General features: G+C 37.3%; 5 protein-coding genes across 9 annotated transcripts; 2 read left to right on the forward strand and 3 right to left on the reverse strand.

Annotated features, from left to right (window-relative positions):
- Positions 1 to 8348: 8348 nt before the first annotated feature.
- On the reverse strand, positions 8349 to 16006 carry LOC121233940. 4 transcript variants are annotated; one of them, XM_041129715.1, is made up of 4 exons: positions 15826 to 16005; positions 14349 to 14787; positions 12121 to 13297; positions 8349 to 11674 (listed from the first exon to the last, which is right to left on the reverse strand). In XM_041129715.1, exons 2-4 carry the CDS (start codon positions 14513 to 14515, stop codon positions 8669 to 8671), a joined length of 4350 nt encoding a protein of 1449 aa, XP_040985649.1. In that variant the 5' UTR covers positions 14516 to 14787; positions 15826 to 16005; the 3' UTR covers positions 8349 to 8668. The 4 variants fall into 4 exon arrangements, with proteins under 4 accessions (XP_040985649.1, XP_040985647.1, XP_040985648.1 ...); XM_041129713.1 differs by having other exon boundaries at positions 15822 to 16005; XM_041129714.1 differs by having other exon boundaries at positions 15696 to 15835.
- An 18887-nt stretch (positions 16007 to 34893) lies between these two features.
- Positions 34894 to 64853, forward strand: LOC121234279 (chloride channel protein CLC-f). 2 transcript variants are annotated; one of them, XM_041130160.1, is made up of 10 exons: positions 34894 to 35575; positions 35680 to 35764; positions 36479 to 36881; positions 38405 to 38599; positions 60963 to 61417; positions 61544 to 61648; positions 62910 to 63131; positions 63293 to 63505; positions 64203 to 64435; positions 64590 to 64853. In XM_041130160.1, the coding sequence occupies exons 1-10, from the start codon at positions 35445 to 35447 to the stop codon at positions 64669 to 64671; spliced, it is 2124 nt and encodes a 707-aa protein (XP_040986094.1). In that variant the 5' UTR covers positions 34894 to 35444; the 3' UTR covers positions 64672 to 64853. The 2 variants fall into 2 exon arrangements, with proteins under 2 accessions (XP_040986094.1, XP_040986093.1); XM_041130159.1 differs by having other exon boundaries at positions 34894 to 35764.
- Positions 64854 to 66737: 1884 nt separating this feature from the next.
- Positions 66738 to 91816, reverse strand: LOC121235860 (peroxisome biogenesis protein 5). The gene is made up of 15 exons (XM_041132287.1): positions 91527 to 91816; positions 91267 to 91383; positions 90937 to 91123; positions 90092 to 90285; positions 89384 to 89635; positions 89066 to 89176; positions 77974 to 78129; positions 76761 to 76954; positions 75414 to 75660; positions 73557 to 73641; positions 73301 to 73410; positions 71111 to 71335; positions 68505 to 68570; positions 67175 to 67269; positions 66738 to 67088 (listed from the first exon to the last, which is right to left on the reverse strand). The coding sequence occupies exons 1-15, from the start codon at positions 91638 to 91640 to the stop codon at positions 67010 to 67012; spliced, it is 2232 nt and encodes a 743-aa protein (XP_040988221.1). The 5' UTR covers positions 91641 to 91816; the 3' UTR covers positions 66738 to 67009.
- A 16668-nt stretch (positions 91817 to 108484) lies between these two features.
- Positions 108485 to 108913, reverse strand: LOC121235613. The gene has a single exon (XM_041131948.1). The coding sequence runs from the start codon at positions 108911 to 108913 to the stop codon at positions 108485 to 108487; it is 429 nt and encodes a 142-aa protein (XP_040987882.1).
- Positions 108914 to 109755: 842 nt separating this feature from the next.
- LOC121235861 (COP9 signalosome complex subunit 6a) lies at positions 109756 to 121534 on the forward strand. The gene is made up of 9 exons (XM_041132289.1): positions 109756 to 110163; positions 110342 to 110430; positions 118056 to 118149; positions 118577 to 118638; positions 118755 to 118833; positions 119210 to 119302; positions 119657 to 119757; positions 120384 to 120439; positions 121082 to 121534. Exons 1-9 carry the CDS (start codon positions 109860 to 109862, stop codon positions 121161 to 121163), a joined length of 960 nt encoding a protein of 319 aa, XP_040988223.1. The 5' UTR covers positions 109756 to 109859; the 3' UTR covers positions 121164 to 121534.
- Positions 121535 to 134675: the final 13141 nt, after the last annotated feature.

Below are 134675 nucleotides of genomic sequence, written 5' to 3' on the forward strand. Positions count from 1 at the left end.
AATAGACTACAAATGATATGGATAAGATAGAAGAACAGACTTCACAAGTGATAAAGATAAGATTGAAGAAAACAAATTGGTAAGTCTTCAAACTAACTCAATGTATTTCTTATTCAAACTAAGTGTAATCTTGATAAACATATACAATTAGAGATAAATTCGAGTACCAGTGTATTATCACTCATAAATAAATGCAGACTTCTTCCAAAACGTTCATTGAGGAAATCATTCTTTACAAAATATTGTGTCCTTGAATTTCAGTATGGAATCAAGAGCCAATAGACCAACGTCACTCTCAATGGCATCCGGCAATTCATCCGCTTCTTCTGCTAAATTCTCTATGGCATGCCCAACATATTCCTTACCTTAGAGGCCACAATTTATTCGATTACCTAGATGGTTCCTTGCCCTACCCTCCATCATCGATCCCCTCCTCAACCTCACCCCCTCCATTCATTCCTAATCCCAGCTATTCCCACTAGACAAAACAAGATCAACTTATCCTCAACACTATCCTCTCTTTCCTGGCAAAAAATCTCTAGCATATGGTATCAGAACAAAGGTCTTGAGTTCGAACACTGATTCTAGACTATTTTATTTAATGAAATATTTCACATGTTGAGCGCTCATTCATTGAAGGAAATTGTTAAGAATATAACACTAATATTTAAATTCTACATCTTCTCATTAGCTTAAACTTTTTAGACAAGTGGTAATCTTATAAAATCTATATTTTTTGAAGCCTACTTCATCTAAAATTGCATTAAATGGCTATGAATTTAGTCATTTAAGCATAAACTAATTTGAGAGGTTATATCAAAAAATCTTAGACGGGCGAGTGCATGACGCTCGTGTATTGTGTATTACCCAAAATGTATTGTGTATAGTTGATTTGAATATGAAGTTTACGTTTGTATACACTGGATTGGAGGGGTCAGTGCATGACGCTCGTGTCTTCCATCATGCGTGCAGTGATTCATCTGCCCATTTTTCATGGCTGCCCAAGGGTAAAATCTTATGTTTTTCCTTTTCAAATATTTACCCTTGGAAGTGATTTGTTTTTTCCTTTATAAATATTGAACTATGTGCTTTGGATCTAAATGGATTCTTAGATTAGTATTATTTTGTCGATTATGTTTTCTCATGCACTAAGGGATTTCTACCCCCTATCCAAGAGAAAGGTACCACATGAATGATCGTCACAACCAGCATAAATATCAGGGGTTTAAAGATTACTTTAATTACCACCATTCATCGATTCATAATATCATAGAACGCACTTTTGGTGTGTTAAAAGAATGCTTTAAATTTTTTAAGTTAATGCCTACATATTCGATTAGGAGGCAATGACTCATTATTACAGCGTGTTGTGCACTGCATAAATTCATTAGAACGGTGACTCTTGATGACTGGATATTTCAAAACTGGAGCAGGATGCAACTCCCTGTTATTGAGCGTGAGGTTAGTGATGGGGCATCTTCATCTCAGAATGTGGACATGAAGACTCTAGGGTGGCCATTGATGGTGTAATTAAAAACTCAGCTTATATGTAATATAGTACTTCTTTAGTGATGGTTTACCCTGTTATTTTTCCTATAGGTATTTCATACATTCCAAAATTAATATTGTTACGATAGGCACTTTCAATGTTAATATTTCATGACATTACTTGACTTTCAAATGACAAATATTAAAAAATCGCACATTACAATGCAAATAACGTGTGTAATGCGAAGCAAACTTATATAGAATATTGAAGCGTCAAACAATGATGAATTCTTGAACTCTCTGTATGAGTTATGCTTGATCGCAATGTCGAGCGCCTGTCGAGCGAACTCTCTGTATGAGTTACGCTCAAGCACCATGTCAAGCACTTGTCGAGCGAACTTTTTATATGAGCTTGACAGGTGCTCGAGCGCCATGTCGAGCACATGTTGAGTGAACTTTCTATATGAATTACGCTCGAGCGCCATGTTGAGCACCTGTCGAGCAAACTCTTTGTATGACAGGTGCTCGAGCTTGAGCGCCATGTTGAGCACATGTCGAGCGAACTTTCTGTATGAGTTAAGCTTGAGCACCATGTCGAGTACCTGTCGAGCAAACAAGAGTAAATAATTTTTTTTTTTGCCATAGTAACAGTATTATATAATATTTAATAATAAAAAAAAAAAAAACCATGACTTTCTAGTGTGTCTACATAGTTTTCCTAAACGCCTGTATAAAAAATCAGTTTTCTTTAACCCCATGGATGAAATTATATTTCTCGACAAATTACATGTTTCTACATTGGATCACAAGTCATTGTTTATTAGCTTTTTTTGTATTTTTTTTTTAGGTAGTTGGGATCTTTTGTAGTAACATCTCCACATTGAATTGATGTATATTAAAAACTATAAAAATATATAAAATAATTTTTTTAGTAACATCTCCACATTGAATTGATGTATAAAATTCGTAGATACATTCCAAAAGTACTAGTTTGAGAGTTAACGGCAACCAATAACGATTAAAGATTCTAGATACATTCCAAAACTAATAGTTTGAAGCATTACAAAATATAATTACAAACAACCATCAATAATAACCATAGGTTGTTATTGATAGCTGTTACACGTTGTTGATTAATCCTGACATTCCTTCTTTGAGCTAACTTCAACGTCATTTTGCAACTACTCTTTTGTTTGATTTCAACATCAATCAATTGAAAAAAGTAGCATTCTTTGTTAATCTTATAGTTTGGATAATTGTAAAATCGTCTACCAAAACTAGTATCTTTGTCAGAAATCCTTAGCTTGGATAGAATCGCACAGTAGCAAAGTGGTCTCTCCAAATAAGCTTGGTCTGTTGCTCTTGAAGTGCAAGAACTTGAACTAGCACCACTGACAGTGTGTTTCATATTACTTGAATCTAGATCACGTTAATGCAATTGCATTAACAATCTTGGACGCTAATGTAATTGTATAAATTCAGTGTCCAATACAAAAAGTTGCACTTACCAAATGTGTATGTTTGTACAAAGATATGCAGAGCCCTCATACACATGTCCATAATGGTTTACTGAAGACCAATGCTAACAGTTTGACAATGTAGATTACAAATGCAAGATCTGCTATATGGGTGCCTATCAGTCTCTACACCAATTTACAATACCTCCACAAAAGTAGGCAAAAGGTGAACTTGGTAAAGTGTGAAATGACCGACCATGTCATTTCTAATTTCCACGCAGCTGCATTTTGAGATATCAAGAGTCCTAAGCAGTTACACTATCAGAATACATAAGAGAAAGAGGTCCAACCAGCAATCTTGGAAGTACTTCTTCCATGCAAGCAACCTAGCTTCCACCAATATCAACCTAACTTCCAACATCAACCAAACTTTGAGACTCTAAGATTAATCCACCCATAGCTCTCATTACATTTTGAGGGCATGTTTGGAAGACTTTCTACTTGTGGTCCATGTCTTTCGATTATGGTAATATATCATCTGTGTTACATTTTGGGCAAAGATGTCAAAAGATCGAATGGTTATAATGGTAATGTTAAAACTATACTAGCAAATGCTGAAACAAAATTAGAAGTCCAAAAGCTTGGGGAGACAAAAAGCAAAACACTTGTGAGTTCAAAAACTACAAAAGAGTTTCCCAATGGAGCTTTGTTAAATTACACTCATCTCTTCATTTTTCCCATTATTAATGAGAACTTATATAAACAGGTTCCTCGAAGTTAATTTTGGAATACAGGATAGAACATTATACAAGAATAAAAAATATTTTATTTCTTTTTTATCTAATGGTAATCAATAATACCTATAAGTAACTTTAAATTGGACTGTTGCATCTCTAACTGATCAGGGGTTTATACAACAACAGCTACAGGATCCGTGATAGAGGAAGGCGGCCACCATGATCGAGACTAGGGAGAAGACAAGAAGCCAAGCTTGGTTGTAAACCTGCAAATCATGGCAATAACTCTACCTAGCAACTTGCTATAATGGTGGCCAAGCAATTTCATCATCATTTGTGTAGCCTTGAATAAGAAAATCTACACAATTCTTTTGGCACCATGGTCATATGGATTATGAAACCACCCATTTGGACTACGAAGATACCTATAATAAATGGCATTTGCTAATTCATTGGTGGTGATATTTCGAATTATTTACGTTATAAATATACACATTACAAAGAAGAACTTGTAATGTTGATCCTTTATGCATGAATGGTTTTGTTATAAAATAAAATAAAATAAAAAGATTCCTCTCAGGCATACAGTCAAGCACTTTCAATGCTTCTCGAACCAACCCACATTTTCCAAACATTGCAATCAATGCATTTCACATTCGACACATCAGACATCAACCTCGTCTTCATTGCAATCCCATGAGTCACATTGCAATCAATGCATGGAATACATACACATTAGCCTTACCCAGTGAACTCCGTAACCGAAATGCATCTTAGTGAACACACTCATTGCACCATCATAAAACTCATTTCTAGCTTACCCACTACAATTGCATTCGAGAAAAAAAAAGATTCTTCCTATGTAACCCCCCAATCAATCAGAAATCACAGAGTAATTCATAGATAGAATTTGCAGCAAAGTGCAACATCACATATAAATTCATTTAAATGAATAAAGCAATATAACTTGCATCACAGCTCATCTACGCATCACAAATAAATCACAGATATAATTTGCACCACAATTTAAATTTGCAAATGAAATATTTTACCCAATCTCGTTAGGAACGGAGGTGACCCTCGCTTGCAATCTCGTCGTTCGATTGAGAGGGTAAGGGAGGTTTTGTTCAAAAGGAGATCCGGTCAAGGGGGTTTCTTAGAGGAGGGAAGGAGGGAGGGTTTTAATGGAGTCATCAAGGGCTTTTCCTAGTTGAGAGAGGAGACCGAGAGAGGGAGGGAGGCAAGGAGGGAGGGTTTTGGTCAAGGGGGTTTCATAGAGGATTTTGCTTCTTATGATAGAGATGATGTATGTAATTTCTTGGCTCAAAGAGGAGAGATTGAGAGGGAGGGAGGGTGAGTTTCGATCATCAACATCGCATGGAGGAGGGAGGGAGGGAGAGGAGAGAGAGAGAGAGGGAGGGGGTTTCGGTGGATGGTATATGATGCTTGAAGGGGAGAGAGAGAGAGAGGGAGGGGGTTTCGGTGGATGGTATATGATGCTTGAAGGGGAGAGGAATTTTTTTCTTCCATTAAAGACCATCTTTTTCATAAAATATTACCCAAAAATACATAATAATTGGTGGGTTCCACTCAAATTTATCAAATACTACAAAAAAAAAAAAGTCAAAAATATTTGATCTCATCTCTATAAACAAACGCACATTTTTAAAAATAATCTCATCACTTTTCATCTCAACTCACATATCTCAACACTATTTACACATATATAAAAAAATTTCATCTCATCTATAAAAAGAAATGAGACCTAAGTTATAAACCTTAAAACTATAAGTTATATTTTCTACTATTATTTCAAATATACACTTAATGCGATGCATGAGTGCCGACTATACATCGTTAACTTAACTCGTAAAATAAAAATAATGTATCCAATTAAATTGATCATTTTTTTTCAACATATACGCTATATAATCATTTTCAAAGCAAGGAAATTTCCTCTTATATGAATTAAGCCACACAATTAATTATCCTACTAAATATCCAATTAAATTAAGAATTTTATTCTAAAATTAAGATTATGAAATGAAAGTTATATATTTAATTACAAGTCCATGTGCTGTTCCATTTTTCACTTTTTTTTTAATTTTTTCTTAATTTTTAAAAAACTTTCAACTTGTTTGAAATAAGTTTTGGTTGATGCAGCATTTTTAGATTCTAGTTAGTTGAGACATGACATTAATGTAACATTCATTAATGCTACGTGGCAATCTCGTTAACCAATCTGAGAGGAGTTTTGACCAATGAAATTAAAGTATAAAAAGTTAAAAACTTAAGGTTAAAAACTTAAAATCTTAAAATTAGAAATGAATTAGTCTGTTCGATAGCTCGCTCGGTACTCATCTAATTAAACTTAAATTGAACTGGATTTGTAAAAAAAAAGCTCGTCCGTGAAAGTAAATACTTGCTTGATTAGTAAATGACACATATCCGACAAAACTCGATTCAATTTGACTAAAACTCGTTAAGGTCCACTCGTTTATGCTCGAGTCGACTCGTTAGCTCGACTTAATTAAATCTCACTCATATATTGATAAATATATACATACACTTATGTATATATATATATGTATTAGCTAATAATATAAGCATAACACTTTTATAATTAAATATATAATATATAACCTAATTAATTATATCTACATATTTAATTGATTTCATAGCTATATTTTATAATTTTTACAATAATTAGTCGATAATTAATATTTAATAATTTCTTATACTAGTATGTGGGAATTATATATGAAATAGATATATGCTATCATATTATGTGTATGTATTAATAATATTTATAAGCATATGATATATTGTTATTATAGATAAATATCAACTAGTTAGATATTAATTATATATAAAGTTTTAAAATCTTATAATTCAACAGAGGTTCTATTTGTTAGTTGTACAATTAATATTAAATTTTTTATTTTTCTTTTTATTTATCTAATTTATTAATTATTAAATCTTATTTCGAAAATTAAAAAAATAAAAAATTCAAGACGACTCGAGCTTGAATTGAGAGTTTAGTTTACCAAATTGAGCTCGAATAAAGAATAAATAAAAATTTCAAGCTCAGGTATTTTGAGTCGAGTCGAACTCGACAAGCCAAATACCAAACTCGACTCGGCTCGATTACATCCCTTCAAATGTAGGAGAAATTTTTTCTTTTTTTTTTTTTTTTTTTTTTTTTTTTTCAAATGTGCCAAATTGAAGACTAATTGAAAAGATGCCTCTCATTTCAAACATAGCTGTATAAAAAGTTTTGTATATTTATCATTTTCCAAAATATAAAAAACTGTCCTGCGTCCGGAACCATGCAAAGTCCACACGTTACATCCACTGCCTTGCCTAACACCGGTTAGTGGAGCGCATGCAACGAGACAAGGAGTGACGGTAGTGATCCGACCGCCAAGCTTTTTGTTGTTCTGTACCTTCCTTGGGTCTTCGCCGTCCCCCGTAGCTCTCCCACTCCTTCCCCTCTGTCCCACGGTCGGTTAGGCATCCATAACCTTTTTATTTGTATTCTAAGATCCAAGTCATTGGAGCTCTACAAAAACTAAAACTCAAGAGATAAAGTTTGGCTTCCTGATGGGTCCTTCCGGGTTGTCCCGGCCGACCCCACATTAAAAGGTTATAAGAGATATTGTCCATTCACAATATAACGGTACGGAGTCTCTCATCTCCCAGCACGTGTATAACAAAGCACGCCGTATATACAACCGATTATAACAAAGCACGCGGTATATACAACCGATTAGGATAATAATAATAATTTTGAAAAGTAATAATAATAATAATAATTAAGAAGACGACGACGATTGGCCACAAATATCTGCATGTGCATGCGGTGATTGCTCTCCTGAATGAGTTGTATCCCGTTTTTCCTCGCGGGGATAAGGAAGATTGCCAACAAATTTTGATCGAGTGCATGATGCAACACGGTACGTTGCAACCATAACATGATCGATCTTTCGTACGTATCTACGTACTGAACATCACACGCATCTCATGTGTCCAGCAACCATGACAAGTACGGTCCCCGGGCCAGCTTGGAAAGTTCTAGCTCTACCTACCATCACTTATCAGTACTAGAGGCATGCACGCTCGTCATCCATTTATTCTAAGCCAGGAACCGGCAAGGTGATCTCGACAAAACAACATGAAGCACAGATATACCCACCAACGCAAGCCGAGAGATCAAATTCGCTGTGAATCTGGCATCACAAGACTAATCATGATCAGATCAGTATTCTCACGATCAACTTGATATTTAGGTTTGCAAAGATGGAGTACCAAACCAGATTTTGTGAAGTTGGCATGACAAATTAAATACGTTACTTGGACAGGCACATGTATATTGTACGTTTATCTAATGGGTTAGCTTTCAAAATCTACATACAAAGTGAAAGATCAAGCACGATCGATACGGTTGGTTGGTTATCGCATCTAACAGCTAAAAGTAACCAGATGTAGATGATCAAAACGTTGACAGAACTGATTTTGAAGGCCAATAGTTTATAGAGGTAGTGTTATAAAATTAGAAGGTAAAAACAGTACGTGCAAAAGGCAGCTCCAACTTCACAAAATTTAAACCACCCACCCCTCCCAAAAAAATAGACATTTCCATAAAAGAAGGCTCAAGTCCATTGACTAAAAGCAAAGGTTCCTGGTCAACTTTTATTCATAGGGTGCTTATACATTGCTGGGTAGCTTTAAAAATGCCCATGGATAGCCTCAAAAGCTTCGTAACTTTGGACCCACACTCAGTATATACCAGCTCAAGCTAAGATTTCAACAGCTGAACTTGTGCGCAGGTTCTGTCTTTGATCAACCGCCATTATCTCGGTTATCTCTGGAAGTTTCTGCCTATCATTAATCTATGAGCAGCTCAAGATTTCATTTCAGTTTTGAAGCAAAACCTTGTTTTGTGACCGGGTGCAAATGTGCCATCCCAAACAAAACTCGCAGCGCCTATGTCAAGCTTGGAGAATTATACAGTGCAGACCTCAGATGACCTGTTGAGGGTGACGCAGGAAAAAAAGGGCTCCACTGCAGCACACCTGAACCTTCTGAAGTACAACTCCATCTAGCAGAACTTGCATGAGCTCCTAGCGAGGGGGTTACATGAAAGCTGGCATTGTGCACCGCTGGTAATTCCCCAAGTGAAGTAGGGTCCTGTGACTGATAATAAGCAAAAGTGTTCAAATTTCTTGAAACCACTGGGATTGGAATTCCAGATGAAACCGCCTTTCTTTCCCTCAATACTCCAGAGTACTTTGTGACATCAGTGGTTAAATTGGCTTCACTAGAGAAGATGTCATCAATGATAATAATTTCTCTATCAGCATTGGCAGCAGAACGAGCACTCATCTGCTGGCAGTCAGGAATTGTTAAGGATTTCTCCATATTACATGTGGGTGATCCATTTGGTCTGTTCTTAGACTTGCTTTGTTGAGCTGGAACATTGAAGTGACTTTCATGCTCATGAGACTCCATGAAAGAAATAAATCCACCATCCTGGGGCTGGTCTGGAAAAAAGCCTGCCAGCCCTCGTGCAACCATTTGCGGTGTCTTTGTAGTATGGCTTCTAAAACTGTTTGATAACTTTCCCTCAAAGCAATGTCCTGATAAATTATGTGAATCCTGGCCTATATGAGGGACCATATGATGATGGCAGTGGTAGACCTCATTTTGAATATTTACAGGAGAGACTTCAGAAAGTGTTGGAAACCTTGGAGTTAGAGGGTTGAGTTGGCCAAGATGTGATTGGACAGGCCCTACTGGCACTGATGCATCTTCATCTTTGTTGACCACCATCAAATTCTTCCCCATCAGCCTTAGTACAGGATTAGAAGCAGATGGACTACCAGAATCACAACTACCATGACCTGGAAACTTCACTCCAACATCTGGGGAACCCTTCAAAGAAATGGGACCTGCAGGGGACTTAATGATGGGGGAAACAACCTTTTCAGATTTTGAACTTGGGCAACTGCTCAGAGGAATTAGTTCAGGCCTCGCATCAAAATTCCCAGGTCTTGTGTTAAGATTACAACTCATTTGCTTTCCTATGGTAGGCATTGTCACTGAAGTAGCAGCCCTTCGCTTTAATAGTTGTGATTCTTGATAAGTCAATGCTACACTGTGAGAAGCTCTCTCCTTCCTTTGGCAACAGCAAGGCTCATCACCTTTGAAACTAAGAGGAAACTTTTCAATCGAGATCTTATTAACATTTCTATTCTCCCCATAAAAAATAAGCTTTTCTACTTCTCTACCCTTTGTCTGTGGAACTACAACAACACTTTCTGCTGAAGGCTCAATGCTAGCAACAGAGAAGACTGACCTCATCTTGTCTTGAATTGATTGAGGACCTACAGATGAAAATGGTTTGGAATACTTCCAATCATATCCAGCAACTGTAGAATTAGAGATAGTTGATGTTGCAGAAATAGGAGAATCTGACGAATCCCCATCAATGGCATGCAGATCTTGAGAAGATTGAACCCGGCTTGTGGTTAATGATGAGTTCCCTTGAAGATCTTCTGATCCCATACCCCGAGGACTTGGCAAAAAGGATCCCGGTGGCCCTGGAATGGATATTGGATCTACCTCTTCAAAAAAGTTTTCCTGCCCAATTTCAGAATCCATTTCTTCCCCAATAAGAACATTTTGCCCAATAAAGTCATTGCCCACTTTATCAGTACAATATATATCTTGTTCATCAACAAGAGTTGGCTTAGTTGCACTTCTCAGTGCTTCAGCTCCACAGAGAGGCCCTTGATTACCATCAATAAATTGTACAGAGTTGGATGGGGTCTTGGCAAAACTTCCCAGCTTGTGTTGTGGTTCAGGATCTAGAGATTGAAACAAAGTTGTATCAAACTTCTGAACAGCTTCTTTGGCAGCTAGTTCAGAGACAATATCCTCCCCAGGGATCCAAACCTCTTTTGTAGCTGATTTTAAGTCAACTTTGTCCAGAAAATGATCACCAACTCTAACAGGAGAATCCTCATTTTCACATTTATCATGCCCACAACATTGAGTAGCCAACTGTGAACTCTTCAACTTTTGAGTTATACTGATTGCTCCTCTATCTTGCTTGATTCTTAGTACAGTATTACTGCCAAAAGATACTTCACTTGATATCTCTTCTCTTCCAGAACTATTGTCAATACGACTGTGCGTCAAATCATATTGCTCATCAGCTTCAGAATACCAGGCCGCTACTTCTTTGCCTATTCCTGCAGTAAAATCTACTTGGCAAGTTTTAAGGGCTGAGCACTTCTGGATCATATCTGGTCTGGATTTAGTCACAGATAATCTGCCTTTGACAGCCGACACATTTTTCCTCGATGGGGAGAATTTCATGGCTTTCGGTTTTAAGGGATGATAACTTCTAGTTAGACTTGTGCAAGGAAGAAAAGGAATATCAGAGTTATGATTTGGCCCTGCAGCAATATCATCCAGCTTGCTTCTCAACAAAGGTACAAAATCTACAGTGGACTTTGGAGAATTCAATGTGCAATCATCACAAACAGAATTTCTGTCTTTGCTCAATTGATTGACATTTCTCTTCATTAGTGGAAGAGACCTCTCAACACTGCTGCTGCTCCTGGCTCCAAACAAGGGACTTCCAACTCGCTTTCTCCCTGGAGATCGCTGCCTCTTGTCACTAGCTTGGCCTTCAGAAAAGGGACTCTTCATTCTCTCACTTTGCTCAGGAGAAAAAATTGGGTTCTGAGACAAATTTGCAAGTTTTGAAACCCGACTTCTCTCCACCAGAGAATCACCAAAACAAAATTGATCACTCTCACTCAGATGTTGATGGACATCTTTTCTACTGACTTTTTTTGCAACTCCAGTTCTTTTGGAGCATACCCAATGTCTCAAATTTCCGGAATCGCTGGGTTTAACTTGATTCTTTGCCTGATGTTCCTTCTTCTTGCACCTTTCTTCCACTCCTTGACCACCATAAATCTGTTTAACAATCAATCAACAATGTAACCAAAAGATCTTTACAACTCAGAATAAAAGTGAATTCCAAGAATTGCACACAAAAAAGAGCGGCTTAAGAGATGAAAAAGTCTCAAGTAATTTTATTGCTCTGGCATTCGGTTTGTACACAGGCTCAATGAAATTACCCACAGAAGAAATAAGCACCAAGATTATTGATCCAAGAATTTTGTGAACAATTTAATCAACAGTCTTCACCATGATATATAGCATGCGCAAGCTTTTCATGGAATTATATATTTGTAAATCAACCGGTGAGATGTATGAGCAAACTTGTAGATCACATACTGGGCATAGAGATTTAAAATTAGCATCCATAATGAACAAAAGCAGTCAATGAAGATATGCAAAAGTGTATTCGTTGAAAGGGGAAAAAGAATAACCCATATACAAAGGAAGCAGCAGTGTACCTGAGAAGAATGGACCTTGCGAGAGAATTTTTTTTTGCTTTGAAGAGCAAGTTTGAGATACTTATGATGTTTGGGCGCATGGCGCTTTTTCTTTTTGGTTGAAAGAAGTTTACTTCCTTTACCTTCCTTTGAGTGTTTTCTTGTTCCAAGCTCCTCACTCACTTGAGACACTGATGGTGCATCATCAAACTTGGATAAAATCCTGAGTTTAGTGCCACTGGAATCAATATAAACTGCACCGACATTGCCACTATCTGGAGTATGAACCAGCAACATCCTTTGCTTTTTCCCTTCCGCAGGCATCTCAGACTTGTCATTATCCCGCATGGTCAAGCTTGAAACTGTGGCCCAGTTCGTGCCATTTCTTCTATCAAGCTCTTCTAATGTGCACCTTGCGGCCGTCTCATATATATCCACCATTAATCTAGTCTTCCTTGGCTTAAATCTGTGCTTGGTTAGTTTTACAGCCATCCACTTGGGAACTGACTCCATAGACAGGCACTGATCGATGTGAGCATTCAAGGTGGTGTTCGAGGACGATGAGAAAATTTTGCAAACAGGGCATATCTTTGAAGCCATTGCTAATTCTGATACGGTAGTACAATTCGAAGCAATATCTTCAGTCAAGTTACGATCAGAGTTGGCACCAGATTTTACTACCAATCTGCACTTCTTATTAGAGGGCCGGGTTGTGCTTTCACTCTGGTGGGCCGAAGCAAGACCTTCAGCTTCAACTTCGACTGAGTCTTCATGCAATGTATCAGGGTCTAAAGATGAGCGCCTAGACAGCCCATTAGCGGGAAGTGACTCTATATCAGATCGAGAAAAACTTGTTGTGGATGGGAGATCATTTTCTCCTTCAGACCTACGTGAAGTAGTTGTCTCTATACAAGCTTCTGGTGGCTTCTGATTCAATTGAGCATTTACAGACAAGTCTAATACTGTATGATCATTAGGCGGTCCAGACAGCTCGCCAACAATATTCTTCAAGTTTTTATTCTCAAGTGTGCTACTTCCAACCGTACATTCCTGAAAGCATTCGTTCCTCACTTTATCAAGATGCTGAAATGGCGGCAACACATCCTTCACACCATGTTTCAAGCAAAGTTGCAAGTTTTTCAAAGAAAAGGGCCAATTCGTCTTGATATCCTTGCTTCGGGTAATAAAAACATAATCTCTGCAGTACAAATCGTAATATTCTGTTAATTATGTAGTGCCTTGTAACCTATAAAAATATATCTAGTTAATAAATTTAGTGCTAGATCTCGTAATCTCAAACCAAAGAAAAGAAAGGACTATATGCCATACATATATAACTCAGACTAGCTAGTCTTTGGAAAAAACCTGAGCACAAATGAACTGACGATGAAAACTTTTACATCTTTAATTATATTGTATGTTGACAACCCTAGAGGTTAGCTCAACTGATAAAGGTTTTGAGCTGGGGGTATGCTCCCCAAGTTTAAGATTCAAATCCCGGATGCAAATAATTTATAAGGGCCATTAGATTGGGAGATTTTTCCTTGTATAACCGGAAGTACATTTACGGAAAATTTATTGTCGAGAGCCTGTGCACTCCGGGATTAATCATGACGGTGCATCCCCGGATTAGTCATGACAATGTTCCTGGACACCCCACGCCAATCGAAAAATAAATTATATTGAAAGTTGACTCAAAGCGAATCATGGACCATACGGAAAGTGGAGCAACGGCCAACCAAAGTGACAAGGTAGATTTTATGATCTAGTGAACAGGAAAACTTTGAAGTGTACGTGCAGCGTGATATGCTTAGAACAAGTACAGACTGCAAATGGGGTAGCAACAATTCTCCCAGGCATGCAGCCAGCTCTGGGAAGATTATAATAGGCAAAGAGACATGAAATCACCAGCAAAATCAAGCAAGAAAAGCAACTAAATATTAAATAACTACAGATTTTAAGTAGACAGACGATTAGGATAGAGTTTAGGGATGATCCATTACGAAGCGTAAAAGCCCGATAGAATTAAAAGCCATGAACAAGTTCATTAGCTAAAGCAAAGCAAAATCCCCAAGAGATCAAAATAGAGACAATAAGGATATTATGAGTTAGGCCCCATGTAGGACTGATCCACAAGCAGCTTGTAACTCCGGATCTGAATCGACAAGCTCTTAGTCTTAAGATGCGAAAACTTTTCGGATCACCACCACCAGAGAAAAAGCAGTTGGAGAGAGAGAGAGAGAGAGAACCTTATGGAGAATTTGGGAAGTGGGGTTTCACCAAATAGGGCTCGCTTGGACAGATCTACCTCTGGCAAGGGAAGCTTATGAGAGGCCCTCTCATCACTACCAGATTTCAACTGGGAAACATCGCAAGTGCACGAGGGATCTGATGGAGAGTTTTCAATGGATAACATCTGATAAAAAGGTTCTCTCTTCTTGTGCTGTTTTTCCAACAGTCACAAGCTCTATTACTACCGCTACCACTGGGCCTTATCTTTAACTTAGTCTTCAGCATATATAACAACAATAGGCCTTTCACTCTTTCTTTTCCTTTTTTTTTTTTCACTTTCTTACTCTCCCTCCAAACCCCACCACAAAGCCACCAACACAAAGCAGCATCAATACGAAACTGTAACTAAGTGTGGATCGAAATCAAACAACGCCACTAGAATCTTCATCCATTTGCCTGCGAGAGAAGTAATTGAGATAGCATGAGATAACGAATTTGAGGAAAGACCCAGAAGAACAAGGCAAACTGGGCTGTTCTAGACCCCCCTAGAACGTTATTTTATGTGATGGGGTGAGTGAATTAGAAGCATCTACTTTGAATCGTCAAAATCTAGGGAAAACCAAATGATCAAGCAAAGAACGGAATTAGAAGCCACAAAGCGAAGACGAGAATATAATTCCCAAGTCAGCGAGTGTTATTTTATGCGGGGATGATTCAGAAAGAAACACTACAAAATTGAGGCCCTAGAACTCCACAATCCACAGGCGTACTCGAACAATCATGTAAAATATTTTAAAGTGAAAATCATATTGTATGACATGAGAAATCTAGAGTTTAATCAAAGAAGAAACCATCAGAAGAAGAGCAATATATACAGTGAACCACGGAGACAAGAAGTAAGAAAAAAATAGAACACAAACAAAATCCGGAGCAGCAAAGAAAGAGATTCATCAAGTAGAAGGGAGTCTTATGGTCGAAAGAATGCAAGAAACCCAAATCTTAGGTCGTCAAGTGTGTTAGCTGAACAGTCCACTGACCCTATGTACGTAACAAAATCCAGGGTACGATTGACCAAAACCGAAAGGACCAGATTCATACTCTTTTTTCTTCAAGGAAATCAAAAGCGACTAGAGAGTGAGTCCGTCAAAGTAAAGAAGCCAGTCGGGAAACATGACACAGAGAGATCAGGAAATCACATGGAGCAATGGTATATATTCAAGCTGAAGAAAGAAGCCCCCAAGAAGCAAAACCCGGAAAACAAATCCAGAAGTAATTAATAGCATGAAAACTGGGTAAGCAGCAAGAGAAGGAGAAGAAAACTCGAAAATAAAACAAAATTCAGAGCAGATCGCATGCAAACAGACCTAAGCTTCTGAAGCTGTTTTGGGGGATACGGTTTGGACAGAAAATGGGCGAGAAATGAAGTCCTGGATCGGAGACTAGCTATGCTAATAAACGACAAAAGACGAGAGAAAGAGAGCACCACTCACTCACACATCAAGAGGGCATCAGGTTCTTTCTCTCGTCACTCCACCAAAAGCAGATTTGTACCATTAAACACCACGGATTCACCTCCCATCTGTGAATATGCGTTAAGAGACTTGAAGAAAAGGAAGAGAAAGTAAGAGAGAGAGTGTGTGTGTGGGTCTGCGTTTTTTTTTTTTCCCCCAAGAAATTAGAGAGACAAATACAAAATCATAGACAAAGCTGTCCTATCCTATACCTACTGATCTGCAAGTCTGCAACCCCTCATTTTCTTCCGTTCTTTATTTTTTTAAAAATTTATAATTTTTTAAGTAATTAAGATAGTTTATAAATAATAAAATAAAATATTATTAAAAATTATTATTATTTTAAAATTAAAAAAATTAAATTATTTATTATATTTTATATAAAAATTTAAAAAAATTATAATAATATAATAAATTAAATTAAATTAAAATGAATCGAAATGAATTTGAATCCAAACGTAACTTTAATGAGAGTGATTGTGATACGTGAGAGGAGGCGGACTAATTGCCATAAATGTCGGTTTTAGGGCCTACTTTCTTGTAAATTCCAAACTCGATAGCCCATGTTGCCTGCTAGACATTTGTCAGTACCACCACGATGTAGTCTTTTTCTTCTTTTTTTTTTTTTTTTTTTTTTTTTTCCAGATCGTCGAATTATCACAATTAAAATTACGTTTAACAAATAGATGAATTATATATGTATGTGTTTCAAATTAAATAGTAAAGTGATCGTTTTAAAGAGTAGAAAAGGTGATAATTTTATAACTAAAGTTTAGTTTTTTAAATCAAACACACCAAATCCTATCTAAGTATAATTTTTTCCTTTTCTTTCTTAGTATTTTTCTCAGGCAGCGCTATTATATTTTTGTAATGCAACAAATAATTGAATTGGTTATTGGAAATTTAGAAGGTATTCTCTTATGGTGGAATTACGGTAAAATTTCCTGATCGGCCCTTATTTGGCTTGAATTTTTTTTTGAGAATATTTACTTTAAAAAATGTCACCGACCCAAACATCTTTTAAATATCAAAATAATTCTCTCGAATAAAAAGATCTGTTTAACCAGTTACCTCATTCCGTAAACAATTTTCACAAAAAAAAAAAAAAAAAGCATCTCATAAAATTTTTTCAAAATCATACTTTTTATAGTCCCATTACTTTTACAAATGTCTTAGTAACGTCGAGATTTTTTTTAAAAAAAAAAAAAAAAAAATCAATTAAAAGATATTTTGATTGACTACACCAACAATTCTCCGTTTTATTATTCTTGGGATGAAGAAAAACACCAGAAATATATCGTTTGAATCTCATCTCATAATTGACGAAAATTCACTAATCTTTTGACACGAGAGCATTAGCAGTGATGTAACCAAAATTAAATTTTGGTCATAGCTAATTTGCTTAAAAACCTCCTACACTGACTATCAAAAAAAAAAAAACCTCCTACACTAAACTTAACAAATGTACAACAAATTTAGCCTTTTCATTTTTCATTGCCCAAATTTGATTAGTCCTAACGGTTGGCTAAATATTTTCTTGCATAAAACATTGCTATTTTGCTTATAATAATGAATCATGTCACTATAATTGGTTGATTTTACTTTTAATAAATAGATCACTACATTTCAAAACCGTCTTATGCATGTTTCAAAAATAAATAAATAAACGATTTTATGCATAACTTTGCCAGTTATCTCAAAAACAAGACTGTGTTTTTCCATATATAATGGGATCCATTAATTAGCCTTTTAAAAAAAATTAAATAAAATAAAAACAAAAATATAAAATATAAAATTCTTGGAGCTCTTTCAAGTGGATCATTCTATATCAAATATTTCCTCTATATTGTATTCCTAATCAATTCATCCAATAAAATTAGGAGATAGTCGTTAAAAATATAGCCATTGAAAAAAATAATGCTGAAAAAAATATCAATTTGAAAGATATAATCGTTGAAAAAATATATCAGTTGGAAAAATATGATCGTTGTAAAAAAACTCGTTAGAAAATTATATCCTTTGGAATAGTATGATTGTTAGAAAATTAATATGTACTTTTTTAATATAGAATAAATATTCAAATTACAATTAGAATTCAAATAAATGAAAATGTCAAAATCAATATTTTAATAAAATAGTGATAGATTTGAACAGTTTATTATTTGATGTTGTTGAAAAGTGGCTAGCAAAATTTATAAAAGTGAATTTCGTAGTCAAATTTTGGCTAAGTCACTACTAATGCTCTTAAGCTGCCACAACAAAAATTTTTAGAGACCCTTTTTTTTTTATTACAAACTTCAAACCAATGTTTTAAATTCCATTCCGATGATTATTTTAGTACTTGAATAAAATATTTTGGTATTGGTGCATTCTAATACAAAAAAGTTAAAATTATATAAATACAAAAAATGTCATCCAAATCCAAAAAAATTACAACATTACCATGAAAATAGTCCGAACCAAAATAGGGCCCAAAATGGCCAAACTGGGTTGAAATTTAGAACGAAATAGAATGATGAGAGAGTGCAAGCCCCATTCTTTTTAAAAAAACGTATGATCCATTATTGAAAATATGATTTTTTTTCATGTGTCATAGATTTACCCATATTTTTCAAAATGAGTACATGAGACTTCCACATCTTAAGATTGTAAATGTAATTTCTCTGTATCTATTATTGATTAAATTGTATTATATAATACATGGCTTGGTATTTATAGATTCATCTATACAAAGCAATTGACAGAATGAAGAAATACAGATATGTCAAATTAGTTATAAGTAAATAGTTAGCTGTACAAAATAACTTATTCCTAGTGCCAGTTAATACAACCACCCTCAAAGAAGACGAATTGATTTTCTCGAGACCTAGAGCAAAAGCCGACAGAAGTGTCAACACACGTCTTTACTAAGACCTCGTTTGATGAAATAGTAAGATAATTTGTGAATAATAATGAAATTGTTTGAGTTAAGATGTTTTATGGAAGTTTTGGAAAGTTGTAATGATTAGACAATGATTAGATGAAAAAGTTAAAAATTTGAAATTGAAAAGTGTTTGTATTTGAATAGTATTTAGATGTTGAGATGAGATAAGACGGGATGAGAAAGTCTGTGAAACCAAATGGGGCCTAATTCTTTGGGTTCTTTTGTTACGTTAACACATTATACTTACAATATGACAATTATGCTTCTAACTAGGCCCATAAATCTTAGTTTTTATGAAATAGAAAGATCTATATATAATGAATTTGGACAGCCAGCTTGTATTATCCTCTTTGCACGATAAGTAATGACATTGCTAGTATATACATGGAAGAAGTTAAAGGAGTAGTAATATGGAATTTATGTTGCAAATATAGTCATTCTATATCATTCACCAAGGGAAATATCTAGAGTAACATAGAACAAATACTACAACATGAAGACCTTCCTTTAGCCTGATCTGAACTACAATCATAAGCTTGGACCAACTAAAAAACAGTTGTATTGAAATATCCTAATTGTATTAAACCACGTTCAATTACATATTCATCTCCATAATTTTCAAGTAACCATCAATTTACCCAATATATGAAACATGCAAATTTCACCTCCATACTTCAATTACATATCATTAAACAATTACAATTTTCAGATATCCAAGTGAAAAAATCCTGATTATTTCTCTCTAATTTTCCACCAATAGCCTTTGCTAAAAACAAGATACGAATGAGAAGTTCTTTTCCAACACCCCCTCTGGCCATGCTATGTCCATTACATTTGGTCACAATTCTATTGTCTTCCATTCTAAATAATTACACAACTACATATGCAGTCATGTAAAAATAATATTTTTTTACCCAAAAACATAACTTTAATTTGAAACCTTGAACTATAGAGTTCACCACGTCTCATTAACTTACCCAGCAGTTTTATGCTAAGAAAAATAGATTAGGTTATCCAGCCAAGTTCTACAGTCTGCAACATTTTCATAACTACTTGTAAAAATGAATTTTCAACACAACCTGTCTATATTAGCAATTGATCTGGCCTATCTAGATACAGCAAAAACCCACTCACTATATTCACACAAGGTAAAAATTTTCAATTAACTATCAATCTGAGACATGAGTTCATGAATAGCTTGAGATAAATAAAACAGTTTTCACTCATTACAATCACTATTTGGAGTGACTAAAATTATGAAACGCCTAAGACGTTTGGATGGATGTGCGGAGATGCAGTGTGTGACAGAGCTTGGTGATGCGATGAAAGTGGAGAAATTAAGGGATAGAGAATGAGGGAGTGAATGTAAGGTACAAAGAGAGTGGCTATGGGGATTGTGGGCTTCGATGAAGTTATTGTTGTGAAAACGATGACAGAAAAATAAAAACAAACACAAATAAATCAATCACACGATACAAATTAACGTGGTTCAGCAACGTACCTACATTCATAGAGTTGCATATGATTTTATTATACCGAAGAATCATAAAATACACTTTGGGGTGAAATCTCACTGTTCAGAACACTCAGAATGCATATACTATTCATTAAGTACATATTTATAGTGTCACAAGATAAAAATCCTAATTTTCACTTTTCTGTGTTATTCGCTCGAGTGGAGTGTTGATTGCACCTCGACCAAACTTTCTGTCTGACATTCACTCGAGAGACTTGTCGAGCGAACCTCAAACGAACTCTCTGTTTGAGCTTCGCTCGAGTTACAAAAATAATACAAAACTTTAAAACAAAAATTATGTTAAATTTTTTTAATACTTTATAATATTTTATTCGAATTTTCTCTTTCATTTATCAAAATCTAATAGAAATTTTAACTCAAATTATTTTACTCATATTCACATAATTTTAAGATGGTACTCCAATAGTCCTACATCGATCTCATGTGCAGATTATATATATAATTTTTAAATAATTTATCTCGGACTTCATGTTCTAGACTTTCATAAATTATTATTATTTTGTCAATGTGTAAGAGAGAGTTTAAAATCAAGATTTTGCATAAATTAAGTCTTTTATATATTTTAACAGAGAACTAACACGTCAATTTTCTGTGGAACCAATAATAAATTTACTCGCATAGGAATAAGTTTTATAAATTGCAAATCTAAAATTAAAAAAAAAAAATGAACCTGTCCACTTCTACCGTTACCACTGGCATCGAGGTGGTAAACAACCACCACGATCTAGCGTCAAGGTGGCACCAAAATTACAATATACAATGCCTATAATTTAAATGTGTTGTTAATTAATATTGCATTTGAACTAAGACTTGTTACAATTATTAAAAAAAATTATTTTTACATTTGCTTACGAGTTTGTGAATATTTGTTTTTTCAAAAAAATACTGGTTAAGTCCCTATGGTTTGAAATTTTTTAAACAAGCACCTATAATTGAAAAGTCTTATATTAATCCTTGGATTGGGTTCGTTTTTTAAAAGAATTCTCTTTGTCCAAGCTCTACTAAATTAATATATATTTTTTTAAATAATCATCAACATTTTATGTTGTTAAAAGAACTAAGTTTGGAAGGATGAACCCTTTTAAAATAAGCACTTAACTTCATGGATTAATTTTTTCAAAAAAAAATAAACCACAAAGTACCAACTTGAGAAAAAATCCAAAACTCACCTGAATAATAATTTTCTTTATACTTTTTTTTATATAGGAAATCACGACATTGATTGAAAGAATGAAGAGAAAATTGATAAGTTTTATTGACCAATGGAACTGAGTTTATAAATATTTTCAACTAACATTACAATAAGCCTAATCTGTGCATATATACACTTTACTGAGAAGCTATATTTGGAAAGAATCTCATGATTACAGGTATTATAATGGAATGCTTGATATGATCATCTACGATCAACTAACTGGCTAGTCATTGGATCTTTCCTTGTTGGTAAGATTGACAGATGTAGAACAGTTGTTTGTAATCCCATAATTTGTGGCTTGATGAGTACTATTAGGAGGTACTGCTGGTATGGAGTGAGCTTCAATCTTAGCCATTGATTGTTGTATCTTAACATCACTCTCAAGCTAATAGGTGGGGAACATACTCTTAGCTTGTCACAAAGGAGAGGAAACCTTGTTGAAGTGAGACCCTTAGTAAAGATGTGAGCTCTTTGATCAAAAGTAGGTAGATATTCGATGAGAATGTCTCGGTTCAGAACCTTCAACCAAATGAAGTGATAGTTCAATTCAATGTGTTTAGTTCTAGCATGAAAAATAGGATTTGAGGATATAGATAGTGTTCATAAATTGTCACACCAAATAGTAGGTGGAATTGTTATAAAAATATGCAATTCTTGGAGAAGCATGCGAATCCTATATAATTCAGCAGTGACAAGAGCAAGTGATCTATATTCAGTTTAGTACTAGATTTGGAGATGCTTGGTTTCTTCTTAGCACTCTAGCTTATAAAGCAAGGATCAAGATAAATAGCATAACTAGTAGTAGACCTCTTGTCATCAAGATTTCATGCCCAGTTTGAGTATGTATAAGCATTTAGTTGGAGTGTTCCTTTGCTAAAATACAATCCATGATTCAATGAGCCTTTAAGATATCGAAGTACCATTTTAGCAGCAGACCAATGAGTGGTCGTGGGCTGTTGCATGAACTAGCATAGCTGATTGACAATGAAAGAGATGTTGGGTAGAGTTTAAGTGCAATACTACAAGGCACTTATAGGTTGTTGATACTCGGAGGGATTTTCAAGGGGGTCTCCATCAAGTTGAGACAATTTGGAGCTAGCAGAAGTAGGTGTTTTGGCAGGCTTTGCATCTGCCATCTTAGCTCGTGAGAAAAGGTCTAGAATGCATTTTCCATTTGGATTGTGATAGCAATAGGCCATTGTGAAAGAGTTGAACATGAATGCTAAGAAAGTAGTGTAGGGTCCCGAGGTCCTTCATGGCAAAACTCTTATTTAAGTAAGCAATGAGTGAAGTAATATTAGATGCATCATTACCTATGACAATAATGTCATCAACATAGATTAAAACAAAAAAGTGAACATTGGCTTTATAGGGAGTAAAAAAGGAATAGTCCACTAAAGACTCATGGAACCAAAGACTAAGGAGCGTGGATGGAAGCTTGTTAAACCATGCTCTGTGGCTTGCTTGAGTCCATAGATGAACATTCTGAGCTTGCAAACATGTGTGGGAAAGTGGTGGTCCACAAAGCCAGGAGGTTGTTTCATGTATACCTCATCCTTTAAGGTGCCATGAAGGAAGGCATTGGAAACATACAATTGCCTTAAATGCCACTAAAAATATATTGCAAGAGTAAGAATAGTTCAGTGTAATCAATACTATTTTTTTTTATCCAAATCCTTTAGCCACAAGTTTAGCTTTAAATCTATCAAGGGACCCATCGCACATTTGCTTAACTTTAAACACTCACTTGTTGCTGATTACATTCTTATGAAGTGCTGAGGACATAAGATCTAAATATTGTTAGTTTTAAGAGCAGTAAATTCATGGAACCTGAGACCAAGGAGCGTGGATGGAAGCTTGTTAAACCATGCTCTAAGGCTTGCTTGAGTCCATAGATGGACATTCTGAGCTTGCAAATATGTGTGGGAAAATGGTGGTCCACAAAGCAAGAAGCGTGGATGGAAGCTTGTTAAACCATGCTCTAGGGCTTGCTTAAGTCCATAGATGGACATTCTGAGCTTGCAAACATGTGTGGGAAAGTGGTGGTCCACAAAGCCAGGAGGTTGTTTCATGTATACCTCATCCTTTAAGGTGCCATGAAGGAAGGCATTGGAGACATACGATTGCCTTAAATGCCACTAAAAATATATTGTAAGAGTAAGAATAGTTCAGTGTAGTCAATACTATTTTTTTATCCAAATCCTTTAGCCACAAGTTTAGCTTTAAATCTATCAAGGGACCCATCGCACATTTGCTTAACTTTAAACACTCACTTGTTGCTGATTACATTCTTGTGAAGTGGCTGAGGACATAAGATCTAAATGTTGTTAGTTTTAAGAGCAGTAAATTCATGGAACTTGAGACCAAGGAGCATGGATGGAAGCTTGTTGAACCATGCTCTAGGGCTTGCTTGAGTCCATAGATGGACATTCTGAGCTTGCAAACATGTGTGGGAAAGTGTTGGTCCACAAAGCCAGGAGGTTGTTTCATGTATACCTCATCCTTTAAGGTGCCATGAAGGAAGTCATTGGAGACATACAATTGCCTTAAATGCCACTAAAAATATATTGCAAGAGTAAGAATAGTTCAGTGTAGTCAATACTATTTTTTTTATCCAAATCCTTTAGCCACAAGTTTAACTTTAAATCTATCAAGGGACCCATCGCACATTTGCTTAACTTTAAACACTCACTTGTTGCTGATTACATTCTTATGAAGTGGCTGAAGACATAAGATCTAAATGTTGTTAGTTTTAAGAGCAGTAAATTCTTCAAGCATAGCTAGGTGCCATTGTGGAACTTTCATGGCTTGGGAAAAATGAGATGGAGGATAGGGCAAGTTAGGTGTAGAATTGGTGAAATGGAGGGCCATCAATATGTGTTTAGTGGAGTAAAGCTTGTAACCTAGAAAGGCTTTGATTGCTCGAGGACCATTTTGAGACATAGTGGTCATGGAGTGAGTGGAGGTGGGTTGAGGCAAAGGTGTTTACTGGTTCTAAGGGGAGGCTCGTGGGTGCATGGGAGGTATTATCATCTATAGGAGAGTGAGTATTACCTGTAGTAGTGTTGAAAACTCATAATGGGGAAGCAAGAGAATTTGTATCAATGGCATCATGCAGTTCATTTGTTGGGCCTATAGAAAGAAGATCATTAGTGAGTCCTTGTGTGACACCCCAATCTAAGGTTAGGATTTGAAGGATATGTTGAGCCTAAGTAAATATATAATTATTGGACTTAGGGCTCATAGCACTAGAACCTTGTATTAAAATAGGCTTGTTTACCCTACTTTTGGTAGTAAATAGGCACCCAAAGGCAAGAGTGATTTTCGGCCCACATGATTTTTGGCCAAATAAAAGACAATGAGTTATATTTTGATGAAAACCCATTAGGGTTTCGGTTGGCATAGGGGAGGCGCCACATGGCAACCATGAAAGAGTGATCTATGAGTCTCCAAAATATGAATAATTAAGAGAGGGGGAAGAGTATTCTGCTATGTCACATAACATACATGCATGAGGATCTTTAGGTTCCCAAAGGGAAGTAATCATGAAGAGAGCCACTTAGGGTTTCAGATTCAAGGAGGCACACACCAACCTATGGTAGCCATCTTTCATATTGCCACTTGTTTTACATGCATGAGCATTTTAGAATTTCTAGAAAGGCAATCATAAGAGAGATGAACAAAGAGTTCGGATTCTTAAGAGGTCAATGCCACTTGTCACATATGCATGAGGCTCTTAAAGTTTCTAGAAATGCAATCATAAGGGAGATGAAGATAGGGTTTTGGTTTTTCAAGAGTCACATGTCACTTATCCCTCATGCAAGCTAGTTTTAAGGTTCTAGAAGAATCTACTGATGAGAATAGAGGGTTAGGGTTTCGCCCACAAGCAAGGGGTGCCACATGTCTTTCATGCAAATGAGTTCTTGTGTTCCCAAGAGAAGTAATGATTGTAGAAGGAAAGATGAAGGGGTTTCGGCCAAGCCAAGAAGGGCCACTTGACGCCCATGCATGTAGTTTTCTCGAGGCTCTTCAATTTCTAGCAAAAAGGTAATGATAAGAGAGAGAAGAAGTGAGAGCAAAAATGGATATAAATGAGGCCATTAATGGCCGGCGCCTATACACAAGGGAGAAGGGAGTTCAAGTACCATTTGTTGCATTTTCAGTTTTCTCTTCTCCTTTCCTCTATTTCTCGCCCAACCAAACATAATTTTCTATCTACTCAAACACCATTTTCGTGTATCCAAGGGAAGGAAAGCTTCAAGGAGCTCTTGTGAAGGTTGGCGTGGTACGGAAGCTCTACTTACTATCTTCTTTCGTTCACTACATGAAAAGCACAAGGAGGAAAGGAATATTTGAAGGTTTCGGGTATAGGGAGTAAGGCTTGTGTTCGACCAAGGGACGGTGACCATGCTTAAACTCTATTGAGTATGCTCTTGCCTAGGGTTTTTTATTTTCTAGAACCTGACTCTTTGATGGCAAAATAGATGGGAAGGAACCCTTTGAACGATCAAGATATATTCAGCCATACTAGGGTTTCACATGAACTATTTTTTTTTTTGAGTCACCAAAACACAATCTAGAGTACCTTCTAACTTTCGGCCATTTGGGCTTCACACACACACAAAAATATGGTTTTGGGTACACTTTAAACACACACGACCATTAGGGTTTTGTTATATAATTGAAAGATTTGTCACACTTGGTCACTAGGGTTTCGATTAAGGGAAGAAGGAACTTAGTCTATTTGGCCCTAGGGTTTGTTACCATGTGTGTGTATGGATGTGATTCAAAAGACAAAGGTCTAAGAACAAAAAATAAAATGTGGATAGATGGATAGCCCTTGAAAAACCGATTAAGGTTAGATGTTCAAACCCTTAGTACACGATCACACGTTTGGATTTTTAGAATTTTGATTTCAAGAATCTAATATTTAGCACATACACTTTCATCTTGATTGATCCTAGGTATTTGTTTGTGTGCGGAGCTTTGTAAGTTAGTCTCTAACTTGCTATCGAATAATATACTTATGTCTTAGTGTCAATTTTGCATATATAGTGTGTTTTGTTTAATGAATCGCTCAAATGTCATATGATATGATCATTTTCCACTATTGTATGCTTGAATCTTTTTTATATATTCAAATGCTACTTGCTAAAATTTTAGTTTAAATTAGGATTGTATAAAAAACCGGCAAACCGACCGGGACCGACTCAGACTGGCCGCCGGAGCTCGGAACCGGTCGGCCGTCGGTGGTAAATTATCAAAACCGGCGTCGACCGGTTCGGTCCCGGTTTGAACTAGCCAAAAACCGTAAAACCGGCCGGCGCCATATACATATATTTTTTTTAAATATATTCATTCATTAAACGACGCCGTTTCACTTAAATAAGTGAAACGGCGTCGTTTGCATCTTAAGTTTAGGAACAAAAAATAAAGGGAACGGCGCCGTTTGGCATAAGCCAAACGGCGCCGTTCTTATGCCAAACGACGACGTTCCTACTAGGGCATATTATCCCTCAGCCCAGTTTCTTTCTCCTTCCCCCGTCTCATTCGATTTCGACACTCAGCAGTCAGCAGTCAATGCCGTCCACTCCACTCCAGTGACCAGTCCAGGCTCCAGCGACTCCAGCCACTCACGGCTCACCGACCCCAGCGGTCCACCGTCCAGCAGCGGCTTAGCCTCCACCACTCGACGTTCCTCCGGCAAACGGCGCAGCCCGAGAGCCTCCATTCTATTTTTTAGGTATGATTTTGTGAGATTTATGAGGATGAAAATTTTGAACTTTTGATTTAAATTTAGTGATGCGTGTCAATTGATGAGTCTGATTTGTTATTAGTGATTTTCTTGAAATTTATTTTTTGATAAGAGCCTAAGAGGACCAATCGGTGGATTAGGGATTGTGTTTTCTAGTTTGGTATTCCAATTTAGGATTAGGGATTGTGTTTTCTGGTTTGAGATGGTGAAATAGTGAATTGATGATTGAAGATTGATGAAGATTGATGGTATTCCAATCTAGGGTTAGGGACTGTGCAGTGTGCATTCACGGATTGTGTTTTATTGACAATTTTGTTGAAAGTAATATAATTTGTGATGTTTATTGACAATAAATGTTCATAATTTATTGAAAGTAAAATAATTTGTGAGATTTATGAGTGATCTAAAATGTAGATTAGAATCTTAGATTTGTGATGTTTGCCATGTTGCAAACTAGATGCTGTGTAATTGACAATTGTAGTGATTTTTTTGTTCTTTCTTGGTTTTACATGTTAGATGGATTCTTTGTCAAGTCTAATTGATGTTGATTCGAACTTCCAAATACCAAAACTCCCGGCTTCAAGTGCCCCTAATAGTAGTAATTGTTCACTTCATAAGAAACGAAAGGAGAAGGATCCGTCAATTGTTTGGGACCATTTTACAAAAGTTGAGGGTTGTTCCGTAGATGATCCTAAGGCCAAGTGTAATTATTGTGGCAAGATATACGCTTGCCACTCGAAGAGGAACGGAACTTTAACCATGCAAAACCATCTACCTTCATGTCCCAAAAATCCTCATAAACTTGAGCCTTTAGATAAATACCAAACAACATTGACAGGTGAGGTTTCCTCGGAGGGGTTTGGAGAGAGTGATAATTCTTTAAGAAATCTTGTAACCCATAAATATAGTGAGGATGGCACTTCCGGAGATGGTAATCCTTGATGAATTACCATTTAGAATTGTTGAAGGGCAAGGATTTAAGAAGATGTTTTGGTTGCTTGAACCTAGATTTAAAGTGCCATGTCGAGTGACGGTTGCAATAGATTGTATGAAACTATTTTTATCTGAAAAAGCCAAACTTAAAAAGTTATTTAAAGATGGGGGAATGAGGATTTCATTAACTACCAATACGTGGACATCGGTACAAAATCTTAATTATATGTGCCTAACTGCCCATTTCATTGATAGTGATTGAAAATTGCAAAAGAAAATCATTAATTTCTGTTTAATCCTTAATCATCGAGGGGATACCATTGGAAAATATGTTGAATCGTGCCTCCTTCATTGGAGCATTGATAAGATATTTACTGTTACTGTTGATAATGCTAGCTCAAATGATACTGCAATTGCATATTTGAGACATTTTTTTACGGAGAATATGTTGGAGGGGAAGTATATGCACATGAGATGTTGTGCTCATATTCTGAATCTTGTCGTGAATGAGGGTCTTAAGGAGTGTGATGATGCCATTACAATGGTTAGAAATGCGGTTAGATATATGCGCTTCTCCTCTACAAGATTAGACAAGTTTAAGAGATGTGCAGAAAATGAAAAAATTGATTGTAAAAAAAATGTTGTGCCTTGATGTGCAAACCCGATGGAATTCAACTTACATGATGTTGGAGGCTGCTAAGAAATTTGAAAAGGCTTTTAGGCGAATGGAGAGTGAGGACTACAATTTTCTTTCTTACTTTAAGGATGGAAACATTGGGCCTCCTAGAGCTGACGAGTGAAAGACAGTGCGGGTTTTTATAAAATTTTTGAAGATGTTTTATGATGCCACTTGTCGATTTTCTGGTTCTTTACATGTCACGGCAAACACAAATTTTTTGGAGATTTGTAGGTTTCAAAAAGAGTTAGTTAGACTGTGTAAGAGTGAGAATACTTGTTTGATGAGCATGACCATAAGCATGAGAATGAAATTTGATAAGTATTGGGGTTCATTGGATAGGATGAATTTGTTGTTATTGATTGCAGTTCTCCTTGATCTACGTAGTAAGTTGGGGCTTCTTACTTTTCACTTGAAAAAAATTTATGATTAAAATTGGGCTGAAGATTTGTTGTCGAGGGTGAGACAATTATTATCTGACATGTATGCGGAGTATAATGCTACGTTCGGTTCTTCCTTGAGTAGTAGAGAACATGTTTCCCCTCCGTTATCTGCACTTCCAAATGATGCTGAAGACAATCATGAGTCACAACTTTTTTATGAGTGGTTGCTAGCATCGACTGCCTCTGGATCTACAGCTACCAAAACAGAGATTGACCTGTATTTATTAGATGGTTGTGAGGCATTCAGCCAATCTTTTGACTTGTTGAATTGGTGGAAAGTGAATGAGTTTAACTATCCTATACTTGCGAGTATTGCATGAGACGTGTTAGCCATGCATGTTTCCACGGTTGCATCAGAGTCAGCATTTAGTACGGGAGGTCGTGTACTTGATCCTTTTCGAAGTTCCTTAGCTTCGAGAACTGTTGAGGCACTTATTTGTACTCAGAATTGGTTGCGACATCTGTCAACGCCAATTGATATTCGAGACTCCATGGATAATGTTGAGAGCTTTGTAGTAGAATCTAGTAATGTGTTTTTCTCATTCAATTTCCATATTCATTTATTTTTATAATTTAATTTAATTTTTTTTTCATTATCCTAATTTATTAATATTGATTATTTGGTGTTTTCTTATAGAGTTAGGAGCATCATACATCACAACTATTGATGATTGAAGAGTCGAAGACTGCAGTTGAAGAATGAAGATTTTTTGGGTTTTATTCAAGAACAATTGTTATTTGTTGCTTACTTGCTGAAGACAATTTAGTTTTATTTGTAATGTGTATTAAATATCTAGTGGAATTTTTTATTTATTTATCTAGTAATTAGTAATTTAGTATATAAGATAATAAGACTATAAAATATAAGTAGTATATATGTAGTAGTTATTAGTTACTAATAATATATACATGGCATGATTAAAATTAAAAAGAAATTGAATAAATAAATTAATTTTAAAAATTCTGCAAAAAAAAGTTTAAATGTGGATGAATTTGAATAACAAATTGAACTAAAAAAGAAGTTGAATTGGGTCTTTAAATGGCCCAAACAGAGTGGCTCAAACCGGCCCAAAATCTGTGCCCCAAACCGGCCCAAAACCGATGAACCGGCCGGTTTTCCCCTCATGATCGGCCGGTTTCGGCCGGCGTGACCTCTCTAAATAAACCGACCCATCGGTTTTGGTTTGGGCCCAAAACCGAACCGATGGTTCGGTTTTTCAGCCCTAGTTTAAATAACATGCTCAAAGCCTTGTTGTATTGTTAAGTGCCAATTGATTCATCTTGTATTATACCATGTTGCCTTTTCACAAACATGATTTAACTAGCAAAGCTCCATTTGATTTAATTTATATAGATGTATTGGGACCTTCTCCTACAACCAGTCTCAATGGTCATCACTTTTATATTATCTTTGTTTATCATTTTACAAAATATGTCTGATTCTTTTCCTTGCAAAAAAAATTAGATGTCAAATTCATATTTCCTCATTTTTATAAAATGATTAAAACACAGTTTGACACAAAAATTAAAACGGTATACTTAGATAATGGAGAAGGATTTATTGTCCTTCGACCATTCTTTACTGAAAATGGTATTAGCCATTACATGACTGCTCCACATACACCCAAACAAAATGGAGTTTTCGAGCGTCGTCATAGACACATTGTGGAGACAGGACAAACTCTTTTTAGTCATGCTTCCCTTCCATCAGAATATTAGGCATATGCATTTGCAACAACCACATATTTGATAAATAGACTTCTTTCACCTGTTCTCCAACATAAATTATCAATTGAAGTTTTATTCAATCAAAAGCTTCTGTATGAGAAACTTAGATCATTTGGATGCCTATATTTTCCTTGGATGAAGCCTTATAATACCAACAAGTTTCGACATAAATATTTACCGTGTGTTTTTGTTGGTTACTCAACTAGTCAAAGTGCTTATCTATGTCTTCATCTCCCCACTCAGTGTCTCTATACCTCTAGGCATGTCTTTTTTGATGAGTCTGTTTATCCTTTCAAAAAAGAGCCACCAACTCACCCTTCTGACTCGTCAACCTTAGAAAATACTTTCCTTTCAGGACTAGTTTTACCGATTGCCTCACATGACACTCCACAAGTCTCATGGCCTCACGAAGCTCTCTCGCCTCCTTCTTCGACTTCAACTAAAGTTCCAGTAGTGTTAGTTTCAAATTAGGTAACTCAGTCAAACTTAGCTCCTCCTTATGTCCTAGACAGTTTAGTTACTCTATCTCCACCATAACCCACACGTACAATCATGACAAGATCCATGAATAATATTTTTCGGCCCAAGCAACTTCATAACACTTCAAAGCATCCAATACCTGAACCACCCGAGCCTATATGTGTTAGTCAGGTTCTTAAAGATCCAAACTGGCGCAAAGTCATGTCAAATGAAGTCATAGCCATTCTTCATCATGGGACATGGGAATTGGTTCCCCCTGCTTCAGATCAAAACTTGGTTGGGTGCAAATTTGTCGGTATAAAGCTCAACTAGTCGCCAAAGGTTTTCATCAAAGGCCAGGTGTTGACTACTCTCAAACATTCAGCCCAATGGTGAAACCAGCAACAATTAAGCTCATTTTAACCATTGTTGTCATGCATTGGTGGTTGCTATGTCAACTGGATATTAATAATGCATTCCCGTATGGTACCCTTGAAGAAACAATTTTTATGCATCAACCTCTAGGTTTGAATATTCATCTAAACCCACACATGTCTGCAAGATTCATCTAAAAAAGAGCATCTATGGTCTGAAGCAAGCACCACGATAGTGTCATTAAGCTCTTAGGGATGCACTACTCAGGTTTGGTTTCATTCACTCGGCAACTGACAATTCTTTGTTCATCTATAAGACTAATGACATCCTATGTTATTGCCTTGTTTATGTTGATGATATAATTGTAACAGGTAACAACAAGAAGTTTGCAAATGCTATCATAGAAAAGCTAGGCACTACCTTCTCAATCAAAGACATGGGTCTCATGCATTTTTTCTTGGGAATAAAGGTCATTCCCACACCAAAAGGGTTGTTTCTATCTCAACAGAAGTACATTCGAGAAGTTTTATCAAGAACCTCCATGGACGACGCTAAAGAAGTACTAACTCCAATGTCAACTACGGCTAAGCTCACAACTACAGGTGATTCTGAGAATGCTGATGGATTTGAGTATAGAAAAACAATTAGTGCACTTTAATATCTGGGACTCACACATCCAGACATTGCCTTTATTGTTAATCAACTAGCTTAGTTCGTGCAAAATCCAAAAGCACACCATTGGACTGCAGCAAAGAGGCTTCTTAGGTATCTCAAGCAGACAATGTACCATGGTCTTCTCTTACAAAAAAATGCTCAATTCGAATTGAAGACATATAGTGATGCGGACTAGGCATCAAACAGAAACACTTGAGTTTCAACCACTGCTTTCATAACATTTATTGGTCCTAATCCAATTCATGGTCAGTAAGAAAACAAAGGCAGTCTCGAGATCATCAACAGAAGCTGAGTTTCGAGCATTTGCAACTGCTACCTCCGAAACAGTGTGGCTTAAATCACTCGTTCAGGAACTTGGTCTTAAACTTCTACAAACACCTCAACTGTTTTGTGACAATATTGGAGCCAATCATTTCAGTCTGAACCCAGTTCAACATACACGAATGAAACACATTGAAATTGATATTATCTTTGTTCGAGATCTCATCAAGAAAGGAACAAGTAGCTGACCTCCTCACAAAATCACATTCATACTATGGTGTACATCACATTCATACTATGAATCAACTAGCTGACCTCCTCACAAAATCACATCCCCGTTAACGGTTTCAAACCTTAAGATCCAAAATTGGTGTTGCAGACGACACCTCCATCTGGAGGGGGCATATAAGGACAACTACAAATCATGCACAAAATTTGGATTAGAAACTGTAACTAATTATACTCATTTAATTCTTTTTGATTTACTTTATTTGTACAACACATAGTTTGCTATACGTTAGCTTAAGTTTAGGAACAGTTTTTGGTTTCAAAAATCTATATATATATATGTCTTCATCATCTAATGAATGTGTGAATTATTTTCTCCAAACTCTGTATAATTCTCTATATGTCACAACTCACTAAGACCTAAAAGGAAAAAGAAGAGACTAGGTAGATTTCGAGACACATAAGTCTTCTCCTTAGTAGCATATAGTGAATGATATCATTCTCAAAATTTTCAGCCATGCATCTACTAAAACAAATAAAATTTTACCTAAAAAAAAAGGACCACAATGCATTTTGAGAACATAAAACTGTAGTTGGAACCTTGGACAAAAACAAGAAGAGAGAGAGATGCAAAATTTTGAGGATGATAGTCTTACAAAGTGAATGATGATTATCTGAATAAGATAAAGGCACCAAAAAAGTAAAAGAGACTTGGAAACAAGAAACTAGACTACATAATAGTAATGGCGTACTTAATAATATATCTGGAGCGACTCTTTGGTAGAATTGCTTTTGCTGATGAATTACATTTTGAAGTAGAAGCAAGGAGCTCGATGCTTGAAGCCTATGTTGTAAATCTTTTTGCAATTAATTCAACTGTTATTGTAAAATTAGGTCATAGGGAGGGGGGAAAGAGGTCACGAGAAGTAGAGTTGCATTTCATTTCTTTTCTGTCACACTCTAGGGATTGTAATGTAAATTTGATAGTGAATGGGTGTGAAAAATGTGTGAATTGCTCTGCTCTCTTCGAGGGGGAGGAGTAACTCCATTAGATAAAAGATAGAGAGAAGGAAGAAGAAGGAATGACAAACTTCAAAAGATTCTGCATAAGTGGCATACACCAGGATGTGGCCTTCGAATAGGGTCTGACACTCTAGAATAGCAAACTTCTACCTTCTATAATATTTTCAGAATAAAGGAACTCAACAGGTAATTAACATAAATGGGTTTCTTGGCCCAGCAACCCATTAACATCTATTGGACTACATGATAGACTAACCCATACTACTGAATTATATAAGACACTCTAGTCCACTGGACTGCTGACTTGGCCCAGCCCACAACCCATGGCCTAACCCTAAAGGTCCTCAACACTTCCTCCGTCTATCAATTCCTCATCTTTGCCTTGGCCGTCGTGGGACGTGTGACATCTTCCTTGGTATTTTGGTTTTTTACTGTATTGTCAGATAGAAGTGTTATAAGAAAGTTTTACATCACGCATTTTTATTTAATTAACTTGTGATTTATCATTGTATTTAATTATACACATATTTAAATAATAAGATAGAAGAATAAAAATGACAAATTATATCTTAATTAGATGAAATCATGGAAGTGTATGGTATAAGCTTTTATATGATTGGCTTTTATTCGTTTGAAGAATAACAGCCAATCAGCACAAAAACATGGCACTCGTAGGTTTGTAACGTATTAAGTAGTTTTTATTTCTTTTTTAGAGCAACGTTTCATTAATTTTAAAAAGTGAAATACAAAGGGCTGAACAAATACTCTGTTATAAACAATGCGATGCATAAAAAAACAATTGAAAAATAAAAGAAATAGAAAGTAATAAGTGTTAGCTATATTCTTTGATGTAGCCGACGAAACTATTGTCATAAAGCAGTTCTTTTATACGATCCGGAGATGGCTATATTGTGATGGAAAGCCAAAGCAGCTAATGATGTACAGCGATGGAAAAGATGGAGAGGAAGGGAGAAATCTCGCGGGACTGGACAAATAAGGGGTTATTGTATGAATTTTAGAGAGTTGAGCGACCATCTCTCGCATATATTTGGAGATAACTCGGCCAGATCCCGTGGATGAAGAAGAAATAAAATAGAGGGAAAAGGGTATAAGTTTGATAAAAGCTTTTTCTTTTTGTTTGATTTTTCCAAACAGTTGATTTTTTTTTTTTTCGTTGGGGTGAAAAAGAGAGAGAGAGAGAGGGGGGAAGAAAACGACCCGAGGGATCAACCCATATTGGAGGAAAAAACCGCATTCGACGAAGAAGAAAAGTAAAATCCGAGAAACTATTTGCAGGTGATGCGAGTGAGAGAATATGTCAGGAGGAGGAGGAGAATACAGCGATGAGAATCATTTGCTGAATCCTACTAATTCAAATAACATAGACGAAGATGAGTTGGAGGCTCAGGAGGGACGTAGCGCTAACATCAACGACAGAGGAGGAGGAGGTGCCTTCCAGGATCTGCTCAAGCATTTGGATCGAGGCTTCTCGGGACGCCGCCACAGTTTCAAGCGCGTCGACGTAAGAGATCATATTAATCATCATCAGCATCATGCATTACTAGACAATCATAATCACCTCAATCATCTCAATGCTTCCGATGCTAACGACGTCCTTGGCGACAGTGCCCCTCCCGAATGGGCTTTGCTCCTTATCGGCTGCCTTCTTGGCCTCGCCACCGGTCTCTTTGTCGCTGCTTTTAACAAGGGGGTTTGTTCTTTTTTCTCTTCTTTTTCCTCTTATTATTGCTGCATGTATTTTCTTAATTTCCTTTAATTTTTCCCCTTCATCTGGATCTGATATGACCAGAGTCTATAGGCTCGCTCTTGTTTGAATGATAGGATTTCACTTTATTTGCTGTATACTTATTACTCTGTATTTGGGTTTTGCCAAAGGCTTTCACATTATCTGTAGGGCTTTGTCTACTTTAACTTCTTGCTTCTTGATTACCTATAAAAAAAATCATTTGTTACTAAGCCCCATGTCTATAATAATGCACTGAATTTGTGAACGCAGTCAGGATTTAGTAAAGTGCAATATCGATGAGGTTTCCTCACTTTTTTTTTTTTTCTCCAGTTATGGTCTCATTTATGATCTAGGAGATAGCCAAAACCCATATGGCAGATTTGGATCTACCCATTTTTTTTTTAACCTTGATGCTCCCGTCCATGGTTGGGACTTGCAAATCTCTCAAATCAAACTTTTAAACAAGAAATGCAGGTTGCCTGCACCAGTTTTTAAACCCAAAGCTCTCATCATTCGTCCTGAATAATTAGCAAGACCAATTTAGCATTTTCCTTGTTATTCACTCATTTATTTAAGATGCAAGTGCATGATCACCATCCCCTTTTTGCATGTTTGGTGCATTTACTATTCTCCATAAAGTTTTGATTAACAGTTACTGGTAGCTTGGTGCTCATCCAGGTGCATGTCATACATGAATGGGCATGGGCTGGTACACCAAATGAGGGTGCTGCTTGGCTTCGTTTGCAGAGATTGGCTGATACTTGGCATCGTATTCTCTTGATACCAGTCACAGGAGGTGTTACTGTGGGCATGATGCATGGTTTACTTGAAATATTGCACCAAATAAGGCAATCAAGCTCCTCTCAAAGAAGAGGTTTTGATTTGGTTGCCGGAGTCTTTCCCACCATAAAGGCTATCCAGGCTGCTGTAACTTTAGGTACTGGTTGTTCTTTGGGTCCTGAAGGCCCCAGTGTAGATATTGGAAAATCATGTGCCAATGGATTCTCATTGATGATGGAAAACAACCGAGAAAGGAAGATAGCACTTGTTGCAGCTGGGGCAGCTGCTGGAATTGCTTCAGGTACTTAGATTTTCTTGTCTTGGATTGTTTTCATTTGAGATATTGCGATTCTGGACGTTTCCCTATAGTTCAGGATATATATTTTTTTATCAGGTACTTAAAGTTAACATTTGTACATCTTTATTTTTTTCCTGTTTCTTTATTTAGTTTGAATTAGCAGAAGACTCAAATTTTTGATAGATAAAATTTATTAGATATGAATTTATTCCTCATAAACAAAGGACTAAGGATAAGGTCACAAGTTCAATCCCTTAGGGGTGCAATCAAAGTGATATTGGAACGACATGTTTTGTGCAATTTTTATTTTTATGGTGTGGCTAATCAAAGTGCTTCCTATCTTTGTTTCCCTTGTCTGCTGGTGTGGCTAATTGGATGGAGAATATTTTTTTAACATTATTATGAGGAGGAATTGGGGAGGAGGCCAAGTTCCACCTGGTTAGTTGAGACAAGGTGGTTTGCTCTCTGATCTTTAGTGGAGGGTTGGGGGCATAACCTGGGGATCTGTAATTAGGCTCTTTTTGGGATATGATTTTGGCCATATCACCAAGAAGGGGAGTCTTTGTGGAGGGCTGTAATTGATTCCGAGTATGGAAGAGTTTTTTTTTTTTTTTTTTTTGGGGGGGGGGGGGGCGTGGAGGTTGGTGTTTTAATGAAGTGAGGGGTGCACATGGAGTGGGTTTATGGGAAAATATTAGTAATGGGCGGGATGTTTTGCTGGTCATGTAAGATTTGTTGTTGATGAGGGATCCCGGGTTAGATTTTGGCATGATGTTTGTTGTGGTAATTCTGCCTTGAAGACCGTGTGCACTTCCCTATTCTAGGAACAAGAAGTTCATTGTACAAGGCTCTGGCTTGTTAGAGCCAGACTCCTTTTCCTTGGAAGTGCATTAGGAGGAGTAAGGTGCCTTCCAAGGTTGCTTTTTTTCAGTTGGACAGCATCTTTTGGGAAAATCTTGACCATGGACAACTTGAGAAAGCATGGACTAATTATTATGGATTAGTTTTATATGTGTAAGAAAAGTGGTGAACCTGTGGATTATTTATTACTTTATTGTGAGGTGGCAAGGGGGCCTAGGAGGGTGGTGGGTCTTTTTGAGTGTTGGCAAGGCCTTCCGGGCAACCCACATTTTGCTGTTATGTAGAAAATGATTCCTTTATGCCTGATGTGGCATGTGGCTTGAAAGGAATGATCGAAGCTTTGAGGATAGGGAGCGCTCTTTTGATGATCGTAGAAGTTTTTGTTTTCATACCTCATTCCTTTGGGCTTCTGTCATTGTACTCAATGGATCTACTATTCATGACTTTCTCGTATTTATTTTCAGTGCCTAACTTGGAATAGGTGTTCTCATACTCCATGTGTACTTGGGCAACGCTTGTTTACTTGTTTCAATAAAATTTATTATACTTATCAAAGAATATTCTTATTTTGGTAGATCCTAGTTAATCTTCCAGCATAATATTATTCCACGTTTATATCACAAGACTTAAAATTGTTAATATTCTTCACCTTTTCTCTCTGCCAGGTTTTAATGCAGCAGTTGCTGGTTGTTTTTTTGCAATTGAAACTGTCTTAAGGCCTCTTCGTGCAGAGAACTCTCCTCCTTTTACCACTGCAATGATAATATTGGCCTCTGTTATATCATCAACAGTATCAAATGTTTTACTCGAGACGAAGTCCGCTTTTACGGTGCCTGCATATGACTTGAAATCTGCTGCCGGTAGATTATGTTACCCTCATTATTTTCCTTCTTCTTGTTAGATTCAGCATATGCATCTGATACAGGATTATATGTGTGAATTCTCTGATATGCTTATATGATAATTGTGTTGGTGTATATATGTTTCTCTCCTCGATTCTTTTCTTAATTAATTACAACTGTAGGTAATTTTTCCGAAAAGAAAAGCAGAAGTATTAATTTTCTGAGGCATATTATGTATGTATTAACATGGTAAACTAAAGTCATTGTTGGCGAGTTTTGGCTCTGTTTAATGCATATAGGGCTGAAAAAAGTTGCCTTCCTTGGGATATGCCATTTCTGTTTGTACTTTCTATAGGCCTAAACTCTCAAATTTTTTTCTCAAACATGTAATTGGAGATTTAAAAATTTTGTTGCACTTTGGTTGGAATTTTTTTTACTATCTCCCTTTTGTATACTTTGGACTGTTCAAAGTGCATATTGGTGTGAAATTTTTAGGAGAGGGGCCACTTATAACCATAGCTTGAAAAAACAGTTCAATTCATATTGAATCAGCCAATTCAACTCAATTCGGTTAGAGTAGTGTATTATTTGGTTTAAGCCAACAAAGCAATTAGATTGGCCATTCAAGGATAGAAGTATTCAAGGATAGTCCTTAATACTTTTTTGCTTCCTTGATTCGTGTTCCCTCTGTCTTTTTCTTCTTTTAGTTTTATCTTTTGTTTGTTGAAGATGGATCGTAGTTTTTGGATAGAAGCTAAGAGGTTCATGTTTATTAGGAAAGGTGGTAACTTTTTTTGTATTATTGAGAGGAGCAAGCAAGAAGATGTCTAAGTCTCTTCATCTCAGTGGAGGTATGGTTATTTGGATGGCAAAGATGGTGGAGGATTGTTTGAGGATAGCGGGCAATAAAGATTCTTTTCAGACAAGAAGGGAAGGTAATAGAGTTTTTATGGTCCAAAAGCGTCAAAACGCATTTGGCAGATTTGTGAAGCTGATTGTGTTTGGCATTGGTAAGGGGAATGGAATCATAGTGATTCCAGAAGGGTGGAAAAGGGGTGGTTGGACAGGTTTTGTGAGATTAATAAGAGAGATGGTTGATTTTAGGAACTCTATTTCAGGTTATGAAAATGGAGTTGCTCCTTCGGAGGGTGGTGGCGAATGGGTTTCTAGAAATAAGGTGATTTCTGATACTTCTTCGAAAGGTGTTTATCATAATCGGGAAGTGTCTTACCTGTCAGCATTAACAAATCCAAGGCATGAGGGTTCTGTTCCTCATCAAAGTTTTGGCCTTGGTAAATTTAGGAAGGATGAATTGGTGTTGGATGGTAACAAAAGGAATGACGTTTTGTGGTGGAAGCAGATGCATGGAAGGAAGAATGGTTGGCCTGCTGAGGTGTTGCAGAAAGTTGGAGAAGCTGAAGAGTCTCTATGGCATGTAAAGGCAGAGTTATTTGGTTGGAAGGGGAGGTTGGAGTCAATGTTGAAGAAGGTAGATGAAGGATTGGGTCTGTTTATGGGTTTGGGCCTAAATTTGGAGGATAAGGAAGAAGGAAAAAGGATGGGGGAGCAGCAGAATGGGCTTGTGGGTCTGAATGTTAAGTTAGCAGATGGGCCTGTGGGATGGAATGGGCTTGGTTTTTGGAGGGCAAAGCCTTCACGCGAGATTCAGGGCTCAAACAACCCGAGAGGAGGGGTGGCCCAGCCCAGACACTATGACATCACAGATTGGGTCGACGACGGTAGGCGAGTCTTCGAGAGGGGTCCATCCACCAGTGACTGTTCAGTTCCTCAAATCTAAGAATTGGAACTTTGAGGTGGTCCATATTTTACCCTCGACGGCACAGGAGGTAGAGTTTTCTTCATAGAAGGGAACGATGGTGGTAGTCGATCCCTTTGAGGGTACTCAGGTGGTGTGTTTAGCTCCCGCGAAGGGGAGCATGTTGTCTTCATCTCGGGGTTGGGAGGTTTTCTTCTTAATTGTTATTGGTTCCTGTTGAGCTACGTTTTGAAGGCAATGAGAGGGTTTTAAAGGGGGTGGAAGTGGTGGAGGGAGATGTGGAATTGAGTGGTAAGGTCATTGGGTCCATTGAGGAGTTTGTTTCTGGGGTCCCTTGCACCCAAAGCTTAAACTCTGAGATGCAAATGGTTCTTGGAAGGGAGGAGGAGGCAGAGGCAAGTGAGTCAGGAGAGCTGAGGGAGTCTGATGAAGAAATGGACCCTGATCTGTTGTGTGCTATCCTTCTGAAATTGATTGGCCCAATTCCTCGTCTGATTGGGTGATGCGGAAAGTGGATGAAAGTAAGGTTGTGTGGGACTTTCTTGTGTCGAATTTGAGGAACAATTTAGAGCACATCTAATAGCTATAGAGGCTGGTCAACCTTCATTGGCCAGATCCACTCTTAAGAAGGAGAGGGAGTTGAAGAGGTTATCGTGCTCTATTAATTATAATGCAAAGGGAGGAAGCGCCTTTAGAGATAAAGGCAAGAAGAGGGTTGTTTATAGTCATTAATGAAACCAACAATCATCTCTTGGAATGTGAGGGGGTTGAACGATTATAGAAAACGTCTTCGGGTAAAGAATATGATTCAAAAGTGGAGTGCTGATGTTATTTGTTTCCAAGAAACCAAGCTGAAGTTGGTTAATCAAACAATTGTGAACAATCTATGGAGCTGTCAATGTGTGGGATGGATTGAATTAGTTTCGAAAGGGGCTTCAGGTGGTATTATTATTATGTAGGATAGGAGGTTAGTGGAGATGGTAGATCATTATGTGGGAGAGTTTATGGTTGCTTGCCGGTTCAAATGTGTGGATGACGGATTTGAATGGGCTTTTGCGGGGATTTATCGTCCTAACGTGGATAATAGTAGGAGTATTTTATGGGATGAAATGATGGGTGTTTACTGCTGTTGAGATGTTGCTTGGTGTTTTGGAGGGGATTTTAACATTACTCAGGTTCCTTAGCAAGCGAGTGGGAGATAGTTATTTCTCTCATGCCATGAATACTTTTTTTGATCTGATTTTTGAGCTTGGTTTGATCGATCTTCCGATGGTGGATGGGGATTTTACGTGGTCCAATGGAAGGGCATGGTCTAGGCTGGACAGATTTTTGGTTTCAGCTTCTTGGGAGGTTCATTTTCCTAATGTGAGGCAGAAAAGGTTACCGAGATTGTGTTATGGACCATTATCCTATTATGTTGGAGAGTGGGGGCACTTTTAGAGGACTAAGGTATTTTAAATTTGAAAATATGTGGTTGGAGGCTGAGGGCTTTGTGGATAGGGTGAGAATTTGGTGGTCTTTGTACTCTTTTTCTGGTATTCCAAGCTTTGTACTGGCGGGTAAACTTAAAGCATTAAAAACAGATTTGAAGAAGTGGAATGTTGAGGAGTTTGGGAACACAGAAAATAAAAGGAAACTCTTGATGCAGCAGGTGCAAAGTTTGGAGGAAAGGAAGCTGTTGGGGGACTTATCTGGTGAGGAATTGGAGAGAAAAAAAGTGCTGGTGGATGACCTAGAGAAGATCACTTTAATGGAGAAAATCTCTTGAAGATAGAAATCCCGGGTCCTTTGGCTGAAGGAAGGTGACAAGTGCATGAAAGTTTTTCACTGTGTGGCAAACTTTCATCAAAGAAATAATGCAATTGAGGTTCTTCATGATGGTGAAAACATCATTTCAGATCAAGAGGCCATTAAGGATCACATTGTCAATTTTTATGAGAAGTTGTTCAACGAAGAATACTCATGGAGACCAAAGCTTGATGGTTGTCAATGAGAACCATTACTCATGGAGACCAAAGCTTGATGGTTGTCAGCGAAGAATACTTATGAGAACCATTCTGCACTTGTCAATTTTGACTTCATTGATCAGGCAAGTGCGGAATGGTTGGAGAGAGCTTTTGAAGAGGATGAAGTTCTCGATGTGGTTAGAGTAATGGCAAGGATAAGGCTCCGGGTCCGGATGGTTTTTCAATGGTCTTTTTTCAATCTTGTTGGGATATAGTGCGGGAGGATATTATGAAGGTTTTTTGTGAATTTTATTCATTTATGAAATTTGAAAAAAGTTTCAATGCTACATTTATAGCACTTATTCCCAAAAAGGTAGGGGCTGTGGAGATGCGTAATTTTCGGCCTATTAGTTTGGTGAATGGGGTTTACAAGATAATCTTTAAGGTGTTATCTAATCGTATGAGTGGGGTGTTGGGAAATATTATATCGAAATCTCAAAATGCCTTTATAAGAGGGAGACAAATCCTTGACTCGGTATTAGTTGCTAATGAGTTTGTGGACAGTAGAATTAAATCAAATGAATCTGGAATTTTGATTAAATTGACATGGAAAAAGCGTATAACCATGTTAGTTGTGATTTTCTCTTGTATTTGCTCAGGAGATATGGTTTTGGAGAGAAATGGTGTATGTGGATCAAACATTGCATTTCGACGTTGAGATTTTCCATTTTAGTGAATGGCACTCCAGTTGGGTTTTTTTAATAGTTCACGTGGTTTGAGATAAGGAGATCCACTATCTCCTTTTCTTTTTGTCCTTGTCATGGATGCTTTGAGTAGAATGTTGGAAGTGGCGGTTGAAGGTAGGTACTTGTCGGGTTTTGAGGTGGGCAAGGAGGAATGGGTATGAAATTATCTCATCTTCGTTTTGCCGATGATACATTGATTTTCAGCGAGCCCAATCAAGAACATATTTGATCTTTGAGAGCACTGTTGTTATGTTTTGAAGCTGTCTTGAGTCTCAGGATTAACCTAAATAAGTCTGAAATTGTTCGGTGGGTGCCGTAGGTAATATTTCAGTTTTGGCTAATATTTTGGAGTGTAAGATTGCTTCACTGCCGCTGAAGTATCTTGGTCTGTCCTTGGGGGCTCCTCACAAATATGTTTTGATATGGGATGAGGTTATTGAGAAGATTGAGAGAAGGTTGGCTGGATGGAAAAAGTTATATTTGTCTAAAGGGGGAAGAATTACTTTGATAAAGAGTATGTTGTCTAATATTCCTACGTATTTTCTTTCTCTTTTCCCTTTGCCGGCTGGGGTTGCTAGTAGAATTGAGAAAATTTATTGTAATTTCTTATGGGGAGGAATAGGAGAGGAAAATAAGTGTCATTTGGTTAGTTGGAATAAGGTGTGTCAACTGATTTCTTGTGGAGGATTGGGGGTGAGAAATTTGAGGTTGTTTAATAAAGCACTCCTTGGAAAATGGCTTTGGAGATATCATGAAGAGAGAGATGCTTTATAGAAGAATGTTGTTAATGTTAAATGTGGGAGTGGGTGGGGGATTGGTGTTCTAATGAAGTTAGAGAAGTGTATGGGGTGAGTTTATGGAAGGGCATTAGGAAAGGTTGGGGTGAGTTTTCTAAACATATTAAATTTAAGGTGGGGGGAAGGGAAGAGGATTCTCTTTTGGCATGACATTTGGTGTGGGGAATTGGCTCTTAAATTAGATTTTCCATCTCTTTACAGGATTGCAAGGGATCAAAATGTTGTTGTGGCAGATTATCTTCAATGTACGGAATAATAATATTATATGGAATGTTGACTTTATTAGATATGTAAATGACTGGGCAGTGAATGTTGTTTCAGATTTTCTGGGAAGAATTTATAACTCTAAAGTGATGTAGGGAAGAGAGGATAGGCTATTGTGGGATCATGCTGGAAATTTCAGGTTTTCAGTTAGTTCTTTTTATAAGGTGCTTAATTGTCATTCTAGCTCTGTTTTCCCTTGGAAAAGCATTTGGAGGGTGAAGGTACCTACTAAGGTGGCATTCTTTAGTTGGGTGGTTGCTCTAGGGAAAGTATTGACCACGGATAACCTTAGAAAACGTGGTTTGTGTATAGCTGATTGGTGTGTCATGTGCAAGAAGGATGGTGAATCTGTAAATCATCTCTTTTTACATTGTGAGGTGGCAAAGTCTTTGTGGAATGTGTTTATTGGTCAAACAGGTTTATATTGGGTGATGCCTAAGGAAGTTGTGGATCTCCTTGCATGTTGGCGTGGTTTTGAGGTAACAAAATGTGTTGCTACCAGATGGAGAATGATTCATCTGTGTTTAATGTAGTGTTTATGGCTGGAAAGGAATGAGAGATGTTTTGAAGACAAAGAACGTTCTTTTGAAGATCTTCGTTATTTTTTCTTTTCTACTTTGAGTTTGTGGGCTAGGATCTTTGTAAGGAATGATGATAATGTACTATATCTGTTTCTGTCGTAGTTTCCTGCTTTCTAGTGTGCAGTAGGTATTTCTTTTGTATACTTCTTGTGTACTTGGAATGTGCCTATTCTTGGTAATAAAATTCTTATTAATTATAAAAAAAAAGGATTGGCCATTCAAACCAATTTCTTTAGTTTGAATGCGAGAACTAAGCATATATGAAAATTTGAGAGAACTAAGCATATATTAACTTTTGTTTCAAACATATTCCTTGCATTTCAAAGATGATTTTTTCTTTTTAATCATGTACGAAATTTTGAGAGAACGAAGCATATATAAACTTTTTCATCTTACTAAGATAAGCATCTATATTCAATGCGAGCTGGTAGTGTCAATGGTCATTTACAACTCTCATTTAATATTTATTGAACGAGTTAGACTCCTTTTATAATTTAAAGATCGGTCATTAGAAATTTATTTCAATTTAAAATCATCACTGATTAAAGTTCCCTACAAAGTCTCAGTCACTCCCAACCCTACATTAAATGAACTACTAGAGTATGTTTTTAATTTCAAACACACTAGGATTACAATTCTAGGATTCCCTTCACCTTAAAATAACTAATCCCAAGCCATACCATCCTATAAATAGAATCTCAATTGTACGTGCATCTAGCTCTTCAAGCCTAGGCCTTTTGATTTTAGCTCTCTTTTCAACTTCAGCATGTCGTAGCCTCATCTCCCCCACCATGAAATACGACAAGGCCACCATCGTCTCTTCCTCCCTCCTAATCACAACCATTGTCGTCCCTCCATCGCACATGATCAATATTGTGTCGGAAATTTTAGGAAGCAACACTACAAGGTAAGTAGCTTAATTATAAATTAAGATTAGCTTACGTTAACTAGTTATATATATTTTGGAAGCTAGTGTTTATGTACTACGCATGTCATAATATTTGCAAGCACGTCATTCATCATATTCCATTCCGCATATTATAGTTATATATGTATCATGCATCTCATGTTGCATAAAACACTTAAGTTTTCATAAGATCAGATGTAAGATAAGCTTAGAATAGTTAATCAGATGGCCATTCAGATGCATGGTACCAATGTAGTCAGAGTGAATGTGCAAGCCACGGACTCAAGCGTGGTCCATCATAGTATTTTATCATATCCGTTTAGCGGTTCTCCTTATGGCCACAGGATGTGGGACCGGTGCACAACCTTGGCTACAATGTTAAGTGTGTTGGCTAGTCAGAATAGTTAGATAATTCAGATCAGGCAAACAAGTTAGTTAATTCAGATAAGTCATACATGTCATAGCATACGTATGAACAATCATGATTTTTTTTTTTATCGGTAAACAAAATTTTATTAATCAAAAGGAGGCAAAATTTCCAAGTGTACGGGACATATACAAGAGCAACGCCTATGCATGCTAGTTTAGAGATACAATAAATTCATGAACAATCATGATTTTAAGTTCTCAGCATGAAATATTTTATGAAAAACCTTATATTAAGTATGTTTACGTTATGTTGAGTTTCTTACTGAGTCATCAACTCATTTTAATTTGTTTTAATGTTTTAATGTTTTTAAACTACCCCAGGTTAGAATAATTATGAAGGTAGAGCTGCAGGATGAGACTTAGTCCAAGGAGGCGTGATTGTGGCCTAGATCATGTACATAGATTTTAAGTTATGATTTTATTGTGGCACGAATTTTGAGAAATTTTAATAAATGCTTTCGTGCACTCTGTTATGATCTCAGAATTTTAATAAAGAATGATTTTATCTATAGAATCTTTGTACCTGGCGCTTCATTTAAAATAAAAGAAAATATTTTTAAATCAAGGTCAGTAGTAGCACTCTGATTCCCCTGATCTTTAAAAGAATAAATTTATTATTAACCGTGGAGAGTGAGGTGTTACAGTTGGTATCAAAGCTAGATTGAAAATTCTGTGGACTTTAAAAAAAAAAAAAAAATTCTAGGCCAAAGTCTCCCTAAGGCATGTCCTGCTTTGTAGTAAGTATCTTGAACTATTACTGTTTTCTTGTTATAATTAAGTTTCAAAGATTTTTTTTTTTATAGGTAATCATAGAAATTTTATTAATAGAAAATCTCAAGTACACAGGTAGTATACAAGAGAAGGAATCTAGTTAGGGTTTATAGACGAAAGAAGAACATTGAGACTGTTACAAACAATGGTTCCTGCCTATAAAAGCAAAGACTAAAAAAGAAAATTTTTAGTTCCTCCATTGTTCTCTCACAATGTTCAAAACTTCTTGTGTTTCTTTCCCTCCAGATACACCAACACATACAGATAGGAATCATATGCCACATATATTTTTAGACGGATGCACCTACCATGTAAAAGAGTCGTAGAGCATGAGATATGGAAGTTGCTAAAGGTGAGGTTAGGAAGTTTTGCTTTTAAGATTAATGGTGCATATGTTCATGAGGAAATAATCTTATATTTTGTGGAGTTTTATCTGAGGAAATTAGGAATGAATTTAGAGGATTTTTGAAGTCATGACATAGATTTATGTATAGTGTATGGTATTTCATGATGATTGGCGATAAATATCTTATAGTAATGCGATTTTATCGCCTAGCACGAGTTGTAAGATTTAGGATTTGACCTTTGGAGAGTTTTGTGTTATTGTTTAAATAAGGTTATTATTTTATGTGGAGAGTTTTATGTATTATTTTATACGGAGATTTTTAATTACTGTTTTGTGGAGTTAAGATAATGGTTGGGTGAAATTATTATTAGGATTTTATATCAATCCCATTGTTAAGGTTGATACTTGTTTAGGCTTGAATTAAATTTGGAGTGTATGATGGTTGACACGTAGCATGCTAATGTGTACGCCTAAAGGATTAGTAAAGCATCGAACCAAAATATGGGATGATCGCAATTTTTGAATATTAGGTATAATTAAGGAATCAAGGATTTAAAAGAGAGAAATGAAAAGTATGTGGCGGTTAAGTATGTAAGTTATTTGAGGTCTAATGAATTCCGAGAAAGGAATTTTTATAAGGAGAGTTTGTAACGACCCCGTCCAATAATTCTAAAGTCGGAATATTGATAATTTTATTGGGCCTAAATTATATTTAATGAGCCATAATGGATAAGCCCACGTGCTATGAATTATTGAGGTTGATTAGGAGTTTTAATTAGGTTCACTAACTAGGTTAAATCCCATTTAATATTTATTGAACGAGTTAGACTCTTTTTAGAATTGAAAGGTCTTCCATTATAAATTTATTTCAATTTAAAATAATCACTGATTGAAGTTTCCTAAACAATTTTAGTCACTCCCAATCCTGCATTAAATAAACTATTAGAGTATGTTTTTAATTTCAAACATACTATGATTACAATTCTAGAATCCTCGTCACCTTAAATGTCCTAAACCCAACCCATACCATAACCCATACCATCCTATAAATAGTCTCATGCATAGTACGTGCACCTACATCTTCATGCCTAGGCTTTTTGTTTTTAGCTCTCTTTTTACCTTCAGCATGTCGTAGCCTCATCTCCCCCACCATGAAACACGGCAAGATCACCATTGTCTCTTCCTCCCTCCTAATCACAACCATTGTCGTCCCTTCATCACACCGTAATCGATTGTGTCGGAAATTTTAGGAAGCAACACTACCAAGGTAAATAGCTTGATTATAAATTAGAATTAATATACATTAGCTAGTTATATATATTATTATTAAAGCCAGTTCTTTGGAAGTCATTGTTTATGTACTATGCATGCCATGATATTTGCAAGCATTTCATTCATCATGTTTCATTCTGCATATTATAGTTATATATGTATTATGTATCTCATGCATTTTTCTTTGCATAAAACATGTAAGCTTTCATAGGCTCAAGTGTAAGATAAGCTTAGAACAGTTAATCAAATGACCATTCAGATGTATGGTACCAATGTAGTCAGTGTGGATGTGCAAGTCACGGACTCAAGCGTAGTCCACCATAGTATCTTATTAGATTAGATCAACAATTCCCTTTGAGGCCACAGGATGTGGGATCGGTGCACAATCTTGCACATAGGGTTAAGTGTGTTGGCCTGTTAGAACAGTCCGACAATTTAGATCAGCTAGACAAGTCAGTTAATTCAGATAAGTCATGCATGCCATAGTATACGTATGAATAATCATGATTTTAAGTTCTCATCATGAAATATTTTATGAAAAATTTTATGTTAAGTATGTTTACGTTATGATGGGTTTCTTACTGAGTCATCAACTCATTTTAGTTTGTTTTTATGTTTTTAAACCACCCCAGGTTAGAATATTTATGAAGGTAGAGCTGCAAGACGGGATTTCTGGAGGAGTGACAGTGGCTTAGATCATATACAAAGATTTTAAGTTATGATTTTTTTATAACATGGACTTTGAGAAAATTTAATAAATGCTTCCGTGCACTCTCTCTTATGATCTCAGGATTTTAATAAAGAATGATTTTATTAGAATCTTTGTACCTGGCGTTTCCTTCAGAATAAAAGAAAATATTTTTAAGTCAAGGTCAGTAGTAGCACTCCGACTCTCCAGATCTTTAAACGAATAACTTTATTATTAACCGTGGAGAGCAGTGTGTTACATTTTTCCACTTTACTTGATTTGTGATGGGTCTGAAATCTACTTTTGGCATCATGTGTCGTGTGGTAATCAGTCTGCGAAAGGTTTTTTTATCTTGGAGTTATTTGTAATCTCTTGTTTTTAAGGATGCTTATGTGGTGGATCACTTGTCAACTCTTGCACGATTCTTGTAATTGATTTTCATGGCATGACCTTTCATGAATTCCTTGTATCACTAAACTAGCATGCTTAGGCATCGCTTTGTATATGTCTCATATACTTGGGCTTTTGCCTACTCTTTTGATCAATAAAAATTTGTTTACCGAGAAAAAAAAAAACTCTTGCACGATTCTCTTCAATGGTGTGTAAGTTTTCTTTGGGGGGCCAATAATTGGTAGGTGGATCTTTTCACATTGTATTTGACTGGTTGTATTTGAGTAGGGGCAATGCAATGGTGAAGATAAAATGGCCCAGGCCCATCTAAGAAACGAGTGGTCGAAGTAAAGTCATTTTTATATGATTGGCCTCTTCTCGTGGAAGTTCTTTAGAAAAATAAGGGCATTAGAGAGAGAATTTTTTCATTTGACCAATGGCTTTAAGGAAGATTCTTACCATGGTTAATGTGAAGAGAAGTGGGACATTGGAGTGATCGATTGCGTTACGTGTAAGAAGCAAGGTGAAACAGTGGATGACCGTCTTTTGTATTGCCAGTTTGCTATCTTTTGTGGAACATGGTCTTTGGCCTATTTGGGATGGATTGCATTATGCCTTCTCAAGTGGGGATCTCAAGCAACCATCAGTGCACGCTATTATGGAGAATGATCCAATCTTGTTTATTGTGGTGTGCATATAGAGAAAGAAAATGAGCATAGTTTTGAGGATTGCAAAAATCGTGTCAGAATAGTTGTTTTTTCGATCTTGACTTTTCAAGAATTTTTAGTGCCTTCTTTCCTTTTACTAGTTAGGTGATTTCTTGTATACTTCCTATGTACTGGGATAACATCTTTTTACATCTCATTTAAATTTATGTTACCTATAAATTGGTAATAGGAAAGAGGAGTGAACATTTGAAGGAGGTGCAAGTGACAGCTATTGAGGGAAGATACAAGAAAGTTGCTTTAGTCGGTTTTATTTTGTGCACCAAACTTGATTGCACAAGATTAGGTTGCCTTTGATTTAATCTGAAGAAAAGGGCTGGGATACTAGAAATGGAAAAATATGTTTAGAGACAGCTAACAAAGCAAATGATAAACAGAGATGGTAAAGAATATGACCCTTGATTGAGTAGATTGGCTGAAACAAAATACATGTGGTGGGTCCTAAAGTAATGACTCAAGGAAATCCCAAACAGCAATTGCTAAAAGTTGTGGTACTGAAATTTTTGCAGTGGTCTAAACTCCCTTCTCTTGAACACTAGCATACATACAAGGTATCATTCATGCAAATAATGCGCAAGTTCCTATTTAACCATCGATGTGTATTGTGATCATTCCATTAGACATGTATGAAGTTTGTGTGTTTGTGTTAAAAAAACTAAAAATGCAAAGAAATTCAGTTTGTATGTATCCTGGATAGCATGTACAGAAGTTCAACAAACATAAGAGTTATGATATCGAACTCATAATTTGGGCATAAACTTAACACAACCATATTTGCAACACTTAAGCATCATATATAAACCTAAGTTGAGCCATTACCTACGAGGTTTGTAGCTGAGTAGCAGGGAAGGGATGAGTTGCAGATCTGTCCACCTGAATTTCCCAGACGAGAACCAGTTTGTACTAGCTGACCTTAGATTTTTGGTGTTCTACCTATAGAAACAGTAAGGAATCATTCAGATTCATGGCTTTGCCTATTCTTTAATTAATATACTTATAAAAAAAAAAGGAATCATTCAGATTCATAAATAGGCAGTGATTTTGGAGATAACTTAGAATTATTTTAGAAGTTTCTAATACCCTCTTCCTGTAGGGTTGTGAATTCTATATTTTATCATAGTACCAGGTAATAAGAGATCCATAAATATTAATATCATTTACCATACTTCATTTATTACAAGAGTGGAATATAGGAAAGTTTAAGCAACTGAAAATAAATGATATCTTTGATGTTAATACATCAGCATAACTCAAAACCTAATACTGTGTGATCAACACTTATTAGGACTTGACTAAGTCAGCGTCCCAATTACTAGTTATGGCCTTCTTGCTCAGACAAGGATCCTCTCCATTTCAAGTGAAATGGAGAGTATCCATTTAGTGTAAAACGTGGGGTATTTTACTCATTTCACTTATCAACATGATGTGCAGTGACCAAAGCACCTATTTTTTTTTTACACTAAATGGATACTATCCATTTCAAGTAAAATGGAGAGGATCCTATTCCCGCTTGTTCACTCATCCTCTTGACCTAGGACATTTAAAACATAAAAACACAATAAGTCGAGTACTCAATAAATACTATATCATACAGTTAAAAGGTTTTGAATTGGGATTGATTTAAGGAAAGTTCGTTAAACAAAATTAAAGTTTTGCACCCCAATCAATCAGACACTTATCAGTTAATCTTTACATACATAATGACTGGCACACACGTTGACATTGTGTGTAAGGTTGGGCACTGATCCTACATCCTGTGGTCACATGGGGTACTGCTATACGGTTGGATGTAATCATTCAGATGGACCACACTACACAAAAAAAAAAAAAAAAAAGGTCATTTAGGGACTTTGTTCTCAGACACCCTGTGCCAATTAAAAAAAAGTCATTCAGGTGGACCACACATTCTCTAAGCCCTTCATTATGGGTTACTCACCCACAATAGTTTTGCATTGGTACCAAGTATCATCATATGGCCAACATATAAACATTTATGACATGCATTCATTCATCATTCCCTTTTTCATAATTTTCATATCATAAGCTTTAAAATTCATACCTAGTTGTTAACTTGCTTACAATGTAGCGAGTATTTGCCATCTGACTTGTTTTCATGCATTTGAATGCACTAACCGACACCACTCAACTGCAACCATTCTACAATTGATAGGTCTCTAAAGAAATTACTTAAGAGTCACTGGCTTGAGCCATTAAGGCTGCTGTCCACTGCTACTCATTCAGTTTCATGGCTGATTTATGAAGGGCATGTGCTTGAATTTCCAGCAAATATACCCTTGTAATTGGTGACTTTAGGTTCCAATGAGGTTCATGGACCTCATGGGGGTGGGTTTGCGGAAAAAATATTAGAAGTGGATGGGGGGACTTTTTCAAGGTATAGTTGTCTTGAAGTGGGTGATGGTCAAGGGTGAAATTTTTGCAAGACCTCTGATGTGGTGACAGGGTACTCAAGGGGTCTTTTCCTGAGTTATATGGGATTGTGCGGAAGCAGGGTGCCTCTGTAACAGATCTTCTGGATATCTCAAGCGGTTCCCCTCAATGGCACATCAAGTTTTGTAGAACAGCTCAAGATTGGGAAAGGAACGTTACCACAGAACTTTTCAAGCTATTGTACTCTACTAGCCAAGAATCAGAGGCGGAGACAAGGTCCTTTGGAGTCCATTCAAGAAAGGGAAGTTTACCATTCGTTCATTACTCATCTGTTTTACGATTTATGTTTGGTGTGATCAGGCCAACTTGAAACTTTTTAAACTGAAAACACAAGGAAACCATTTTTTTTATTCTTGGACTACCTGCATAAAATCTAACTCAGTAACAAAAATCTTGAAATCAATCCATCATACACATATCAAGTTAAAAAAAAGTCTGAACAGTCTTTTACCTAACTTCAAAAGCCATGAACTATGAACAATTTGAAGTGGCAGAATCTCTTCACCTATTTTTCCTTGACAAGCATCAGCCTCTTGCACTATATAGCCATAGGGTTCTGTGTTTGAAATTGAATGACAGTAAGGAATGATATGTTAAAAAAAAAAAAAAAAAAAAGGAATTCTAGTTGTAGGGTGATTGCTCAAGAAAATTTGCATTGAAATGAGTTTGGAGGTTGCTCAATGGAGTAAACCCCTAGAACCCTTTTGGACTTGAAAGATGTAATCACCAAGCAGTGACTGTGTGTTGGGTTTATGATGAATTTAGAATCAAGATTGGGTCTTGCACTGTTTTTCATGCCAAAAACCATTCAAGAATGATGTAGAAGTACAGTAAAAAGGTCATTATATATCTAAATTTGAACCTTGATGAAAAGAATTGAAAATACTTGGAAAAACTTAGCTAGATCACCAAAGGGAGGCCAACAGATACGATTTCTATAAAGGGTGACAAGGTGGTGATTTAATGAAATTATTTGAGTTCTGAAAGGGATAGTAGCATCAAGAGGGAATTATGGCTGAGCTGAAATGAAGATGTTTAATGTCCTTTTTATAAGAAAAAGTTGTGGTTTTCTTGGGCTATATTAAAGCTGATGAAAGTAGGTATTTAGGGCTTCTAGAAAGCTTCCAACTTCTATTTGCAAATAAGGAAATTCCCTGGGCTCTTTGAGAGGCACGGCAGACCTGCCCTTAGGGTTTCTAGAGACTAAAATTCTGATTTGGAAGCTGTCCCAATTTAGGCAACTTTTCCCTTTTCCCAAACAAGCCTTATTAAGATCTAGTTCGGCAAGTTTTTTTCATCTACTTGACTTCTATACCTTATCAGCATTTAAATAAAGCCAAAGCAGTAACTAACACAATAAATCAACACTTTAAAACAGTCAATTCAGCTGGAAATAAAAACATAAATAAAATTTAAACTACTCAAACTAGAAAAATAGAAACTCTAATTTCAAGCCCTAGGTACTCGGGTATGAAGATTTCACCAAGTATTTGCAACCTCTAGAAACTCTGTTGAGACTTGGTAGGGTTGTTAAAGTGTTTAACCGGTGAGAGGAAATAGAATCATCAAGCTGGATCACTAATTTTTTGTTTACAAGTAAGAAGATATTTTATTGGTACTGAAATAGGCTAGATCAGTAATTGAAACAAATTTGGTATTTTTACTATTGAAGGCTTAGGGAAAAACCCTAGAATCCTCTTGCCAGTAAGTGCAAACAGCAAGAGGGAACGAAGATTGCAATTTAAGGCTTGCAATATGTAGGGCTGAGCAAAAATTCGACAATCCAACTCTGAATCCGACTCCGCACCGGCACCGGCACCGGCACCGCTCCGGCTCCGACAAGTCGGAGTCGGAGTTGGAGGTTTTTTCCTCTTGGAAGTCGGAGTCGGAGTCATTGATGAACCGACTCCGGCTCCGCTCCGATCCGACTCCGACCCTCCAACTCCGCCTCTGCCTCCGCCTCCGATTTTACACATTTTATAAAAATGTGTTTTTCTATATATTAATTATTTAAATTTTATACAACTATATCTTATATAGTTAGTTAAACTCAATAATATACTAGTTAAATAATATATTTATACTATAATATATAGACTAAATTGACTAATAATAGTTTAGTATATGACTATATGTAAATATCATACTATTACAAATTTACAATATTACTACCATGTAACACTAAATTACTAATGTATAAATATAATAGCATGTAATACTAATGTATATATAATATACTATAAACACTAAGATGCATAATAACATCAACATGTAATATTGTAATACTAATGGTAAACACTAATCTATAAATTTATAATAACATATAATACTAATGTATAATAACTAAAGTATTATTCATATAAATTACTAATAGTATTAATTACTATATATAAATTAGTAAACCACTTTAAGCCTATATATAAATTACTATGGTATTAATTACTAATACTATATTACTATATGATACTATTAACTATAGTGATATACTAGTATTAGACATTAGTGTACTAATACAATCAGTGATATAGTTAGTACAATATTTATACTAATACTATAATATAGTTTTACTAAATTAAAATCACTATAGCAAATACTAATATATAATTATGCTAATCACTATAACTAATACTAATACTAATATATACTATAGTTATAACTTATAGTATTATAACTATACTAAATCACTATAACTTATACTAATATAGTTATACTAAAATTTAAATTACTATAACTAATACTAATATAATTATATTACTATAGGGTACTATTAACTATAGTGATATAGTTAGTATAATATTTATACTAATACTATTATATAGTTATACTAAATTAAAATCACTATAACAAAAGTTTAATCAAAAGTTAGTATGTTACTTGTTTTATTTAGTTGTATTTTTTGTTATAATCGAAAGTTTAATTAGTTTAGATTGTAATGTTGAGAAAATTGAAATTTGAAAGCCCACAATTTTTTTTTTTTTTTTTTTTTAAAAAGTGGGTCAAATATGAAGTTAAAAAAGACAAAAATAAAATAAAAAATAAAAAAATCCGACTCCGCTCCGACAAGTCGGAGTCGGAGTCGGAGCGAATTCTGTACATCTCGGAGTCGGAGGTCGGATTCGACCTCCGACAAAGTCGGAGTCGGAGGTTGGGCCCTCCGACCAGTGTTTTAAATTTCGTACCGTACCGGCCGGTACTGCCGAAATTTTTCGTTTCGGCCGTCCAGCCGGTACAGGTACTATATATGTTCCGTACCGGCCGGTACTGGCCTGAATTTTGGCCTGTACCGGCCTATATTTCGGCCGGTACCGGTCGATATTTCGGCCTGTGTTTTTTTTTTTTTCGTTTTTTCAAACTACAAGCTTATTTTTTAACCCCCAATTCAGATTAGACTATTTATAATTTTTATATATATGTATTTATATATAATTTATTTATATATAGACTATTATTTTAGAATATAATTTTTATATATATTTATATATATAATTTATTCATATATCGGTTATCCCGAAACGTTATTCCGAAACACTATCCCATAACGGTACCGGTACCGAAATATTTCGTTCCAGTGCCTTGACCGGTACGACGTCCGGTACGGTCTTCAAAACATTGCCTCCGACTCCGAAACAATCGGTGCTCAGCCCTAGCAATATGGAATTGCAAATGTGGATAGATTCATTGGAAAGTGTTTGGATTTGTTTCTGGATAAAGTTTGAAGGAAAGGTTTCTCGAAATCAAAGGATTTCCTTACTTCTAGGGTGCAGCAATCTCTACGAGTGATTTCCAATCACTATACATAATTTTTCTATTGCCTAGGATTGAGAACAAAGAGCTGAAAGTTCTTGGAGTATTAACAATTTCTTGGACGGCTACGGTTCTATTTTGTGGAAGGGAAAACTGACATTTCTGGCAGGGTATCACCTCTTGGCTAGCTGCAATTTTTATTTTAACTTTTTGTACCCTAAGGTCCCTTTTATAAGAGCATTGGCATTGTTTTAGCTAAAGAAGTCAGTTTTTTTATTTATTTTGCATAATCATTTGAAATTTACCTCACATTGGACAAGTTAATCATTTCCCTAAATTATTATAGTTTTATTTTTTATTGGGGGTCCGAAGAATCAACTGCTACCAAAGGGTCTGAAATCCCCATCAACCGTGTTTATTTCCTGAAAAGGATATAACTCTTTCAAAAGCAAAAATTTCTATCCTTCTGCTCTAAAACAACTTGTCCATCTCATCAAAGGGGTAACAAATCTCCTTAAGGCCCCATTTGGATACAAAAACGGTTTCATCTCATCTCATCTCATCTCATCATTACAACTTTTTCAAATTTCCACACAAAATATAATAAACAATTCAACTTTTTCAAATCTCAAAACAATAATAATATTAAAAAATAATATTCTAACAATATTCTATTCAACTTTTAACTTTCATCTAAAACCATCTCATCTCATCTCACTATCCAAACAGGGCCTAAGAGTGGCATTTTTCAGTCTTTGCAGTTACTACAGCCTGCTGCTCCCTTCCTTCCAATGGCTTGAATTCTCCTAGGAAAAAAAACCACATTAGAAATAATCAAGAAGAGAACGGTTAGAAGAAGGGGTATCACAAGAAGAAGGAACATCAAAGGTTGAGAAGGTTGAAATTCTTGAAAAGAAGGGAAAGTTGGAGTGTGTGGACAGCTGCTATTGGTTTATCGGCTGCATATGCACAATTCGGTGGATTTTGTTGTTTCTGTACAACACCATGTGACAGAAGTGTGACGGAAAGCCAAACCTAGTATGTGACAGAAGTGACATGGGGCTGCTGCTAAACCTGCTGGGTGTGAAATTGAGTTAAGAGGCGGAGAAGAAAAACAAAGATTTTGATAAAGACGAGTTTACAGGAGAAGAGAGATGTGAGGAAGAAAGAGAAAGAAAATATTAAAATAATCTTTAGCTGTGGTGCAGTGTCCAGATAGATTTGTTGAGACACTGTAGTTCAGTGCCATTCCCAAAGGAAGAGATGCACGACAGATATTTTCTCGTTGATGTTGGCATACTTTTTTTTATGTAATTGGCTTACTTGTACTGTCGCACTACAAGAATTTTCTAGATGATAGCAATCTTCTCACACATATCCTGGATGAATATATATATATATATATATAAATATATATATCCTGGATGATTTTGGATTTAGTGACCTTTGTTCTCCCTCATCCCAATAGTGAGGTGATTGACACTTAATGCTTATATAGGATTTCATGTGGTCCTTTTGTGCCCTCTTAGTAATTATTGTTGTATGCAAACTCTATTAGCGGCAAATATTGGACCCAACTGCCATTAAAATCTAGAGGTAAAAGATTATCGCCCCATTAGCTTGGTGAGTGGGATGACAAAATTCTCTCCAAAATATTGGCGAATAGATTGAGCAAGGTGTTGGAGAGGTTAATATCGAAGCCTCAAAATGCCTTTGTCAAAGGTAGGCAAATCCTCGACTTAGTACTTATTGCCAACGAATGTTTGGATAGTAGACTCAAGTCGGGAGAGCCGGGGTTTTTGTGCAAGCTGGACATGGAAAAAGCCTATGATCATGTCAACTGGAGATTCTTACTCTACATGCTCAAGAGATGTGGCTTTGGTATGAAATGGTGTACTTGGATCCATCATTGAATCTCTACGGCTTGTTTCTCTATGTTGGTGAATGGCATGCCAAAAGGCTTCTTTAAAAGTTCACGAGGATTGAGACAAGGTGATCATCTTTCTCCGCAACTCTTTGTTTTTGTGATAGAAGCTTTTAGTAAGATGATTTCAGGTATCGTGGAGGGTGGGTTCATATCCAGATTCTTAGTGGGGGAGGCAATTACTGGCTCGCTCAACATGTTTCATATATTATTCGCCAAAGATACCTTAATCTTTTGTGGGGCCACCCATGAAAAAATTTGAGCTTTGAGGGCTTTCCTATTATGCTTTGAAGCTGTATCAAGGTTGAAGGTGAACTTGGCCAAAATCAGAATAGCGTTGGTGGGGGATGTTCTAATATGGAGAGTATGGCTTCTATTTTGGGATGCAAGATATTGCATCTGCTCATGAAATCTCTTGGCCTCCCGTTGGGTGCTAGGTTCAAGTTGAAATTTATTTGGGATGTTGTTCTAGAAAAAATGGAGAAAAAATAGCTAGTTGGAAGAGGATATCCAAAGGTGGTAGGGGTCACCTAATAAAAAGTGCTCTCTCCAATTTGCCAACTTATTTCTTTCATTATTTCGCTTCCCGCCAGGTGGCTCATTGCAAGTTTAAACTTCAACGTGACTTCTTATTGGGGGATAAATGACGAGTTTACATTTTACTTGGTGAAATGGTGCCACAATATGCTATCCCATTAAAGGAGTATTGCGTATTCGGAACTTGAATCCTTCAACAAAGTCTTGCTTGGCAAATGGTTATGGAGATATCGCTATGAACCCGGGGGGGGGGGGGGGGGGGGGGGTTCTTGTGGAGAGCCATCATCGAATTGAAATATGGAGAACCATGGGGAGGATGGTGTTCTAACGAGGTGAATGGGCCTTATGGAGTGGGGCTATGGAAGCATGCAAGAAGAGGATAGGATACATATGTAATAAATATCCGCTTTATTGTGGGTAATGGATCCAAGGTCAAGTTTTGGCATGATGTATGGTGTGGCGATAGGGCACTAAGGAAACTTATCCACAAGTTTATGGTCTAGCACGGATGAAATAAGCCTCGATTGTGGACCTGCTAATCATCTTCAATGGTATTCCCTAATGGAATGTTACATTTATCAGAGAAGCACAAGATTGATAAATTGATGTTTTTTCGACATTCTTTGACATTGTGTATTCCACCCGTTTGTCAGGGGGAGTAGAAGATAAGATTTTTTGTGCCCCTCTAAGAAAGGGATATTTCTTTTTACCAAGCCATGACCATGCGCAACACAAAATCCATTTCCATAGAAGAGCATTTGGAAGACAAAGGCACCTCTAAATTCAACATTGTTTGTATGGATGGCTTCTTTGGGGAAGATCCTCACTCTAAGATAACTTGAGGAAACATCGAATCATAGTCATGGATTGGCGTTGTATGTGCAAGAAGAGTCTGTTGACCATCTACCACTTCATTGTGAGATTGCATGACTTTATGGAATGAAGTCTTTACTTGGTTAGGACTAGCTTGGGTGATGCCGAGAAGGGTAAGCGACCTCCTCGCTTCTTGGAGAGGCATTCAGGGCAGCTCTCAAATTGCATCCATATGGAAGATGGTCCCATTATGCCTATGGTGGTGCATTTGGAGGGAGAGGAATGAAAGAAGCTTTGAAAATCAAGAGTGGACAATGAATGAACTTAGAAACTTATTTTTTCATGAATTCCTTGTATCACTAAGGCCTCGTTTGGATGTTAAGATGAGATAAGAAATTTGTGAATGGGAGTGAAGTGATTTGAGTTAAGATATTTTATGGGATTTTGGGAAAGGAGAGAGAAAAAATTGAATAAAAATTTTAAAAACTTAAAATATTGTAAGAATATAATTTTTTTAATATAATTTTTGTTTTGTGATTTGAAAAAGTTGAATTATTTTTTGTGTTTTGTTTGAAAGTTTGAGAAAATTATAATGATTAGGTAATGATTATATGAAAAAGTTGAAGATTTGAAATTGAAAAGTGTTTGTGGTGTTTGGATGTTGAGATGAGATGAGATGAGACTGTCTTGCAATCCAAATGGGGCCTAAACTACAATCTTAGGCATTGCTCTTGTATATGTCCCATATACTTGGGTTCTTGTGTACTCTTTTGATCAATAAAAATTTGTTTACCAATAATAATAAAAAGTGCTTCCATTGTAATATTGACTGGTCCTTTCGGAGTCTTAGCTTAGTTTGGCTTGAGCTTTTTTTGGGTTTCAAATGTTAGTAGAGTCGATCACAACTAAAAGTGTGAGAATTGAGCCGTGTCACATACGAGAACGACCTGACAAGGATGTTAGAGATTTAAGGGAAGATTTTAATACTCCAGATTGAGTATGGTAGTGAATGAGATCCCACATTTCCAGAGAGGAGGAAATTGTTACAGTTTGTTATGATTCTATGGGAATCTAATTGTAACATTGTGTAGTTCTTTTGGAGTAGAAGTTCATATGTGGCTTGGGCTTTCCTTTAGTCGTTACAATTACCCCTCTATCCGGTTTGGTTTGTTCATCTTTCCTGTTTGGGATGTCTTGTAGTAGATTCCAATTTACACCATCCATGCACACAATTATATGATATTACACGTGTCTAATTTTTCATGTTGCCTTGCAGAACTACCTTTATACCTGATATTGGGCATGCTCTGTGGTGTTGTCAGTGTGGCTTTCACTCGCTTGGTTGCTTGGTTCACAAAGTCATTTGACTTCATCAAAGAAAAATTTGGCCTTCCTGCTGTTGTGTGTCCTGCTTTAGGTGGTTTAGGAGCTGGGATAATAGCCCTCAAGTATCCTGGAATATTGTACTGGGGTTTCACAAATGTTGAAGAAATTCTACACACTGGGAAGACTGCTTCAGCTCCTGGAATCTGGCTGTTAACCCAATTATCAGCAGCCAAAGTTGTTGCCACTGCTCTATGCAAGGGATCTGGACTTGTGGGCGGCCTTTATGCGCCAAGTTTAATGATTGGTGCTGCCGTTGGTGCTGTATTTGGAGGCTTAGCTGCAGAACTAATCAATTCTGCAATTCCAGGAAATGCTGCTGTCGCTGAGCCACAGGCATATGCTCTGGTAAAGTTGTCCTCTCTAACGGGTTAATTTAGTTAAGTAATAACTGTTCAAACTTCTCACTTGCCGCTCCTTTTTTCTCTTTCAACCTGTGCAAGTTGACTGAATATATCCATACATCTATTGCAGGTTGGCATGGCAGCTACCTTGGCTTCCGTTTGTTCAGTACCCTTGACATCAGTTCTACTCCTGTTTGAGCTGACAAGAGATTACAGGATCTTGCTTCCTCTCATGGTAATTCTTGCATCATAGTGCTCAATACTAACTGTATCTGTAATAGTTCTAGAAGGCAGCATAGATCAACCATCTTAGGTCAAGGAAGCGTGTAGCTGCCTTCCCTTTCTCAAATAGATCATTTTCTTAGAACGTGGCCATATACCTTGGCTTTAGTTTATTGCAGCAGAAACTTCTGGTTCTGTTTCAGCTGTCACTCTATTTTTCCTCCAATGTTGTCAGACAGCATATTTCCCAGGGAGTGCTTGCTTCACTTCTTGCTGGCTTAGCCAATTAATGAAATGCGAATATATAACGCTACCCATACCCATACAAAGAAAAGGCACTCTTCCATATTAAGCACCTTTCGGGGTGGTTGCCTTTGGTGTTGAGTTTCTTCAATGCCCAGAAGTCCCTACCTTTTATAAGGTAGACCCTAACCCAATTAGACCATATCGAATGGTCCTTGTCGAAGAAAAAGAGTTTGTTTTATATGAGACCTGCTGTTGTTGATTCGCAGCCTACTTTCTCTCTCTGATCTCCAAACCCTGCTATAGGTGCCTCTATCTGTATGGGGGAATTTCTTGCTCAAGGTAAAGGGCCAGGCATGGTGGGGTAGGAGCATTCTTCAGCAATCTTTTTGGCTTGATTAAGAAGTCTTATGTCCTCCAACAGGGAGTAGAATCTGGGAAGGACCAGGAAGGATTCATGGAGAACGAATCTATCTTACTTGAATCTGTTCCTCCCACTACTTGGAAGGGCTGATCATAGACCTATATTAATGACGACCAAGGATAAGCCCTATACCTTTGAGGATAACTCCTTTTCTTCCTCTTTCTGTCAAGGTTGCCAATTCTTAGAATACTCACACAACAGTCGATACTCAGGATTTTGTTTAGTTAAGTGTCCTGTAGACTAGAATAGTAAACCTCATCCGAATTTCCTTGAAGCAAAATAGAGAATAATATATGCTCCAAAGGTATTCCTTTGATTCTTGCAGCTACTCCAATTTCTGAAAAAGTAGAGAGATGTACTAATTGACACATGAAGATGATTTTATGCACAGCTGTGGCAGCTTGAAATGACAATCTCCATCTTGTTTTAAACTTGTTTGTTTTCCTCATTTCTTTGTGCTTGGTTATATTATTGTTCCATGTCTTTATCCAATTTTTTGGGATTAAGGTTTTGTTTTACTTTTTCAAGATATCATTGGACACAAAATGAATGTTGACAGTTTTTAATGCTTGAATTTTTCCCATGTTGCTGTGAATTTTGTAAGTAGGGGGCTGTTGGATTAGCAATATGGGTCCCCTCTGTGACAAACCAGACCAAGGAGAGTGAAGCATCTGATGCACGGGGTTCAGTGAGAGGCTATACTTCTATTTCACCTGATACTGATGAAGTTATTTGGAGAGGAACCGATGGTAGAGATGATTTAGAACTTTCTGTTATGGGAGATGTTGCTGAAGAAATTGATGATGATATGCTTCTGGAAGAACTGAAGGTTGAATTATTTGTCTTTTCATAACTGATATTAGTATTTGCTATTTTACTTTTATATTTGATTGCGTTTCTCATTGAAATTTTTCGCCTTGAGCATATTATCTGTTACTAATTTGCCTTTTCCTTTTTAACTGTCATCAATTTTATGTCCCTGCTTGTCAGGTTTCCCAGGCCATGTCAAAGAACTGTGTGAAGATTTTGCTGGCGATAACCTTGAAGGAGGCAATAGATTGCATGCATAGTAACCAGCAGAAATGTGCGGCGGTAGTTGATGAGGAAGACTTTTTAGAGGGAATACTAACATATGGTGACATTAGACGATCTCTTTCCATGAAGCCTAGTGATACCACCAAAAGCGATTCAAGACATCTGGATGTATATATATATATTTATGAGGCTGTCTTCATCATTCATAACATTTGTTTTTTATTGCCTCTGATGGTCATGCTAATATACTTGATTACCTTATAGTCAGTCATGATTCTCTCTCTCTCTCTCTCTCTCTCTCTCTCTCTCTCTCATGCACACATAGATATGCTTAGGCTCTGTTTCTGTTCCTGTAGAATAATGAAGGTTCAATTTCCATCGATGTGTTTGTTTTGTTTTATTCTCTTATGGAGAAATTACACTTTTCACGCACAAACTATCACCTGATGATTTTCCCTTTGTATTCAAACTACCAAAAGTTTTAATTTGCACCTTAAACTAGGTATATTTTTCAATTTGTATTAGTTAAGATCTGACTGTTGATATAAATGAAAACTTGACAGTGTGCCATAATCTCAACGGTCAAATCTTAACCATAAGTACAAATTGAAAAATATAGGCAATTTGGGTGTGAAGCATGTCAAACCAAAATACTTAAAAAGCATTAGCTCTCCCTAAAAGTAAGGTCTTTATAAGTTAAAACTTTTGGTAGTTTGGGGTACAAAGTGAAAAAAGGACGGTAGTTCTTGGGGGAAAAGTGTAATTATACGATGCTTGTTTTTGTACTTTTAAGATATAAGCATGTATAAATTGTTGGTTTGTATACAATTTCTTAAAATGATGCACGTGGCTAAAATATTTGCAGGTGAATACAATGCTTGTTTCTGCTGTTTGTACACGAGGAATAAGCTATCGTGGGCAAGAGCGTGGAATTTTAACCTGTTATCCAGATACCAATTTGGCAATTGCCAAGGAGCTAATGGAGGCCAAGGGCATCAAGCAGCTGCCTGTGGTTAAGCACGGTGGAGAATCCAAGAAAGGAAGGAAGCGAAGGATTGTAGCTCTTCTTCATTATGATTCAATCTGGAACTGCCTTAGGTTCGCATTGGTTGCTTAGTCGGCGGTTCTATAATATTATGTCCTTTATATCTGCTTCAAATTATTATTATTATTATTATTATTATTATTTTTCTAATCGCTTCAAATTATTTTATGTGCTTTACTTTAGGTTGATATTTCTGTCTGTGTGCAGAGAAGAGATAAATCGCAGGAAAACCATCTATCAGCATAGAAAAGAAAACAATCTTGAGGAGATAGTTACAAATGGCCATTGATGGGGTTATGCTCATTGTCAAGAGTTCCTTTCACTGCCTCAATGAAAAATATAAAGTGGGACAATGTGCGTCTTTTTGTTTTTCTTGTAGTGGACCTGCTAAGTCAGTTGATAACCAAGTATATGTTCTACAGTCCCTCATTTTGAGTGTTGAGATCAATGGTATGATCAGTTTTTGCTGAATTCCAAGAGTCCTTGTTGGATATAGCAATTTGCACTTTGTACATGCCACTTTCTATTACGATTCAAATCAGAATACTATCTGACTGAAAGGAATTGGAAGCACAGTTTGATTCAAAACTTGATTATTGAACAAATTAGTGTCTGACTTGAAAGTTGAAAGGCATCTCTTTATATATTTAAACCCATCAAGATAAAATAAAATAAAATTCAAATAACTTCTAAATAAATCAATATTTTAGAAAAAGAGGCATTGGCTAAAAGGAGAAAAGGGTCTTCTTCACCTGTAAACACAGGTTTTTTTTCCCCGCTCATCATCCGCATTTTTATCATTTAATAAGGAGCAAAGTGAGGCCATAAAAATTTATAAAATCCTCTGATGCAGTAAATTGTGGAGTCAGTATTCAAATTCAAGAATAGGCATAAATTTATTTATATATAATATATTTTATATTAAAAAAAATTAAACGTGAGTTTTAATATCAAACTACGTAAATTTTGGTATATATGATCTATCTCTTTATGCACTTTACTTGACTATTTAAACCATAGATGAGCATTACATCGCTTCGGTTGAAGTAACACCGTGGGCCCATTCAACCATACTCTTCGCATCTGACCTCGATGAAGAAATTCATAAATTCTATAATTTTCTTAACCTTGAGTTGCTCTTATGGATTTTAAACATTTATTCAAAATATATGTTCTACTATATTATGGATTTTGAACATTTAATCAGAATCAATATGGTATCTGTTACTACTATATTATGGATTTTGTTAATCAGATTAAATGTTCCCAAAAGCACTAGTTTGATGTTATTACGTCCCAACGTGTTGAAAATCATTCAAAATTGATTTTACTCATGGGGCAATCAAATTAAAGGAACCTACGTACACCTTACCTTTGAAATTAATAACCTCTAATTAGGATTAAGAACATATCTACTTGTGGATCGTGCATGTGAGAAAAAAAAGTTGCTAATCATGTTTGCTTGTGTACTTCATACCTCATCCAAAGGTTCTTTGAAGATAAGGATTAGCTTTAGTGATGATGTTGATCTCGATCGGATTTATTAATTATTGTATGCTTCATTAATTAGTGGCAATGACGATGGATGATGTGGCCCTTTTTTAAGGTTGGAACATCCCCTAACACGAACTAATTTGTGGCAACCATTAGCATCTTTCACAAAAAAGTAACATGCATTTGTTTCTAATTCGCCAACAAATTTATCGTACCAATCGTGCTTGCGTTGTAATTAGCATGTAACCAAAATTTAAATGGGTCCATTTAAAAATGCCAATATCTATATGCTTTATAACTGTTGATCATCTATAGCGATCATGATACAATTTTATTAATTGATATGATAAATATAATTTACACCATCAAACTTCATGGGTGCTTAGGATCCGCAAATTTCAACATGCAAAAGGTGCATACAATGATACATAGGGATAGTACGAATACCAAGAGGATATAGGTGACGTTCTATTGCGAAAGGTTAGGGTTGGATGGGACTGTACCCAAGAAGTAAAATGAAAAGCAGATAGGGCGCTTTAGTGAATGTAGAGTGCTTATTTTGTCAATCGTACCACTTCTCCAATCAGATTCGGCGCATTGTCCCGAAACGCATTAAAATTGCGATCTCAAACGATTTCGAACTTTGAAACTAAGTTCAACAAAAATTTGAAGACTTAAAAGGACTTTAAAAATAAAATAGTATTTGGTTTTCGAAATGCAAATTAACAAGTCTTTCCTCATTCGCCTCTTTTAAGTAATTTGACTTTTTGAGGTAGTGGATTGAGGTCGTGTATTGAAACCAATTCTAATGTAATTCTATTGAAGCAATAATCATTATTTCAAAGCCAACACAAGCTGGAATGCGTTTAAATATGGACGTATTTATCAAATATTCATACATTAATTCCCTAAATAAATTCCTTATTCATCACCAATAACCCTGCCCACCTGCGTTATATAGTGTTTGTTGCTCAACATTTTTAAAAGCATGTTCCTCACCTGGAAGCATTAAGTAGACCTACTATCATCCTCGTGTTTCTCAAATAGCTAAATATACAAAGAGGGAGGCTTCATATTTCCCCCCATCTCAGTGCTTGACCCCCTTATTCATCCTCAGCTCCAACACATAAAACTTACAATGGGAACTCCTTCTGAAGAATATCAAGATTCCGGGAATCGCAAGCTTCAAGCATGTCATTCCTAGAAGCACAGCTGCAAAAAAAATAAAAGATAAAAATATGTACACAATTTGGTTGAATCACAAAACAGACTAAGAAAGTTCTCTTCTACTGAGGTACCTCAAAGAAATTCTCAAATATTGCCATGCATTGTCTGCCTTTGGATTCATAGCAAGTGCCCGGACGTAGTAACATATGGAATCCACGTACATGCCCTAGGTGACAGAAATAGTGAAAGCATTTCTTCATTCAAAAACTTCCCTTACAGTAACTCAACTGAATCCAATTTCCAATGTCCAATGTCTTGGTAATTTATCAAGCATTCAAATTTTGAAATTATTATTGCTTTTATATATTGTTGTCCAAAAGATGCTATAAGAATCATGAGAGCCACAAAACTTGGGATAGGTTAGACCTATCTACTTCCTGGTGCCGACTTTAGGTGTGACGGGGGAAGTGGTGGACCCCTATAAGCCGAATGACCCGCACACATGCTATACTATACTCAACAGGAGCTCCGTACCCAATGTCCTGCAGGGAGTTTTGCTGCCCGGGGGCCCAGGGGGTAGGAGGGGACAGGGATTACACATTACCCCTCCCCCCCCCCCCCCCCCCCCCCCCCCCCCCCATTTTGAAACAGAGGTTGCATTTTAATCCCTCGTTAAAATTTCAAAGTCAAGGAAGAAAAATAATTGACTGGACTAATTGTACTTTGCATCTTCTTTACATATCCACAAGTGATGGGTTTTTAACAATCTAAATAAATAGTCACCACTCCACTGAGCTGCGGTCCTACAGTGTGAAGGACTTGATAATTTAGTTCGTGTAAAATAAATTTGATAAGTTTTAATGTTTATGGCCAGCTTGATGTAAGCTATTTTGGGAAAAAAATATCCAAGTAATGAAAAAAGAAATTTAAACGATGGTAATATTTTTTTTTATAGGTAATCTAGGTGTTTTATTCATAAGAATAGGCAAAGCCCATGTATACATGAGAAATACCTAACTAGAGTTTACAGTTGATAGTAAAAAGTCATGGACATTTAGTCTGTTACAAACAATGGCCCCCACCCATGAGAACAATGTTTTAAAGAAAAGAACTTTCAGCTCCTCCATTGTCTTCTCACGGTTTTCGAAGCTTCTATTATTTATTTGTATTTATGTTTTCCCAACCTAGCGCTACTTGCTATTATTATTATTTTTTTCACTAGAAAAACCTTGATTAATTATTGGCTGTTGATATTGCTAGTTTATAGACATGCATTATTTCATTTTTCTCTGAGTGGTTCTCAAGCTTTTATGTATGAATCAAACAACTCTGCTTAACCAGTAACACATTAAATAAAACAAAATAAAAACAAAGAACAAGAAAAAGTTCTCATTTAAAAGAAGAAAAAGAGGGGGGGCCAAAGATGACTTTTAGATGGAACAACCAAGTACAGAAACAAACCTGATTGGCATAACTGATACCCATATTTGCCCAAGCACGAACATAATTAGGTTTCAAGTCTAGTGCCTGGAAACCAGAGGCAAAGTGGTTTTACAGTGATTAATAATAGTTTTCCAGAAAACAAACTAAGGAAATAAAATCACGCAAGGAACTAAACTAAGATAGACTGACCATGAATAAACAAAATAAAAAATGACATAAGGAAATATATTTATCAGTATGGTTGACATATAGAGGGACAAGTATGAGAAAGTACAAAAGGAGCACTAAAATCTATAAACTGTCGACTGCAGATGGCCAGCAATGTGATAACATGGAATATGTTAAAGTGGAAAAGTTCAATGAGCAATTATTTTTTAAGTAATGAACAGCAAAATTTAAAAGAAGAAACTTGTTGTTCAAGACAGAATGAAACAGAATGAAACATAATAAAGTTTGAGGTGACGATTCCAGCATGGGATTAATAAAAGTATCTTCTATACACCAATAGGTGCTTCCAGTAAGATTTAGATGGTAATATAGATGACAGTCAAGAAACGTTATCCAAAGCAAGGACTACAACATTCCTAGTGGTGTGTCATTGAACAAAAAGAACCCCCCTTCCGTAAACAATAAATAAATATATAAATCAACCCCTTGCAACTAAATCACCTGAACAACTACCTAAAGCCAAATGGTAGGAACCATGTCTAAATTACAAATTTTCTTCTAAGTATTATGTGGAAGGGAAAATTCAGGCACAAAGGGTTAAATACTAAATAGTCTCTGTAGTTTGCCTTGTGGACAGATCAGTCCCTATACTCTAACCAATGATTGCATGCCAATGTCGTGTAAAAAGTTTTAAAAAAAAAATTTAATTTAAAAAAAATCAATTGAAAAACTGACACTAAATCATGCATTTCTGGGTGGCATAACTGGGTGCAACCCCAAAGTAGTTTTGAGTCACCACCCAGGTATAGAAAGGGTGCAACCTTGGCTCGCCTAGGCATGACTCCATATCTCAGGTCACCACCCTGGTTCGCCTGGGTGGCGACTCAAGCATTGCCTAGGTTGCGTCCAAGCATCGCCAGGGTGGAGACCTAGGCAACTTAGTCTGGCAGTCGACCGGTTTGGGTGGCAGCCCAGGCATTCTGTCTAGCTCATACACGTCCAGGTTAACTTTTTATATTCTATTTTTTTGCCTTTTTTTTTTATTATTTTTGTTTCACAAAATGAGATTTTAAATTTTAACAGTGTCACTCCATCATTGGTGATGTCATGGCATATTTAACAAAGTAGTAACAGTAAAGTAACAGACGGATTAAACAATCAAAGTTGAAAGTATATGGAGTAGTGGAGTGGCCAATCTATCCAAAAGGCAAATCACAAGGACTATTTTAATATTTAACCCAAAAAAAATCGATATTCTAATAGGTGTTAATGAAAAGATACAGGGCTAAATAGATGACTGTAAAGAATGCAGTATAAAACCAGTAGCTCAACACTCCAAGTGCTGACCTTCCTTCTTACATATAGACATACTCCGCATTAAAGAACAAGAAATCCATCAAAATCTACATAAACCCAGCATACACAACTTCTAGACTGGAACTACCACATTGTAATCATAAGTTACTAAATAACAACGCATAAGACTCAAGAAGTTCTTAGGCCTCAAGCCAATAAGAAATAGTCCAAATGGCACTTCCTTGCCCATATGAATGGGGTAGAGTCATAGCTGATTGGTTATACCTGACCATAAAGCTATCCTTAATTACTCAATTATATTTAATAATCAATTATTGTTTTATTTATTTATTTATAAGTACAAGATTTTATTCATAATGGCAAAAGTAGGCATAGCTGAAGTACACATGAATTATATACGAAGAAAGGGTAGAAGTAAAAGATTTTATCGTTTTAGGCAAAGCAAGGGTAGAAGTTCAAGATCAGTTGTTTTTCCTGCCCATCTTCTGAACGAATATGGAAGCAGCAATTTGAGACAGTAACCTGCTCCTGAAGTGGAGTAGCAATATAAAATAGATGACAACTCCGTGTGTCTTTTTTTTTAGGGAGGGGGGGGGGCGCTCTGTAAATGCAAAATCACAAACCCTAGAAGATTTCAATACAAGCAGAGAGATGTGTTTGGTGTTCTTGAAGAGATGGGGTAATTTATGGAAGGAGTAGGATTAATTCACTCAAAGTCATTGAGAAGACTCGAGAACATCTAGCTTCAAAAATCTTGGAAATTTCTACAGAGAGAGTCAATTAATTGTGAGGCGTATTCTAGCCTGTATTAATTGGCTCAGTGTCTGTCACTTGGGTCTAGATTCTCTGCCAACTAATTCACTATATGCCTAATTGGGGGTTCAACGCATTAAGTGCCCATGTAACCAACCAATAGAGCAAAAATATTTACAGGTATCAAGGCCATAGCTACAGACCACTGTGTACTTTTACTTCTATATCACATTCACACCTCATCGTCAACCTGACATCATGATTTCCACCAATAACTATTTGTGACAGCATAGAAATAGCCTAATTAAACCTCCTAATACACTACGGAACCTAAAAGAGGTTATAGATAGAGGATTAAGTTGATGGGTTAACAGCTTACAAAATACCTTTTGATAAGCCAATATTGCATCAGCACTCTGAACGCTATTTGCTTGTGTTGCACCAAGCTTGTTCCAAAGAGAGTAATCATGGGGCTTCAGTTTCAAAGCTGTCTGAAAAGATGCAATGGCTTTGTCATACTCTCTGGACAAATTGTATAAGACACCAAGAACTATGTGAACATCAGCATCGTCTGGCGACATTTGAGCAGCTTCGTTGAACAATCTAGCAACCTGCAGGCCACAAAAACATCTCTGATGCACATATAAATGGATCATCTACGGCCAGAGATGCTCATCATGTTCTAACACTATCAATACTACTGCAAAACCCTTTGTGATGGTCACCTAAATGCACTACTCCCTTATGGAACATACTTAAATTTTTCAACAGCTGGCTGGCTGCTGTTAAAACATCCCACCCACATAATTAAGCTAGTAGGTAAAGAGGCCTAACAAGCAGATAATCCCCTAACCAAGCTCAAACCTACAAATGCAGGATCATTTTTTAACACCGGCAACATCCAACACCATTGGAAAAGTGAGCCATGGAGCCACCAGTCACCATTGAACATTCTGAGTTTGCCAACATGAGACACGCTCCATCCCTGGCTTTCTCCCTAGATATTTGCATTAAGTTTTGTAATTACAAATAAACAACTAGATTTAAGTTTATATTATTCTTTTGTTTACTAAATTGGTCACTGAAGGGTACGTTTGGTTAAGAGAAATTTTGGGAATGTTTGAGATTTTCTAAGAATTTGTATAAGATGTATTATTTATTTGGTTTTGTGAAAGTAGATAGGCAAATTTGTTTACCGACCAAATAGAAAAAGTACATAGGAAAATTTGAAGATTTTTTTTTTTTGAAATATGTTTTGTATTGAGATTTGTGAAAGTATATAGGTAGAGTAGAAAAGTTATTTGCATATAATTTTTTGGGTAGTTTTTGTTTTAGTTTTTGTATTTTTTACTTTTCACTGAAATCTAGATAAATGATTGAATAAAACATTGAAATAAGAAATTTATTTCAGATTGAAAGATGTTTGGATAGAAGTTGAAAAATATATTGAAAAACTTCGGGAAAAAGAATGGCAAACCAAGCATGGCCTAAATCTCTGCTAAATTGTAGTTTATCAGCTATAAATGTTCAGGGGAAAGGATACTGGCATACATTGGACAGTTGGACTAGTAATAAATTAAAACATAAAAAGAAAGAAAAGAACAACAAGAATGAGTGTATGAATCATCATAAACTGGGATCAAAAGTCAGAACTCATTTGCACTCTTTTTTTACAAGTAAGAAGATCTTTATTAATAAGTGCAAAGGCGCAACCTGATGTACACATGTAAAAGCATGCAATCATTTTATCATGCAAAAATTGATGCCAGTATCATTGCAAAAAATATTTAAAATTTAACCAAGTCAGGAAAAGATAAAGAAAGTGTGATAAAGATATGCCCCTTTTGGTGAATTATTTTCCAAACTTAATAACAAAATAATAATTATAGGGTGAAAAGGTGGAGAGGTATTAGAGGTGTCAGACTCTTCATACGAAAGGTTGTGTTTATGCAAAAAAAAAAAAAAAAAAAAAATGATTAACACAAAAACAAAACACAATGTTTGTAAACATGACAAGTGGATAAGGTTAGGATCTCCAAGAAATGACCAAGAGGCGAGACCAATGTGGCAAGAAGCAAGGCAGGTGTTGGAAAGACGACCACTGGAAAGGCATCTAAACTGATTGACAATTAGTTCATGGCACAGATTGCACCCAGGACTAGGGACCCAAGCTCTGATGCACATCGATGCCCACCTCCGCAGGGTGTAAGGTCCATAGAACCTTGAAGGAAGAAGCATCAAGCATTCGAGGAGGAAACTCGGTCCGTTTTTGTAAAGTGAGCATCCTTCAACTGGCTACTCATGGCAAAGTACAAAGAATTTTGGTTTGGTGGGATGTTAAAGGTACTGCACTGGAGGTTCTTCCAAATGTAACACCAACACAACAGTTGAAGGATGATTCGCATACAATAGGGGTCTATCAGTGCAAGAAGGCCTTCTAATGAAAAATCATAAGTTCTATAGTATCATCCTAAGAATTTTCCCATCTGAAAAGTTCCAAATTCCCCTGCAAAACAGGTTCTGAAGGGAACACAAGCGTGCATGTGCACACACACCCCAACAATAACAACACTTACATCAGCATAATACAAAGAATCGGACAGCTCTGGAGGGACAAGTGTCCCATACTTTGGGTGATGACGTAACCATCCATATAAATATTTCAATGCAGCTGCCTGCTCAAGTTCTGCATATTTCAAAACAGGTCATAAGTTTCTTGCTCTTCCATCATAAACTGTTAGTTTCCAGTACTTTTGTTCATGGCACCAAAAAGTACAGAACTCCTAACACGAAATATATGCCAAGAAAAAAGTGCAGCAAGCAACCACTAACCATTTGTATGACTCACTCCAAGGGCAAGAAGCACTTCCAGATTTGTTGGATCTGCCTCCTGCGCACGCATCATGGCTGCAATAGCCTGCATATATCAGAGTTTAGCTTTATACATTATTATGTGAGAATAGAAAGTAAATGATTAAATTTACATCTTCACTAAGCATAAAATTTAAGGACAATTAGTAGTTTAACTTAGCATTAGGTCTTGAGTTTGAACCCTAACTCTACACTTCACCCTATTTCTATTAAATATTCTACATGTTGCACCCACTTATTAAGGAATCTGGCCAACATGTCAAAAGAATGAGAATATAAATTAGGTGATTAAATTTATTAGTCCCATTAGTTTAAGCTTTTGGGACATTTAGCGATTTAACATATTCTACAAAATAAAATCAACTAGTCAGACTTGATAAACAACAACGATTGTGCAGAGCATTAAATGCACAAGACTACTAAAATGAAACCAAATTAAGCCGCAAATCCTAGATCCATATCATTTCCGGCAACTAAATGTATTCAAAAGATGGTCATAAATCCTAGTTGATCAAGCATTCAGCTCAGTAAAAAATAAAACACAATTTTAACTTCATTAGAGAAAACAATGTCCTGAAGATCCAAGGAACATGGAAGTCAATTGGACATGCATGCAACTTACATCAGACGGGAAAAAAGGGCATCGAATACAATTCTAACCAAAAAGAAAAAATTGTCATCGATTATGGAAGTTCAGTCTGGATTTATATGATGCCACGAAAGGAGCAATATTAGACATGATACTATAGTATGGGAAGGATTCCAGGCATGTCAAAGTTACGACATGTGATATGGTATGTGAACCTTCTTTATTAGTGCTGCTGTCCAATTTACTTATCTTTCTTTTTCTTCTCTTTTATCGAAGGGAAGGAAAGGAGGAAACATTGAAATCAGGACATGCAAAAACCTACATTTAAAACTTCTTACTTTCAGTGTCAAATATAACATAACCTCAAGATGTTAATATTGTTTCCCAAAGTTAAGCCTTGATGAAAAAGGTACAAGAAACTTTGTTTATGTATAAATCAACAAATAACCGTATTGGGAAGGGAAATCCCCTACAAGATAAGTTACAAATGTTTTGACAAGCATCCACGACAATCAGTCGTGTGAACCAAAAACCTATTAATGGATAAGAACACACTCCAACTAATTCCCAAAAAATAGAAATTTGTATCAAATTAGAACTAGTCACTAGTCCTAGCATTGAACTATTAAAAAAACTCATATAAGCAAAAAATCTCAAATATCCTTGATCATGAGACTTATAATTGTCCCTATAAATAAGAACCATAATATTTTATAAGTATTTATAAGAACCAAAATCCCAACAGTAGTAATTAAGATTAACGTAATAGATACTTTATACTTCTCTCTGAATATTTTTTATACTTCTCTCCCTTTTTTTTTACGCCTATAATTTTTTGTATCTATCTTTATTATTTATGCAATTCCAATTCTATACAAGCCACTCGTTATTTTATTTTATTTTTATTATAGTTATAACAATTCAATATTATGTTCAATTCAATAAGAAAATATTGTTGGATTAAATAGAAAATATTGAATAATTTTCTATTTTAATTCATAGTTTTTTACATTATGTTCTTTTCTCAACATTCAAATTCATATTGACAACAGGTATCTCGAACAAATATTATAAATAAAAGAATTGCTCTGAGTGGCCATGCAGTAATGTCCTTTAAGAAGCTTGGATAACAGTATAATTGCTCAACAAGAGTTCAACTTTGTTGTACAGTCATACAAACATGCAGAAAAAATAGTAATTGTACACTTCAGCATGAAAAACGGAATAACCTGTTGATCATCATCATTCTCGGCATGCGCTATTCCCAGTAACCTCCAACCTTCAGCAATGTCAGGGTTTTTCAAGACTTCAGCCTCTAATGCAAGCACTGCTTCACTCAGAAGACCTTTGCGGAACAGCTCCTGACCTTCTTTTAAGGGATTGGGGTGACCAACGTAAGGATTCATATCGGAAAAGACATATAACCCCCTTGAAGTGTCCGACCGATTCTTGGAAGCCACTTGTTCATTTAGGTACCTATATTTTAGTGGCACATGTGGATTAATCCCATGACAAGGAGCATATGTCTTAAAAGACTCATAATTTTGGCACCAATTAGATCATTTGCACCATTTTCGACTATACACCAAATATTATGAGAGAATTATGTGGAAAAGAATAAAAAATGAACAAGAAGCCATAAGGAGGAATTGCACTCTGCATTCGCAAACTACCAACCCTTTTGCAATGAGCACCCTAAACAACTAACAAGTTTCAACGTGCAATGAGCACCCTAAGCAACTAACAAGTTTCAACATGCACTCCAATTAAAATTAACTGTTAAGATTATACCACATGGCCTATTTTTTATTCATTGTAACGGTCACATATTAACCAGAGGTGCAAGTTGAAATACATTGGTAGTTTAGGATGCACATTGAAATCTATTGATAGTTTAGGGTGCACATTACAACTTTCGTAGTATAGGGTGCACATTGCAAAACAGATGATAGTTAAGGGATGCATAATGTAATGTTACCTACAAATCAAATCGATAGGATTTTGTTATTTATAAAAATAATAATAAAGAGTATACCTCAACTCAACCTGATGGTATAAAAGCAAGCACCACAACAAGATTCATATAACAGGAAAAAAAATAATCTTTATTAGGCATGCATATACATGTATCTTTCTCTTCTTAACAAAAGCAACTAATAATAATTGGGTCAGGGAGAACCTACTATAAAAGGGTGCTGCTACTCAGCCCCATGAGTTTGCCCCCTCAAACTTACCACCAGTGCAAATTGTACTGTTTTTTTTTTCTTTCTTTTTCTTTCAAGCACCTTTTAAACATCTTTAAACATTTTTTAAAAATAAAAAAATACAACACTTCACTAATAGTCACTTCCTTAAACATTAAGAAAAAATAAAATAAAATAAAATACCCGAGCAGTAACTTTGAGGGGGCAAACTCATGAGGCCAAGTATCATTTTCCACTATAAAAACCTTACAAAATTGTCACAAAACCACCCAATTAACAATGCTAGTTCAAAAGTGTTCTCCCCAAGTACAAAGATGAGCATTTGACGATTGTTCAATAGTACTATATCTTCTAGAAGGTCAACTGACTTACTCATCATATGCATTCGCCCAATTATCAGCAGAATCCTCTTCCAAAGCCCCTTCACCAACTTGACGCCCAAACTCTTCTGCCCAGTCCTGAACGTGCAGCTTAGAGAATTCATTGACCCACTGATCATCAACGGGCCCATGTTGCTCTTGTTCGGTTGTAAACTCATTCACCCATTGATCAGAACCATGAGAAAGCTGAAAAACACTAGAATCAAGACAACAGAGATGGGAGGAAAACTCAACCCTTACAGAATTATGTGATGCACATATTTTAGTCATCGAAGTGAACAAAGCCAATGCCTTATTTGTATGCACCCCTAATATAGGTAGTATCTTTTAGGGCGCACACAAATAAATTGTACACATGTCCTTAAACCATTGTCCTTATTTCTAATTTGCCATCATCCAAATTTAGCCCTAGAACAAAATTCAAAGTTTAATTTTCCAACGATGCCTTTGATTTTATTATTGGTTACATGTCCCCCATCTGCCTTTTTCCAAAAAAATAAAAAATAAGACTTAACTCAAATGGTGATTTCATAAAGGACGGGTCGAATGCATCTAATGCACTTCTTAAAATTCAAAACATCTTAAAGTGAACTATAATCTAGGGATTTTTTTCTACCACTTAAAAAATAAGAAAAAGAGGTTGAGGTAGAGCTTCATTGAGTATGAAAACACTTGCCTGTCTCTGTGCATCAGAACATGATTGTTACAAATATCATTGACTCTGATATTCTAGAATATGACTGTGATATATATTTTTGTTTTCACTATATGTTGATTTCTAAATGTTTGCTAGATCAGTGTTACGCACAACATATATTGATTGCCTTTGTATGATCTTCTAATTTTATATGGTCATGTAACCTATCAAAAAAATTTATGTCATGTCATAGCTTCTTTCTCAAAGCTAAGTAATAAAACCTATCCAAAATACCTGCGATTATAAGTTTAAGCATTAAGAAGTTGTATCATTTGAAATCCTATGACTGATACGTAAAACTTTAAAACACAGAGCTTGTTAGTGTATAAATTTTTTATCTGTTTGTTGCTATATATGTGCATGTTTATATGCATACATGTGTAGTTGTATGCTTATACGCACACATACGCATTAGGAAATGCATACATACATATACAAAGAAATGCACAGCAATGCTTTAATATATTGGATGACTGCTAGCCAAACATATACTTGAATAATTACATACAAATTCATCAGCCCAAGCAGAACTCCTGTTATACTGTTGTCGATATTCTGCTGCCCAATCCCCTGATGCCGGTAATGCAGTTTCCTTGACTTGATTATCATCAATAATAAGTTCACCACGACTCATCTTTGACAAAAACTGAAGAAATTTTGAGTTCTGCATGCCACAAATTGCTGTACAACATTAAATATTGCAAGAAAACAAAGCCAAAAGGTACAAAAAAAGATCAATGAAAATTGAGTCATTTAATGGAAACAAAGAAAAAAATTACGTGTTCACAAAACTTTTTTTTTATCGATAAACAAAAATTTTATTGATCATGAAATAGACAAAAGCCTGAGTATACAGGAAATATACAAGAGTGTCGCCTATGCATAAACTGCAACAAAATTAACACTTAGGCCCCGTTTGGATTCAGAGATGAGTTGAAATGGTTTAAGATGAGTTGAATAAAATATTATTATAATATTATTTTTAATATTATTATTGTTTTGGGATTTGAAAAAATTGAATTGTTTATTATATTTTGTGGAGTATTTCTTCATTGCGTTATGAGTGTTTGAGCCATGGGGTCGAGTAGGAATGTTATCATTGTCAAAAGTGCTTTGAGTTTATTTTTTTTTTTATAGGTAATAAGCAATTGTATTGATAAAGATAGGCATAGCCCAAGTATACCGGAGGTATACATATGAGTATACCAAATTAAGAACTAGAAATTGTTACAAGGAAATCATGGAAGCTAAGACCATTTAACTCTAAAGAAATGGCCCACATAAATAAAGTCTTCCAAAAAAAGCTCTTAAACTCCTCCGAGGAGCGTTCATGATCCTCAAAGAATCTACCATTCCTTTCACTCCAAATACACCAGAAAATACAAATAGGTGCCATCTTCCACACCGCTACAATCTGTGGTGTCCCTGTGATCCCTCTCCAGCTAGCTAGTAATTCCACCACCGTTCCTGGCATTACCCATGCGACTCCCAAATTGCTAAAAAAGTAAGTCCATATGTCTCTTGCAAAATCACAATGTAATAGTAAATGATCTACCGTTTCTCCACTATTTCTACACATACAGCACCAATCCGTAATTATGAGTCCACGCCTTCTTAAGTTGTTCATGGTTAGTATCTTCCCTAAAGTTGCTGTCCAAACAAAGAACGCAGCCTTGGGAGGTGCTTTACTCCTCCATATGTTCTTCCAAGGAAAATAAGGTCTATCCTGAGCTAAAAGAATGTCATAAAAAGAGTGTACCGAAAATTTCCCATTCTTGGAAGGCCTTCATTCCATCATGTCGTCAGCTGGACCCGCGGTAGTGATGTTATATAATAAGCTGAAAAAATCCACCTGCTCACTCACTTCCCAATCTTGTGCCTCCCTAGTGAGATTAATGTTCCATTCCTGTGAACCTTGTCTAACCACCCTCACATCAGCCACCATAGCTTCCTTTTCTCTTGCAATTCTGAAAATGTTAGGATAAGCATTTTTAAAGGCCATATCTCCCACCCACACATCATTCTAAAAGCTGATTCTACTGCCCTCCCCAAACACAGCCAAGTATTATTCGAGAAAGTCCCCCACCCTTGCCTTATGTGCTTCCACAAACCAACCCCATAAGCCCCCCTCCCCTCATTAGAACACCAACCCCCCCTTGCACACCCATACTTCGCATTAATTACCCCTTTCCATAAGGCTTCCCTCTCATGATTATAACGCCACAACCATTTTCCTAGTAGAGCCTTATTAAAGAATCTAACATTGCGAACCCCCAACCCACCAGCGCTCAGGGAGTACATACTTTATCCCATCCAACTAAGTGAAATTTAAACTCATCCCCTAGTCCACTCCACAAAAAGTCACGTTGGAGTTTCTCAATTCTGGATGCAATGCTTACCGGGAGGGAAAATAAAGACAAGAAGTATGTGGGAAGGTTAGATAGCGTGCTCTTGATAAGTGTGATCTTTCCCCCTTTCGACAAGTATAACCTTTTCCACCCGGCCAGCCTACGCTCTAGTTTCTCTAACACCTCCTCCAAAATTGTCTTGGCTTTAAAATTTGCACCCAACGGAAGACCAAGATACTTTAACGGCAACGAGGAGACCACACATCCCAATAAGCTGGCCAACCCACTAATATTTCTCACCGCACCCACTGCAACCATCTCCATTTTAGCAAGATTGATCTTTAACCCAGAAACCGCTTCAAAACAAAGTAAGATAGCTTTTAGAGATTGAATATGTCCTACATTATCCTCACAAAACAGCAACGTATCATCAGCAAACAAAAGATGAGAAATAGTCATGGAGCCATGGTTAGAAGCCCCCACTGAAAAACCTGAGAACCCCCCCCAACTGAATACCTGGTACCCCCAACTTAAGCTTGCTGTCTAGACATTCATTGGCTACAAGAACTGAATCCAGTATTTGTCTACCTCTCACAAAGGCATTTTGAGACTTAGAAATAATCTTATCCATTACTATGCTCATCCTATTGGCAAGTACCTTGGCTATTATCTTGTATATGCTGCCCACAAGACTAATCGGCCTGAAATCTTGCACCTCTATGGCACCCACCTTTTTAGGGACAAGTGCAATAAAAGTAGCGTTTAAACTTTTCTCAAATTTTCCAAACGAGAAAAATTCCTGAAACACCTGCATGACATCTGCTCCCACCGCCTCCCAGCAAGTTTGAAAAAATGCCATAGTAAAGCCGTCTGGACCTGGTGCTTTGTCCTTGTTCATTTTTCTGACGACGAGTCGTACCTCTTCCTCTTCAAATGGTCTCTCCAACGAAGTCATGCTGTTTTGATCAATGGCCTCAAAAACTAGACCATCCACTTTTGGCCTCCATCCATGGGGTTCTGTCAACAATCGTTCGAAATGTACAGCAACATGATCTTTAATTACGGCTTGATCTGAGGATATACCTTCATCTACTGTCATGGACTCTATGGCATTAAACCTCCTGTGTGAGTTTGCAACTCGATGAAAGAATTTTGTGCATCTATCCCCCTCCTTGAGCCACAAAGCTCTTGACTTTTGCCTCCACGAGATCTCTTCCATTAATATCAACCTTTCTAACTCGGATAATACTTGGCCTTTGTGTTCATTCTCATTTTCAACATCCTCCAAACTTTGTAGTTCTTGTAGGAGATTTTTTTTTTTGTAATATTACATTTCCAAAAATCTGTTCATTCCATGACTTCAAATCCACTTTCAAAGCTTTTAGTTTTCCAGTCAATATCTTACTTAGAGTGCCCTCTAGTTGATATGAATTCCACCAGTGCCTAACCAGTTCCACAAACCCTTCCGTCTTTAACCACATATTCTCAAATTTAAATGGTCTTCTCCCCCCTGGAATTCCTCCACAGTCTAACATTATAGGAAAGTGATCAGAACATACCCATGGAAGTCTCTTTTGGCATACATCTGGAAATTGCGTTTCCCATAAGGGAGATATGAGGAATCTGTCCAGCCTTGACAAAGCTTGGTTATTAGACCACGTATAATCACCTCCCGTAAGAGGAAGGTCCATAAGTTCTAGCTCAAATATTAAGTCAGAAAATTCCACCATTGCGTGATTATTTCTCCCCTCCCCGGATCTTTCACTGGAAAACCTTGTCACATTAAAGTCTCCACCAATGCACCAAGGAACCTCCCAACAAGAACATAAACCAGCCAGCTCATCCCAAAGCAAACGTCTTTCGCTATCTAAGTTAGGTCCATACACCCCAGCAAAGGCCCATACAAAACCATCTATAGTATTTTTTTAAAAACATCCCACCGAGTATTCTCCCACAAATTCTTCCATATTCTCCACCACCCTTTTGTCCCACATAACCAATATGCCACCCGAAGCCCCCTGCGAAGGTAAGTATGACCATCCTACATATTGACAACTCCAAATACTCCGTATGGTTTTTCTTGTAATAAGCTTCAGCTTCGTTTCTTGCAAACAAATAATGTTCATCTTCCATTGTCTTAATAAGGATCTTATTTGGAAGCGTTTGTTAATCTCATTCAATCCCCTTACATTCCATATCAGAATTTTTGGCTTCAGTTAACAACCATACCAGCCCTCCCTTTATTCCTACCACGACTTGCACTCCCCTCCTTACTGTCATAATTAATAGACCAATCCAGCCGCTGCAATTCTCTGTTTCTTTTGGCCTTGCTTCCTGTTGATAATGGCCTGCCTCAATGGCTATTAACAATGCCCTAAACTGATTTGCATATCCCATGCAAGAAATCCCCACACAACTCTGTAATTCTTCCACCTTTTTCATAACCCAATCTACAGGTAAATGATGCATAATTCTTATTGGAGAGGGATCCTCCCCTGCAGGCTAATCAGTCTCGGATTCAGCATTGAATAAAACCAAGGAGCCTTCACCTTCCCCCTCCCTCTGCTCCTTCTCCTTTACAGTCACCAGTGTTCCCATATCTTCACTATCAGACCCTTTCTCACCCTCCCTTCGCGTGTTCTGTATTGGCCCGAGATTCTCTGGTTCTTCAGTCTCGGACTCATTTGGTATTTCACCAGCATGATCCCTTCCTTCATCTCCTACCTTACTCCCAAAAATTCCCCCTCTTCCATTTCCAGCTCCTGCAAAACCACCACAGGCCCAATCGGCTTACTATTTTTTTTTTCTTCTTCCTCCAGCGACGGCATCGGCTCTGACGCGAGACCGGATGACTCCCCACGGGACGACGACACTTTCTGTGTAATTGGTGGCTCCGTCGTGTGCGTTGACGCCGTCGTGTGAAGCCCCCCCGTAACGCCGATATCATTTCGGCTTTTGGGTCTCCACACCCGATACGGGCCTTCCTCCTCAACCGGGCCTTCCAACTGCCCAACCCCCTTCCCCTTCAACACCCCTCCAACGGGCCTTACTCTTGACCCAAGCCCACCCCAGCCCACACCATTATCAATTAATGATCCGCACCGTTTTACTTCCTGCCCCCTACCCTCCACTCTGCACCATTTCTTTCCCTCCTCTTTATCCTCCTCTATATACCAAATTAAGCCAAACATCTGCCTCTGCAACTCTCCCACTTGAGCCTGCATCTCTGCCAGCACCTGAAGTATTTCTTCCTTATTTGGGCAAACAGCTCCCCTGCCATCGACCCCTCTATGTTGTACCTCTGCAAAAATGGCAACCTCACGCCTGCTAGGGTTAGCAACAGGCGTCGGTTTGGGTTTCTGTAAAGCCTCCTTATACGACTGCGACGAAGGTTGAGCTACCGACGTCGCTACCATCTTCATTGAGGCCACTCCAACGTGACGGCCTCCTCTGCCCTCCTCCTTCAAAACCTCCACCATTTTCCTCCACCCCTTCCCCTCTCTACCTTCAGGAATGATAATGCAGTTGCGTCGGCCCCCCTGCTTGTATTCCACCAGGGCCATGAAAACCCCTTGTGCATTGGAGCTTCTCTGAGCTATGAAGCCCCTATCACCTTCTCTGTGTGCTGAGTAAAAACCCTTTCTCCCCGACTTTAAGCAATCCTCCAGTGCTTTTGTGAACCACCATGCCGTGGCTAACTCCAGATGAAGATTCTTAACCCACTTCCATCCCCTCTCAATAATATGAAGGGTGGTGGACAATCATGGAGAGTAGTTGTCGTGCGGTAAATCATATTTCCATTGATCAAGCATTGTTGGGGTGGTTGGCTGCCATGATGAAGGAAGGTGTAGCTTTTGAGGGTCCTTTTGTGTTTCTTAGAACAAGAAGAAATGGGTCTCAAGTTTGGGTGGTGCAAAGGCAGCAAAACTCTCATGGGAGTTTTTTCACCCTGTCGGAGTTTGGCCAAGCAAGGCAGCGTGGAATGCTAGTGATACCGGAAGGGAGGAAGGGGTTAGGATGGAGAAATTTTGGAGACTTGTTGGAGGAGCTCTCTGCAAAATCCTCTGTTTTGGGAGGGAATAACAAAGGGACTTACCCACTGATGCCCTCTCCTCCATCGCAGTACCACTAGGCCTCCTCTTCCTACAGGGAGGTCTTGTCTCAAGCCTCAAAACATGAAGAGAGGCCACCCGATTCTTCCTCTTTGGTGAAAGCGCAGTTATGTGAAGGGAATGGCAGGAAGGTGTTGGGGACAAATGTGGCATCTCTGTTGCATGCCTTGACTGAAATGGAGAAGCAAGTGGGTTGCTTGCAGAGAAGCCTATCTGGAGGAAGAAGCCGCAGCACCCTGGTGGCCCGCGTCACCGTCACCGGCGATACCACAGACGACATCACTGAAGACCATAGAAGCTCCAACGGAGGTCCTGATGCCGGAGTCTATTCTAATCGAAGCTGGTGGAGGGCTTAACATTGCGTCGCGGGGTCACGATGTTGTGATTTCTGCTCATATCACTTCGTCAGAGCATTCCGGTGCACAGACAACAACGAAGAAGTCAAAGAAGGTGTTAGAAGCTCCGACGAAGGTCCCGGTGCCGAAGTTTGTTCTTTTCGAAGCTGGTGGAGGGATTAACGCTGCGTCATGGGGTCACGATGACCTGATTTCTGCTCAGATCACTTCGCTGAAGCATCCCGGTGCACAAAAAAGGGCGAAGAAGTTGGAGAAGGTGTCTGAGAGCAGCGACAAGGCTGCTGTCCTTGAGCTGGTCACGGCCAGTCCCCGCGAAGAGATTTTGGCCACTGTTCCCGAGTTTTTTACCTCACCTCAAGCACAGAAAGCTTCGACAGTTTATGGGTAAGACTCGAGTGGATTGGAGATGGTGTCCTATGCGCCGGCGATGGAGGTAGGGGATACGGTGGACGAAGTAAGGTCAGTGGAGGAGGGGACACCGTGGAAGTAGTCTTTGATTTTTGAAGATAGTGAGGAGGAGATAGTCCATCTCCTCTACAGACACTTCCCCCTCAGATCACACCTAGAGCATCAGATTGGGTGTTAAAAAAAGTCGGGGAACTTCAAGGTTGGGTGGGATTAACATGTGATGGATACGAAGAACAATTTATGGCTCTTAATAGCCATGGAAGCGGGCCATCCCACGGCCATGAAGTCAGCTGTTAGAAAGGAGAGAGAGCTGAAACGGTTAGAATGTTCTATCAATTATGATAACAAGGAGGGAACTTCGGGAAGGGATAGATCAAAAGGGAGGGACTCCATTTTTGTTAATGAAGCCTAAAATATTGTCTTGGAACGTAAGAGGGATCAATAATGTGAATAAACACCTTCACATTAGATCTCTTTTACGAAGTTGGAAAGTTGGTATTGTTTGTTTGCAATAGACTAAACTGTGTAGTGTTGATAGAAGTATAAGGTAAGGTGGCCATTCAAATTTGAGAATATGTGGTTAAAAGTTGATGGATTTGTGGATAAGTTAAGGGCTTGGTAGGAAGCTTATTCCTTTGATGGAACACCTAGTTTCATAGTGGTGGGCAAAGTCAAAGCTCTGAAGGCTGACTTAAAGAAGTGGAATGAAGAAGTATTTCGACATACGGAATTGCAGCAAAATATCCTTTGGGATGAGTTGCAAGTATTGGAGGAAGGAGAGGTGAATGAGGATTCTTTGTCGAGACAGAAAGTGGTGGTAACCGAAATAGAGAAAGTGTTGTTGATGGAGGAAATATCTTGGAGGTAGAAATCAAGGGCGCTTTGGTTGAAGGAGGGAGATAAATGCACTAAGTTCTTTCACAAGGTGGCCAATTCCCATAGGCACCACAATGCTATTGAAGTCCATTCAGGCTCGAATGTGTTACAATCTCCCGAAGAGATCCAAGACCATATAGTGCAATATTATGAGGAACTACTAGCTGAAAAAGTTGAGTGGCGTCCCAAACTGGATGGTTTATTGTTTGACCAGCTAGGTTCGGAGGTGGCAAGTTGGTTGAAGAGGCCATTTGTTGAAGAGTAGGTGCATCTAGTGGTGAGAGGCATGTGCAAGAATAAAGCCCCGGGCCCGGATGGTTTTTCTATGGCTTTTTTCAAGAATGTTGGGAGATAGTGAAGGAGGAAGTGATGCAGATTTTCCATGCTTTTCATTCTAATCTTAAGTTTGAGAAGTCATTAAATGCTACTTTTATTGCTCTTATCCCCAAGATAGTTGGTGCCCATAATTTGAAAGACTTCCGGCCAATTAGCTTGGTAGGTGGGATCTACAAGATTATTTCAAAGGTGTTAGCTAATCGCATGAGTTTGGTGATGGACAAACTCATTTCCAAACCTCAAAATGCCTTCGTTCGGGGGAGGTAAATTTTGGACTCCGTTTTGATAGCAAATGAGTGTTTGGACAGCCGGTTAAGAGAAGGCATTCCGAGGGTTCTATGTAAGTTGGACATGGAAAAGGCCTATGACCATGTGTGTTGGGATTTCCTCTTTTATATGTTGAGAAGATGTGGTTTTGGAAGCAAGTGGTGCGAATGGATTAAACACTGTGTTTCAACCACTCGGTTCTCGGTTTTAGTCAATGGAAAATCTTGTGATTTTTTTCAGCCGTCGAGGGGTTTGCGACAAGGGGATCCATTATCACCTTTCCTCTTTGTTTTAGTTATGGAGGCTTTGAGCCGCATGCTAGAGGCTGCCATTAGGGGGGGTTTTATTACGGGTTTTTCGGCGGGTAACAATAGTAATGGTGTCAGTTCCATTTCTCACTTATTATTTGCAGATGACACGCTTATCTTCTATGATGCTGCTAGTGACCAGATTCAAGCTCTAAGGGCGGTCTTGTTCTGTTTTGAAGCTGTCTCGGGACTTAAGGTGAACTTGGGGAAGTCGGAGTTGGTACCGGTGGGGGTTGTGAGTAATATTGCTTCTCTAGCCGAGTTGTTGGGTTGTAAAATTGCTTCACTTCCTATGAAATATCTTGGACTCCCCTTGGGGGTGTCATTTAAAGCAAAGAGCATTTGGGATGGGGTGGTAGAGAAGATTGAGAAAAGACTATCGGGGCGGAAGCGGCTATATTTATCAAAGGGGGGAGATTAGCACTTATTAAAAGTACCCTTTCCAACCTTCCTACTTACTATTTTTCCCTCTTTCCTTTGCCGGTGGGAGTGGCTAACCGTATGGAGAAAAGTTGTTTAGAACTTTCTTTTGTGTGGTGGTGGGGGGGGGGGGGGGAACCAAATTCCACCTTGTAAGTTGGCAAAGGGTGTGCTGTCCGATTGCGAACGGGGGCTTAGGGGTACGAAATTTGAGCATTTTCAACAAGTCCCTTCTTGGTAAGTGGTTGTAGAGGTATCAAATGGAAGGGAACTCGTTATGGAGAGAGGTAATCGAACACAAGTATGGTAGTGAGTGGGGGGGATGGTGTTCTAAAGAGGGTAGGGGGTCATATGGAGTGAGCTTATGGAAATTTATTAGCAGGGGGTGGAACACCTTTGAAAAACATATTAGGTTCGGAGTGGGTGACGGAGCAAGACTTTGCTTTTGGCATGATGCTTGGAGTGGGGAGAGTGCTCTTTCCACTATCTTTCCACTCGCTTTTAACATGGCTTGAAATCAGCAACCGGCAGTTTCAGATGTACTATGTTGTGCCAATGGGACAGCAACTTGGAATGTCACTATTACTAGAAATGCTCTGGATTGGGAACTTGATGAGATGGCAGCCTTTTTTAGCCACTTGTATTCAGCAAAGGTAGGAGGAAATAGGGCAAACCGTATGTTATGAATTCACACAGGGAGAAAAGATTTTACTGTTAAATCTTTTTACAAGGCTTTAACAGCACTACAACCCATCTTTTTTCTGTGGAAGAGTATTTGGAAAGCACAAGTTCCCCTAAAGTTGCGTTTTTTACTTGGACAGCCGTGCTTGGAAAGATATTGACGGTTGATAACTTAAGGAAGCGGAGTATGGTAGTCATGGAATGGTGCTACATGTGCAAAAGGAATGGAGAATCGATAAATCATTTGCTTTTATATTGTGAGGTGGCAGGGGAATTATGGGCTGGTATCCTTGATAGAGCCGGACTGAGTTGGGTAATGCCTAAGAGTGTGGTGGAACTACTAGCGTGCTGGAACAAGAGGCATAACAATGCACAATTGGCAGCAGTGTGGCGTATGTTACCTTTGTGCCTAATGTGGTGTTTATGGTCAGAAAGGAATGATAGGTGCTTTAACAACAAGGAGCATGCAGTGGGGGAAATATGGAATTTTTTTGTATTCTCTCTTTTACAGTGGTTTTCTGCTATTGTACTGAAGGGTGGGAGTGTCCATGAGTTTCTATCTTCTTTTTAGCTCACTAGAATGTAATTAGGTGTCTCACTTTGTATACTTCATGTGTACTTGGGCATTGCCTAGTTTCATTCTATTCAATAAAGCTATCTATTTACTTATCAAAAAAAAAAATTATATTTTGTGTGGTAATTTGGGAAAGTTGTAATGATGAGATAAGTTGAGGTAAGTTTCGAATCCAAACAGGGGCTTTTTTTTTTTTTTTTTTTTTTTTTATTATTGGCACCGGGTGTCCAAGAACAAAGTCCCAACAAATCCCGAGGGTGTACAAGCCCTCAGCAAGGAGTTTCCCACAAGTGCACCTCGAGTAATTCAAGGGAAAGTTCCCCTAGTTCGATGATCCCTAGAAATTGTTTGCATCCAATAGGATTTAACCTTAGACCTGGAGGGAGCATACCACCAAGACCAAGGCCTTTAACGCTTAAAATGGTCCAGAAAAGATGAGTTCTAAAGATGATTTAATCCTTTTCATTCCAAGAACAGTTTTATAGATATTGGTACCATCCTAAGTGCAACAGCCAAATAGCTATAAGAGTTTTTGAATGGTTCCTAGAAGATGTTTTCAGCATGATGCTTAAAAGATGCTCACAATAGAAGAACTTTAAACTTTTTTCTTCATAACTCTGCTACTTTGAATAGCCTCTATAGATTTTAATGGGCGGAGTTTTCTCGTATATTCTCCTATTCCTAGTTAGGTGTTCCTCTTGTATACTTCTCGTGTATTCTTGCTATGCCTTCTGAGTTTTTTTTTTTTTTTTTCCTTTCCCTTTTCAAATAAAATCTTCCATTACCAATAAAAAAGGTCGATATAAAGCTTGTTTATGTCAAACATCCCCGTGCATCCAAAACCTAGAAAATTCACATGCAAATACCAAGTCAAGAATGTATGAGAAACATTAATTTCATGAGAGCATAAGAACCTGAAATTTAGGGTCATCATTTTGGGCTAATGTATTTGCAAGCATGCGGGTCTGCTCCATGGCAGCAAAGTTTGAGATATTTGCACCTCTCATGTGATCTACCGACGTCAACTGAGATTGTACCGGTAATTAAAAAAAGATATATCAATAAAATGTCTCGTGATACATGTAGTGAAGTAGAAAGGCCTTATTTTTGTCATGATCTCAACTTAAAAATTGTAGGAGTTTATGCCCTATGATAAATACAGTAAGTACAAAAGAAGTAGTGCGGAAATGCATTCCTTAGGTACCATGTGTAGATATAAAATACTTTCTTACCTGCTCGAATTCAGAGGCCCAACCAATCGCACCATGTTGTTGTTCAAAAGAGTGAGCCCAAGCATCGGCATCGCCATGTTCCGTTCTCTGTTGGTTAAATTCAGCTACCCATTGATCTGCGGCATGAGCACCATGTTTCAGGCTATCTTGGGACTCATTCCAGTAATCCTCTAGTTCCCTAAATCTCCCAGGCAGAGGCCCCTTAGCTCGAATGTCACCATCAATATCCAAAGAACATAAAAGAGCATTAACCTGGAAAAATAAAAATAAACTAGTTTAGATTATACGTTCTAAGCGATTGAGCAGGAAAAATTCAAGTATATGTTCCTTATGTACATTACATAAAGAGAACAGTTAGAATAAGGACCAGGGCCAAGACATATTTGCTTCTAAATCCTTTGAAACAACATAAATAATGATGATAAAAAGATTTTTTTGTTTTAAAACAAAAGAACCCATTCCACTCCACCAGGACCAATCAAACTTTAAACAGAAAATTATGAAAGAAACCGAATGGCTAAACGTTAATGTAAACACAATAAATGAGGGCAGCAATACCAAATAGTTAGATACTATAAACTATAAAACTAAGCTAATTGGAACTTTGCTCAGTCCATGAAAGACCAATTCAAAGTAGGGATGAAGAAAATCACTGAGAAAATTCTGAAACACGTAATAGAAGGAGGTAAATCAAGTAACATTCCAGACCTGTGCATTTATGAAGTCTTCACTTTTATCTGCAAAAAAATGTCGGGCCATTATGCTGCTACGGTCGCGTATGCATTGCTTGTCACCTTCAGACAAACCTAATATTGGGAGTGGAATAGGGCGAAACGGAACTCCACCACGGCTACTATCAACGAAGGAATGCAAGAAGCTGGACAACACTCTCTGCGGTGGCCCTGCAGGTCAGTGGGGAGTAAAAAATATTGACAAAAATAGTAAGAAAATTTTCCTCTGCTTAAAAGAAAGAGCATCCATAAACCCACCAACAATAACAAATTCTCCAACACACACCCCCCCCCCCCTCTCTTTTCCTTCCCTTTCCCCTTTCATATTCAACTCAGTTAGACCTGAACCTCAAATTGTTCAGGTCAGTAACATGAATCCTTCTTAAAACTACAGTGGTGTCTTTTATTTTTTTATTTTTTGTTCTAATAGGGAGTATTTTATTGTCCTGACCAACTCAACCATAAGTTGTTTTTCCCACAAGGAGTACTCCCCTATTGAAAAAAAAAAAAACTAATCCTTGTTCATCAATGTTCTACACCTATCACGTCTCAAAAACCATCATCAATTTCCTACTTCCCAATGTAAACACAACTCTTTTCGCTTCCAATACAAGCCACATCAACTAACTAGCACCTCAAGAACAGTCTATCAAAACCACAAGAGCTTTTAAACAAGCATTACTGTAGTCATGCACCCTTTCAAAGGTCCATTCCTTTAAGGTTCTCCAAGCCCCAAGGGCCTTTATTTTAGCTTTTCTAATTCGACTTGTGTAAAATTCACATCCAAGAAAAGCTCAGAAATCAAATAAGCTCAGACGTTACCATCCAAAATTGGTTGCTGAGGCTGAGTGAGAGATGCCCTATCATATATGCGGTCAAGCTCAGGGTTGAGGGTTTGACTTCCCCTACCCTGAGGCGGAAGCGGAGCGTGAGAACGCTGTATATCATCCCACGCAGCTGAAAGTTCACCCTGCCCTGCAGAGCGGAAGCCGCGAAGAAAGTCTGAGCCCTGACCACATAAAAACAATTATGATAAAAGGTCCAAGTTATTCATGATAAAAAGAAATCCAAGTTATCCAGCAAGACAAGTAACAAAACAATAGAGAAGACGACCATAATGAAAAATAAAATAAAATAAGAAAAAGAAAAAACCTGATCGTTGGATTCCACAAATGACCGATCAAAAGCTCCTAAATGATCATCGGTATCTGCGAAGAAATGCCTCTCGGAACTTGTGGGTACAGACGTAGGAATCTCCTTTATCTTTTCCTGTAAAGAGACAAAAAACAGTCCAATTCTCGATTAAATTAAAACTAAGATAGTTTGTAAAATTTTACATCAGAAACCCAAATCCAGTAATTGTTGAACGGGAAAAACTGTGACAAAATCAAGGAAATAGAGAACACATCTACCTTAGAAGAAGATCCAATAAGAGCGTTGGCCAGAGCACCGAGAGGATTGGAAGAAGAAGAAGAGCCGGGTACCGCACAAGCAGCTCCACCGGTAACAAGCTCACGCATCGCCATAATACTCTCTCTCTCTCTCTCTGTCTAAATTGTCAACTAAATTCTTGTTAGAGTTGGAGGCCTGTTCGATCTTTCTCTCGCTTTGTGGCGGTGCTGCTTTCTGGCTTTGCCTTCTCTTTGTTAAAAAGCTGTGTACTTCATTCGTTCCGCGGTTCTACAAATTCTTCTCTCTCTCTCTCGGACGATTTTCAGCAATTCATTTTATCTTATTTTATTTAATTATTAAACTTTTTAAACTTTTAAATAAAATATAAAAAAATAATTTAATTTTCATAAATTTTAAAATAAAAATTATATTAAAAAATTATATTTTAATAATATTTTATTTAACTTTATCTCGTTTCATCTTAATAACAAACGAGGCCTTACACTTTTACTATTTTAAAAGGAAAATTGGGACATATTTAAGGCCTTTGGATAGATAGAATGATAGTAAAATAGTTTGAATTAATATTTTTTATTAGATTTTAGAAAATAAAAGAGAAAAAGTTAAATAAAAATATTATAAATTTTAAAAATTATTTTAATTTTTTTTTTAATTTGAAAAAATACTATTATTTTTTGTGTTTTGTTTGACAATTTGAAAATATTGTAATAATTCGATTTTAATTAAATGAAAAAGTTAAAAATCTGAAATTGAAAGTATTTTGTGTTTGAATAATGTTTGAGAAATAAATATGGGTGGGGTGCGAGGCAGGGCCCCGTTGGGGTCAGCTCGCGCCCTCCCCCACTAGTGGTCTACCATGCAAGGCCGGGCTGACGGAGGCGAGGTAGAGGGGGACGGGCCCCCACTGCCCACCCCTAGGGCCGGGGTCCAAAACTCCCCGACCACTTGAGCTTAAATGTACACTGGGCACATACTCATACACAGAGTGCGGGCATTGCCATGCACAATGCACAACGGGTGCACGGTGAGAGCTTCGTGCCACCTAGCCATGAGGCCCACTGACCCGCTGGCGATCACTGCGATGACCGCCGGTGATTTTTGTCTCCACGACGCAAGACTCCGGCCATGATTACGTCGGCGGGACGTGCACCCAAGAATCCTCTGGCCACCATACGGGTCGCCTGTGTTTTTTGTTGCTGCCACAGAGTTCCCTGCGAGGAAGATTGCACAAGCCATGCGCAGTGGGCAAAGGGTGCATGCTCTCTCGTGCGCCCTGAAGCGAGCCCACCTCTTGTGGTTCAAACAAGCCGGCAGGCAGGTGTACCGTTGGCGAAGTTTTACCCGGTCTGAGCGCCTCCGGCACGTCTCGGCACATGACGGGCAATAGTGGCCTTTGGCTAAGCACTTGGTGCACGTAGCGAGCTCACGACAGACCACCGTGAGCCTCTTGATCCCACCAGCGGTCACCACTTGGACCGCCGACATCCTCTGTCGTCTGAGGGGTGGTCCCCGACCCCTACGGCCGACCTTGGTGGCTTAAAGGCACATGCCCAATGCACAAAACGTGCACTGGACTCCTCGGCCATCTCACAGTCAAGGTTTCCTCGCCCATTGGAGGATTGCTACTCCTCGGACAAATCAACTCTTCGGCCAGTGGCTTCTCGGACAGCACAACTTGTCGGCAGTGGCTCCTCAAACATCTTCCTCGGCCAAACAGGCTTCCAACTCAAACATCTTCCTCAGCCAGACAAACTCTAACTCATCGACCAATGGCTCCTAAAACATCTTCATCGGCTAGACAAGCTCCAACTTGTCACCCGAACTCCACGACCATGCAAACTCGTTGCCTAGTACACTACTCGGCCTTAAACCTCCACTCCACGGCCACAACATCGACACATGACTCCATGGCCATGGGCCACCCCTAAGGCACGTTACATGGCCCATGCAACTTGCTCACTGGCCGCGTTCGCTTGGCCACCACATGCACGACTCCAGACACCTCGCGTGTCACATGCGTGCACCATCGGTACCCTGCATGTCGCGTGCGCACCTTGGACGGTCGCCACCTCGGACAGTCGCCACCTTAGCCAAGTGTAAGTGGGCAAACAAAAAAAAGAGAGAAAAAGAAAGTAAAAAGAAATGGAAATAAAAATGAAGAGCAAGGAAGAGAAGAAATGGCAAACAGCAGCGGGCAACTTGGGTCAAGCAGAGGACAAACAGTAGCAAGCAAAGAAAAATGGAAGCAATGGAAATGGAAATAAAAATAAGGAGCAAGGAAGAGAATAAATGACAGACAACAGTGGACAAAAATCAGTCGTAGCAGCTAAACACTCCGATTTGTCCCCCTCAAAACTTCTTATGTGAATTCTATTTTGCTAAGATAACTATTTCCTGTGGTGCGAAACACCAGTTGCATGGCTCGACACGGAATCTCCATCAACTACTTACCTCCTTGTGAGGCACCAGAGGGAAATGTAAGCCTAAAGGTTGCCTTATCAGTCTCGCGGAGGAGTGTCAGTCAGCCTTTAGCTACTTAAATATGAAAACTTACCTTCCTTGTGAGCGTCAACAGGCTGGAGTGGGTCCAGTGACAGACTGCCTGAACAATGTACCTCCATCGGGACCAAAGGGATGAGTGTAATGCCTGAGACTACTCTACCCCTGCCACGATAAAGTGGGGGTCCAGCCCCCCAGGTGGCTCAAAGGCTTACCCCAACTTCCACCGCAACGAAGTGTGGGTTCAGCCCCAGCCTAACCTAAATTTAACATTCATTGCAATGTCAACAGGCGAGAGCAGGTCCAGTCTCAAACTGTCCAAACAACTTACCTCCCCACGAAGAATGATAGGTGAGCAGGCGACTCAACCTCCTCATCTGGGAGAGTGCGTCCTACCCCCTCGACAGCCCGAACAACTTACCCCGACCCCCATCACTATGAAGGAGCGGACTAGCCACATCACTGTCCGAATTACCTTCCCCGCAAGGTATCAGAGTGAAAGGTAGGCCTAAAGGTTACCTTATCCCTACTGCAGCAGAATGCGAGTCAGCCTTCGGCTACCCAAAAACAAAGACTTACATTCCTCGTGAGCATCAATAGGAGGAAGCGAGTCCAGTGAAGGACTACCCGAATAACGTACCTCCTACGGGACCAAAGGGATGAGTGTAATGCCTAAGGTTACTCTATCCCTCTCGCGATAGAGTGCGGGTCCAGTCCCCTGATGGCCCGAAGGCTTATCCCGACCTCCGGGGTGACAAAGTGTGGGTTCAGCGCCAGCTTGACCCAAACTTACCCATCCTTGTGATATCAACGGGCGGGAACAGGTCCAGTTCTAAACTGCCCTAACAGCTTACCTTCCAACGAAGGATGATAGGTGAGAAGGCGGCTCAACCTCCTCATCCAAGAGAGCGGATCTTGCCCCTGACAGCCCAAACAACTTATCTTGACCTCCATCACGGCAAATGAGCAGACCAGTTACATTGTTATCCAAATTACCTCCCCCGCAGGGTACCAGAGGAAAAGGTAGGTGTGAGATCCCTAATTTTTCATGTGTTTAATTCCTTATATTTTATTTAGTTGTGTTATTTTATTTATGTTATTTTAATTTATTTTACTTTATAATTTATTTTGGGCTTGTGTGTAGTTAAAATCTTATTTTTGGGCTGTGTGTGTTTTAATGTGAACCCAACCGTGCATGTTGTGTTAAGACCCAACCCGTGTGAAGTGAAACCCAACCCGTGTGATTGATAACCTAGCTCGTGTGTTTTACTTAGAACCCAGCCCAGCCCTCTTTATTTGGAACGACGCCGTTTTGGTGTGAATCCCTTAGGGTTCCATCATTCCATCTTAATTTTTCCTTGCGCCATGCAGCTGTTCTTCTTCCCCTTTCTTCTTCTTTTCTTATACTTTTCTGGTTTCTTTTCCTTTCTTCTACCTTCTTTCAGATTTTTTCTCCTTCCACTTGCTGTCATGAGTCACTACCTCCCACCATCCACCTCCTTCTTCCATGAGCAGCTCCGTGTCGACCGGTAGTGGACTCCGAGATGCACTGCTGGCCACCGAACCACACGTTCGCGCCACATTCCTTCTTCTCATCCACGGCTTACTCTGTCGTTTTTCGTGTTCTCTACCTAGGTGACACATGGCCACCTTCACTTCCACCTCAAGCTTCCATGCGTATAAACTGTGTTTTTCATCTTCAATCAAACCGCCATACTTGGTCTATAAAAAGACCGAGTTTCTTCAGTTAAATGGATCTAAAAAATTTGTTGGTTTCTCTCTCTCAAACTCGAAATCTTAGTTCCCAAATTTTGTGGTTGCTATCCCGAAAGTGTTAAGCCTTTTTGCCGTATGCACCACTGTGAACCACCGCACACAGTGTTTTTCCTTGGTTGTTTGATCATCCCCGTGAGTCACCCATTTATTTCAACTTGTAAATTGGCCCAACTCGTGAATTGAGAGCTCTTTTGGCACTGAGCATCCCTAAGCTCTGCCGTGTGCCACCGTTGTGCTGCCACCTTGAGCAACACTCCCTCTCGCGCAATCTTCCAGAAATTTCCCATCTTCGTGCGAGTAATTTTCCAACACGACCTGTGAGATTTGAATTGACATTGTAAATGACATTTATTTATGAACTATTGTTTGTTGGAATTGGGCCTTGGGCCGTTGAAGTGTTAGGATTTAATTGCAGTTGGTGTTGGTGTTAATGTTGGGCCTTGGGCCGGATTGAAGTATGAGGTTACGCGTGTAGTTGATTGTGAAACTGTATATTTGAAATTATGGAAATTTTATGTAAATGAGTTATTTACGATATCATCCAATATTTGCTATTGTAATGCATATTTATCGTATTAAATAAATTGTGCTATGAAGTCACGTTGTCTGTTTGGAATTGAGACTGATTATGTGGGTGCGTGTGTATCACGACCCCAAGCCGAGATGGAGCATTATCTCGGTGGAGCTCCTCTGGTCACTAGCGAGCGTAACAGACTGGCGTGATGTCCCATGAGTTGTCACAGGGCAACGACGGGAACGGATGAGGCGGTAACGCTTTCGTACCAATTTAGTGGCCTTTTGCTGGCAAGGTTAGAGGATGTTGGGCCATGTACGCGCCGGAAGCAGAACTGGGCATCGCTCGTTATGAAATCTCATGCACGGACGTTATCCGTGGTGTGACGATGAGAGCTAGGGTGTGCGGACGGTCTATAGGAGAGACCGTGGTACATGCATAATAAAATAATAGTTATGCATAATAAAAAAAAACTAACTACAAGTCTAAAATTACAATCTCATCAAAGATATTAATCAATGTTTCAGCATCTTTTCTAAGGCCAGATGTATCAACAAACTTTAAGAACATTGTACATTTCGGACAATAAACTAGAAAGTTGATTATTGATTGTTGCTTCTGGTTTGTCCAACCATCTGCCATTAGTGAACAATCGGTCTCATTCCAAACCTTCTTAATTTATTGTAAATAATCTTGAACCTCATCCACAGCCATCTTTAACAAATTTCCTCTCAACTCATATAAAGATGGGCCCTTGAATCCTAACCCGATGGCAGTCATGACATCGATAGCTGGTTGATAAAACTTGGATTGAGCCGCATTGAAAGGTAGATTAGCATCATATCACCAGCGTGCTACAACCATCTTTGCTTTTACAATCATCTCATTTGAACACATAGAACTCTTACTTGAAAGTTGGGACCCAGGAGTTGTCTTGGAGCAAAAAATCTACTCAATCCCCCCACTGACTTTCCAGTTCCAGATTTTTTTGACTTCCCCTTACCTTTTGAAAGCTGAGACTGTCCCTCTATACTATTACTATCATCAATATCATCAGATGTTAAATCTATATCGCCTCCAATAAACTTATTTTTCTTTTCTTCTCTTTACTTTTTTCATTTCATCAAGCAAATCCTTCATTTGCCATTTTATATCTTCAGAGACCTTTTTACATGCTTCTACATTATCTGGAATCACAGCTAGATGATACTTCAACCGAGTGATCCCGCCACCTCTAATTGCTTTATTACAATATAAACATTCAGTATTATTTCTTGCCCCTGGCACTGCACGGGCATGGGCCCATGCTGGATCTTCTGATCTTACAGGAGCAAGTGTTGGAGTTGAAGTCATACCACCGGTTGATTGACATCTAGACATTTTTAACTATTAAAGTATAAAAAATTAACACTTATAAGTAAGCCATTAAGAAGAAACTCATCAAATCCAAACATGATTAGCTTTAAAAAAAACACCAAGCATATATGCATCCTAGACTCGAACAAGGTTCTTAAAACTACTTAGTTTAGCATTCTCTTTTGGATAAAGAACTATTTTTTAGTAAAACTGTTTTAAAGCTATTGAATTGATCAGAGATTCAAACATCTATAAAAATATAATCTAAAACATCTATAAAAATACAAATAAACACTATAACAATATAATCTAAAACATCTATAAAAATACAAAACAAACACTATAACAATATAATCTAAAACATCTATAAAAATACAAACAAACACTATAACAATATAATTTAAAATATCTATAAAAATATAATCTAAAACATCTATAAAAATATAATCTAAAACATCTATAAAAATACAAACAAACACTATAACAATATAATCTAAAACATCTATAAAAATATAATCTAAAACATCTATAAAAATACAATCAAACACAATAACAATATAATCTAAAACATCTATAAAAATACAATTCTGATTTATTTATTAAAAAAAAAGTAACAAAAAAAATCAAATTAAAAAAAATAATACCGAGACGACGGCAACCGGGCAACATACGACAAGATGGAGGAGACGACAATGCGAGCTAAGGGACTGCTGGCTGGCCGTCTAGGACTCGGGTGCGCTGCTGCTGCCAGATGAAGGAAATCGCCTGAAAGTGGAAACTGAAAGTCCGAAAGCGGCTGAAAATGAGAAATCGAAAAAGAGAGAAGCAAAACCTAAGGTATATGTTACGTGAAAGTCCAAAATTTCCCCTAAGAGTTTACTAAAATTTAAAAAATGCCATCAAACCAACTGCTAAATTTCGTACTGGCCAAAACATCAAATATTGGCCGGTATAGGACTGTACCGGTCTGTACACCCAGTATTTTGACCGGTACGGAATGGGTATATTACCGGTACCAGCCGAGTGACCGGTACATTACGGTACCAAAAACTTTGGTATGCTTGCTGCGAAACTTAGGTGCATAGAGGGCAGTGATTGCTGCTATTACTGCTGTTACCGCTTGATGGGCATTAGCCACATTATTGAATATGGGAGGGAAAGAAAACAAGGTGCATGTGTGGTTAAGAGCAACTAGAGATTAACTTGGATTTGAAAATAAAAAAAGGAATCCACCATAATGCACGAGGTTGAATAATCTATATGATAATAATAATAATAATAATATAAAAGACGTGGACTTAAGAATTTTAATGTGAAAAGGGACTCTAGATTTGTAACCCTAATCCGTTTGAAGTTGATAACAAATATTTTAAAAAAAACATGGGCTGGATCCTCGTAAATAAATTGGGCCTGTAGCTGAAACCCATATTTACTCAACAAAACTCAAGTGAACTTTTCATCCATATATAAAATAAATAAATAAAATTCGAGCACGAGTTTTGTGTTGGGCCTGAGTGTTACATATATATTTTTTAAGATATTGTCGTTATTAATAAATATGGATTTTAATTTTTATGTAAAATTATGTTAATTAGATCAAATGAGTTATGTGTTTTAGTTCAACTCATTTACATGAAACAAACGAGTTTAAATGAGTCATGTCATATTAACATATTTCTAATTAATTATTAAACGGGTCAAAATGGGTGATACAACTGACCTATATAATCAAATGTTCATGACTTGACACAATATGAACACGACTCGAAAATACGATTTGCCACCCCTACTACCATCTTTACCTCCAGCTGACAAAGAAATAAATGCTCAATCAAAGCCTAAGGTAATTTTGGATAGGCGCATTAAGAAACTTGGGAATCAAGTAGTCGCAAAAGTACTGATTAAATGGAGTGGCACCTTACTTGAAGACAGTACCTGGGAATCTTTATGGAAGTTTGCGAGTGCTTTGGGCTGCGTTTGGATGTTGAACTGAGTTGAGTTGAGTTGAGATGATAAAATATTGTTAGAATATTATTTTTTAATATTATTATTATTTTAGAATTTGAAAAAATTGAATTGTTTATTATATTTTGTGTTGGGATTTGAAAAAATTGTAGTGATGAGTTAAGATGAGTTTAGTTTCCAAACGAAGCTAAGTGCTCGTTTGAGAAGTGAGATAAGATGAGAATTTTGTGAATAATAGTAAGATAGTTTGTGAATAGTAGTGAAATATTTTGAGTTGAGTATTTTTTAGATTTTGGGAAAGGAGAGAGAAAAATCTGAATAAAAAAATTATAAAGTTAAAAAATATTATTAGAATATAGTTTTATAATATTATTTTTGTTTGGAAATTTAAAAAAGTTAAATTATTTTTTATTTTTTGTTTGAAAGTTTGAAAAAATTGTAATGATTAGTTTGAAAAAGTTGTAATAATTAATTTGAAAATTTTGTATTTAAATTATGTTTGGGAAAGAGATGGGTTGAGATGAGATGAGAATTTTAGGATGAGAACTATTTTCAAACAAGCCTTATAGTTAGCTTTGTGGGCAAGGCTTCTTGAAGTTGGGGAGAATGTTAAGGGTGAAGGTATACTACAAGTGAGAATAGAAGAAATTAAGGAATTCAGAAGAAATATGATCGAGATGTGAAGTGTTGGAGTTGAGTGGGTTAAACGATGCGTTAGATATAAATGAAATGGGGTGTTTTACTCATACAAGAAATGAGTTAGTTGGTAGTTTATAAAATGATGTTTTTCGGTATTTTCTTGTGTATGAGAAAATGCAGTGTGCTATATATGTTAGTAATACGAGCATTTTCTAATCTATTGTATAAAGGGGCGCGAGAATGTAAGAAAAAGTCATATGAGAACTTGTATGAAATACTTTTGGAGGTTGGATTATCCTCGAAATGATCCAAGATTGTGATTCTTGATTCTTCATTCCATTCTTGCTCTTCTTGATTTTCTTTCTTTCTATCTTTCGTTCCTTGTAATTTTTGAATCCTAAAACACCCATAACAGAGAGCACCTGAAAAAGCAAGAAAAGCACCAAAGGGTAGACCTTGTTGAACTTAGTATTGTCAAACCCTAGATTCTTCTTCCAAGATTTAGAGATTGAAATGTGTGAAAGAGAAGTAGAAGGCATTTGCTTTGCTTGAGAATTCATACAGCCAAAAGAATACAAATACCACTTAAACTCGTCTGCACCGAACTCTATTTGCGACTCGAAATAGATCTGCACTGAAACAAATACCACCAAACAGATGAGAGAATAAGCAGATAGAGAGAAATCCACAACAACCCAAATTGTCCCCTAGGGTTTTGCTATTACGGCTAGAGAGAAATTCCCGAACAAAAAAGATTTTAATATTATTATAATAATGACCACTGACACATCAACATGAGGCTAAAACCATGTATTTTGTTATGGTCTGTGTAATTTGTAAATTAAGACCTCCACACTTACGCAAATATTGGATGAGAAACTGATTGATTTCATTCATTTGCTTTCTGAATTTAAATAGAAAGGTACAAAATAAACTCACTCAAGCACGACTATAACAGCCCAACAGGCTAACCCATGTCTTACCAGGATATAACCCACTTAAATCAACTGACCCACTAACATAGACTTGGTCCAAAGCTTAACAAATAACAAATAAAGCAAATGACGTAAATAACCTTGACTCAATAACAAAAGACAAAGCAAACATAACCCTAATACAACCATCCGAAATTCATTGAAGTCTTCAAATTACTCATCAACCGTTGCACATAACAAGGTCTGGATAGCGCCTGGTTATGGTTTCGAGAGATTCCCAAGTTGAGTCCTCCTTCATTGTTCCCTCCCAATGAACTAAAACCTCCACCCCTGCACGATTTTCTTTCCTCAAAAGCCTCCATTGTATCTCCTTCTTAGGTTTCGGCGCTAGGGTTCCTTCTTAAGTCATAATTGAAGAGATGGCAAGGGTTGAACTCCGATTTCTAGCTTCCGTTTTAAGCAAGAAGTGTGAAAAAGGGGATAGATGAGGGAATCAGTGGGCCACTCGAGCTCATAAGCAACTTTTCTGATTCTGCGCAGGATCTTGAAAGGTCCATAATACCTGGGTGCAATCTTGAGGTTCCTTTTCATCGATGATGACATCTGCTGGTAAGGACGAAATCTGAGGTAAACCCACTCTCTATCCTTGTATTCTCGGTCTTTTTTTTTTTATCTGTAAAAGACTTCATCTTTACTTGTGCATTTTGCAGGTTTTCACGAACTAGGGTAGTTATGAAGTCACAGCTTCAAAGCTCATCATCAACAGCTTGTATCTTGGTTGAGCCCATTTTGTAGGGTAACTTGCGTGGGGGAGGTTGGCCATACATTGTCTCAAAGGGTGAAATTTTCGTTGAGGAATGGGTTGAGGTATTGTATGATTATTCTGCCAAAGGTAACCACCTTACCCAATCTTTTGGTCTATCACTGGAAAAACACCTTAAATAGCATTCGAGCACCTTATTCATTCCTTTTGTTTGCCCATTTGTCTTCAGGTGATATGCTAAACTAGGTAAGACTTCTATTCCACTGATTCTTAATAGTTCCTGCCAAAAGTGACTTGTAAACACTGGATCACGATCACTAACAACGCTCTGTGGAAACCCGTGTAATTTAAACACATTATCAATGAAAACCCGTGCAACAGTTAAGGCTGTGTAGGGGTGATTAATAGTCATGAAATGAGCATACTTACTTAATCTATCTATCACTACTATTATGATAGTTTTTCCACCTCAATAAAACCCATACTAATATCCTCCCAATTTTTTGAAGGAATAGGCAAGGGTTGAAGCAACCCCACTGGATGGATGGCTTCAACTTATTCCTCTAGCATATGTCACATTCATGCACAAAGGCTCAAACATCGCTTCTCAACTCAGGCCAAAAAAAACTCCATCTTTACTCTAGCTTGTGATTTATTCACCATTGTGTGGCCCCTTAATGAACTGCTATGGATGCTACAAGATTTGCTACTGGAAATGAACCAAAGATCCAAGATGAAGCCTCGCTTTATAAAAGAGGAGCTCATTCTGAATTTGGTGAAGAGTTGTGTCCAAGATCCCCTGATGGTAGTGGCTAATCGGTTGTTGCAACTGGGGGTCTTAGGGGTAAACTTTCTTCAATTCATCCATCCATTTTGCTTGCATCAATTGACTGCTTGAAGATGAAGGTTTGGTTGTGGTTATGTTTGTTTGGTTTGAGGTGGAGTTGTGGGAGTTGGTTTGGGTAGTTATGGATTGGTTGGAAAGGGTTGGTGAATGGGAAAGCTGAAATGAGGGTAGTCTAGATAGGGCATTTGCTATTGTGTTTGTTTTACCACTTTTGTATTCCATTGTGAAGTCATACCCTAGAAGCTTAGACACCCATTTATGTTGGGTTAGAGTCCCCACATGCTGCTCTATCAGATATTTTAATGCTTGCTGATCTATTTAAACCTTGAAAGACTGCACCAACAAGTAGTGCCGCCACTTCCTTACTACCATAACTAAAGACAGTAATTCTTTCTCATAAGTAGATAGGTGAAGATTCTTACCGTTAAGTGTCTGGTTAAGATATTCAATGGGTTATCCTTCCTGCATTAAAATAGCTCATAGGGCTTCTCCTGATGCATCACATTCTACAATAAAGGTTTTAGAGAAATTAAGCAATCTTAAAACAAGGGGTCGTACCATTGCCTCCTTGAGTTTTTCAAATGCTACTTGTGCCTTCTCAATCCATAGAAAGACATTTTTCTTCAAAAGAGCAGTAAGATGAGCTGTGATGGCTCCATAGCTTTGAACAAACTTTCGATAGTACCTCGTCAGGCCTAAAATCCCCTTTAGGGCCTTGAGGTTCTTCAATATAGGCCAATTTTGTATTGTTGTAATCTTCTAAGGGTCAACCCTTACTCCTTCTTAGGAAATCAAATGTCCCAAGCATTCCACTTTTTGCTGCCAAAAACACATTTTGATTCCTTTGCAAAGAAACTTCCAAGTTTTCAACGTTTCCAACACAATTGAGAGATGTTGTAGGTGTTCCTATAGAGTCTTACTATAAATTAAGATGTCATCGAAGAAAACCAGCACAAACTTCCTTAGGAACGACCTAAAAATTTCATTTATCACTCATTGGAAAGTTGAATGGGGCATTGGTTAGTCCAAATAGTATAACCAAAAACTCATAATGGCCATCGTGAGTTCCAAAGGCAATTTTAGGGATATCATTAGGATTTATCCTGATTTGATGGTACCCCGAACACAAATCAAGCTTAGAAAATATCACTGCACCATATAATTCATCAAACAATTAATCAATGTTAGGTATCGAGTACTTATATTTAATAGTATCCTTATTCAGTGCACAATTACCCATACACATATGCCATCTGCCATTTGCCTTCCTTACTAATAACATGGGAGAAGAGTAAGGACTTTGACTACTTTGTATAATTTCTGTTTGTAACATTTCAGCCACCAACCTTTCTATTTCCTTTTTTTGGTAATATAGATACCAGTAGGGCCTTACACAAGTGGGCTTGGCCCCTTCCTACAATTATATTTTGTGATCATAGCTCCTAGGAGGAGGCAACTCTATAGGTTCAGCAAAGACTCCCTGAAATTTTTCGAACACCTATTTTACTGCTGGTAACACAGCCCCTTGAGAATCTCCTTTAACTCCATCCAAAACTTGGAGCCATAGGCCCTTAGTTGTCCCCTTTTTTTAGCTAGTTAATGTGTTCTTCCACATCTCCTATTAGGTAATTTAAGCCTTGCAACTTAACTTTAATATCACCCAATGAAAATTGCATGGTTAAATCAGAAAAATTCCACAAAATAGACCCTAAACTCCTCAACCAATCAACCCCCAATACCACCTCACGCCTACCAAGTGTTAACACATAAAGATTAGTAACAAATTGTAACTTTTGTAAAGTAACGAATGCAAGGGAGGGTAGCACCATTTGCAAGTCATAACTGTCAAATGACTATCCATCATTGATAGTTTAGCCTTTTTTGCTACATATGGGTCAAGAAAACTATGAATACTACATGTATTAATCAAAACCATCACCTTTTGATTGTTTATTTCTCCTTGTAGCCGCATAGTTCTTGGTGCTAGAGATCCTGCTATGGCATGTAAAGAAATGCCCAGCAATTCCCTTATTTCTTCTCCCTTGGTTTCCTCCATTTGCATAACATTCAAAGTTCCATCTGTTTCCTCCAGTTCTTCTTCCTCTTCCATCCCTATTCCTTCCAATAGAAAAATTTTGGGGCGACTGTATCTGTGCCCTAGTTGGAACTTCTCATCACAATAGTAACATAAACCCCTCTCTCTCCTTTGCTACATTTGAGTGGGTGAGATTCTTCAAATGGGTAAAGTCGGTCTTTTGGTTGTGTTGTAAGGGGCTGAGTTTGGATATTGGTTTTTGGTATCAGGTCTGCTTGGTGGAGCTGGTAGTTTTAATATTGATGCTGGTGGTGGTAGTTTGAGGGGTGAGGTTTGGTTACTGGTGTTTTGAAGTTGGATTTTGGGTAAGAAACCACAGGTTCTTCTAAGGACCTCCTCTTCTTATAACCTGGCTAACCGAATGCTGCAGAGAGTGTGTTAGGTTTAAACATAGTAACAATAATTCTGAGATCATCCCGAAACCCACTAAGTAATGTACTAATACGAAACTCCTCCGTTACTCTACTAATTTTATTAGATAAGGCTTCAAATTGGGATTGATATTCCTCCACAGTAGTGGTTTGTCTTAATTTGGTAAAAGCTCCCACAAGATCCTCATAGGCTGAGGGTCCAAAATGTATTGTTAGCACTGTCACAGAGTCCTCCCATGAATGCATTAGGCTTGAGTCCATCAACCAACTGTAGCAAGAGAGGGCCTTGCCTTGTATATGAAAAACGCTACTTTGTAACCTTTGTTGATCTGGTGTGTGATAATATGAAAAGAACTGTTGGGCTTTGAGGATCCACTCCTTAGGTTCTAACCCATCAAACTTAGGAAAATCCAACATGTGTCCTAACTTGTATACCTCCACTACCCTCAAACAAAGGATTATTACTTACCTTAGTGTGAGAATTATAAGATCCTTCTCCAAATCTTAGGTTCCCAGCCACCATTGCCAACTACTCATAGGTGGATGCCAAATTGTTGATATGTTGTAATACTGTTTCTAACAAACTTTTCTATTTTCTTACTCTTCTCGTAGGTACCCCTTCTCCCGCTTCAACACTGCTACTACTTCTGCCAGCTGAGCTTGGCAAGTATCTTTCGCCATGTCGCAGGAACGTGGCTCTAGGACCACTGTTATGCTCTGTGTAATTTGTAAATTAAGGAACTATAAAGTCTGTAGGTCATTCGAGGTGCCCAAGGCCTCCACACTTACACAAATATTGGATGAAAAACTGATTGATTTCATTCATCTATTTTTTGAATTTAAATAGACATGTACAAAATAAACCCACTACAGGACACAACTACGACAACCCAATAGACTTAGAGCATCCCATCCGGATGCCTAAATTACTGTTATCCCTAAAATTTAGAGATCAAATTTAGGGAAAGTTGAAAATGAGCCTCCTATCCCATTCCCTAAATTAGGGATTTGTTTTAGGGAATCTACAGTTGTTCCCCATATTTGAGGAACCACTGTACATCCTCAATCGACCGAACCCCAAATCTGTTGCCATTGGTCCCGTGTGTTCCTATCTTTCTCTTGATTGCCCTCGTTCGTGGAGGAGGCCCTCTCTCGCACCGTTTGCCACCAGAGTAGTGTTGGGTCCTTAATATATCGGTGGTCTGCCATTCAAAAGGCGACGAATAAATTTTGTGCTAAACTCGTCCAAGTTGAAAGGCTGAATCAAAGTGGCATGACTGAGCAAGACAAAGTATAAGCATCCACTTATTTATTATTGACAGTACTTAATTATCATTTTTATGCATTATGTTTCCTTTATCTTTAATAAGTGGTTAATTATTTGATTTTCATTTTGAATTGGAAGTTTGAAAAAGCGAAGATCATGTACCAATTGCTTGAGAAAACGACCTTTCAATTCGAGTATTGTTGACAACTATTGAAGGACCAGCCGAAATGAAATCAGCATTGCACAAAAGACGGGACAAAGCGAAGGTTGACAATGTCCCCTACATATTCGCATACCTCAGTAGTGGCAACTAATTCACCCTTTGATTTAGTGGGTGGTACAGAGGGCGAGAATCTGAAAACTAATGATGTCATCGAATTGGATAGGCCAATAGGGAGAAAAGCTGAGAAAGGAAAACGTAAGGCCCAAGGCAGGGCATCGGATGAGCTTGTGGAGCTTAGTAAGCGTAAGTATACTCTCCTAGAGGAGTCACATGCTCAGGAGAAATAATTTTTCTGACTCAAGGCCGAGAAAATGACATATGAAAGAGAAATGGAGGGAAATAAAAGTAGACAAGAGGACGAGAGACTGAGGTTGGAGGCGGAGAAACTGGAAATCGCCTGGTGGGAGAGAGAGGAGCGCATAATGTTGCTCGATGTGAGTACGTTAAATGAAGTTCAACAAGTATATTTCCAACAACTTCAAAGAGAGATATTGGCGCGACGCAATGCGTTCGAAAATTAAGGCATTTATATTTTTTGTAACTAAAGTATTATTCAGTATTAATGGTGATGTATTTTATGTACCACTCGCTTGTGGCACTTTCGCACATTTATTGTATTATATAATTTTTACGTTTGCAAAGTTTTATTAAGAAGATAGAAAACGTGGTCGTTGAATTTGAGTCTAACATGGATAGATGTTGCTTGATTACAGCTCGACATTACAAATCCTTAAACTATTACAGATAATGAAAAAATTACAATAACGTTTGAGCATGTTCTTGAACCAAACATGTTTTTTGGAATGGAAATTCTAGAAACTTTCATACATTGTCGCTACTAATGATAAAATAGAGAATCTAACACAACCTTCTCTTTTATTATTGGGAATAAAATTGCCATTGATGTTTAATTAAATCTACTTGTAGTTGATGATGTGCCGAGCTGTCTCTAATTTCATGGTGGTGCTGAATGAAGTTGATAATCTCGTTTGTTGGTTTGCGCGACAATTCTGGAATATCATCATCAAGTTGATTATACTCCATGTTCAGACCTTGACTATCATCACGCTCGTCCTCAATGATCATGTTATGTAGAATAACACATGCTTTCATTATATTTGTTAGGTCATTGACTTTCAATAATTGGGAAGGTCCACGAACGATTGCAAATCGTTGATGAAGTATCCCGAAGGCACGCTCGACATCTTTTCTTGTGGATTCTTGTGCTGCAGCAAAGTTTTTCTTCTTATTCTCTTGGAGTGATGGAATCGTTTTCACAAACGTCACTTGGGATAAATACCATCGGTAAGGTAGTACCTCATAGTGTAGTCGTTGCCATTGATTGTGTAATTGACTTGTGGAGCACGCTCTTGGATAAGTTCCGTGAAAATAAAAGATCTCTCTAGCACATTAATATCGTTATATGAATCGGGCATACCAAAAAATTCATGCCATATCCGGAGATCATATGAAACAACTATTTCTAAAATAATAGTTGGTTCACGGATGTGGCTAGAGTATATACCTTTCCAGGCAGCGGGTCAATTTTTTCACTTCTAATGCATGTAATCAATGCTTCCCAGCATTCATGGGAATCCCCGTTGTTCATCAACCACAAGCAATCGAGCAATATCATTGGTATTTGGAGACTACAAATATTCATCTGAAAAAAACAGTTACGATTGTCTTGCAAAATGTTTTGAGGTTCTACATTACGGTGCTTTCTCTAATACGTATGTATTCATCCATAAAATTTCCATTAATCCTATATGCCAGCATTCTAAGTACTGCAGTTATCTTTTGCATAGAAGATAAACCGAGTCTTCCGGCATTATATTTTCTCTGGACGAAGTAGGGCTCGTAAGCTTCTACCTCATTTAGAATACGGAGAAATAGGGGACGACTCATCCAAAATCTCATTCGAAATATATTATAGGGATATACTGGATTTTCTGCAACATAGTAGTGGAAAAGGCGCTTGTGCCCTTGAATATGATCACACCGAATAAACTTACGACGTTGGCGATTGCCACGATGTCTCGATGACTCTTCATCAGCCTCAGCATTAATAACAGCATCCAACTCATCATCAGATGACAAGTATGTGAGCAATTTACGAAAGAAAGAATAAACCATTTGTTGAAGGGAGTTGGAGATGAGACTTGGGTTTTTGAGAATATAAATGTAAGCATAATGCGTGTTTATAGAGGAATTGTTACATATAAGATACAAAATTTTACCGTTGGAGAAAAGACAAAAAAAGTTACCGTTAGGGAGAAGATAAAAAATGTTACATTTGGAGAAGAGACAAAAAAAAGTTACCGTTGGATAAATGACAAAGCATGTGTACTAATCATGGCGAATTCAAAATGTTACCGTTTTACTATTTTACAAAATATTTTATCATCAATACGCGGGTAGGTATTATCGTTAGAGAAATTGGAAACAATATTACCGTTATATGAAAATGAAAAAATTGTTATCGTTAGATAAATGCAAATAAAATATTATTCAGTATATACGGCCAAAATCATATTAAAAAATACATCGTGTTGGAAAATACACATATTTAAAAAAATTATTATTTTTAATACCGATGTTGAATTAAAAAATAATATTGTATTTGAGAAAAAAATCGTATAAATATTTATAAAATGTGATCTTTGAAAAGAAGAGAATAATACAAAAGAGTTAGTGGTTAAAAATGGAAATGGAAGTAAGAGAAAAAAGTAATAAAGAAAGAATAAAAAAATATTATTTTAATAGAATAGAGAAATAATAGAAAATGAGATGTAGAAAGTTTTTTAAAAATGAATAAAATTTAAGATAAAATTATAAGAGTGTATTTTTTAACTAAAATTTAGGGAAAATTTTAGATAAGCCAATGGATGCTCTTACCCACGTCTTACCAGAATATAATCCGCTTAAATTAACTAATTTCCTAACGCAGACTTGTTCAAGTTTCACTAAATCGAAACAGACGCTGAAGGGAAACGCAGGTTCCCGAAATAAAAACTCCAACCCTAAAGGCCGAACTCTTCCAGTACGTGGTTTTCCTGCTCTTCTGCGATCGGAGAGTTGAATGGCGTCTTCGTCGAGCAGCGGACTAACATTCAAATTGCATCCGCTGGTGATTGTGAATATATCTGATCACTACACCAGGGTTAAGTCTCAGATGCACCCGCCCATAGGTCCCCACGCCAACGACAACAGCAATGGCACTGACGGAGCCACGTCGCTCCCGCCTCCTGTGCCGAGGGTCTATGGCTGCGTAATAGGGATTCAGAGGGGACGCACCGTCGAGATATTCAACAGCTTCGAGCTCCTCTACGATCCCTCCACACATTCTCTTGACCGCTCCTTCCTCGAGAAGAAGCAAGACCTCTGTTGAGTGTACTTTCTTCCTCCTTTTTTTTTTTTGGTGGCCTCTCTCTCTCTCTCTCTCTCTCGATATAATATATTCATCAATTCTTTTGGTTATTTTCGTTAGATCTGATTAGGGTTTTTCTGAACCTTTATTGATCCTGCGCTACATTTGTTCTCTTCTCTCATATGATGTTCCAGATAAAAAGGTTTTCCCCAACTTCTATATACTCGGATGGTATTCTACTGGCAGCGATGCGCAGGAATCTGATATGCATATTCATAAAGCCGTGAGTTCTGATATCTTCGGAGAGGCTTTATGGTTTCCCGTATTATGCATACGATCAAATATGGGGTGCCCCTTGTTCTTTTTTTTGGCTCTAAATGTTGTTTTGAGAATGGAATGTGCTATTGCACTTCTAGTATGCCATTTTTTATTCTTCCTTTCTCTACGCTTTTGGAAATTGTGCTTCAAGTTTCCCATGGCTTTAAATTTCACTAAATCGAACTTAAACTATGTTCATTTTTAAATAGGCTTCCATGTGTATGATAGGAGCTTCTTGGAAAACAGAGTATTTTTGGTAATAGATAGAAACATTTAAAGGAAGATAGAGATCCTATCTTTAACTAGGTGTTTTCCATGTATACATCCTGTGGTCTTTGCTTATTTACTTTTATTTTTATAAGTAAAAAAAACATTTTATTTATAGAAGTAAATAGGAATAGCCCAAGTACATAGGAGATATACAAACAACATACACCTAGTTACAAAATAAGGAGCTAGAAGTGATACAAGAAAGCATTTTAACAAGCTCCATTAAGAACACAAGAGGGGGCCCAAAGAAATAAAGTATGGAAGAAGAAACTTCTAAACTCATCCGGAAAACGCTCCTTATCTTCAAAGCTTCGGCCATTCCTTTCAATCCATAGACACCACATGATACATAGAGGAATCATACTCCATATATCCGCAATATGTGAATTGGTCTTATATCTTTGCCAACATACAAACTAATCAACCACCCTCCTTGGCATTACCCATGCCCGTTCTATTAAAGATCCCCACCCATAACATCCTTGCCACCTCACAGTGAAGTAAAAGATGATCTACCGACTCCCCACTTTTCTTACACATATAACTCCAATCCATTACGATGAGACCTCTCTTTCTCAAATTTTCTAAAGTCAAAATTTTTTCAAAGAGATGCTGTCCAGCCAATGAAAGCAATCTTAGGTGGCACATTACTTTTCTAAATACACTTCCAAGGGATCGAAATATAATTTTGACTTGACAAAACCTTGTAAAATGTTTGCACAGGAAACTTCCTATTCGTCTTCATCCAAAGCATCATGTCCACCACATTATTACCGAAATTCAAAGTATACAATAAACTGTAAAAATGAGAATTTTTTTTGACAAGTAAACAATTGTATTAATGAGAATAGACATAACCCAAGTACATAGGGGGTATACAAGATGTAACACCTAGTTAAGAGGAGGAAATGGAAACAAGAAAGTCATGAAAGTCTAGACCATTGAAATCTACAGCTTTAGCCCATAGGAATAAATTTTTAATAAAGAGTAATCTAATCTCCTTTTATGAGCGCTCCTTATCTTCAAAAGTCCTATAATTTCGTTCCTTCCGTAGGCACCCATAGAATACAAATAGGAAATATCTTCCACACAACTGTGAATTGTGGAAAACCGCCAAGGTTCGTCTAACTGGCCAAAAGCTTGACCACAGTAGCAGGCATAACCCAGGCTAGCTCCAACCTTCTGAAGACGTCATCCCATAACACGCTAGCAACCTCACGATGCAGTAGAAGATGGTCCATAGTCTCACAACTATTTTTGCACATATAGCACCAGTCCACTATAATCACCCTGCATTTCTGTAAATTGTCAGTTGTCCAAATTTTACACAAAAAAGCTGTCCAAGCAAAGACATTCCACTGTGGGGAACCACTAGAACGACCCAACAACTTAGACGTTGAAGCCTCCTGATTAAGAGCTAGATGAAAGAGAGGGAAACATGGTCTTAAGAGCTGAATCACCACACCAAAAGTCATGCCAAAAATTGACCCTGGATCCATCACCAATTGTTTTTTTATAAGTAAAATTATTATATATTTTAATATCAATAGGAGTAAACAAATACGCTTGGCGTATACAAGAAGCACCTAGCCCATGTTAGAGAGCCCCTAATGACTAGAGAACCATCACCAATTGTGAATCTAATAAAACAAGCCAAAGCCTCCCATCCATTTCTAATATTCTTCTACAAACCAACACCATGCACACTTCTCACTTCATTAGAACCCCAACCCCCTTGCAAACTCCCATACTTTAACTCAATAATAATCTTCCTTAAAAACTCTGATTCCTGATTGTACCTCCATAACCATTTCCTAAGGAGTGCCTTGTTAAAAATCCTCATATTTCGAATTCCCAACCCTCCACTAGAAATCGGTGTACATACCTTATTCCACTTGACTAGGTGGAACTTAGGGTCTGTTTAGCAACACAACTATTCTAAAGTATTATCAGATATTCTCGGATATTTCCTTCCTAAATATCACTCAAACACAAAACACTTTCAATTTCAAATTTTCAACTTTTTTATTCAATCATTACTTAATCATTAAAACTTTTCCAAATTCCCAAACAAAACACAAAAAAATAATACTTTTTCAAATTTCAAAACAAAAACAATATTAAAACAAATTTTTTAATTTTATAATATTTTTATTCAACCTTTTCTTTCTCCTTTCCCAAAACCCAATGAAACATCTTAACTCAAACCCTTTTACTATTCACAGATATATTGAGATATACTAAGTATCAAAACCATCCCTTAGTCTCCTCTCAAATTCCTCCCACAAAAAAGCTCGAAAAACTGCTCAATTTGATTAGCCACACTTGCTGGCAATGGAAAAAGAGATAAAAAAATAAGTGGGAAGATTAGAAAGTGTAATCTTAATGAGAGGGATTCTTCCCCCTTTTGATAAGTACAACCTTTTCCTTCCAGTCAATCTCTCAATTTTCTCCATGACTCCATCCCAAATAGCCTTAGCCTTGAAAGAGTCCCCAAGTGGAAGACCCAAGTATTTCATTGGCAATGAAGCTACCTTGTAACCCAAAAATACTTGCCAACCTTCTAATGTTCCTTACATCTCCCACCGGCACCATCTCAAACTTTCCAAGGTTCACCTTAAGACCAAAAGCAGATTCAAAACAAATCAAAAGAGCCTTCATTGCCTGAATGTGACCCAGATCTGTACCACAAAAAAAGTAAAGTGTCATCTACAAAAAGAAGATGAGAAACATTAATAAAACCATTGTTAGTGTTTCTCATTGAAAAGCTGGATAGAAATCCCGCACCAACCACAATCTCCAACATTCGACTAAGTGCATCCATAACAATCACAAAGAGAAAAGGGGATACTAGGTCCCCTTGTCTCAAATCACGCATTCTGCTAAAAAACCAGTAGGGTTACCATTAACCAAAACAGAAAATCGAACCGTAGTTACACAATGTTTAATCCACATACACCATCTCTCCCCAAATCCATAACTCTCAAGTAAGTAAAAAAGGAATTCCCAATTCACATGATCATAAGCCTTTTCCATATCCAACTTACATAAAATACTTGACAGTCCACACTCCCATTCTCAATCTACTCTCTACAATCTGTCACCCCTTAACAAGAATCTCCATAGTTGTACTCAAACGATTAGCAAGTACCTTACACCCTATTTACAAGGCTAATATGACAAAAATCCTTGACATTCGTCGCCCCTGCCCTTTTAGGAATGAGTGCTAAGAATGTTGTATTAAGGCATTTCTCAAACTTTTTATAAGAAAATAATTAATGAAAAACACTCATAATGTCTCCCTTCACAATATCCCAACACTCATGAAAAAATGCCATAGAAAAAACATCCGGCCGAGGGACTTTGTCTTTAGCAATCCCTCTAACCACATGGTGCACCTCACCCTCCTCAAATGGTCTCTCCAACCAATTTGCACTCAAAATATTGATAGTCTCAAAAGCCAGCCCATCAAGTTTTGGCCTTTGCAAATGTCGAGAGAAGTGTTTCGTAATAGGAAAATACTCTAGCTACAAAGGGATACACAAAGTAATCTCACAAATTGACATGATTTTATGTGACTTGTTAGATTATGAAATTACTTTTATTGTAAAGTAGATCTAACGGATTAGCTAAAACTACATCAGTTTGTAGGATTACTTTTGTGTAATCCATTTATGGCTCTAACACTCATCTTCATAATAATGAACCAAGTGGTTCTTGATATCAGAATGATCATCAATAACACAACAATCATAATGGAGCATCTCAATAGCATTGTTCCTACAATGAGAAGTGGCTATCCGATGGGAAAACTTTGTGCATCGATCTCCTTCTTTCAACCAGAGAACCTGGGATTTCTGCCTCCATGAAATCTCCTTCATCAAAATCAGATTTTCAAGTTCAGCTGTCATTGAACTTTTCCTACTCAACTCCTCCGATAAAACCCCAATCTCGGCCCTCTCATTCAACCTATGCAACTTCTCTAAGGGGGAACTTTCTTTGACTATCAATATTCCTCAAAACTTCCACATTCCACTTTTTCAAATCATTTTTTAAAGCTTTAAGCTTATTTGCCAATATAAAGCTCGGGGTACCAATAAATTGGTAAGAAGGCCACCATTGTCTCACCATATCCACAAACCTTCAGCTTTCAACCACATATTTTCAAACTTGAAATACCTACGACCCCCATGAATACCCCCACAATCTAATAAGATAGGAAAATGATCCAAACATACCCGAAACATTCTTTTTTGGTAGCAATCCGAAAAATGAGCCTCCCAAGAAGGGGAAACAAGAAATCTGTCCAACCTCGACGCAACTTGATGGTTAGACCAAGTGAAAGCACCCCTACCAGACTCAAGTCCAATAACTCCAGATCAAAAGTAAAATTAGAAAAGTCTACCATAGTTAGACATAACCGAGACTCCCCTAACCGCTCACTTGGAAACCAAGCAACATTGAAATCTCCGCCAATACACCATGACACCTCCCACCAGCTATAAACTTCTGCAATCTCATCCCACATAAGCCTTCTACTACTATCCAAATTAGGCCCATAAATGCCTGCAAAAACCCATTCAAACCCATCTTCCACATTCTTGAAAACACAAGCCACTGAATATTCCCCAATACACCCATCTAAAAGCTCCACAATCCTCTTGTCCACATCACAATGGTACAACCAGAGGCCCTCTTAGAAGCAAGGAATACCCATCCCACATAAGGGTATCCCCATAAACTTCTGATCATTCTCCTATCAACCAACTATAACTTTGTTTCCTGTAAGCAAATAATATCAACCTTCCATTGCCGAAGTAAGTTTTTAACATGAAGGTGCTTGTTACGATTATTTAGCCCCCTAACATTCTACGAAAGAATTTTAGGCTTACTAAAGTAAGACTTGAAGCCCTTCCCTTACTCCTTTCTCGACTTACACTCTTCACTTTTGCATCATAATTTATTGTACACGTAAGTCTCTTCAATTCTTTATTTTTTCAATGTTGATTTCAAAGACGAATGGTGGCCCGCTTCAATGGCAATAAGTAAGGCCCTAAATTGGCCTTCAAATCCCTCACTTGAAATCCCCAAGCACTCTTGAACTCTCTTAAGAGCCCATTTCGAAGAACACCTAGCCACACCCGGGAGCAAAGTACATAACGACACAGGATCATCACCCACCTTCTTCCTTTCAATATGAATACAAACCAGATTCTCCATATCCCATATAACCAACCACATCTCAGCAAGTCTTTGGTCATCCCTCGAAAGCTTCAAATCATCTTCCACCATCGAACTAAAACGATGATCCTCATGCACTACAACACTGCACCTAGAATGCACTCTGAGCTTACCATTAGATTCTCGAGATTAGACCGAGGTGAGGAGAAATCAGCATCGTCATATTCTATCCTAGGTAATGCCTCTGACTTGAAAATACTGGCAAAACCATCAGCGAAACCGAGAATCCATCGATGAAACTTCTGACAACTGAATACTTATCCCAGGGGTGGAAACAGCCGGCGAGCTGTTCTGTGTAAACCCCGGTGCCAGAGGAGCTTTTGTCGATGGTTGGCTAAGGTTGTTCAAGGTTGAACCTGAAATAGGCCCGAAAGTGTTCTTAACCAGCCACACTGACACCGGCCAGGTTGTCTTCTGAATATCAGGTCCAATTTTTTTGTTTTCCCTTATCCAGATCTCTAGGTTTGGGCCTTTTATTACAGCCCATTGGAGACTTCACATTAGACCCACAATAAATATGACCCTTCCGCTGCATGTCGGCCCCTTTAGTAAAACTCAAGCTCACTGCCTCGAGATCATCTTCCTGCTTCTCTATCATAGACTTCCAGCCCAAAAGCTCCCTTAGGCCCATCTCCTTATCAATCCTCGACATAAGTGTTGATCTTCTCTTTAATTTTGATCAGTTCCAGCTTCAACTCCCACCTCCAACAGCGACTCTTTCTCTACCTGACTTGACAAGCCTCCCTCGGAAACATCAACGGCACTCGTTGAAACATGAGTTTGATTGCAAAAGGCAATAGTCTTCACTGCTCCGCCGCCTACCTCCGTCACCACCCTGCCCCGAGAGCCCTAAGATTCCCTATTTTGATCCATAGCTACATGGGCGGAAAGGCATGGGTTTCAACAATGCCACCTTGTAAGACCCTCCACCACCCAATCTATCCCCTAACAACGTCAACTTAGAAGGAACTCGACCCCCACTGCAAGCCTAAATTTTAACTCCATAATCAAAGCTTCCTTGTCATTGGTGATAGAAATAGAGGAGTTTGCATAACCCAAAACCTTGAGCATTTCGGCAAAACATCTCCGTCCCTTCCCGTCTATATCCTCATGGATGACAATGAAGCCTTTCCTGCCACCATAACAATACTCTATAATAACCAAACAACGCTCATAGTATTGTACACATTGATGTGCTAGAAAAGCTCAGTTCCCTTTATGCGACTTGTAGAAATCACTATCTCCTAATTCAACAAAAGCAACAACCAGCCATCTCACCATCACCTTGCCAATGATAACAGTTTTTTTAACTTTCCTGCTTCTTTCAGTAATACGCAACTACCCTTCCTTCACGACTGAAAACGTGAAAATCTTCACCAAAACACTTTTCTCGGATGCCATCCCAGCAAGACAGAAAAAAGCCCAAACTGAAAAAGAAACCCGAAAAGCAGAAGAGAAAGAAGGTAAAAAAAAAAAAAAAAGTAAGGAGAAAAATAACAGAGGAGAAAATAGATTAGAAAAGCAATTAATGGGAAGATTTAGGAAAATTTCTGGTGAGAAGTGCCGGAAATAAGAAGAAGACAGGAAGTCATGGTTTTGCTTTGCCAACTCTTGAAGTATTAAAATCTTATTGATCAGAGCATTAATTGGATTCTGTGCAATGTGAGTTTCTTAATTTCATTGTAATCTTTTATATCTTTTTGTTTTTATTTTAATAAGTGAACAAAAAATTTATTGATGAATGATGAATAGGCCTAGCTCAAGTACCCGAGATTTTTACGTCTTTATATTTCGATTACTTAGTGTTGCCATCTGGCTTAAATGCAGCTTATTAATGTGCATACGTTTCAGATTTTGTTATAGACCAAGCTTCAAGAAATGCAATTTCATTGTCCTACAATATGTTAGTTTTTTTTTTTTTTTTTTGGGTTAGGTTTATATATTTTCTTCTTGTTCATTGAAAACTTTGTTATGGTATGTGTGCGGATACTTTGTGCAGTCAAGTTATTTTTTGAGTGTTAACTGCAACACATGCACTTTTTTTTTTAGTTAATCGCAATGAACATTCTTTTGTAACAGTTGATGGATATAAACGAAAGTCCTGTTTATGTTCTTCTCAATCCTTCAATTAATCATGCTCAAAAGGATCTCCCAGTCACTATTTATGAAAGTGGTATGTAACCTGCATCATTACCCATTATTGCTTGTGAAAAATTCCTGTGAGTGAATATGCAAATATAAAAGAATAGAATCATACTTCAATTCTCACCATCTCTCTTATCATCTTTTTCTCTTCCCACCCCTTCATTTCTCATCATTACTTATCTATATAAATTTGCGAACATAGAATTAGTTTGATTCTGAATAGTCAAATTATCTGCTGGAGACCTGGGTCAGAAATTATTCCGCTGCTGAATAATGTGTTTCTGCTTTCTTGATCGTGTAGGTTCCCTACAATCATTTTTTCATTAAAATCTCATGATTTATTCATGTTTTTTTTGTATTTCTGAGTAAGATGACTTTCTTATTAGGTTTTCACTTCTAATTATACTGAGGCAATAACCTTTCTATTCTTTTGGGTCTTGATGTTGGAAACTCAGAGCTGCATGTCATAGATGGGATTCCACAGCTTATTTTTGTTCGTTCAAACTACACTATTGAGGTTTGGCTTGCTAATTCTATGTACACGGTTTGATCTAAATACCACCAATAGGGTTACCGATTAACTTTTTTTTTTTTTTTTGGGGGGGGGGGGGGGGGTGCGGTGGTGCTTTATAGACGGTCGAAGCAGAACGTATTTCAGTTGATCATGTTGCACATCTTAAACCATCTGATGGAGGTTCAGCAGCTACTCAATGTGAGTGCCCCACCCGCTTCTCCTTATTATTTTCCCAAAACACGTTTATGATAAACCTTATTTGAGGAGAATATAGGCCGTTAAAATTATTTATATAATTTCTGTCTCGAAATAGTTAAGGTGCTTTCCTTTTTGGCTATCCCAAAATATACAAAAGTTCCTAAGAATAAAAGCATTTATCCATTTTTACCCTGAAATTTGAACCCACCTTTTTCTTAACTTGCCTTTCTTGGTCCACGTAAGGACATTTTAGAAAGATTGATATGTTTATTGTTTCATTAAAATGCGTGCTATTTGCAACCTTCCATCTATTCTGAGAAGGCATAAAATAATCTTCTTTTGTGATACCTATCATTGCATGCGGGTTTGTTTGCAGTGGCTGCTCACCTCACAGGCATACATAGTGCCATCAAAATGCTGAATAGCAGAATCAGGGTTCTTCATTACTATCTTCTAGCAATGCAAAAAGGTATATCCATCTCTATTTTATTTAAAACTGGAATATTTTGAGATTTAAATATCAAACAGAAATTAAGCTTCTTAAAGCTAAAGAAGATTAAACAAAAGCCACAAATATTATTATATCAGATCTCTAGAGGGAAAAATATCCCTTTGTAACTCACATTTTAGCTATGAAGGAAAACTTTAGTGTTTACTTCTTTTAGGGATCTCCTTTACTCTGTTTTTTCCTCTCAATGTATATCTGTCACTTCTGAGTTCATATAGGCACTAGTAGACATTGACAAAATTAATCTCTTGCTTGGACTTTTATGGTTAAAGACCCAGGTTGGTTATTAATTACACTCGGTACTGCTAAATACAGGTGATATCCTCTGTGAGAATTCACTGCTAAGACAAGTATCAAGTCTTCTAAGAAGATTGCCAGCTATTGAATCAGAGAAATTTCAAGATGACTTCTTGATGGTGGGTGCTAAATACACTTTTTTGGGATTTCAATGAAGATAAGCACTGGGGATATCTGTGTTGGGATAGTAGGCATGCTGACAGTATAAACCAAAATCTGTCTATATAAAGGAGTGTGTTTATGCATGCTGACAAAATTTTCTCCGATTGATAGCTCCAAACTTGTAACTAGTTGTTCGTATACTACTTGTGTACTTTAGCATCGCCTATTCACTTAATTCAATAAGATTTTATTTACTTATAAAAATTCTCTCATTGTGGTGATTGAAGCAGCAGGTCCTCATGATAAGTCACTTGTGGCCGTAATATTATGGGCAAAATATCTAATCCTAAAGGCACCTTTAATATGTGCCTAATAATAGGATATTGCCACGTACCTGGGTAGCACCTCTTTTTGAGTTCCACTAAAATTTTAGTTGTAAAAAAAGGATATAGCCATAATCAATGCCTTCTTTTTCATGTTTCTTGTTCCTTAATATTTTTTCTCTTACTTAAAAAACATTTGTTCTTTGAGGATCCATGTGATAATAAATAATTAGCACATACATTAATGATTAATTTACTCTTCATTCTATTATTGATTTTGTCCTCACTTTTCTTTCGGTTTGTCTGCCCTCTTTTGACAGGAATACAATGACACACTATTGATCACTTACCTGGCCATGTTCACCAACTGCTCAAGGTATGTAGGTATTCTTATACTGCAATTTTTTCTTTTTTGTGTGCTTTAAATTTGTATTGGTGCGTTGTGTGCAATAATTTATTTGGTGTGATAAAAGAAAACGAAAACTTGAACTCTGGCAGCTAGTGGGTTGACGTTTTTTTAGAAGAGGACTTTGTGTGGGCTCCAAACGAACCAAGCATATGCTGTAGTAATAGAACATAACTCCTAGTTTTGCATGGATTGGACTCAAAAACCTTTCGGATATGTAATGGGTGGTTTTGAAATTTTATGTAGTTTTTATCTTGTTACAACTTTCAAGATACAATGAAGTTGGATACGGATCCCAAAAAAAAAAGGAAGATTGAAGTTGGATGATTTCAGCCGAGAACTTATGATAGGACTTTCCACATTGAAAGGCAGTACCTTTATCATTAAAAGTGTATTAGAAAGGACTTGAGATTTATTAAAAACCATGGGCTGCTTGGTCAATGACTCAATTATAGAACCAATCGGATTTGCTAAATGTGTGGAGTTGTAATGCAAACTAGGGCCAGGTGTGTATAGTTAGGGGAAGTGGTTGGATTTGGTAGGCATTTCTTTTATTTATTTTTCACTGATATCATAATGTTTTACCGTGTGGCTTTTCATTTTTTCCAACAGCACAATGAATGAACTAGTCGACAAATTCAACACTGCATACGACAGGCATAGTCGAAGGGGTGGACGGACTGCCTTTATGTGAAAGGAAAGCTGCTTGCATCTGGCAGACTTGCTGGCTTCTATTTCTTTTGTGCATAGCACATAGAAGCTTACGAATCATATTGCTAGGAGCCAAGGATCCAGACAAATCAGGAAAAAATTGAAAGCTATATGGTTTTCTTCGTTTTTATTTTGCTTTAAAAAAAAAAAATGGCTCTGCGCACTATATTGAGTTATTATGGGAGGTGGAGGTACCAAATGACTTTGGGAGTGGAAGATGTGGTTTCAGTATGGTCCTTTGTGAATTGCTGCTTTCGTGTTTGTCTTGCCTGTGAGCATATTCACAGGTCACATCCTATAATATTATATCATGTAAGATGATGAAAACAATCGTAACAGCTTAAAAGTACTTTAGACATGTTTGCCAAACAATAAATAACTATTCACACAAATACACAATAAAAATCCCCAACTTCTAATTAGAATGAAAACATCGTTGAGCCTTTTTTTTTGGTTCTAAAAAACGTTTAGTGCTTCCCAAACACCATGCGAGCTTACCTTGTAGACCTTCGTATCATTTTATACAATCTTGTCTCCTATATATTCACTTCAGCGGTTATCAGCCATAAAGGTTCTAATAGTGAGTAATATTTTTTACAGAGTCTAGCATGCTACACGTTACTTATTGTGATCCATTGTATTTATAAAAAGGATCAAAGTACTTGGTATTTAATAAAAAATAATTCCTCACTTCGAAAACTTTACCGAACTTGTCCTAAAAGCTTCAAAACCTCAACTTCGAGTAGATACATTGCAGCCAACTCAAAAATTATTATACTAAAAAAAATCGTGTCGGCTCGATTGGTATTTTGAAATGGAAATGGAGTGAAAATGATGAAAAAAGAGAAAAAAAAGAAACGGGTTCAGGTCTTTGAATTTAGAGAAATTGTATTTATATGCGGGTGTGGACAGCACACTTAGTAAAGTACTTGCATGGCATAATTTAACTTGAAATTTTAAAATTTGAGTTTTATAAATCAAATTTTACTTTTTAAGTAATTTGGATGGTGTGCTCTACACATTAGCTTGAAAATAGAATAACTCTTGAATTTATCATTTTCCTTGGATAGTAGCACTTATGTTTTAGAGAAGTTTCAATATTAACATTATATTTTGAACTCCAAAATTTTAGTAGAGCAATTTAGAATACACTTGAATGTTAATAGTATCTCAGATAATCTATGAATAATAGTAAAATAATAGTGAATATTAGTAGCTAAAGTGTATGTTTTCTCTCCGTTCACAAAAAAAGTCCAATGAGGTTTGAGGGGGTTAACGATGAGTGTTACAGCTGAATAAAGAGTTGTGTGTGAGTTTTAAAGCAATCATGGGATTCTCGAAACAACTAGTTATAGAATTTAAGGTGTTTGTGTTGATGAAAGATGGAGGCTCGTTGTTAATAACAGAGAGAGTTGGAAGATAGTGAAGTGGATGAGAATAGGGAAGTCACTGGTGCATTGGTTTATTAGAACCATGGAGGAGTGATCCAGTTGCCCTCGATCCTAGCTGAGAAGCCTTCAACAGTGATCCAGTTGGCGGAGATGACGACAATAGCGTTGATGACAATGGCAGGCCTAGAAATGTGCCACGTCAACCCTACATCGATGTGCATCGGAGATCAAACCCAACAAGGATAGAAAATGCAGATGAACAGTGGGGAAGATCCCTCTCTTGAGATTCAGGTGGCATCTTCTCCGGCAAAGGGTTCCTAGCCTTTGGATGTAGCCCGTGTGTTGTTTTCAGAGCACGGGAGTGGTGAGGGAGAGGTTTTGGGGCCATCTCATTTTCCAGAGTATGGGAGTGGCGAGAGGGAGGATTTGGGGCCATTCAAGAGGTATTTTCTTGCTGAGGATGAGATAGGGTCGCTAATAGCATTGTAGTGGGCATCAATGGAAGATCATGAGATGGATGGGGAGCCTATACCGCTGAGGCTTCACCATCAATTCAGCATATGGTTTCGGACTGGGTTTTGAATAAGGTGTAGGAGATTCAGCATTGCGTGGGGCTGGAGTGTGAAGGATTCGAAAAAAAATTTATGGTTTTGCTAACGACTATTGAAGTGGGAAATATGCATATCAAGAAATTTGGTTAAAAAAAATAGTGGGAGCTCAAGAGATTAACTTGGTCAATGAATTATGAGGGCATTTCCAACTGTGAAAGATCTAAAGGGAGGGGGTCGAAAATTCTTTATGAAGCCTAAGATTATATCATGGAATGTCTAATGGCTAAACGAGGTTAATAAGCGCTTGTGGATAAAAAATTTGCTCCGAGGGTGGAAGGCAGATATTGTGTGCTTGCAGGAAACTATGATGGAGAATATTTCAAGAAGCACCATCAGAAGCTTATGGAGCTATTCATATGTTGATTGGGTTTTTCTTGCTTCTATTGGGGCGATAGAGGGTATCTTAATTATGTGGGATAGAAAGATGGTAGAAAAAATGGAGGAATATATTGGGGAATACACAATGGCTTATTCCTTTCAAAATGTGGAGGATAATTTTTGATGGGCATTTGCTGGAATTTACAGACTGACCTTGGACAACAGCATAAATTCTTTATGGGAAGAGGTGGCCAGTTTACACAGCTGGTGGGAACTTCCTTGGTATATAGGTGGATATTTTAATGTTGTCAGATTCCCAAGTGAAAGATCGAGAGATAGCAGGTTGCGGCCAGCAACGTCGAATTTCTCGGATTGTATTTTTGACTTGGGTTTGGTGGACCTTCCTTTCATGGGTGGTGCGTTCACATGGTCCAATAACCAGACATGATCTAAATTGGACAGATTTTTAGTTTCCTCAGAATGCTCATTACCTGGAGGTATGTCAAAAAAGATTGCCTTGCCTTTGTTCTGATCATTTTCCTATTTTGTTGGATTGTAGGGGAATTCAAGAAGGAAAGAGATACTTTAAATTTAAGAATATGTGGCTAAAAATTGACAGATTTGTGGAGCGGGTTAGGTAATGGTGGTCATCCCATCAAATCCAAGGTACCTCTAGTTTAATCCTGGCAGGTAAATTGAAAGCCTAGAAGCAAGTTTAAAGATTTGGAATGCTCAGTCTTTTCATGATATAGGCAACTGTAAGAAGCCATTATTGGAGGAGCTTCATGAGGTAGAAAGAGCACAGGAGGGATGGGCCATATCACTAGAGGAACTGCCTCAGAGAACATAACTAGCCTCAGAACTAGAGAGGGTTACCCTATTGGAGGAGATTTCTTGGAGGCAAAAATCTCGAGCTTTGTGGATGAAAGAGGGTGATCGCAACATGAAATTTTTTCATAGAGTGGCAAATTCCCATAGGAGAACTAATGCCATTGAAATGATGAATATTGATTCAACTGTTTGCACAGAGATCCTTGTGATCCAAGAACATGTGGCTAGATATTTTGAGCATTTACTTACCAAACCAGAAGGGTGGAGGCCGAAGATTGATGGGCTACCATTTGAGTCCATTGAGCAGCAAAATGTCATTTGGTTGGAGAGCTCGTCCGAGGAGGCTAAGGTTCATGAAGTGGTAAGGAAGATGGTCAAAGAAAAAGCACCTAGTCTGGATGAATTTTCTATGGGTTTCTTCCAAGCTTGCTGGGGAGTGGATAAACATAATGAAGGTATTTCATGAATTTTTCTCAGTTGGGAAATTTCCACTTTTATTGCTCTTATTCCCAAGAAGATTGGGGTATCGGAGGTTAAGGATTATCGACTCATTAGCCTTGTGAATGGGGTGTATAAGATCATTTACAAGGTGCTTGCAAATCGATTGGGAGAAGTATTGGGGCGGATCATTATGAAACCCCAAAATGTATTTGTATGGGGAAGACAGATACCAAACTCAGTACTTATTGCTAATGAATGCTTAGATAGTAGAATCAAATTAGGCAACCTGAGTCTTGTGTGCAAGTTAAATATGGAGAAGGCCTACAATCACGTCAATTGGAATTTTTTGTTATACTTGCTTGGGAGGTGTGGTTTTAGGGAGAGGTGGTGCATATCGACGACACACTTTTAAGTTTTGGTGAATAGCTACCCAGTGGGTTTTTTTAATAGCTCCAGAGGCCTGAGGCAAGGGGATCCTCTCCAATTAAAATGCCTCCCAAGTGCAGAAGGTGTGTGATTGTTTCTAGGGAGAGTTCCAAGGTCGAACTCACAAGGATTAAACCTTTTAAGATCTGAACTGTGATTCTTTTGCAACTAGAGTGAAGATTCCCTTATTTATTAAAAAGAACTTGGAAAAATAATAGTGAACAGGATCAAAGGATGAAACCAAACTCTTGGCTATTGAATCTGAATCAATTTGCACAAGTGTGAAAACGAGAAAATGGAATTCCAAAATTTTTTCCGAGAAATGATTCAATTGAAACAATGCATCTAACTTTGATGAATCCTTCATATTACTTTCAATAATACCTAAAACTCAATGTACTTAAAACAATTTTTAAATGTCTAAGAAAACTTTTGTCAAACACCTAGGCTACGGGTTTCTGTTTCACAGGTTGGTTTCAAAAGGGGGTTTGAGACTTTCCGATTTCCTTCAAACACCATTTTGATGAAGAACAAAGTGTCTGGATAGTGTATATGATTCATGCATTTGCACAATAATTTCTGAAATATCCTCCATTGAATTAATACCAACTGACATTAAGTGTGCTAACAAAGACTAGGACCTTACACAACCCAATAATCCACCATGCCCTTCAGTCGAGGATGAACCAAGGGTTGGTAAGTAAACCCTAAAAACAGCATCATGTAATAGAAGGTAGAAATTCTCTAGATACAACTTACTAAATGCGATGGAAATCACAAACCTTGGGAAACACAACCCATTCAAAGGATTCCCGAGCCTAGATTTAGGAAATTACTCATATATAGTATTTTTAAATTCGATAAAGCAAAATCCAAAACATAACAAAGTTGGATTGAAAAGTGAAATAAACAGAATAGAATCTCTAAAATCCACTCTGGTCCAAAACCCTTTTTTTTTTTTTTTTTTTTTCTCGCTACCCCAATCCTCCTTGCTTCCCCCCTTCTTATCCTCCCCATTATGCCTCTCCTCTACCCCCTCTCTTGAATATTCCATGTGTAGGTTGGTTATTTTCTTTTGTTCTGTGTGGTGCATCACCGGAGGAATAAATGAATAAAAGCATTGTTTTCCTTTTAGTCAAGCATAAACTATTCTCACTTTTCTTTTAATGTATAAACAAGGATGTAGCATATATTTTTAAATCTAAGATTCCTCAACTTTATGCTTATTTAATACATTATTTTCACTCCATCACTCCTCCCAGCTAGCTTTTTGTTAGCCTCTAGCAAATGAAGCGATGTATAATCAGAAGTTAACTCTTTTTCAACTATTCGAACTATCATTCAAAATTCTGCCAACTAAGGACTTGTCAGGAGCTTGGGTTATTTAACCTTCACAGCTCAGAGTGTAACTTATCTCAAAAGTTCATACAATACAAAGAGTTGCATGTCTTCTTCTAGCAGGCTATTTTCCATATTACAGATGTCTATTATAGAGGATTCTCATCACTTTAAGTCAAAACCATTGTTATTTGTTGGCTTTCATGCTACCACACTTTAAACGTTTTTTTTTTAAACCCCGGTGATAGGCAGCCTTTTTCCAAAGCACTTTTTATTTTCAATGATCTCTAGTTTGTCCTTTTTCTTGTTATTCTCTTCTTCTCTTTTTCTTTTCTAGCAAGAATTGCTTTAGTGGAGACTTTAGCCTCTCCTTCATTTCTGTTTCTTTCTAAACCATTAAGATGTGGTTTATTAAAGCCTAGTTAGCTGCAACATTAAGTGGTCCTATCAAAAACAATGTCATGCATGAGTAGTTTACATAAAGGTTTAGAAATTGAACTGAAACCCTGAATCAACCTCCTATAAAACCTAGCATGCCCCAAGAATGACCCAATGTCCTTTATAGTTTTAGGTATAGGGAGTTTAGAAACCAAGTCTATCTTTGACTTATCCACTTCAATACCCTTTGATGACACTATGTGTCCCAATACTATACCCTGCTGAGCCATAAAGTGGCACTTTTCGCAGTTGAGTAGTAAGTGCTTCTCCTCACACCTGGTCAAGACAGCCTGTAAATTAGTCAAACATTTCTCAAAAGTGCTCCCAAAAATAAAGAAATCATCCATAAAGGCTTCTAAACTACTCTCAATTAAATCACTAAATATATGAAGCATGCATCTTTGAAAAGTTGCTGGGACATTACATAACCCAAAAGGCATTCTTCTAAATGCAAAAGTTCCAAATAGGCAGGTAAAATGGGTTTTTTCTTGATCCTCAGGTTCTATTTCAATTTGATAATAGTCTAGAACCCATCTAAGAAACAATAAAATGCATGGCCAACAATTTTCTCCAAGACTTGGTCAAGAAATGGTAAAGGAAAATGGTCTTTTCTAATGGAAGCATTAAGCTTCCTATAGTCAATGCACATTCTCCAACCTGTAGTCACCCTTGTGGACACTAACTCATCTTCTTCATTCTTTATCACAGTCAACCCAGACATTTTTGGAACCACTTGTATGGGGCTGACCCACCTATTATCAGAGATGGGGTAAATGATTCCCACATCTAACAACCTAAGAACCCCATTCTTCACTACTTCTTTCATTGAAGGATTAAGTCTTCTTTGCATTTCTCTAGAAGGCTTGGCATCCTCCTCTAAGTAAATCTTATGAGTGCAGATTGAAGGGTTAATACCCTTAATGTCGTCCAAGGTCCAACTTATGGCCTTTTTATGTTTTGTTAGGACCTTCAATAGCTCATCTTCTTGTCTATTAGTTAAACAATAAGAGATGACCACTAGGAAAGTGCTATGAGGCCCCAAGAAAGCATACTTAAGTTCTGCTGGTAGGGGCTTGAGATCCAATGATGGGATCTGCTCCTTTGAAGGTCTTACTGCTGTTGGATTTGGAGTGAGCTGTTCAACCTTGGGTATACACTCTGCCACCCCTCCCGCATACAAAACAGAAAATAATTGGTTAGAAGTATCCATAAATTTAGAATCTTCTTCCAAATCTTGGTGATATAATAGAAAAGATTATGAGATGGTGCTCTCCAACAGATTTACTTCTTGAGCTTCCTCCACCTCTTAAGGTTGTCTACACAAGTTAAAGATATTTTGCACAAGAGTCATATTTCCAAAACTTAGTTTTAAAACTCCACTTCTACAGTTTATTAAGGCATTTGAAGTGCCAAGAAATGGTCTTCCAAAAATTACTGGAGCTTGGAAAACAGAATTGGTTGACAGTTACATATCAAGGACAACAAAATCTACTGGATAATAGAATTTGTCAACCTGGACTAACAGATCCTCTACCACCCCTCTTGGTATCTTTATGGATCTATCGGCTAACTACAGAGTAATTGATGTAGATTTTAACTCTCTTAATCCCAACTTTTCATACACAGTGTAGGGCAACAGATTAACACTAGAGCCTAGATCCAACAAAGTGTGGCCAATTTTGGAATTTCCAATGGAGCAAGCTATAGTGGGAGAGCCAGGATCCTTATATTCGAGAGGGGTATTATTTTGGATGATGGCACTGACTTGCTCAGTGAGGAAAACTTTTTTTTTCACACTTAACTTCATCTTGACGGTGCATAAGTCCTTTAAAAATTTAGCATAAGTGGGGATTTGTTGGATGGTATCTAGCAAAGGTATATTAATCCACACTTGTTTGAAAATTTCCAAAATCTCAGCCTGATTTTTATCTTTGTGCAAAGAAGCTAATCTAGTGGGAAAAGGTGTAGGTGCTTGCCAATTTTCTTTTTCAACTTCAACATGCAACGGGTTAGAGCTCTTACTAGTGATGTTTGGTTTCAGACTGGGGTTTTCCAGAGTTTTACCACTCCTCAAAGTTGTGACAACTTTCACTTGTTTCAGGCCTCAGCCATTTCTAACACTTGGTGGATTTGGCCTTGATGGTTGAGTTGTGGCTGTGCAGGGAACTTCCATTTCTCCTGAGCACTCAGAGTTGTTGTTAGCCTTGTTAGGGACCCTCTACTATCATTGATAGCTTGTGAGTTTTGGTTATTTATGGTTGCTTGCCCTTGCATGAATTACTGGAGGTTTGCTGCCATTTGATGGACAGTTTCCTCAAGGTTCCTCCTCTGGCCCAAGACTATTGGTGCGGGGTATTGGGATGGCCCTTGCCCCACTGGGGCAGGTGCATGAGATGAGGACTAAGATGGGTGCTCATTTCTTTAGCTGAACTTTGGATGACTCCACCAGTTTGGATTGTAGGTATTTGAAGATGGACCTGCAAAAGGTTTAGCCACCATGTTAACAACATTAGTTTGGCCCAAAAGGACTTCTTTAAAAGCTTAAATTGTAGGATATTCACTAGTTGCATGCCCTATATCTTCACAGATATTGCATTTTTCTGGAACTTTTTGTACAACTTGAATCTCATTGGTTTTACTCACATCTATGGTTTCTAATTTCCTAGAAATCATTGATAATCTAGCATGCAAATCATCTACTTCCCTTACATTATACTTACCCCCTCCAGTGATGGTTTTTAAAGGCTCAGATCTATCATATATATATATATATATATATATATATATATATCTGAAGTGTCCCAAGATTGGGCATTATCAGATAGATAGTCAAAGTACTCAAAGTCCTCTTCTGGTTCCTTGTTAAAGAATTATCCATTGCACATTGTCTCCACAAATTGCCTCATCTTAGGTTGTAAACCCTCATAGAAAAAATTGATTATTCTCCAATTTTCATACCCATGGTGAGGCAGACATTAAGCAGATCCTTGAATCTCTCCCAACATCAGTAAAAAGTTTCAGTATCTTTTTGAACAAAATTCATGATTTGTCTTTTTAATGAAGTAGTTCTATGCATAGGAAAATTTTTTTTTAAAAACTCAGTTTGCATTTCCTATCATGTCCCTATTGATCTAGGCCTTAAGGAGTTCAACCAAGTTTTGGCCTTATCTTTTAATGAGAATGGAAACAACTTAAGCCTAATTACCTCTTTAGTACAAGTTCTATCCATGAAGGTGGAACACACCTCCTCAAATTCTTTGATATGCAAGTATGGGTTCTCAGACCCCATTACATGGAAATGAGGTATCAAAGGGATCATGCCAAGCTTAAAGTTGAAATTGTTTGTATTTAAGGGTTGGATGAGACATGAGGGTGAACTAGTCCTAACATGTTGCAAATAATCCCTAAGGGTTCTGTCGTGATTGCCCACTCTCCTTTCATCTTGCTATTCTTCAGCCATGGTACTAGATTCCTCATAAGAAGAATCAAATGAAAGAGATTCACAATCTGAGTATGTCACAGACTCTGTTCTGACCAAACAAGATGTGTGATCTCGATTCCAAACAGACATACAATAACCCAAATGACCCCACCAAACAGACACCAGAGGTGTGCAACAGAAAGTAAGCAATTGATAGCTGCAGGCAATGACGATAAAGAAAAATAATGAAATAAACAATAAAAAAAAATGTAAAAGATAGAGTCAGATGTCACCAGAGTGTGAAAAGGTTCACAACTCAATCACACATCCTTACAACAGCATTTGGTTGTTTTGTAAATTTCCCTTAATCCCTGACAATGGTGCTAAAAACTTATCTCTCCAATTAAAATGCCCCCCAAGTGTAGAAGAAGGTGTGTGATTGTTTCTAGGGAGAGTCTCAAGGTCAAATTCACAGGGATTAAAGCTTTTAAGAACTGAACCGTGATACTTTTGTAACTAGAGTAAAGATGCCCTTATTTATTAAAAAGAACTTGGAAAAATAATATTGAAGAGGATCAAAGAAATGAAACCAAACTCTCGACTATTGAATTTAAATCAATTTGCACTGATGTGAAAACGAGAAAATGAATTCCAAATTTTTTCCAAGAAATGATTCAATTGAAACAATGCATCTGACTTTGATGAATCCTTTAGATTACTTTCAATAATACCTAAAACTCGATGGTTTGAAGAATGTACTTAAAACAATTTTTAAACGTCTAAAAAAACTTTTTTCAGACACCTAGACTACAGGTTTCCCCTTCACAGGTTGGTTTCAAAAGGGGGTTTGAGACTTTTTGATTTCGTTCAAACACCATTTCGAACACCATTTCGATCAAGAACAAAGTGTCTGGATAGTGTATATGATTCCTGCATTTGCATCCACATAATAATTTTTGAAATATTGATCGATGCAAAATTGCAAGTGCACAATATCGTAGTTTTATAGTAAACTGATGATAAGAGTATCGTCATCAGGGATTGGTAACTTACTTTTGACAAATACTGAAATTATACTAATCTCGACTTTATTTAGAAAAGTCACTAAAATTTTTGTCATTGCAATTTAAAATAAAATCAATTTAAAGAAAATACTCAAAGGAAAAGAAAGATATTGTTCGAAAATTAAATTAATGGGAAAGAAAGCTTCTAGGAAATCAATTTCACCTAATCCCTCACTATGCTTTACTCATATAACTAATTGAATTTAATTCTCTCGGTTTGTTAGCAAATCTCCAATTCATCCAAAAGCCTCTTTCGATAGTCAATTAAAAATATTTTTGTTCATCATTTTACACAAGAGTATGCAAATTAATAAAATAAGAAAGCATTAAGACCAAATATTTTAATACTACATATGTTCATACAAGTTTTTGGATTTTTATATTTACCTATGCCGAAATATTCAAGATCTATCCTATAATTCACTTCTTTCGATAGCAAATCACAAAATCAAAATCATCCAATTAATGGCCAGTCAATTTGAAGCAATAAACTCAGAATAAATCAGACAAAATAGAAGATAATTACTTCAAATTAGCATAGAAAAGCAAGCATAGTTCGAAACTATATTACATCGTTTTCCTAGAATAAAGAAAATTTAGTTCATGCTAAAAATTAAATCCAACATAAATGAATTCATCATAATTTTTTTGAGAAGAATGGAAGGAAATGAACATTAGAAAAATGCTCCTCACAGTCTACAGCGTCTCAGTCGCAACGTCAAAGACGAAAAAGAAAATCCCTTTTTGTCCGCGCATGCAAAAGCAAAAAGCAAAGACTGAAAATTGCCCCATTTTTATCCGTGCGTGTATGATCCCCCTTGCTTCTGCGTGCCAAAACAGGAAAGAAAAAATCTAGAATTAGCTGCCCAGTTCAATCCTTTTCGTGCCCAACTGTTTATCCCAAAGAAGGCTTGTATGTCACGCATGCTGCATCTAAAGCCAAGTCAAACCATTTGCTTGTGTATATCCGTTCAAGAGCCCAAAAATCCCATGCATGCCAACATCTACGTCTTCATTCCAAATGAAAATAAAGGCCGTATTTTCGTTCGAACCGAGACCGTGTGTCCTAGTCAACTGCAGCTTACGTCCACGTCCAAGAGTCCAGCTAAAGCTAAAACTTCTACCGCTTCTACATATATGATCCTTCTGGCGTCCAAGCCAAAAAACTTGCTTCCTTCACCATATTGCATACCAAGTATATTCAGCAGCTCCTATATTCAAATAATATCTTCATTTAAATGAGAGAGTTCCTAGGCGATAGGCTTCCAAAATTTAGATTTTCATTTTCTTCAAATCTGAAATAAAATTTAATGACAATAATGAAGCCTGAAAATGACAAAGATTATACTAAAGTTTAAAGTTAAGAAGTGATAAAATATACTAAACTATGTAAGTCATCAAACACCCCCAAACTTACAACTTTGTTTGTCCTCAAATAGAAAGAAAAGAGAACAAAATAAGAAACCACTATAGACTATCAAGTAGACCCCATAGAGAAAATCTCATCACTCACCAAGCCATGATTTGAATTTAGATTTTATCACTAGTATCTTACTCTTTTAACATCAAAGATAGCAGGAAAATCAATAAAAATTTAGCAATTTGTCAAGCAAGAGTTAAGTGTTTACTTCAACCTAAAGCTAAGACCTTGAGTGTGTGTGTGTGTGTGATATAGTCAATTCAACTTGAAACTACTTGCAAACTCAGATAAAAGTAGAACAACTAAAATCAGAAGAATTCTTTCAAAACTTAACCCAATAAGTCCAATTTTCAGACATCCTCTCAACAATGTAGTTAAACACCAAAATCAAATATCAAAAGGTTTTTAATCAAGTTGTAATGATATGCCACAAGGTGAGAGCTAAGAAAGAAATGAATATGAAAAATCAAAACAAACTGGAAAAATACTTAATGGAAAGAACAATGAAAGAGATATCCATAGGATTCAAACCATAACTCTTTCTCAACTATATGCTCATACTGGTGACAATATTGTTGTTGTAATCAATAAAGTAGTACTAGGTACACCTTTAGCAAAATCTGAATTGATTTGCACTCCAATTATTGAGTTTTCTCTAATTGTTTTCTGCCATGATGGATAAATCACCTCTGAAACCTAGGAAAATACTTTTTTTTTTTTTTTCAGCCTCCCACCTTTTTTGTTCAGCCACCTTAGTTCTTGTACCCTTTTTAAATTTCCAACCACTTCATCCTTTTTCGATTCTTGCCATTTACTTTCTTTTTTTTTCTTTTTTTCTTTTTTTTTTCAAACAGAGCAAACATAATGTGGATAATTTCCTTTGAACTAACTTTCTCTTTAAATGTAGATTTTCACCAAAGTATTTTCTCAAATTGTAAAGGTAAATTCATGGTTTTTCAAGCTTAGAACATGAATGGTTTATATAGTTAAAAGAACAAATAAAGGCTTATGTAACATAGGCCTCAAGGGGGTTGACTATGAAAATACACCATGCAATGATAGCATGATAATCAAAATGGCTGGGAAAGCTTTTTTGGTTATGGCAAAAAAAATTGCCTAGATCATCTCTCTAATATTTGGCATCAACTAGGATTTCGCCTCAAGGATCCATCAACAGATTCTAGAGCAAAGCAAGATTGAACTTCCCTGACCCAGTTAATTCAACTCCTTCTCTTCATAAGCAAAATGAAATTAAAAAAAAACGAATATAAAAGAAAAGACAAATATTTAAATCAAAGTACCCACAAAACTCAGCTTGACATAAAAGAAATTTTTGAAAATCTTTCTCAATCCCATCCTCAATCACAAATTTCAGAGTCACAGAAAATTCAATCATACTCAAATACATGCTTGGTAAGAGGATCCAACAACTCAAGACTTATAAAAAAAAAATTTAAAAAAAAAGTAAAAAGAAAAATAACCAATAATTAAGAAGACAAAATAACTATAGAAGTTTACACCCCGAAACTTAAACTAAACAATGTCGTCATTGTAATTCAAAAGTGAGAAAGATTGAAGAAATGAAAGGAACTTCCTTGGTTTCATGGTGAATCGGCCGTAGTTTATAATTTTCAGCTATTTATTCATGCTAAATAAACCTACATCAAAATCCATGTTATTCAAAAATTAATAATAAAAATAATAAAAATAAAGAATCAAAGAAAATTCTTTGGGCTGCCTCCTATAAGCACTTGTTTTAAAGTCTACAGCCAGACTTTTCATTCTTCATCAATTAA

Source organism: Juglans microcarpa x Juglans regia, chromosome 6D (assembly GCF_004785595.1).
Source record: "Juglans microcarpa x Juglans regia isolate MS1-56 chromosome 6D, Jm3101_v1.0, whole genome shotgun sequence".
Classification (NCBI taxonomy): domain Eukaryota; kingdom Viridiplantae; phylum Streptophyta; class Magnoliopsida; order Fagales; family Juglandaceae; genus Juglans; species Juglans microcarpa x Juglans regia.

Bases quoted from the DNA above. Each gene is read 5' to 3' on its own strand.
- LOC121234279 (XM_041130159.1), top strand. From the start codon at position 35,369: ATGTCAGGAGGAGGAGGAGAATACAGCGATGAGAATCATTTGCTGAAT. The intron at 35,765-36,478 runs GTTTGTTCTTTT...GTGCTCATCCAG, and splicing joins TCGCTGCTTTTAACAAGGGG to GTGCATGTCATACATGAATG. The intron at 36,882-38,404 runs GTACTTAGATTT...TCTCTCTGCCAG, and splicing joins AGCTGCTGGAATTGCTTCAG to GTTTTAATGCAGCAGTTGCT.
- LOC121235861 (XM_041132289.1), top strand. From the start codon at position 109,860: ATGGCGTCTTCGTCGAGCAGCGGACTAACATTCAAATTGCATCCGCTG. The intron at 110,431-118,055 runs GTGAGTTCTGAT...CTTTTGTAACAG, and splicing joins ATATGCATATTCATAAAGCC to TTGATGGATATAAACGAAAG. The intron at 118,150-118,576 runs GTATGTAACCTG...TTGGAAACTCAG, and splicing joins AGTCACTATTTATGAAAGTG to AGCTGCATGTCATAGATGGG.
- LOC121233940 (XM_041129715.1), bottom strand. From the start codon at position 14,515: ATGTTATCCATTGAAAACTCTCCATCAGATCCCTCGTGCACTTGCGAT. The intron at 13,298-14,348 runs GTTCTCTCTCTC...TTTGTACTGCAG, and splicing joins CTTCCCAAATTCTCCATAAG to AGATTATGTTTTTATTACCC. The intron at 11,675-12,120 runs GTACACTGCTGC...ATTGTTAAACAG, and splicing joins GCAAGGTCCATTCTTCTCAG to ATTTATGGTGGTCAAGGAGT.
- LOC121235860 (XM_041132287.1), bottom strand. From the start codon at position 91,640: ATGGCGATGCGTGAGCTTGTTACCGGTGGAGCTGCTTGTGCGGTACCC. The intron at 76,955-77,973 runs GTATGTAATTAT...AGTGTTTTTCAG, and splicing joins CTGCTTGGGCTGATGAATTT to CTTTCTCATGGTTCTGATCA. The intron at 67,089-67,174 runs GTACCTCAGTAG...TTTTTTTTGCAG, and splicing joins TATTTGAGAATTTCTTTGAG to CTGTGCTTCTAGGAATGACA.
- LOC121235613 (XM_041131948.1), bottom strand. From the start codon at position 108,913: ATGGTTTATTCTTTCTTTCGTAAATTGCTCACATACTTGTCATCTGAT.